We start from the raw sequence: 144179 nt of genomic DNA, 5'->3' as shown, positions 1-144179 counted from the left end.
AAAAATCAGAGTAACCAAAATCAACACCAGCAACAGGAGATACTAAATGAGAGAGGTTCTATTGTAGGGGTCATTTTGCCTGTTACACAGACTTATAAAGTCCTAGAATTTTAGATCTTGAAAAAAATTTAGATATTATTAAGTCCAATTGCTTCATTTTATATATGAGGACCAAAGTAGTCAAGTGACTCATCCAAGAAGTATGAATCCCCAAGTGTTCATTGTAGCTATAAGTCAGATACCTGCAAAAAGAATCCTATTCTTTGATTGATGATATAGGGGCAGAAGTATACGGAAGGGAAGGACACAGGCATTTTTTAAGCTTTCACTATGTTAAGAGCTTTACAAATGTCTTATTTGATCTCACAACAACCTCGTGAGGTAGGTGCTATTATTATACCCATTTTACAGTTCAGTAAACTGAGGAAGATAGAGAGGGTTTTTTTTTAAGTGACTTGCCCAGGGTCATACAGGTAGTAAGAGTCTGTGGCCACATTTGAACTCAGGTCCTCTTGACTTTATGCCCATTGCTCTATCCACAATGCCATCTAGCTACCTTTAATTCTTCTATGGGAATTACCAGGTAATTCTGAAAATGTAGTAGGCTAATCAGGAGTTACTTAGATGAATAGAAATCAAGGGTTCTTTTCTCAGTTTTGAATATTTATTGTGCTAACCTGCACCCTCTCCTCTACAGCAGACCCTTGGCTTTACTGATCCAGATAGGATATATATACTCGTAAAAGGAGAAAAAGCCGAAGGGAAGTGTATATCTGCATGTTACTTAAAAAAGCTGACTCCAGTTATTTTTCCCCAGGTAAATCAGATGAGGAAAGGAGGAGAGGCAGCTCAGAAGTTAACTGGAGCAGACAAGAACATCAAAAGGGCACAACCTCAAGAAAACTGTGCCACATAATCCACCAACCAGAGCCTTAAGGATTCAAATATCAAAGCATCTATGATTTGGAAGACACCACACCAGTAGCAATCAAAGATGAAAAATCCTCTAAACCAGTGTTGCCAAATCTAAATAGAACCAGGGCCCAGTAAACCAAGGATCCCTATAGGCTACATATTTACTTAGAAAATCACATATTAACATATTTGTATTCTACTATATTCTTATATATTTTGTTGAATATTTCCTAATTACATATTAGTCTGGTTCCAAGACACTCAGGAATGTTGCAGGCTTCCCACTGGGGTGCATTTGACACCTGTGCTCAAAATCATTCATTATTAGAGAAATGCAAATGAAAGCAACTTTGAAAATGTACCTCAGACATATGAGACTAGAAAAATTATAAAAGAGTAAAATTACTAATACTGCAGGAACTTTGGAAAAACAAAGAAATTAGTGCACAGTTGGTGAAGCTGTGAATTGGCCTAGCTATTTTGGACAGCAATTTGGAACTGTGCCCAGAAAGTTACCAAAATGTGCATACCCTTGAATGTAGCTACCAACAATTGTTCTATACCCCTCACAAAGACATCAAAGAAGAAAAGCATCTATAGCTACAAAAATATTTATATCAGCACTTTTTTGTGGTGAACAAAAATTGGAAACTAAGGTGGTATCTTCCTACTATGAAATGACTAAAATACATAGTATGTGAACACAATAAAATATTGTTGTACCCTAAGAAATGATGAAATGAACAATTTCAGAGGAAGCTGGGAAGATCTTTACGAACTGATGTAGAATGTACTGAGCAGAACTAGAAGAACAATTTATGCAATGATACCAACAGTATAAAGAAAAACAATTTTGAAAGACTTTAGAACTCTCATCAACATAGTGATAAACTACAAGCCTGGAAAAACAATGAAACCTGTCGCTCACCTCCTGACAGAGAGGTATTAAACTTAAAATGCAGAAAGTGGCATACTTTTTGACATGACTAATGTGGGATTTGTTTTGCTGCACTATGCAACTGTGTACTCATAGTTTTATTTTTCAAAGTATTTTTGGTTTATTTTTTAATGTTAGCAGGAGGGAGAGATTAAAAAAATAACTAATAGCTAAAAAATAAAAATAATTAAATTTGTAAAAATAATCAAGAGGGTATTAAGAGATCGATATACGCACTTCTAAATCTGGAAAGTGAATCATCTCTGAGTCCAGGAGATCAGTCTAAGAGAGAAAGGACATATAGGCATACCTCAGAGATATTGCAGGTTCCAGACCACCACAAAAAAGCAAATATTGCAATAAAGTGAATCAACATGTATTTTGTTTCCCAGTGCATATAAAAGTTATGTTTACACTATACTGTAGTCTATTAAGTGCTATGTCTAACAATAATGTACATATCTTAATTAAAAATACTTTCTTGCTAAAAAAAAAAAATGCTAACCATCATCTGAGCCTTTAGCCAATTGTAATCTTTTTTGCTGGTAGAGGGTCTTACCTCGGTGCTGATGGCTACTGGTGCATTGAGGTGGTGATTGCTGAAGGTTGTGGTGGCTGTGTCAATTTCTTAAAATAAGAAAACAATGAAATTTGCTGCATTGCTTGATTCTTCCTTTCACTTGAATATGACTGCAATGGGTAGAGTGACAAGCTTGGAGTTGGGAGAGACCTGGGCTTGACTTCAACTGTTGACATTTGTTAGTTATGTGGCTGTAAGTCTTAATCTTTCTGAGCCTGTTTTCACTTCTGTAGAAATGGGCTAAATATATCTATAAAATTTATCTCAAATGACATAATGTAGGTAAAGTGCTACAATAAACTTAGAGCTCAGTGTCAGCTTTTCCTCACCTGGCTGAATTATCATAAAAGATGTCAGTTGTATTGGTTGGACTTAGGAAGTCATCAAATCCATATCATATGTCTTGAGCTTTATTTTTATGCTTAGATTTGTATTCCTTAGGAGCAGATTTTCTTGCTCATACCTTCACTCACCTCCCTCCTGAAACAAAGCAAGCATGTACCACTCCCAACCTCCTTGCCTTTTTCATCAGCTTCTGCTTTGATTCTCTGCCTTAGAAACACCCTGCAAGGCCATCCCAGAAAAAAAATCACACAATCATTTTGGGGACAGATTTATTGATACCCGTGACAGATCTTGAAGAAGTCAGTAGCCCTTCTTTGGGATGATGGATGATGGGATATACATTGCTTCTCTTCCTTAGACAGTGAGCACTATCCTGATAATCTGTAACTGTAGAATTTATTGATCTGTATGCCCACGGAACTGCCCAATAGCAGCATCACAATGCCACCTTAGTGGCCAAGAGTAGTTACAGCAACTACCAATTAATTCTTTCTCAATACCAAGAGACAAGTCAAGCCCTATGGCTTTTCTCATTCCCATACCTCCAGTCTTAAATAAATTTTCCCCATTTGAATGCAGCTGCCCTCCATATTCTTACTTCAGTGAACATGTCATCTGCAGGTAGAGCTTCTCATAAATGTTAATAAGAAAATAAGCACCAAGGTAGTTCGCTATACATAATTTATCTCTACATTAATTGAATGAATAGCTCTCAATTATTTAACTATTAAAGTTTTATGTGCAGGGACAAATATGCATTTCTGATCAACAAATACACTCTTACCATTTAAGATGACATTTCATGGTAATGGATCAAGGAATCCAGGGAAAAATGGAGGGAGCAATGCCTTATAAATAATATTTAAAAGTTCTTTTCTCTTTTGATAAACAGAATAATTCACTTAGAAAATGAATGTGAACAAATACAAACAAATTCTTGTAATTGGGGTTTGACTTCGGGATTAGCTCTTATCTCCACTCTGTTCAACCCAAACCTACTCATGGACTGGCTCATGCTTGGCAATCCTTTTAATCTACTCTCATTAACTTCCTATTTTATTTCACTCACTGGCTCTTATAACTTTGACATCTTTCCTTCCATCCCCAACTGTGCCCCGACCCACCATCTGTATTACAGATAAGTTAGGTTCCAACTTTACCAGGAAGGTTGTGGCCATCCATATGATTTTCCTCATTTCTTCTCCTTCATTCATATTATCCTCCTTCTATCCATCTAATGCTTTCTCCTCTCTTCCACTGAAGAAAAGGCAACCTTACTCTTCAGTTATGATAGTAATAATAATCATCATTGTAATAATAGCAATTCAATAAACATTTGCGTAGTGCTTTAAGATTTACAAAGCCTTTTCTATGTTATCTTATTTGATCCCCACAAGTCAGTGAGATAGGTACTATTATTATCTCCATCTTATCTATGTTATAGATGTAAAAGCTGAGGCTGGAGAGGGTTTAAGTAATTTGATTAGGAAGACAGCACTAATAAATATCTGAGGCAGGATTTGAACTCATGTCTTTCTGAGTCCAAGTTCAGTGCTCTATACACCATATACCATTAGATTTAGAGAATAAGGGACCTTAGCAGCCATCTAGTCTACAAAAGAGAAAACTGAGGCTTCAAAAGATTAAGTTGAGAGGGAAGGGAATAAATATTTGTATACTGTCTCCTATGTGCCAGGCAACATGCTAAGTGCTTTACAAATATAATCTCATTTGATTCTCACAACAACCTTATGAGGTAAGTGTTGTTATTAACCTCATTTTATTGGTGAGGAAACTGAGAGGCTAATGGAGGTGAAATGACTTGCCCAGGGTCATACAGCTAGGAAATGTCTAGGAAATGTCTGAGGCTGAATTTGAAACCAGGTCTTTTTTTCTCCAAGCCCATCACTTTATTCACTATACCACATAGTTGCCCAAATTAATACAAGTAATAAGTAACAGAAGCAGAATCTGAGTCCATGTTCTCTGACTCCAAATCCAGTACTCTTTCTACTATTATACATATATAATATGCACATATGTATATGTATGTATATATGTACATACATATATATACATATAATATATATAAAATCGTATCACTTACCTGCTGATGAATAATGATAATCATAGCTGACATTTCTGTTTTTAACATATTTATTGAAATTTTCATTTTTATATTACCTAGATTTTCCCCTATAATTCTCCCTTTCTTCCCTCCCAGGAAACCATCCATTAAAAGAAAAAAATTAAAAAATTATTTTAAAGAAAAAAAAGAAAGAAAACAAATTCAGCAAAAGCAATCAAAACATGAAAATATATGACATTTTAAGTGATATTTCACACCTACAGATGGTCTATCTCCACAAAGTGATAGAGGAGGTATCTTCTCATATCTATTCTTTAAGAACAATTTTATTCTTTATGATTTTGCTGTAACATTTATATTTGTGCTGTGTTATAAAATAATATTCATTTTAATTGTGTGTTGGTTGTCATTTTTTCTATTTACATTGTTGTAGTAGTCATTATGTGTTGTTCGCTTGGCTCTGCAGCCTTCATTTTGTGTCAGTTCCACGCTTCTCTGAATTCATCATATTTGTCATTTCTTACAGTGTGGTACTATTCTATTAATTTAATACCACAACACCACCCTACTCCATTTATCTTTAATTCATTATAGACAATTAGGCTTTCATCCAAGTCTGAGTAATTTTGTCTGTGGCTTCATGTGAAGAAGAAGACACGACTAGATTGGTAGAAAGAGTGCAGACTTTGATGCAACCCTGCATACTCACACTGATGCAGAGCTTCTTGATGGAGAGACATGGAGAGAAGACACTCGAGGGATACGAACAAGGAAGACTTTACAGAGATGCATAGAAGGTCAGTCCCATTATGTCTCTGGACTTGCTTAAAATTCTAAATACTATTAGAATGGACCTCCTCTGGGTGAGAGTGGTATTACTCTCAGAGATCTCATTTCGTTCTTATTAAACACCTCATTGACCCTTGTGTGTTATCTGATATATTCTAACTGGTATAACTTCTTGGACCTCTGTTTGCTATTCTGCTGGAATAAATGTGTTGACTTGCTATTTACTATTTCTGATGATCTTTTGTGAATCAGTGGTTAGTAGGAATGAGCTAGGCTAAAGAGCATAAGCTAAGGTCTACCCTCTATCTCAAGAGTAGCCAGAGAAGCAATTTTCCTTGCTTCTTAGTATTCCAAATGAAAAGGTAAAGAAACAGAGGTCTAAAGAAATAAAGAGGACTAGCCTAAGTTCACAGGGCTGATAAAAAGAGGCGCTAGTAATAAGGGCTTAACTTCAATGTGTTTCTGGGGCCTATCTGCCTTTCCTCACCATCAAGCTAGTGTTCTAACGATAAAATCAATCACCAATAAACATTTATTAAGCACCTATTATGTTCCTGGCACTCCGCTAAGTGCTAGAGATACAAAAAGAGGCCAAAGACAGTCCCTACACTCAAGAAACTTACAATATGATGGGGAAGAAAACATGCAAGCAAATAAATACAAAATAAGAATAAATAAGAAATAATTAACAAGGGAAGCATGCTAGAATTAAGAGGAGTTGGAGAAGGCTTCCTGTAGAAGGTATGATTTTAGATAGGACTTTAAAAAATCCAGGGATGTCAGTACTCACAGCAGAGGAGGGAGAGCATTTCAGTAATGGGGAACAGCCAGAGAAAAAGTCAGAAGGAAAGAAATGTGGTGTCTTGTTCATAGAATTTCCAGGAGGCCAATGTCATTGTATTAAAGAGTATGTGGAGGGGAATAAAATGTAACAAGACTGGAAAGGTAGGAGGAGACTAGGTTAGGAAGGGCTTTGAATGCAAAAAAAGGCATTTTGCATTTGATTCGGAAGCAATAGGAAGCAACTGGAGTTTATGGAGTGGGAATGTAGGAGACGTTGAGGGCGTATGACTTGATCAGACCTGCATTTTAAGAAAAATCACTCAAGTGGCTGAATAAAGGATGGATTGGAGAGAGGAGAGACTTAAGTCAGGCAGACCCACCAGCAAGCTATTGCAATAATCCAGGTAAAAGGTAATTAGATCCTGTACTATAGAAGTGTCAATGTCAGAAGAGAGAAAAGGGTGTATAAAAGAGATGCTGCAAAGGTGAAATTGACAGGTCTTGACAACATATTGGATAGGATGATTGGAAAGTGAGAATAGTGAGTATATCAGCATGTCTCCTGGCTCTGATCCTCTCTATAAAGGCAAGTCAGGCTTTAGAGATATCTATCAATCCCACCTACAAGCTGTAGTTATACATCTAGACACCCCATGTAGACAAAATACCTTACATATAGATATGTTTATATTTTATCTCCCTAATAGACTATAAATTCCATGAAGACAGGGTCTGGATTTTATCTAGGTATGTCCTCTAGGGCCTAGTGACCTATATATGGTAAGTGTATACTAAATGTTTGTTGAATGAATGAATCTCTAAGTTCCCACTGAAAATTTCAAAATCAGTATAGCTTCTCTCTGAAATTTCAGTCTTGAATAACCAAGTGGCTTTTGGACATGTCAAATTGGAAACTCAACATGTTCAAAACAGAACATTTGATCTCAACCTCCAAATTTTTCTCTCTTCCCAACTTCTCAGTTACTGTCAAAGACACAAACCCTGTCAGTCATCTGGGCTTACAACTTAGCTCTAAGTAACTATTGACAGATTGAAAGATTACCTTTCTTCCCCCCTCACAAGCAGAGATAAAGCAAGGTATTAATCATCAGTGAATTAAATTTCATTTATATTGCAGTTTTTTATACTCTCCAATTTGCACACATTATCTCATTTGATACTCAGCAAACCCCTGTGTGATAGATAGGACAGATTAGGAATTATTAATACAATTTTGTTCCTGAGGAAATTGATATGCCATAGTGGCTTAAATAAACTCTGAAATGGAGGTAGAGGTACAAAAGATAAATCAAGTCAGTTCACAGCCTTGTAAACAGTACCAAACATGTCCATTACAATACAGCTGGAGTCCCTAACATTTTTGAAGTAAGGAATTACTCAGTTCCTCACCTGGAGCTTTACAACTGGCTTGGAGTAAGAGTGAAAGGGATAAGAGAGATAGGCAGGAGAGGTGAAAGGAAGTGTTGGTAAAGAAGTCCTGTTGGTAAGCCACAGGCAGGGATTTGTACTTCCAACTCCTATAATTTTAATGTTGTTTAGAATGCCTCAAGGCTGAAAGGAGTAGTACATGACCAGAGGCTTTCAGATTGACTGAAACTGACTAAGCCTAGGAACTTGTGCTCTGTCCCCATGGAGGGTAAGAAAAACAGCTCTGTAGGCTTTCTTGGGATAAAGTACAGTCTAAGTTGCTCCAAGCTCTCTCATTTTTCTGAAAAATAATATCCTATTTATGCATAAAGCTTTACTATTATCTCATTTATGATGCTAAGATCATAGATTTAGAGCTGGAAGGGATTTCAGAAGCCATCTGGTCTAACACCCTCATTTTATAGATAAGGAAACTGAGGCCAGGAAGATTAAGTGACTTGCTAGATCTATCAACAGAACATCAAAACTCTGAAGCAACAACAGAGACAGAATTCAAATCCAGGTCATTTTATAAATTATTATTGTTACTAATAACAATAGCTAGTATTTACATAGCACTCTAAGATTTGCAATGCACTTTACAAATATTATCTTATTTTATCCATGCAACATCTCTGGGAGGGAGGACTATTATGATCCTTATTTTACAGATGAGGAAACTGAGGCAGAGTTAAGTGACCTGTCCATGGTCACATAGCTAATAAGTGTCTGAGGCAAGATTTGAGTTTAGGTCTTCCTTATTCCAGGTTCACTGCTCTAACCTCTGTACCACCTAGTTGATCCTCACAAGACAGTGAGATAAGCAGAGCATGTGTTATTATTATTCCAATTGAAAAGGTAAAGAAACAGAGGTCTAAAGAAGTAAAGAGGACTGGCCCAAGTTCACAGGGCCAATGAAAAGAGGAGCTAGTAACACAATGTCAGACTACTGACTGTGATCTTGTGGGGTTTTTTCCCAGTATTGCACAATCCAAGGAGCAGCCTTGGGATGAAAATGTGTGTATTCTTTCAGGCATTTTAATTGCTACTGGGATGTCCATCACTTATGTCAAGAGAATACAGTTGTGAGTCTACTTTAGAAACTGACATTTAAGTAAAAGGCTGGTTTGAGTATTCTCTTGGTGAATCTGCTCAATGCAAGGTTAGATCACAACTCTGATAATGTTGGTCCAACCCTTAAAACTCAAGGAATATCTGTCACATGCTATTCATCAATACCTCTGCCCACCAAGGTCATCTCATTAAGCACTTGTTATCAATGCTGAGGATCCTATTCCCTCCAAAAATATGAATTCCCTCTTCAGGGGAGTGAAAAGATGGTGCAGGTAGAATTTTTAGAAATAAATAGTTTTCATTACCCTCTTATTTTTAAAGGGTCTGAAATCACTCATGAAACTTGAAGGCTGCAATGAACCAAGGTCAATGAGCTTTAGGTCCATAAAACAGTCTGAGATACTAAACTTTTGTGAAGTCCTTGATGAAATTCTAGGTGAATCATCAATCATAAGATGGTAGAGCTGACTTCCTCATTTTACAGATGAGGAAACTGAGGTCCAGAAACATCAGGATCCATATGATTCCAGGTCTTATGACTCCAAAATTCCATTTTTCTATCTACTACACCATAGCACCATCTTTAATTATCCAATAAAAAAGGACCCAGTCCTCTGGTGCTTGATGTCCCCCTATAGTAAGAAAGGGCATTGGGACAATTGAAAGACAATATGGCTTGAGGCCCGGACTAAGAGTCAAGAGACTTGGAGTCTAGTTGCAGTTTTCTTACTTTGCCATTAACCAACTGTATATCCTTGGGCAAGTCATTTAACATCTCTGGCTTCCTCACTAATACTCTCAGGGGGAGTAGACTTAACAATCCCTAAGGTATCTTCAAGCACTCACAGTCAATTATTCAATAAGTTTTATACCCACTAAGTCTCTAAATCTTTGAGGACAGAGTTGACGGGGCTCATAGGAAAAATAAGAATTTTCTTGAATGTCAGAGGCATTTTGTTAGGTGCCATAGAGGAAAGAGGTATTAAGGAAGAGAATAGAATGGCAAAGAGGGAAGGAATAAGAAGGATTAAAAGGTGGGGCTTTTGTCTATGTGGTACCTGGTGGTAAGAGAATAGAAACGACTACAATGAAATAGAATTAAAATGGAAAGACCTAGATTTTAGTCCCAACTCAGGCATTAAATAGTTCTGTGATCTTGAGCAAGTCACAACTTTCCTGGGTCTTGATTTCCTCATTTGTCAAAAAAAGAGTAATAATACTTGTTCTTTTGACCTCAGAAACAAAGAAATGTGAAAATACTTTGTAAAATTATATGATTATATGCTATGGATCCATGTACAGGTCACATTACTGTTATAGCTGTCTTTCCTCTGTGTGTCTGGTCCTTAGAGAGTTCCATAATTAGATATAGTTCAACAGCAGTAGGCATACTCATTGCTAAACAATAAGGAATGGGTAAGGCACAAGATGAAACCCATAGACTAGCACCCATGTCATATGAACAGAGTCTAAGCTTAGGAGTAGACCTCCCAAATAGTACTCTCTTTAATTTATATTATCCCTATCTAGGGTTCACTCTGAGAAAACTACCAAATAAACTTCATATGTAGTTCAGTCAACAAGCATGTATTAAGCACCTACTATTTGCCAAGCACTATACTAAGGATTCAAATATAAACAAAGATAGAGAGGAGCTACCATTCTAAAAATGGAAGACAAGACATAAATGGTGGGGGGAACAAAGGAGAAATGGGACATTAAGGGACACCAGCACAGGGGCATCTTGGTCTGTGGAGCTAAAAGCAAGCAGGGCAACAGATGCAAAATGAAGCAGTTCACTTGTTCTTTCTAGATAAAAATAAATTTATTTAATTTATGTACATTTACAGAGTACCTGTTTATAGTTCTACAACTATGCTACATGTTGAGATGATAGAAAACATATGTAAGACATTTCTCTATCTAGGAACTTTTAATTTAACTGAAAAGACAAAATACAAATGTGGAGCAGTTAGGTATGTGAATACAGAAAATTATAAGGGGTTTTTTTGGTTGTTTTAGCATTTAAGAAATATTTCCTAGCATATAAGCTCCTTGAGGGCAGGAACTGTACCTTTTTTTTACTTGTATCAAAAAAACTTAGCAATATACTTGGCCTATGACAGGAATTTAATAAGTGCTATAAATACTTGTTGAAAGGTGACAAGCAAACATACTTGTTGAATGAATGAATGAATGCTGACAAGAGAATAGTCTCTTAGTGCTGCTCTGACCTTTCACCTTTCTTTCTTTCTGATGGTTCTCTCTTAAACACTCAATGCTTTCTTCATCAATTCATTCATTCAAATAAAATAGTAATAATGAGTCAGATATATAGATATAGATACATGTATGGATATATATGTATATATATATATATAATATATATATATATATAGTGCATTGATGATAATTACACACAAGTCATTGAAGTTGGTCCTTAAAGACTTTAGTTGGCAGGACTTTGCTTTTCCTACCTCTTAAAATATGAATCTATACCACCTAGGAGAAAGGAGTAAACAGCTTCACCGCAAAGGTAGTTAGATCTGAAAAACAACTCATTGCATGTTCTAGCTTGGTTCCTAAAGCTGGAGAATATAACTGCATGTAAACTATATTTTAATTTGCATCATAAAATGTGCTAGCTCAATGGAAAAAACATGATAGAAATAGTGGCATTGAAAATGTTCCCCAAAAGGCAATATAGGGAACCTAAGAAAATAAGTTGTAACAGATGGGAACTTGGGATTTTCTCAATGCTTAGGAAAAAGTAAACCCTAATCTAAGATAAATGAAAACTTGGCATAGAACATAGGAAAATTACTACTGACTGTATTATCTGTCTCTTGAAGGCAAGCTAAATTATATCAGCCTATTGAATTACACTTCTCTTGGAAAACAGGATTTCCTCATTCATATATTTGGACTGCTAGTCCTAGCTTCAATGCAATATGCCTGGACAAAAGGCAATTTGCCATGACTTCTGTCTGCTTCCTCCTTCACTCTGCCTTCTCTACCTCTCTGTCTTTCTTTCTTTCTTCCTTCCCTTCTTTCCAGTGTACAACACAATGCCTTATACATAGTAGGAACTTAAAAAAAAAAGTTGGTCAAATTTAATTGAATCTACCTATTGCCCCCTCATCTAGCTCCTAAGAGACAGATATGGGGATGGACCATGTCCCATATATAACTAAAGAGTCTGAAACTCTGATTGGGAGATTTTATACATTCTGGATAAGGTCTACAAACTATATACAGTTTCCAAAAACCATTTTTTTTCCTCGATGTAGTTGAGGAAACTTAACTTACAGATAACTGGGAATGGACTAACTATAAAATTTTAAGGGGGGAGCAAAGAAAGATACAAAGAGTACAGAGAGAAAGAATAGGAAGAGAAATGGAAGGGACAGGGAGAGGGGAAAAAAGAGAAACAGTGACAGATGCAGAGAGACTGAGAGACAAATAGAGACAGAAATAGATGTACTCAAAAAGAAAGGGAAAAGATCATAGCAACAATAAGGGGTTCTTCTTTTGTTACCATTAATTCATTCAGCAATCAAGCATTTAAAACATTTCATTGCTCATTATGTGTCAGAGAGTGCTAGGCTTTTGGAATACAAAGACAAAAACTAGACTATGCCAGCCCTCAAGGATTTTATATTCCCAAGTGGAGAAAGAGGAGTAGAAAGGGAAGGGAAGAGAACATATTCTTCGATAAGTAATTCAACATAAATACAAAGTACCTGGGGAGGACACTACCACCTGGGAGACACTTGAGCTGAACTTTGAAAGACCTAGGGACTTAAAGGGAGAGTGCATTCTAGGTATAGGAAAAAGCTGTGAAAAGGAACAGAGGTAGGACATGGAATATAATGAACAGAGAACAGCAAATAGGCTGCATTTTCTAAACAGGAGAGTGAATGATGGTAAATACCATGAAATCAATTTGGAAAGACAGGTGGGAGTCAGATTATAAAGGGCCTCTTAAATACCGAAGAGAAGAGTTTCTATTTTCTATTTAGAGGCAATGAAGAGTCATGGCATCTTCTTAAAAAGTGGAGTAACATCATTTAAAAGGCATTAGGAATATCAATTTGACATGTTTGGTGAATTGAATGGATAAAGGAAAAGGTAGAATCAAGGATACCAATTAAGAAACTATTATAGTAGTCAATAAAGGCTAATATGGTGGTGCACACCTGTAATCCCTGCTATTAGGAGAGGCTAAGTCAAATCGCTTGAGTCTGGAATTTCAGGACAAGAGTAGGGCTAAAGACATTTGGGCACTTCCACTAAGTCTAGCACCAATATTGACCCTGACATAGCGATGTCATTTTGGTCCTCTTTGAACATGAAGGACAACAACCAATCAGAAGCAATATAGTGAGCCCCTGAGAGTGAGGACCACTAGACTACATTACCTAAAGTGGGAAGACCCCGCCTAGGTCAGAAACTGAGCAGGAAGTCAAAGTTCCCATGCTGATCTGCTGCAGGATTGGGCCTATGCATGGCTGGTGTGCTTCCAGTTTCAGTGAGATAGGGAGGATGCGTTAAAAAAAAAAGTAGTCAAGGGAAGAGGTGATGAAAGCCTTAACTACATTGATATCCTTTTGAATGGAGAAAATGAGAATGAGAATAATGTTGAAGAGGAAGAATCAGAAAACCTGAAAATTTACTAGATATTAGGTTAAGGGAGAGTGAAGCTTTAGGTGACTATAAAAATACTGATACTCTCAACAGACAAAGGGAAGTTAGGAAGAGGAGCAAGCTTAAAGAAAAGATATTGAATTCTGCTCAGGACATTTTGAGTTTGATATGCCTATGAGACAATCTGTTGGAGATGTCCCATAAGCATTTAGTGATGAGGAACTAGATGTCAATAGAGAAAATTGGGTTATATACAAAGATTTGGATAAGACAAGCAATGATCCCATGAAACTTGGTGAGATTACTAAGATAGAAGGTGGAGAGAGAGAAAACAAAACAAAACAACAACAAAAAAAAAAACAGGGAGGCAGAACCTTAGGAGGCAAGATATGGTTGTTGATTGAGCAAATAAAACTGAGAAGTAGCAGTCACACAGGTAAGAGAAGAATCAGAAGACTACTACATCTCAAAAATCTAGGGAAGAGAAATGTCCAGGAGGAGAGAGTGAACCGTAGTGTTGAAAGCTTCAGAGAAGTCAAAAAGATAAAGGCTGAGAAATGACTACTGAATTCAGCAATCAATGGCTCATTAGTAACTTCAGAGAGAGCAGTTTCAGCTGAGTAATTAGATCATAAGCCAGATTAGATGGGTTGTGAATTAACTAAGAGGAGAGAAAGAGATGGTAAAGAGTTTAATTTTTTAAAGAGTTTTACTGTGGAAGGGGATGGCAGCTTGAAGAAATGGGAGGATCATGCCTTTTTTTTTTTAACATAGGAGAGACATGAAGATATGTATAGATAGCCAACAGTAAGGGAGAGATTATTGTTTTTCATCCTTTGTCTTCGAAGGGTACCAATGACATTATGCAGTGATATCTTCACTTGTATGTGAATTAAATTTCATTAATGTCCAATAGTGCATCCATTTGAACCAATACTGGATGGCTGTCAGTCTTTTCCTTGGCAGAACATTTGATAATTTACCATCACTGGGGATGAGTTTCTTTAAAACGGGCTAGTTTCTTGGGTATTAGACATCATGGTTCTACCTAATACCACTTGCCTCTCCAGTTGTCCTGATCTATATCATCCCACTGGACCCAGATGGCTCTGGAGAGAGAATGAGGTTGGAGACTTTGCAGACCCCTCCCTCACCTCAATCCAATTCACTTTCAAGTCATGTCATCACCTTTCTGATGTCATGGTCCTCTTTGAGAACGACGGACAAACAACAACAACAAGTGAGGCAGAGTTGCACAAAGTCATCAGCTTCACTCTATCTTCCAGAGTCATCAAAGCCCAGTGGCAAGATAATTGTCAATGGCCTGGGGTGCAGTGGATAACTCTGGCGTCTTTAATGTCTGACAAAGTCTAAGCACTCCACAGCACCTTCAGCCAACTTCACGACCACTGGAACAAATTTGTTCTCATCCACCCATAACATTGAGGAAAGTCTTCTTGTGTTTAGAGTAGACAATCTGCTAATTCACCAATAGGTTTAAGACCTGTTAGTTACCCTCAATCTGGTTTAGTTTTATCAGGGTATGGTCACTGTGCATGCTATATCTTCTTGGAGTCACAGGGAGAGATTAAGAGTAAAAGAAAATAGCCAAGCTCCTGAAGGTCCTAGGAGCAAAGGGAATCAGAGCTCATATAGAAAAGTGCTCCCTGTGAAAAGGGCCACCTTGTCTCCAGAGACTAGAGGAAAGAGGAGAGAATGTGGGATGATGTCAAGTGATTTTGAAGAGCAGAATAAGTAAAAAAGATATCTCACCACGAATTGCCTCTATTCTTTCTCAGTAGAGTATGTGACAAAGTCCTGTGTTGTGTGGGGGGGGGGGAGGCAGAGAGATGATGTGGAAGGCTTAAAAGGCAGAAGAGAAGATGTAGATCAGATGTTGTGAGGAGTAAGAGAGGGAAAGGTATGTAGGGAAGAGTAAAAGGATGTTTGTGAATACACAAATGATCTAGATAACATAAATTTGTCATTGACCCAGTTGGTACACTTATTTTACTTTGCCATTGTTCAGCAGTATATGAGTAGCCATAAGGGCACATGGTAGGGTTAATGGAGGCATGGGCAAATTTATAAGACAAAAGTGTAAAGAATTTGGAAGATGATAATGGTGTATAGTTGAACTGGCTAACTACAGGTCAAAATTAGGAAGGGAGGAAAGTGAGGCCAGGGCAGTGGTAATGATGTTATAAGGGAGAGCACAAAGGGGCGGAGTAACTACATTATAGTGAGAAAATTTAAAGTTAAGACACAGTAAGAAATGGCAGCATGGAGTTGTGAATAAAAATTGGTCTTGGAATCAGGAAGACCTAGGTTTGAATCTCACCTCAGACATGTGCTATGTGACCCAGGTATCATCTAACCTTTGTGAACCTTAGTTTCCTCATCTGTAAAATTAAGAAGTTCAATTCAATAACCTGTAAGGTCCCCTTCAACTCTAATTCTATAATTCTTTGAGGTTATGGTCAGATAGAGGAAAATAAGTTATCTGTCATGGGAATTATATACTTACAGGTAATAATAAATTGAAGCTTAAAGTCATTCCTGAGTGTGGGTAAGATGGTTTGAAGGTGTAGGTTATAGAAGTTAGAGGACAATGAACTGGAATGCCAAGGTATGTAAAGTACCATCAATAAATATGTTTAATTAAATCCCCAAATATAAGCACAGAAATTGAGAACTATAAGGGATCTAAACAGTTATCTAGTCCAATTCATTCACCAGAGAAATCCTCACCATAAATACCCAACAATTTGTTTTTAGCTTCTTCTTGAAGACTTCCAAAGAGGAAGAATCTATTACTTCTAGAAGCAGTTCATTCCATTTTTGGACAGCTCTAATTGTTAGGAAGTTTTTTTTTTCCAACTCAAAACTAAATTTGCTTCTTTCCCACCTCTATGTATTATTCCAGGCTCTGCCCTTTTGGGGACAAACAGAACAAATTTAATCCTTCCTGGACATGATGACTCAAAATAAATTGAAGACAGCCACTCTGACCCACTTAAGAGCAGAGGTAAAATGCAAAGGAGGGAGAATTACTTGAAGGTGGGTAGATAATTGACATCAAGATCTGGATAGGAAAATATATCTGAAAGGAAAGGAAATAATATCCAAAAGGGCCTGAAGAAAAGAGAAATTCTCTGAAAGAATTATCTGAACCTATGCTTATGACTTCCAGTCCAATTAAAACATACGATTTCTCACTAAAACTCAAGCGTTTACATTAGCTCTTAAGAGGAAGGCAATGCCTATACATTTGAATCCTCACCAGAAAAAGGAGCCACTTCAAAATGAGAAGTTATCTGTTCCCCATTAAATGAACAAAAAGCCACTCCACATCAGTCCACTCCACACAACTGCTTTGTGTATGGGTGTTTAAATACGTATATAATACACATACATATACATATATATATATATGTATACATACAATACATATACATGAGTAATATATATGTGGATGTATGTATATATTTCCTTAGTTGTTATAGTTTGCTTTCTTTCATTGAATATGAGCGCTCAAGGGTAGGGATTGTCTTTGTATCCCCATGACCTAGGATGATGCCTGTCACATGATACTTAATAATTGCTGAATGAATGAGTGAGTCCCCTGGAACCACAACTCAGGACCAAGAAGGATCCACCAAAACCATGATAGAAAATTGCCACATGTACTTGATCCACTGGGAACTATTCATGCTCTAGTAGGAGCAAGGTGAAAGAGAGGTGAGTTACTATACTATGTCCTCCTACTCAAAAGCCTAAAAAGTGCCAGCAGTCAACTATGCTATTACCAAGGATAATACTACCAAGAGTCTGTGGAGGTCATGCAGTACTTGGACAACTCATTTCCTTTCTCTGGGCTACAATTTCTTCAACTGTTCTATTCATTTGATAACATGCAAAGGTGAAGAGGTAATGTGGAGTAGTGAACTTTAAGTGCAGGCTTCGGAGTAATAAGTTAGTTAATTAATTAATGAACAAGCATTTTAAAAGCACCCACCATGTTCCAAGAATATATATCTATATCTATATATATATATATATATCTATAGATATATATATCTATATATATATCTATAGATATATATATCTATCTATATATCTATAGATATACACACACACACACACATATATATATATATACACACACACACACATATATATGGAAAGTTCAGGTCCTGCTTCTGTATGAACTTGGTCCAGTTACCTAACTTCTAGATGTTCCCAGGAAACTCTAAGACCATAAACTGCAAAATAGTTGCTAATCCAAATTGTGAAAGAAAGTACCCTATGCCAACAAAACCACAGGTCTAGAGCAGCAATTTCCACAACCACAACAAGATGTAGTGTTTATTTTCATAACCTGGGCAAGAGCTGAAGAGTTGCAACAGGACTTAATCGCACAGGAATTAAATAAGAGTCAAAGGAACAAGAATGCAAAGCCTTAATAGACAGCTCATAGAACCTAAGACAGTATAATAGTTCAGTGTAATTCTAAGTGCTGGTCTATGATTGCGCATCATTGAAAAGAGGAGAGAGACGGTACTTATTTCATAATATTTCTTGAAACCAGTCCTGGCTATGAAATTTTAGCAGAAATCCCAATGCCAAAAAAAAAACAAAAAACATCATGGCAGTTCCTTCATTCAGGGATACCCTTATGAATAGGTTGAAAAGGCAACTTCCTTCATGATGTGATTTGAAGGCATCAGTGGCACAACTACTCATCACATCAGTTTCATTCTTTTTATTAAAAGATCGTCTCCCCCCATAGTACTTTAGTGTTTTATAAATCCAAAGATCTAAGTTTTTGGGACAAAAAGTCATTATTTAATGAAAATTGCTGGGAAAACTGGAAAACAGTGGGGCAAAAACTAGGTTTAGAACAACATCTTATACCATATACCAAGATAAGGTCAAAATGGATACATGATTTAGATCTAAAGGGTAATACCATAAGCAAATTAGGAAAGCATGGAATAGTTTACCTGTCAAATCTATAGATAAGGGAAGAATTTAGGACTGAACAAAATATAGAGAACATTATGAAATGTAAAATGAGTAATTTTGATTATATAAAATTTCAAAAGTTTTTGTAAAACAAAACCAATGCAACCAAGCTTAGAAGAAAAGCAGAAAACTGGGGGAAATTTTTACAGCAAGTATCTCTGATAAAGGCCTCATTTTTCAAATATATAAAGAACTGAGTCAAATTGATAAGAATACAAGTCATTCCCCAATTGATAAATGGTCAAAGGATATGAATAGGCAGTTTTCACATGAAGAAATTAAAGCTGTTTATGCCATTTGAAAAAATGCTCTAAATCACTATTGATAACATAAATGGAAATTAAAACAACTTTGAGGTACAACATCACACGTAGCATATTGGCTAATATGACAGAAGAGGAAAATGCCAAATGTTGGAGGGGACATGGGAAAACTGGGACACTAATGCACTATTGTTGGAGTTGTGAACTGATCTAATCATTCTGGAGAGCAATTTGGAACTAAGCCCAAAAGACTATCAAACTGTCCATACCCTTCAAAACAGCAATACCACTACTAGGTCTGTATCCCAAAGAGATTTTTTTAAAAGGGAAAGGGACTTATTTGTACAAAAATATTTATAGCAGCTCTTTTTGCAGTGGCTATGAACTGGAATTTGAGGGGATGCCTATCAGCTGGAGAATGACTGAACAAGTTGTGGCATATGATTGTAATGAAATATTATTGTGTCATAAGAAATGACAAGCAGAATGATATCAGAAAAAAACTGGAAAGACTTACGTGAATGACACAGAGTGAAGTGAGCAGAACCAGAACATTGTATACAGTAACATCAATATTGCATCATGAACAACTGTGAATCTCTTCACTATTCTCAGAAGTACAGTGATCCAAGACAACCCCAAAGGACTTATGATGAAAAATGCCTTCAGAGAAAGAGCTAATGGTGTCTGAATACAAACTGAAGCATACTGTTTTTCTCTTTTTTTGTTTTTTCAAATTATTTTCTACAAAATGACTAATATGGAAATGTTCTACATGATTACATATATATAACCTACATCAGATTGCTTGCCATCTCAGGGAGGATGGAGAAGGAGTAGGGAGATAGAATTTGGAACTCAAAACTTAACAACAAATGTTAAAAATTGTTTCTACATGTAATTGAGGAAAAATAAAATATTTAAAGAGATTTCCTCCCTTTATTAATGCAGTTATCCCTGGTATGACTAAGGAGTTCAGTTTCTACTCTGTGGATGAGTGGGTCAGAGCAGGTGAAGACAATGATGATAGCTAACATTTACACTGAGTTTTAAAGTTTGCAAAGTTGAGAGAAGCAAATGGCTTACCCACGGTCACACAGCTAATAAGTGTCTGAGGCAGGATTTAAATTTAAATTCAGGTCTTCCTGATTTCAAATCTGACACTCTATCCAGTATGCCACCTAGCTGCCTCAGTATGGGAGGAGATAGAGGACAGATGATGAGCTGTGCTTAATGTGACAAACAGTCCTAAAGAGTGGAAGTGGCTTTTCATTTGTAGTTAAGAAACCTGGGTTCAAGCCCCAACTCTACCGCTTACTAGCTGTGATCTTGGACAAGTCATTTAACTTTTCTGAAATTGTTGTCTTATTTGTAAAATCAGGCTATTTTACTAGATGGTCTCTAAATTCCTTTCCAGTTCTGACACGTTCTCATCTAACTCTGAAAAAGCTCTGAAAGGAAAGGCACAGTGTCCTGAAAGGAAAAGCATAGTATGCTGAAAGGGAAAGCAGGAGGTGCTGGAGGCCCAAATCATCCACTGTGCAATTTTGTCACAGCTTGTCTCTACCTGTCTGTGGTCATGGTCCACCCACATAGATTGGTATTATTTACCTCACTGGGTTCTATTCTGGTCAACTCAGTGGGAGCGGACAGGCTTCAATGGACTGAGTGACAACACAAAATCTATAAAAGTAGAAACATAAAAGCCTTTTTGAAGCTCAGCATGACCTGAGCTAAACAATTACTTAAGCATGTTTAGAGGCATCATAGTGTTTAGTCAATGCCCCATGGCAGAGATAGAGGGAACATCTTCAATGCCAGGCACATCTTTAGTCAATATGCAATAGAGAAGCAAATTTGACTGATATTATCAGCTAGGTTTAAGTTGGCCAGTACTTCCAAATCAGGAAGGCTATATGTCACTCACTCATTCCAACTGATTAATGACGCTGAGCCTTCAAAATGGCTTGCAAAGAAACCCATATTTCAAATACTATGATTTGTTTTGCTTTAGACAAATTAAAGATGCCTAAGTAAGGTTCACTCTGGAAATAAACAGGAAGGATCACCTGTGTGCTAAATCAATCAACACATATTTACTGGATATTTGTTATGTTCCTAGAACTTTAGAAGACACAATAGGTGTTCTCTGTCCTTGTGGAGCTTAAAATCTACTTGGGGAGATAAGTCTAATTGATATGAAACAATTAGAGAAGAGTTAATCACCCAATTGGTAGTCATTGAATGTAGTGCTGGTGAAGATCAGAGCAAGAAGGGATAGAATAAGCTAACTACTATTGCATTTTTGGAAGATTTTGGTGGGGAAAGAGGGAGGAGTAGCATTGGACCTGAATTGAAGGAAAAAAAAAAGAGAAGAGAGGAGAGAAGGGAGAAAGTGGGAGGTAGTGTAAGTGACTAGAGAAGGGAAGAAAGGAGGAGGAGGTAGGAGAGCATAAGGAAGGAGAGAAGAGGTAAGAGGAGGGAAAAAATAGAAATAGAGAGGGAATGAGTAAAGAAAAAATAGAAAGAATAGGAAAGGAAAGGCACAGACCCAGAAAAATACATGGAGATGAGGATGGTAGGAGAACACTGGAGATGTGAACCATGAGAAAAGCAAATGGAAGGTAGCACCATAGAAACTACTTTATCTGGCACTGCACGAAGAATATGAGGATAAGAGATTGAAGATTTTGCCCTAACTATATAGTCATTAATGAATTTACTGAGAAAACTGGGCCATCCTTGTCACTTTGGTCATCAGTCAAGAAGCATTCATTGTTAACTTTGTTCCAGGCACTGTGCTCAGTGCTGAGGATATAAAGAAAGGCAAAAGCATGATCCCTGCCCTCAAGGAACTCATATTTGAATGGAAGAGACAACATAAAAATATACATATACCATAAGCATGAATACACACACGTATTTGATAGCAAGTGATCTAGGAGGGAAAGCCCTAGGGGGAGATGACAGCAAAAAAGGGCCTACAGATGGTAGGATTTGAGTTGAGTCTTGAAGAAGCTAGAGAAGCCACAAAGTAAAGATGAGGAAGGGACACAGTTAAGTAGAGAGAACATTCAAGGCATTGGGGTAATCTAGTGTGAAGGAGATGGAGTGTTGTATGCAAGGAACAGAAAGAAGATCAGTGTTGCTGGATTGAAAGGTAAGTACATGGAGAGGAGTAAAGTATAAAAAGACTGAAAAGTTAGAAAGAGGCCAGGTTGAGATGGGTTTTAAAAATAAAACAGAAAATTTTATAATTGAGCTTGAAGTTAATAGGGATCCCCTGTAATCTGTTGAAGTAAGGGGATGACATGATCACACCTGTGATTTGAGATCACTTGGGCAGCTGCATGGAGGATAGAATGAGGTATAGAAAGACTTGAGGAAAGTCAAGTCAACAGGCATTTATTAATCACCTGGCATTTGCCCAGCACTGTGCTAAGTACAAAGATTCAAAGAAAGACCAAAACAAAACAAACAACAATAAAACTAGACCCTGCTGTCAAGGAGCTCACAGTCTAATGAGGGAGACAATATGTAAACAATCATGTACAAACAGGATATATACAGGATAAATTGTAGATAATCTCAGAGTGAAGGCATTGACATTAAGGAAGACTGTGAAAGGCTTCATATAGAAGGTGGAATTTCAGCTGAGACTAGAAGGAAGCCAGGAAAGCTAGGAGAGGGAGATGAGGAAAAAGGGAGCTCCAGACATTGGGATAGTCAAAAATACAGGGAGTCAGGAGACAAGAATGTCTTGTGCAAGAAACAACAAGGAGAGTAGTAGCATCACTGGATCACAGAGTACATGGTGTTTGGGGTATGGGATAAGGCGAAAGATGACTCATAAGGTAGGAAGCAATGAGGTGATGGAGGGATTTAAAAGCAGAGGGACCAAAAGAAGCAATTATCCAGGTGTGAGAAAATGAGGGCCTACATCAAGATGGTGGCCGTGTGAGTGGAGAGAAAGGAATATAAATGAGAGAGACTGTGAAGGTAGAAGTGGCAGATTGAGCAACATATTGAATATGTGAAAGTGCAGATGAGTCTGAGTTGGTGAGTCTGTGTAACTAGTTGGATAGTGATGCCCTTGAGAGTAATAGGGAAGTTTGGAAGTGAAGAGGGTTTGGGGAAAAAGATGATGAGTCTTAAAGATGTTGATTTCGAAGAAGCTGTGACACATCCAGTTTGAGATATTCTAGCGGTTAGTAGTAGAGCCTGGGAGGAAAGAGATTGAGGCTGAATACATCCAGATCTCATCTCATAGAGATGATAACTGAACCCATAGGAACTGAGGAGCTAAGTGAAATAACATAAAAAAATAATAGGGCCTAGGATATCATGGGGAGGTCACTCATGTTTAGTGGTAATGACCTGGATGAAGATTCAGCAAAGGAAAGTGACAAAGAGTGGTCAGACAAGTAAAGGGAAAATGAGGAGAGATTTGAGTCAGAAAAACCTAAAGAGATTGTATTCAGGGGTAGAAGGTTATCAACAATGTCAAATATTGATGAAGATCTTTAGATATGGCAAGATTATGGCAAGAGATCATTGAACAAACTCACCAAGGGGTCAAGATAGAGAAATGTGATAGCTCTTCAATTAACCAGAATGCTCAGGAAATGGACCTTGCTGTGATGTTAAATTTTCTGATTACCTACAGGTTACATTTTGTTTAAATTACCTCCTACTCCTTTCATTTATTTGAGTTCCCACTCATGAGAGATCTTCAAGCACAGACTAGATGACTACTTGTCAGATATGTTGGAGGGCAGTTTCTTATTCAGGCATGTGTTCTATTAGATGACTTCTGAGTTTCCTTCCAACTTTGAGATTCTGTCATTCATCTGTGGAATTTCAACAAATACATGTTGAAATCTATCATATTTAAGAAATGTGGGGGGGGAGAGACATCAAGATCATGGAATCATTAATTTACAGTTGGAAGGGACTTCAGAAGCCACCTAAAGATGATTAAGACATCTTCCATTAGGTCACCAGACCATGCTGTAGTCCCAGATGGTGTATCTACTTGCATGTACTTCTTTCTCTGATGTACTATAGTCCCAGACGAAGAGGTCGTCTTACCACACTCCAATGCCAGAGCCAATTTCTCTTTCCAGGTGAAAAAAAAAAAGACATGATAAAAAGCACTGAGAATGAATGAATGAATGAATGAAAGAAAAAAAACATTCATTAAGCACTTATTTAAGGGACAAAAATTCACTCGCTGCCCTATGGCTGGTTTTATCAACAACCCCAGTAAAGACAGATGGTCTCTTTTACTGTGTGTGAATCTCTGAAGCATGGATGACATTTGAATCCTCCAGATGTTTGCCTCATTGTTCAATCATCGCGGTTAGTGAGACATGAGCTAAATGGATGTGACCTACAAGATTTAGCTGTGTGGATGATGTTTCAGCCTCTGACTGAATATTTAGTGTGTGTAACCATAAAAAGAAACAGTGGTGATGGGCTCAGAAAAGCCGACACACGATGATGTTGTAATGAGAGATGGCCCCTCCTCCTCCTTGACGGTGTGTGTCCTTGACCTAATTAGAAACAAGACCGGACAGAAATCAGAACAGCAGTAGCCTCAATCCTAAAGCCTGCTAATAAGTTTGTGCGCCAACTGTTCTCTATATCCTCAATGCCATGGGCTTCTGGGGAGGGCCCTGAAGATCCTATGCTACATTTAAAACGCATCAGCTGGGGAAATTATTTTTAGCAAATTGATGACTCCAAAGAGGGTTGAAAATGTTTTGCAGACGGCTTGAGAGGTTACACGGATGGTTGGGAAGGTTACAAAGAGAGCTTAGAATGCCATCCGCAAGGCCCTTAAGCTAAGAAGGAAAGGAAAAGGGAAAATTACATGGAATAATAAGAGAAGTAAACAGGAAGAAAAGAGAAAATTATGCAGAAGGTCAGGGAAGATTATAGGCCAGTATGGGAGGTCACAGGAAAGAACATGGAAAGATACAAAGAAAGACAGGGAAGGTTGCAGAAATGAATGTGAAATGCTTTTGTTATTTATTTCACAAATTTTAACTCTTGCCCAGAGAATAAAAAGGGGAAATGTATCTGGAACTTCATCTTGCAGGAAATATTTCATCAAGGAGATTGAAGGGTCTTGCCTCATGAGGTTGTCAGTCAAAAGCAACTGGGATATGACCTCAGGTCTTCCACTGCAGGACTTAGATTTGACTTAATTTTTAAGAAGGAGAAATTTTAAAGAGGGAGCATGGTTTAGTGGATAGAGCACTGGATTTAGAGTAAGGAAAACCTGGGTCTGAATTCCACCTAAGACATCAACCAGCTGTATGATCCTGGGCAAGACATTTAGACTTCCTGAGCCATGGTTTCTTTACCTCTAAAATGAGAGTGTTGGACTTCATGACCTCTAAGGGAGGCACCTTCCAGCTCTAAGTCTGTTTCTGACTCTGTCCCTAGCTGAGACAGGATTCCCTTTCTCTGGCATACTGAAAATCTCTGCCAAAAAAGGGTTCTTTCTTACAATAATGTCTATGTTTGAGTAAGGATAGGCCCCAAGGAAGGCCCCATCATGCATTCCTATAGAGTTCTGGTACTAGAGATATGGGATTTTTCCCAGGAAAGTTTATATTGGCAGGTTGTGGAAGCAAGCCTCTGAAATGAAAGTTTTGGGGTTTGGGTTTGGGGTTTTTTCTTGGTTTTTTTTACTTATTTTCAAAATGGGACTGATAAAAACACCTATCCTCAGAGGGTTGTTGTGAAGATCAAAAGAAAAAAAATATATGTCAAGTATTTTGCGAACTTTAAATATAAGGTTATATGTATTATTCAGTCGTTTCAGTTGTGTCCAGCTCTTTATGACCCCATTCGGGGTTTTCTTGGCAGAGACTAGAAATTTTTGCCATTTCCTTCTACAGCTCATTTTACAGATGAAGAAACTGAGGCAAACAGGGTTGAATGACTTGTCCAGGGTCACAGAGCTACTAAGTATCTGAGGTCAGATTTAAATCCAGGAGGACAAGTCTTCCTGGTGTCAGGTCAGGTATTCTATCTACTGTGCCACCTAGCTGCCTCACAAGATTATATTTATATAATGCTATATAAATGTTAGCTACTAGGGAGCACAGTGGATAGAGCGCCTCACCTAGAGTTAAGAAGACACAATTGAAATACAGCCTTAGACACTTACTAGCTGTGTGACTTTGGGCAAGTCACTAAACCCATTTGCCTTAGTTTCCTCATCTACAAAATGGGTATAATAATAGGACCTACTTTTTAGGTTGTGAGGATCAAATGAGACAATGATAATAAGGCCCTTAGCAAAATACCTGGTACATAATAAGTACTGTTAAAATATTAGCTATCATTACTATTATTATCATTATTATTTAAAAAGGAATCAAGGGAGGGAAAAAGAGCAGAAACATTTTTTAAATTGTTGTGGTATTCTCCAAGGGATAAGTGATTGATCTGCTGAATCCTACATCCTTAAAGTAGGCTGATAGCTGTGTTGTGGAACTGGGAATGAACCATAGGGACAGGACCAGACTGGACTTACAACCTTCTATCCTCAGGGGGTTGGCAGGCAGATGGTTTGATTTGGGCCATGGTTATTATGAGTATTTGCTGTTCATATAGTTTCCTGATTTTGTACTTCATATCTACTTTAAGTCAATTGTCCTTTTCCACATTATAGCATGGTATCATTGTGGTTCATATAGCCAAAGCTTATGGGGGAGAGATTCAGATGTAATGAGGCTCAAGGCATTAATTCAAATAGATGTAAGCCACAAAAGAGAGAGAATACTGCACAATAGTTAGAGAACTGGCCTTGGAATCAGGAAGACCTGAATTCAAATCCAGCCTCAGATTCTAACTAGCTGTATGACCCTGGACAAGTCACTTAACCTGCCTGCCTCAGTTGAGTTATATTTGACACTGACTATGTGTCCCAGGACAAGTTACTTAACTTCTCAATGTCCCAGGCAATTCTCTAAACCTGTTAGTAGCAGAGGAAGATCTAATCTTGCTCTGATAGCAGGTATCTGCTCTTTGAAAGTTCCCAATACCATTGAAATCACAGATCCAGAATAAAATCCAATGTAAAATGAACCCCAACCCAATTTCTAGGCACCTGGATGTACAAAGGGCCTTTGCATCCATTTTGAAGAAAATGTCTAGGTAATCTGGATACAAAAAAGTTCCATAAAACAAGTCAGGCCAATGGCCTTCAAGCAAAGTGTGTCTTCACTTCAGCTGTTTCCTGGCTTGAAATTTACTCTCTTGCTACCCACCTAGTCCTGCTGTATTACTCCCCATCCTTTATGAACCCTACTCAGATCTTTTGTACTCCACAAAGCTTTTTGTTGGTCCTTCCAATAAGATGATCAATCAGTCAGTCAATAAGCATTTATTAAGCACTTGATAAGCACTAGGAATCCAGTGTGTTCCCTAAAGGAGCTCACATTCAAATGAGGATAATAACATGCCAAAAATTGTACATACCAATTTGTACAGTGTAAATGAAAGACAAACTCAGAGGGAAGACATTAGTAGTGAGGGAGTGGAGAAGTAGAGTTGGGAAAGGTTTCCTGTACAAGATGGGATTTGGGACTTGAAGGAAACTAGGGAAGTCAGAAGACAGAGGAGAGAAGGGAGAGCATTCCAAGAATGGAAGATATCCAATGAAAAGTCATAGAGTCAAGAGATGGAGCATCGGTAATGTAGGAGAAACAGCAAGAAGGCAGATGCTGCTGGATCCTAGAATTGAGGGGTGGTAAAGTGTGAGAAGCCTGGATGGATAAAAAAGGATGACACTGTGAAGGCTTTAAAAGTTAAACAGAGCATTGTATATTTGATCTGGGAGGTAACAAATTTATTGAATAAGAAAGTGACATGATCATACTGCATTTTAGGGAAACCATATTGGTAGTTGGAGAACGGAATAGAGTGGAGAAAGACTTGAGTCAGGTAAACTAATCAAAAGGCAAAGAGTCAGGAGATGGCATGTCCCATGTGAAGAACAGTAATAACATCAGTGTAGCTGCATCATTTAGTATGTAGAGGGATATGAAGTGTAAGGTAGGAAAGGGGCAGGTTGTGAAGGACTTTGAAAGCTGAATAAAGGAATTCATATTTGATCCAGGAGGCAGTAAATGAGCTTTTGCTTCTTGTACCTCATATAGCACTTTGTACCTCTCTTACATACTTATCACATATCGTTTCTAATTTTAGAAATCTTTGTATATAAATAGAAGTATCTGGGTCTGTATCTGTGCCAATATCTGTCATATCCTGCTACTAGTCAGCTCTATGAGGTTGGTGGCAGTATATATATATATATATATAATATATATATGTAAGATATTTAGCAGCATAAGATATTTATGCAAATCTTGTACCTCCCCCAATGTTTAGCATAGTGTTTTATATATAGTATGTGTGAAAATAACAAAGAGTTACTTTTTTTTAATGTGACTTTTTTTTTAAATTTGGGGGCAGAGTCTTGAAGTATTCCTCACTGTATACACACCTACTTAGATGGAGGGCAGTGTGATTTACTCAAGAGCTCACTGGATGTGTAATTCAAAGTCTTGAATTTTTTTTTTATTACTGACACTACTAACTAGCTATGTGATTACTGATGAATCTCTTGACATCTCTGAGCCTGAGTTTTCTTCTTTGTAAAACAAGGTGGTCAAATTAAATAACATCTAAGGTTCTTTTCACACTAATATTCTATAGGTTCTATGGATTCTTCCTCCAAATAGGACAGTGCTTTGCAAGAGAAGAGCGACTGATGTCATGGAACACTGGAGAGAAGAAAGGAAAATTATAGAAATCATAGGAAGAGGGGAAGAAAATAGGAAGGAGAACTGCTAAGGAACACAATATGTAAAGGTATAGTGCTTCAGAGAAAATAAGGGTGCTGAACTTGGTGTCGAGAGACTTGTATCAAATCCTAACACTTACAACACATGAGAATTTGGATAAATCACTTTATCTCTCTCTAGCTCAGTCGTATGTTTTTCATCTGTAAAATAGGGTTTTGGACTAGATAATAGCTAGCATTTATATTGCACTTTAAGATGTGCAAAATGCATAAAATGCTTTCATTTAATCCTCACAACCACACTATAAAGTAGGTACTATTATTATCCCTATTTTGCAGGTAAGAAAACTATGACTGAAACAGGTTAAGGGACTTGTGCAGTCATACAGTAAGTGACTGAGGCACAATTAAAACTTAAGTGTTCCTGACTCCCCAGTACAGTGTGCTATCCATTTATATCTAGCTACATATATATAGCTGTCTCACCTAACTGACCTGTGAAGTTCCTTCCAGTTTCCATAAAAAGGGATCCAGGCCTTCTAGTCACCCAAAGACTGAAGAGCCTTGGTTAAAGAATGAGAAGGCATGGAGTTTTTAAATATGGTTATTCAATTTATTTTAAAATTGTGGCCTTTGAGATGAGACAGATCCATAAAGAAAGAGATGTAAGAGAAAGGGGAAAGTAATGAAAAAAAAAAATTCTCTTCTTCGGGGTAGGGAGTATCTTGGGGTCAGAAGTCAAAGAAATTCTAGTTGAAAGAAGCGTCCAACCATTTCAAGTGATTGCTTATCTAACTGTAGCAGATTGATTGTAGTTCATGGATTCTGGCTTACTATTGCCAAATAGAGCATTTGGGGACTGACAATGTAAAGCCTGTCTCTTTGATTTTTTCAGTGTCCATAAAATTTCCCTGGCTGAATGCACTTTTTCAAGGCAAGGGCTACTAGACAATGTCTGTTTGCAAGGGCTGCCTGAGGCTATAAAACTTCTTAGCTTTCTTGGAATGAAGTATGCTTGGTTAGCTTTGTATACCTCTAAGAACCCTCCTACCATTAGGATCTGATGTCATATGCATAAGGCTTTTTTTCCTGTTCTACCTCTTCATCATTATAAGCTCTCTAAGCCTCAGTTTCCTCAAATGTAAAAGAGAGGGCTAGACTAGATAATTCCTAAGGTACCTGCAGCTCAAAAACTGTCACTTACTCAATATTATACAATTGGTTAGAGGCAGAGCTGAATCTGGAAGCTATGTAGCTTGACTCCCAGGAAGGTAGAGGTCTTTCCTCCCTCAACACAACACACTGTATAGGGTTAGGACCTGGATTAGTTAATTTCATTAATGTAGAGAACTTTCAGTTCTAGTGCTAGTAAGCAGCTTTGTAGTGACATATAGTCTTACAGAATTGCCTAGAACAGGGGTTCTTAACCATTTTTGTGTTATGGACCCTCTGGGGAAACCTATGAACCTGTTTTCAAAATAATGTCTTTAAATGCACACAATGAAGTACTCAAGAATAGAAAGGAAATTGATTATATTGAAATACAGCTATCAAAATATTAAAAGGAAAAGTTCATGGACACCAGGTTAAGCATGCTTGCCCTAGATCACTGAGAGGCTATGTAACTTGCCCAGAGTCACTTACTATGTGACAGAGGTGAAACTTAAACCCAGGTCTTTCTGGATTTCAAGCCAGCTTTCTATCCACTCACCATTGCTGAGGAAGAAAGGCTGAGCCTTTTCACTGCTTTGAAGAAGTGTAGGGTACCACAGTGAGGGAGTTGGGGGGAAAGGGCAGAATGGAGTGGGACCTGGCAGACAGAGAGAAAGATAAGGAGGATATCTGGGGAAAAGATTGCAGAGAGACACAGGAAAGGAAATGTGAACAGTGGCCCAACACAAATATCACCTAGTTTCCAATTTTGTCCAGGGCCTATCCTCCAAAAGAACTTCATTTGCCCTGAGGAATTTTCTTGTTGACTTTAGTGAGAAAGTCCTGACCCCTGAGGAAAGGTTAGGGGGCCTTGAAATGAATTCCTGAATAAGAGAGTGGGAATAATTTCCTCCTGAGAGCTGGAAGAAAAAAGTATAAATATGAGATGGTGTTGAGGAAGCTTGCTCAGAGCAGAGACACAGAATTTACAACTTTCAGCTCTTCCCAGCTACAGGATTCTAGAATTGTCTTAACTTTCCTGCCCAGATTATTGGAAAATCAAAGTGGATATGTCCTAACTATGCTAGGGGTGGAGTATCTCTAGCTTACTTAGCCTTCCCTTAGCCTTCTTTTTCTCTTGTTTTCTCCTCTGCTCCTTTTTTCTTTCTCTCTTTTTCTTTTACTCTCTCTGTTCTAAGTTTTTTTCCCTTTGTCCTGTTTCTTTTACATTCCCCTGGAACCTTTTTATTCTTACATCTTTGTCTCTTTACCCTTTATCTTTTCTTATATGTCTCCCTTTGTCTCTGTCTTTCTCTGTCTCTTTGTCTCTGTCTCTCTCTCTCTCTGAATGTCTCCCATATCTTTGTCTCTCTCATTACCTTCATTTTCCATCTTTTTCATTATTGATGCTTCTATGGATCTGTGAGCTCATGGATGTGGGTACTCCTTTCAATGATGTGGATGGTGAGCCATCCACATCATATCTTGTGTGATTATTGTTCATGTTCATCCCTGTATCATCCAATAAGGTCAACCATTTTGGGAGCTTTCCTCTTGGGTGGGAATTGTTAATCTGGGGTCCAATGACCCTCAAGAAGTATGTGGATGGATTTCAAGGGGGGCACACAAATTTAGATGGAAAAAATATTGCACCATTATTTTGCCCAACCTCTAACTGAAATTCATCATTTCCTTTAATTATGAATGTAGTCAACAAACCACCATAGTATTAGCAGTGTCTGTGATTTTGTCACCAATTGAAATCATAGATATTTTTATATCACATTACAATTATAACTTTTGGCTCAAAACACACTTGCCTAAAACCCTCCACATTGGTGAAGACCACATAAGGGGCAGGTCTGGCAAGAGCTTGGGAGAAGAGAGGTCCTGGTCTTCTGGCTTCCAGCTCTGAAAAAGAAGACACAGAGTTCTACATTCTCTTCAGGGGAGAAGTCCCTGATGATAGAGAAAAACTCTGGGAAGAAGTAGACATGTAGAGGAGCCAGCACCTTAATTATATTTTTATCTCCATCTTACTGTACTAGAAACGTTGGGGAATGTCGCTTCAGGTAAAATCTGAGACTTTTTCTCTTGGCTGAGCTGAAATATCTTGCTTCTAGTGGAAGAGCCCATTTACACTGTGTATTGCTGGTAGAAGCTAATCTGTATATCTTCTCTAATTTCTGTTGATATTGGTTTGTATATATGTTGTTATTATTCAGTCATTTTAGTCATGTGCAGCTCTTCATGACCCCATTTTTATGGGGTTTTCTTGGCAGAGATACTGGAGAGGTTTGCCTTTTCTTTCTCCAGTTCATTTTATAGATGAGGAACTGAGGCAAGTTAAGTGACTTGCCCAGGGTCATCACACAGCTAAATAATTGTGTGAGGCCAGATTTGAACTCAGAGAAAGGTCTTCCTGATTCCAAGCCTAGGGCTCTGTCCACTGCACATCCTGTTTTCCCTACATTGGTTTGTATAAATAGATTTATTTTCTATTCTCTATATGAGCTCTTTGTATAACTGACATTTGGCAGGAAGAGAGTCTTGGAAACATAGGTCACTCCTTCCCCATTAAAAGAAAATGATCAGGAGTTTGGCTTGAACCTAAAAATTATCTCCCCTAAACTAACATTATTTAGATGGGCAGCTAGATATAATTCTAGCACAGTACCTCCTCTGACTGAGGAGAGAACAGTGGCCATGTTCTATTGCCAATCTCTTTGTTTCCTCTTCTTCTCATTTCCTGTGGAGAAGAATGGGCTGAGGAGTCTGGAGATACCTATTTATGCTTCACAGTGAACCACATCTAGACAGACACATGAGGATACATATGACCTCAAGGGACCACACACACACACACACACACACACACACACTATACAGTTACTGCAGATATCTTGAAATATTGTCTACCCTCAATAATAGTTCAAAATTACTGTAGTTATTAGATCCACAGTTAGACTGTACACAATCTCAGCCTTCCTGTCTACAAACTACTCTTTAATATATTTGGTTGTTTTTGTAATGTTATGTATGTTGCTTGGTGCATTTAACATTATTCTGAAAAGAGATCAATAGGTTTCATCAATCTGTCAGAAGTGTCCATGACACAAAAACAGTAAAGAACTTCCACTCTAGTAGGGAGCTTTCTCTTCTTTAACTGAATATAAAATAAAATCAAAGTATCCTCTCTGTTACTTTTTTTATTCATTTTAAAAAAGTTTTCATGTTCCTCAATATTAATTTTTAATCTATCATTAAAGGAGGGAAAACAAATGCTTAATTGAAAAATAAAAACCGTGTTTCAATGTTGTGTACTTACTTTTGTCAAAGTGAGCACGAGAAACAAATGTTGTTTTTCACTTGTTCATCTCCCTGTGTCTAGGGTATCTTGCCCAAATCTCAGTGAATGACAGTATCAATAAAAAGGAAGAAGGATTCCTGATTCTCTACCTGTGATTGACTCTCTACTGAGTTGGTCTGTGATAACTCAACTTCAGTTCTGTATTCTGCCTCATAAACTTTTTGGACACTACCTTGAACCCTTGAACCATCAGGTTAAAAAATACGCCTCTCTCTTCTTGTACTATTTCCTGACTTGACAGTGACCAACCCAGCCTCTCTGAACATGGTCTTGTCTGGCCCTTAATGCTAAACTTTGGAAAATAGGCTGGATTTGGGAAAAGTGGATTTAGGAACTGGATCTGCCAATCACTACTTGTGTGAGCTTGGGCAAGTCATTTCATTTCTTCATGCTTCAGCTTCCTCAAATGTAAAATTTAGGAGTTGGACTAAGTGAGTGACCTCCAAGGTCCCTTCCAAATCAATATCCATGATCAAATGGTCTGTACTCAGTATCTTCAGACTGCACAACCTATAGTCAGAATCAGTGACCATCTGACCCAATTGCTATAGCAGCTGGATCATTCTAAAGAAGAATTATTCTAATAGAATAATCAAATCTAAACTGCTGTAACAACAGTAACTTATCAATGACTCTTCATAGAAAAAGACTATCCCACCATATCCCATCAAGGATACTCTACAAAACTGTGTTGTTGTCTGTCTCAAAACTATAGATGGATGAATTCCATGCCCACTTTTTCCATGACCATCATGTTCTGAAGGAAGCTGACATGAAGCAATGAATGGTTCTTTCCCAAAGTCAACAACTGTAGGTGCCTACTATGTGTCAGGATGCAAGGAAAGAAAAAACAGCCTCTACCCCCTAAGGAGCCTACATTCTAATAGGAAAGACAATATATAAATAAGTAGGTATATACATATTCAGAGTAGATGCAAGATAATCTCAAAGGGGAAATATTAGTAGCTGGGGTTCCAGGAAAAGCCAATGAATTTTATGACTCTTCTACTCTAAGACACTCTTCCAGTGTTTAGGCATGGTTTAAAATCAGAGTTGTCCTTCAGTATTAATTGCTAATGTTGTTAGTGAGGGTGATCTAGTCTACTTAAGACTCACATTTGACCTTTCAATCAATTGTCTGAAAGAGTTAATAGCCATGCTCTCCTAAGAATATTTGATGAAAGTCCAAACAGGGTTAGTCATTGGACAATATTTGAAGAATCCACTTATTATATATTGCCTTTTATTGTATTTATCTGGATATATCCAATTATCCATCCATCTGCAGCTTTCTGGAGAGCAAAGGGAGCAACCCTGCCTTATTTATCTTTGTATTTCCTCTATATGCCGCAGTATGTATGCCACAGTAGCTAAAACAGGGTCTTACACTTGGCAAGTTTTGAATTTTTGTTGAATATTTGTTGAATTAATTCTTCAACTAATGAGACCAAGGTAGCAACAATGCCCCCATTCTATCTCACTTTCATCCTCCAATTTCAATAATCAGAAAATAGATTATTTTTCTGTCATTGGAATCTAAGTGAATACAGAGCTACTTGGTGACCAGGAAAAATTAATTTCAAGGGAAATATGTCTCCAATTGAGTTTTCAGTAAGGAGGCATTCACAAGTCCTTTTATTTCAATCAACAAATAATGGAAAATTCCCTGAACTAAGTTTGAGTCAGGCTACCAGGTTCCTAGTTCAAATTTTTCCATTATCTAACTGTATTATCTTGGACAAGTCATTTAACTTCTTTGGATATCTGTATATGATTTAATTACTATGATTCTGTGACTAGATAACTTCCAAGGTCCCTTCATCATTAATTGTTGGTTCTAAGTATCAAATGGGAATTTCTATGATTTTAATCCTGTGTTAGAGGCTATTGAGAGACTATTCAAAAGACAAAGAAGAGGTAGAATTATCTAGTCCTGGGGTTGGGGGGAGGAGTGATGAAAGGGAAACCATGGATGTGAAGCTGGAGAAACAGGATGGAGAACTCCAAATGATCTGGTGTGCTTTTGTTTGGATAAGAGAAAACAACATCACAACATTGACTTTTTCTCTCTCAGAAGCACTGTTCTCACTCGATTAAGGTACCTCTTTGATCAACTAATCCATTATTATATTTTGTATCTTTTTACATCTATATGACACTTCAAAGAGAACAAAGTATTTTACATACATTATCTAATTTCAGCCTCATAACACATTTCTGAGGTAGGCACCACATTATTATTATCTTCATTTTACAAATGAACAAAATGAAGCTGAGAAAGGTTAAGTGACTTACTTTAAAATGCAGGATTTGAACCCAGGTCTTCTTGACTTTAAGTCTAGCATTCTATCCACTGTGCCACATTGAAATGCATCTTAATTGGGTTCTTTTGTATCCTACCTAAGGTAGAATGGTATAGTATAAAGTGCACTGGATTAACAGTCTTCAGTTCTGGGTTGAAACCCTAACTCTAAGAACTAGCTATGTTATCTTGGGCAAGTCACTTAATCTCTAATAGCCTCAAATATCTCATCCTGATGGAATCAAATTAAATTATCTTTAAGGTCTCTTTCAATTCTAATTCTATAATCCTTTCCCTGAAATATATGAGTATTTCAACCTGACAATCAACATTTTCAGAAGGTCATATTTCTCAAGAGTAAGAACCAGAATTGGAGCAAAAACTAAAGGAACTTAAATAGGCACCAAGTCACTCCTTTTGGACCTTGCTCAAGTCATGGAACCTTTGATCTTTTTCTGTGGTGAAATATCACCTGGCAAATCAGTAAACTCTATGCCATGGCGAGGAGGAGGCAGGCAAGAAGGGTTATATGCATTGTAAATGATAGTGTCCTTTTCCTTGAGTGGCTTATAATGTAGTTGGTATGAAAAGACTAGTACACAGGAAACAACCGGAAAATATGTTATTGTGTGATCACATCACTCTTTAACTATCTATACCTGGTACCCTGCACATATTCCAAATCAAAGTTGTTGACACTTCCTTGTCATTTCTAACCTAGGTTGCCTATACTCTGGCCATCCTCCTCAATCCCTTTCCATGAGAACTGGGATCTTGGATTTTGATAGGTGAGCTTTCAATTTATCTTGCCCAGAATGAAGCTACACATCATTTCTAGGTTATTATCAAAATTCTTCCTCAACTCTCCCCCATAGGAACCTGGACTCTGTCCTTGGATGTTGAGAGGTGAACTTTTGTCTCATCTTGCATGAAATCCTTTATGACATTTCCAAGCTATTTCCCTACATGGGTGTTCCCCTCCTTTTCTAACTCTTTTATGTCTTGTCTTCCCACATTAGAATGTAGACCCTTTGAGAGCAAGAACTTCCATGCTTTCTTATGTGCCTATTCCCAGTATTAGCATACTGCCTGGCATATTAGGAAGCACTTAATAAATGCTTTTTAATTTATTCGTTCCTTCGTTGTGACTACAACAAAAGGAGGACTAAGGGCAGTTAATCAGGAAGGGCTTCTTAAAAATGACAAGTCCCTGATATGCCTTCAAGGAGACAAAGACTAGCGTTGTACAGAGGGAGTAGAGGAAAGTGTTCCGGGCAAAGGAAACGGCAAGAGCAAGATATGGGCAAAAAAAGAGCAAAACATGTACAAGGAAATTTTGAACTCTGGTTTCTTTATTTCTGCAAGGGTCTTCTGGTGTGTCGGTTAGGGGGATGGTCTTAATACAGTCAGAGGGTTACTTCTACTTTTTCTTTTCTTTTTTTTTTATTTACAAGTAATTGGGCTTAAAGATTTTCAGCCTGCTTTGACATCTTTCAGGTGCTTCAGTCAGACATCAAGGAACCAAATGCCAGGAACAGCTTGAATAATCTTATGAACTAGACAGCCAGAAAAGGTCATTCTTTACTGAACCCATCACAACGGGCTAGCGGAAAGAGCACTGGAATGAGAGCCAAGAGACCTTCTCCTATCCTTGATTGCCACTAATTTACCAGGTGACCTTGGGTTTTACATACAGCATTAAGATTTGGATTATATGGTGTCTACAGGCCCTCTCCACTCTGGAGGTCTATGATGCTATAATGGTAGGTAACATTTATATAGCACATAGTATTGCCAGGTACTTTCTAAGCACTTTATAGTCACTATCCCATTTGAATCTCACTACAACCATGGAAGAGAGATGCTATTATTATTTCCATTTACAAATTTGGAAACTGAGGCTTAGAGGGGTTAAATGACTTGCCTAGGATCACACAGCTAGTATCTGAGACTGGATGTGCATTCAGGTTTCTATGACTCTACTCAAGTGCACCATGTACCACTCAGCTGCTGTGATTTCATTCACCCTTTCCAGACCATATTATATTGCAATGCCCCTATATCGTGAAAAGGAATCAAACTTAGATCAACAAGGAGAATTGATTTCACAAACCTGGTCTGTATGCTAGAAGCAGACTCAGGCAAGGGAAGGCCTGTCAAGCTGATTTGCCTCAGTTCTGTAAGTGGTAGGGACTTGGAAATCTTGATCTTGCCAACCCTGGAAAGGCCTTAATGAACCTCAGTGAGTAAATCAGATTGACAAGATCCTTCAGATTCATCTGATTTGGTCTTGGTTATCCAGGCATGCCCATAATTTCATTTTGTAAACCTTAAAACTTCATATAAATGTGAACCATGATGATAATACTGGGGATTTTTGCATGAACATTTCACATCATGGATAAAGGAAAGCATGGAACTTAAACTCAGGGAAAAAATGGGTTCTAGGGCTGGTTCTAAACTATATCATATTGGGTCTTCCTTTCTGCGGCTCAGTTTCTTTTTTCTATAACATGAGGTAGTTCCCTTCCAGTTCGAACATTCACAAGAATGTGCTAAATGCAACACTCACTTCAATTGTCACTCCAGTTCAGCATTCTATCTCTGATGGCCTTAAGGATTAATGTTTATGAATGTGTCGTCATTTTCCTTAACATTAATTCAAAAAAGGTTGGTGGCATTCTTTATCATTCCTATCTTATCTTAGTAACTTTTTAGAGAGCCAGCCTCTATGAATTTATCCAAATTCTTTTTGAACATTTTCATATTTCTAGCCTTTTGTCTTTCTTGGAGTGCTAGGAGCACTGAGGCTAGAGTGACAGACCTGGAGTCAGGAAGACCTGAGTGCAAATTCAGCCTCAAACACTTACTAGTTGTGTGTTCCTGACCAAGTCATTTAACCTCTCTTAGACTCAGCTTCCTCAAGTGTAAAATGAGAATAATAAGAGTACCTACTTACATTATTGTAAGGATCAAATGAGTTGTTTATAAAGTGCTTTACAAAGCTTGAAGTGGTATATAAGTGCTCGCTATTATATCTGTTGAATGCTAAATCTCATATCTACAAAGTAAAGAAATATTTCTTATTTCTCCTACAAGTTTCTTCTCTATGTCCTCAAGTTTTTTTTTTGTAAAATCTCATGAGCAAATCTATGTTCACCCTCTCTATCTAGATCTATGATTTTACAGACTTGCATCACTCCTCTCTCAATTTTTTATCTCCAGACTAAGGTTCTCATCATTTTTACTTCACAAGTCATGAATCTCCCAACGGGAGTAATCATGTCAACTTTCCTTTTGTGGACCTCCTTAAGCCACTCTAGCATTCTTGAGGTATATATAGCCGCTGTGTACCTCAGTGTGTCAATCCTAGGTTACCTGAGTGTGCCTGACTGAAGCTTGTAAAATCCTGTCAAGCTGAGTATCCTTCCAACTCAGGGACATTTCAAGGTTAAATCCTTTAGGATGGAACAAGTCTGATTAGAATAATAAAATCTTCAGCTGCTAGAGCAAGAAGAGCTCTGCTACTCCAAGCCATAATTTGACACATGAGGAAACATATTCAAACTTTCATCAGTACTTTTAAATTCCAAGATGTGCTATAGGAATCAAGACTTTTTAGCATGGGGAAGAAAAGACTGGGGACAGGGAGTAGCACAAGCACTATTTTCAATCACTTGAAGAACTGTCACAATGAAGAGAAATTAGGCTTGTTCTGTTTAAAGCAGAGGCCAGAGCTAAGAATAAATAGGTAGGAGCTGCAGAAAGGCAAGTACAGACAAAATAAGGAAAAACCTCCTAATGATTAGAGTTCTCCAAATGTAGAATAGCCCACCCCCAGGAGGTGGCCAGTTTCCCCTTTCACTTGAAGTCTCAGAGCCAAGACTGAATGAACATTTCTTGTGTTTGTTTTTTGTTGTAGGAAGAACTCTTTGGGGATGGGTCATACTAAATGGCCATTGAGGTCCCTTCCACATGTGAAATTCTGTGATTCTGTCTGATGAGTGGCAGGAATACTGATTCTCACCCAGCCCAGTGTACTTTTCACTACATCCTACTGCCTCAGCTTATGTGTATTTGTGTGTCTATCTGGTTAGTTTTGCTGGTGAATAGTCTCTGTTTATAATGCTAAGAGTTCATTCTCCTTATGGATTGGTTCTTTTTGCTCTGTTCCAAGTCTACAGTTTACATCCATGCCCCTTACTAAATCTGGTAATTGCATGTTCATCCTTGGTCCCAAGAAATATGAGGTGAGAGAACATGCAAATCTATCCTTACAATGGAAGCAAAATGTGGAGCACATGCACCCTGATGATGGGTCAGTAACATTTGCTATTTGCATAAAGCCTAACACATATTTTTTTTTTCTGTAGATGTATGATGAAGGTCATAATCCAGAGTATACTTCCCCAGGTGTGTGTCCTATTGACACTGATGCCCTTACCTCTAACAAAAGAGAAAGTGGATTTTTTCCCCTTGGTCTCTCAAAATGATTCAGTGCTGAGAGTTCCCTCTCCAACCCCCTCAGCAGCTAATAGTTTCTATTTTTAATCACTGTTGTGCATGGAAAGAGAAATAGCTTTGAAATAATTTGCTTTCCAGAAAAGACAGTAAACATCCTCTGGCTTCTATATGTAGATGCGACAGAATATTTGGTTCTCAGAATCAGGAACTGGGAGCAAAAACAACCACCCCTTTCCCACCATCCTAAGCAAATCACCCAACAGCAACAATAACAACAAAAAGCTCTAATTATTTTCCCCATCCTTTGTTTCCTCTAAATTGCTCAGTAGGCATTCCAAAGGAGGAGGCACACTTAAACAGAATCATCTCTAGGTTATGGAGCAAATCTTGCATGTGGGCAAACATTCAACAGAGAAGAGCAAGTGAATCATAGACTCTCCTACCCGTTGTTAGAAATGGTCCCCACCTGCTCTAGGCTGACTGAAATAATCACTTGTCATGCTGTCACGCGGGCATGTAATTGCAATGTTGATGCTTCTCTCCCCCTCCCCCTTTCCCCAATGAAATATTCACCCACGTTGGCTCTATTTTAATTATATAATGCTTGCTAGAAGAAGGAAAACAACCAAGCCTGAGTTGAACTTTTGGCAAAATGGAAGCCGATCGAAAGCCATCTACATAATCTAGATGATCTCAATTGATTTTTGATTACTCATTATAAAGCAGGTATCAGCTTTGATCAAAAACTATTCATACATACAGGGTTAACCTGAGGTCCAAGTGGGATAGGCCAGTAAGTGAACTCGAAGAGTCAGTCAAGAGTCTAGATCAGGTGGAGATTTGGAAATGAAAAGGACCTTAGAGATCACCTGTAAGGACCCACTTCATCACTGTAGTAATGAAAAAATTGAATCCCAGAAGGGAAATGGGGCTTTGTCAAAGAGCATACAGATAATAGGACACAGACAGAATTTGAGCCCTGGCATCTTGCTTCAGGAGTAACTAGGTGGCACGGTATATAGAGTACCCAGCCTGGAGTCAGAAAGATTTGAGTTCCAATCTGGTCTCAGACGCTTACTAGTTGTGTGACCCTGGGCAAGTCACTTAACCCTCTTTGCCTCAGTTTCTCCAACTGTAAAATAAGCTGGAGAAGTAAATGGCAAACCACTCTAAGATCTTTGCCAAGAAAACCCCAATTGGGTCACAAAGAGTTGGACAAAACTGAACAATGACCTCTTGTTCCAAATCTCACATTCTTTCCAACATAACAAACTGCATAAGCAAGACCTGTTAGGAACAACTCATAGACTCTGGCTGGTTGAGTTCTATAGGTTGGAGCCTTAACAGCTTAGGCGAGCAGAGGAAAGCTGAGTCTGAAAAGTTTCTGAATAGGTGGAGCCAGTCTTTATGTAAAACAACCAAAGATCATGAGGCTTAAAGGCTGAAGGTGAAAGCAGCATCAAGAGCACAAGTGGGTCAAAATTAGGATCCACCAAATCCACAGGGGTTAGTGAGATCTGAGGTGTAGAGTCATAGGAGAGACAATTTTGTTAAAGTGGTCTCTCAATCTGATGCCCTTAATGTTCAGTGTGCACCTGTGTTTTGGTACCTAGACAGGTGTGGATATCTCAGTCTTTAAAATTTACCTCAGAAAACTCCCACTGCCAACGCCCTCCCTGATCTCCATGGCAATAACCACCTTTTCTAAGCTGTGGCAGACAGGAGCATCTAATGACTTCCTCAAGCCAGATGTCATGTGAGGGAATGCCAGGAACAGGAATGGGATTTAGACAAAATTATAGCTCATCTGATTCAGAAGGCAGCAGGAAGAGGACCGGGAAGAAGTGACCGCCTCGACAACACATGGGAGACAAGGAAAAGTGGGACACTAGCAAGGAAGGAGGTAGATAAAGAGGAGACAGTGAAGCTTATGCAGGAACCTCCACCAATGGCCGGCAGAAAATCTGTTGTCAGGAGTGAATGTGAAGAGCCAGAGCTGAATTCAGACTGCAAATTCAAGATCTGCACATGGATATGGCACACGCAAGTCCTCAAGGTAGAGAAGGACAGGTGAGTCACCAAACTACTTCAAACTGAGTGATTCTATCTCCTTTTGAAGTGAGAAACCACCTAGCTACAAATTTTAAAAGTATTTAGGAGGCTTCTTACCCAGAAGACATTAAGTGGCAGATAACACCAAAACCTTGTTTTAGCTGTTTGGTTTATTTTCGTCCCCAGCCAGACTCTTTCCAGGAAGCAGACAGTATAGCTAGTTACATGAACTCATGTGAAGAAAATAAAGGAATTTCATTCTAATTAAAAATAAAGGGCTTCAATAACCAGTTATTTGGAAAATAAATGGCTAAGGACCAGCTATCCTAGTGAATTTGTAACTTTCAATGTTAAGTACAAGATCAAATCAAGTCACCTAGGTGCCCTGCACCGTATAGTTATAACAAAAAATAGGGTGCGAGTACCACAATAAGGAAGTAAGGACAGCTGATTAGGGAGTCAAAAGTACAAATTCAGTCAATGCTGGTGAGCACCCAGAGGAGTGCCGTAGCCTCTCTCATTATTAGGCAGCCTGCAGACAGCATATGAAAATAAGCAGAAGAAGAATATCTGGCCCGGTTTTTATTGGTGCCTCCCTTTCTCTCCCTCCAGGCCCTGTATTTTTGTTTTAGAGCAGTATGCTATAGAAGGAAAGACAGAAACTGAGCCAGCGTGGCCTCTTCATGATGGAGAAGTGCAGCTCTGGGGAAGAGAGAGGTTATGTCATTCCTTTTGTCATTCCTGGGGTCTCTCGATGTGTGTGTGAGTGAGTGTGTGTACGTCTGTCTATCTGTCCATGCTCCCTTACTTCACGAGTCCCTGGGGTAGAATTGTGTGCTAGACTAATGTTTAAAACTCAGACAGAATCAGGGCCACTAAAATGTTTATAAAAATACCTATGGGTCACATATTGACTTAATTATAAAATGTAATGTTATCTGTGTCTTACTATATTTTTATTTATTTTTAAAAAGATTTCCCAATTACATTTTAATCTGGTTTGGGATACTCTGGGGAGTGTTCCCTGAAAAGAGTTTTAGGTTTGACACCTCTATCCTAGACAAAAAATGTTGCCAGATGACTAAGTCTTAGACACAGAAACACTGATAGTTTAGGTCATGAAGAATTACAAAAGTCACAAGGTTAATAATAATCCACATCCTCACCAGCACTTTATAGACCCTTCTCTATTCCCTCAGATGTGCCTGAGGGAAAGCTTGTGGGAGTCTAACAGGTCCCCGCTAATGTTTCAATCCTATGTGGATTGAAGGTATAGGTCAGAATAAGGTAAAGGTCAGACTGTGTGTGAATTGTTTTGTTTTGTTGGGGGAGGTATGTGTAGATGCAATCAAAGTCATTCTGACTCATGTTGGTTTTGTTTTCTCACCTTTTGGTTATTCATCCAGTAGAACACTAATGAGGTCAGTCTATAGGCAACTGGAAGAAGGAAAGGAATCCAGGATGGTGGATGAGACCCAGTCTGGCAAGTCAGTTCCTAAATAACTGCAAACTGAATATAATTAGTGATGTGGGAATATATCACTGCCAACAGTCAAGCACGGGGCTCCGTATGCTGATGGTGCTTAATAAATGTTTGTGAAATTGAAATGAGGCAGGAGAAATAAAGCATCTCATCATGACCCAAGAAGAAATCATTAAATCATCACATTCATAACTCATCAACATTCTCTTGAGAGTCAGCTAATTGTCCATTACAGAAATGATGATTAGCTTTAAAAGGGTTGACTAGCTAAGAAGGAAGAATGCTTGAAGTCTTTTTGATTTGCTTCACTGATGTCTGCAACTGGAAGGTTTTAGCAACCAGATCCACAAAGTTTTCCATCTTCATCTACTCTTTCATCATGTTTTCCCAAAAGTATAAGTGTTAATGAAGTAGACTTCCTAAATGTGGTTTGTCAACAAATTTCATCTCATTTTCAGTGTGCATCAATAATAACTCCTTGAAGTCAAGGACTGTCACACTTTGTCTTTGTATCTCCCAAACTTAGCACAGTGCTTAACAGATAGTAAGGGCTTAACAAAAACAGGTTCATTGGTTGATCAAGCAACAATTCTTTTCTTAATGCTGTTTTCAGTACTGTGGGAAAGAAAGAAGAAAGATACATAATTCTTGTCCCTGCCCTCCAGGAATTTACAATCAAGTTGAGAAGACCAAAAAGGGAACATAAGAGAACAATTAAGCACCAAACAGAGTGGAACTGTTTGTAAGTATAATAGAAGTTTGGAGATGGAAGAAATCAGTGCTGACTAGAGGCAATGTGAGAGAACACTGGACTTTGAACCGTGGGCACAGTGCTTAAAGCCTGGCATACACTATTACTATGAGAGATTTAAATTCTGTGGAACTCAATTTCCTCATGTTTAAAGAAGCAATAATGATGCTTATACTACTGTAATCTGAGCTTACCTCACCACTAGTTGTTCCCATGGAAATTCGGCAGGCTAGGTATCTGTGAGGCAAAGAGACACTACCAATAATTCTCAGGTTTCTGTGGTTCTGCCAGTGACCTTGATGGACTTCCATAAAGAAGTCAATATGGGTGACTGAGGACAGATCTACATCCATTTGAGTCCAAGATTTGACTAAGCAGAGAACTGAGCAATGGCTGGTGGCTAGAACCTGAGAGTTGAATATGTAGGAAACAGAATGGGGGGAAAGTGAAGACCAGACAAAACTGCAAGCTGAATAGAACGAGGTGATGATCAGGGGTGTGCAAGGAGAATGGAGGCCCTGGGATCTGCAAGAAACACCACGCTAGACAACCACACTTTTCTTCCTGTACATCACCATCCCAAAACTAGAGGAAGCCGTTTCAAACCTTCATTTCCTGCCTTCCCCCGTTCTGATCCACAGGTGAAGGGCAGAGAGGTGCGGAGAGAAGTAAATTTATCCTTCTTGCCTTGGAGCAAATTATTCTCTAATGGCTTACTTTCAGTGTCCAGTGCTATTTATATTGCTGTTATAAAAACTTGATGGTCATCAATCTGAGCTGGATGGAGCCTAAGGGAAACACCAAGATGCTTAAAGGGACAGGAGATATTTTCCCCTTAGTTTAGCACAAGCTAGAGGAGGAGCTAGAGCTAAAGAGAGAGACAAGCTATGCAATTTATACATACATATAGATAGATACATACATTCCCATATATGGATATATTATTTAAATAATAGCTAGCATTTATATATTGCTGTAAGGTTTGCAAAGCAATTAATATATGTTATCTCACTTGATCCTCACAACAATCCTGTGAAGTAGGTGATACCGTTGCTACCGTCTTATAGATGAGGAAACTGAGACTAAGACAGATTAAGCGACTTGCTCAGTGTTACAAAAGTGACAGAAACAAGCTCTGAACTCTCGAGTCTTCCTGACTTCAAGCCCGGTACTCTGTCCACAGTACTATCTAGTTTCCTAGAGTGCTCAATTTGAAACCTATTTTTTTATGAAATAGATATGGGCAGGTGGTAAGGGAAGGGAAAAATGAGAAAATCCCATACGTATAAGGAAGAGAAAACAGATGCTTTTAGACTGAGAGCACCTTAGGGAATGCAGCTCTGCTGCACAGAGCTGACTACCAGAAAATCTTGCCAGGGAGATGAGTAGCACAATTTTCACACTCGTGAGTTTTAAAGAGGCTGCAGCTGGCAAACTGTCATTGCCAGCCTCACACACACACATGCCTCATGCTGGCTGGACCACCTATATTACAAGACTGTTGTGAGGGATGACTTTGAAAACTTTGGAAACACCTAAATACATATGAATCATAATTATCAGTATTAGTTAGAAAAAAGTTTGTGGAGAAGTGGGATGTAAAAACAACCTTGAAAACTGGTGAGGATTTGGATGGATGGAGGGAAGGTTGGAAGGTATGTCATTTGGGATGAAAGAGCATGAACAAAGAGAACAGTGCCCAGAGGTGGGAATGAGTATGGTCAATTAATGAGATGAAAAAGATCAGCCTGACTGGAGCATAGCATTCATATTTGGGTTATAAATAATTGGATAGGTGTAGGTAGGAGATCAGATTACAGATGGCCTTGAAAGCCAGGCAAAGATATGTGGACTTGATTCTTCAGGCAACAGGAAGTTATTGTGGATTCTTGAGCAGAAAGTGACAAAATAAGCATGTTGTCTTCACAAGGTTTGCCTGCTGGAAGGCATAGGATGTGCTGACTCAGGGAAGCAAGAGACCTAAATTTTAAAGACCCTTCGAAAATCTTTGTTGTTGTTTGAGCTTGTGTTCTTGGGTTGTTGGGCCCAACTATTCTCCACTCTATGACAAAAAGATTTCTTTGGAAGAAGTAAAGAATACATGAATTATTCTCAGATTATGACAGATGGTACAGCTCTTCATTCCTAACTATGATATACCCATCACAAGTGAATTTATTTACTAGGTACAGAGGACCTGCCTATGAATGGCAAAGATGCACCTCATGAACACTTACACAAACATACACGTGTATATATTTGTATATATATGTATACCTATATTTAGATCTATATTTGTATATGTGTATATAAATATGTATATATAAACATCACTTTCTACCAACCTGACTAAACAGGCATAGTTTACGTACTGAAAGTATTTGGACTCCTTCCTCTTCCTTGTGAAAGAAGAAAGGATTCTATAGCTAAGTTCCCTAAAGACTCTAGAACAAACTACAAATTTTTTAGACTGGCATTCAAGGTCCTTAGTAATCTGATCCCACCCTAACTTTCCAGCTTTTTTTTTCACACTACTCTCCTTCTTGCCTTCTATACTTTGGCCAAGTTGAAATATTCTCTATTCTCCAATCTTATTCCCGCAACTATATATTTGTGTACATCATTCCCCCATACATGGAACATGTTCTTTTCCTTCTCTGCTTTTTGAAACCATTCTCTTCAAGGTCTACCCCAGATGCCACCTCCAACATGAAACCTTTCCTTATGATCCCCCAGCTAAAAGCTATGCCTTGATCTAAACTTAAATTTTCCAGACTTTGTCTGGGCCACCTCTTCTACCCCCATCTCAATCTGCCTTATGTCATACTTATTTACATAAAAGTCATACCCTCTCAAGTAGAATGGGAAGTCTCCTAGGCAGGGACTGTGTTGATTATTATCTTTATATCACCAGTGCCTAGAATAAGGCCTTGCACATATGCAAATATCCAAAGGATTTTTCTGTGAACTGTCGTGGTGGGGAATTCTTTCCACTAAGGCACATCATGATTTATCTATGACTTAATAATTAAGTCCTATGGAGATATTTAAGATATACAATGATTACATGACTTATTCAGGGTGATACAGCTAATAATTGTTAATGGCTAGGTCAAGAGTCTTACCACCAAGCCATGGGTTGTAGGTGTGAATAAGTTCAGTAGAGTAATCATATTGTTGCCCAGCTCTGGCCCTGTCCCTCAGCCTTGACTGCTTGTCAAACAGATTAGACCTGGTGGGACTAGCATAATTGCTGTTGGTCTAATCTCTCTGTGAGAGGGTAGAGCCAGAACGGGAACACTGGTACATGAAGCCAATTCATTGGAGGGTTGAGAGGAAACAGAGACTCTGCAGCTACTGCTGGGGAGGGAGGCACACGGTGTCATTACCACTGATGTTGCCACTGGTCTTGAACATTCTGTGGTAAGGGTCCCCAGGCTTAGTGGTGCAACACCGGTATCTTGTCCCAATGGGAGTGGGAGGGAGCAGACACACTGGTCGGTAATGGGGAAAGATGAGACCCCAGGAGAAGGTTATAATGGTAACAGGACTCAGTGGCTGGAAGCCCTTGGGTCTGATGAAAGAACAGGTGGCTATACAAGGTGGTATAAGGCTGGTAGAAGACCACAAAGCATGTGGGACTAATAAGGATATAAAATGCATACTCCATCCTCCAAATACTGGCACCTTGGTACTCAAACACAGTCATTTTGTACCAATAATGTCTCTGGGAAGGGGTAAGGAGTGGAACTGTTCAGTGGTACAGGACATGGGAGAGAAGAACAGAGAAAGATAGGAGGAATTTCTGACCCACAAGGTGAATGACACATGAGATAATTATTGCACTGAGTGGGGAGGCTAGATAAGAACCTGAGATGTTCTTTATGTTCAATTCAATTCCAGAAGAATGTATTGAGTGTCTATTGAATTGCCTAATCAATTTCAGAAGAATTTATTGAGTGTCTCAGCATTCTATTGGCCACTGGGGGAGGCAAGGAGAAAAGGAGGGTATGTGAAAGGGTCACGATGTAATAGCAAAGAAACCTTTTAATGGCAAATCTACAGTTCCCCTCCTCCACCACCACCCAATATGGCAGAATAAATCATATTCTACAAAACACGATCATGTTGTGGTAGGGAGCAAAATGGACTTCTTCTTAAAAGGCCTGGTATTGATTTCTGGAACTGACATTGAATAACTGTGCAACCTTGGTCAAGTCATTTAAAACCTTTCTGGAAAATGGTGATAATAACACTTGTAAGAAAACATTTTTGTAAAACAAAAGTACTATTTGAATGGGAGCTTTTATGATTTTTAATTCTTTAGTTATCATGAAATGTTTTATGTGTTAACACACTGCTTCCTGTGACCCTGATGAGTCTGGCAGAAGGTACCAAAGCTTCTTTATTTTTGTCTTCATGCTGAACCAAGGTTCATCTTAGATAAAATAGGTCATGAAATTTATCTTTGTTCCTCCTAGTTTCCTTGTCCTAACCACTTTCACTTTCCCATGATGCTCCTCCTATTCAGATGCTCTGTGCCTCCCTTTGTTTTTCCTTTTTAGTGAAAACTTAGTCTTAGGAAAGGATCTGATATCATTCATTACCCTCTGATGTAAATATGTTAATGCCTCTCCATAAGGAACTTGAACTGATCTTTTCTCTATATCTAGATGCAAATTCTCTCAATCTCATTGGTCTTTTGAATTCCATTCATTAAAACTCAACTAAAATCCCATCTTCTCCAAGGAATATTCCTGATCTCCCAAGCTATAATGATCTTTTTTTTCCTGCCTTTTGTCTCAACTAGCTTTTCTCTTGTACTTGTCATAGGATCTCTGAGTTGGAAGAGACCTCAGAGGATCATCTAGTCAAACCCATATACAAAAGACAATCCATTCTACAATATACCCGACAAGTAATCAACCATCTTTTGCTCAAAGACTTCCATTGAGTGGTAACCCACTACCTCTGAGGGAACTATTCCACTTTGGAATGGCTCTAATTGTTAGGACACTCCCCCCACACACACCTTTTACCAAGTCTAAATTTATCTCTTTTCATCTTCCACCCATTTCTCCAAGTTCTCTCTTCTGGGGCCAAGCAGAACAAGTCCAATCCTTCCTCCTCCATGTGACAGCCTATCAAATACTTGAAAACAGTTATTTCCCCAGGCTGTTGCTTTTCCAGTGTAATGGATCCCAAGTACATCAACAGAACCTCATATGGCTTCTACAAAAGAATCTACACCAGTCTGATTACCCAAAACACTTACTACTTGTGTGACCTTGGACAAGTCAATTAAACTCCCTGAGACTCAGTTTCCTCATCTGTAAAATAAAGAGTTTGGACTACATGGCTCTGGGATCCCTTCTAGTTCTAGGTATACGATCCTATACAAAATCTCTTCTTGACAGTGATTAGTTTATCAATGTATTATTTTGTTCCTTGTATATGTGTCCCATCCCCTTCCCAGACTGGAAACTCCATGAGATCATAAACTGTTTCTTATTTAAACTTATTTTAGTGTCTAGTACCATGCTCTTCACATAATAAGCACACAATACTCAGTTAATTAAATTCATTTTTAAAAGAATAGTGGAATAAAAGGCTTTATATGCCCTGTTAGAAGAATTCCAGGGATCAATGGGGAAATTTTAGGAGCCAAAGACCCACTTCCAAGCCATATATAGGGTAGATGTTAAGTCATTTTTCAGTTATGTCCAATCCATTTGGGGTTTTCTTGGCAAAGATACTAGAGTGGCTTGCCATTTTCCTCTCCAGTTCATTTTACAGATGAGGAAACTGAGGCAAACAGGGTTAAGTGACTTGCTCAGGGTCACACAGCTAGTAAGTGTCTGAGGTTGGATTTGAACTCAGGAAGATGTCTTCCTGACTCCAGACCTGGTACTGTATCCACTGCATACCTGATTACTCTGTTTTTCTGGCTCTGTTTCTCAACCCTCTCTAATCTCCATCAGTCAGTCAATTAACATTCGTTAGTGCCTACTATGTGCCATACACTGTGTTAAGTGCTGTCACTACAAAGTAAGGCAAGAGACAGTCCCTACTCTCAAGGAGATCACAGTTTCAAAAAAAAAAGACACCTTAGATGACAAAAATGCTAAATAGTAGATATTAGAAGTTTCACCCAAGGTGAGAGGCAATGGAAATGACAACCCTACCACCTGAAAACATGAAGTCCCTGGAGAGATTTATTCAAGACAGGGTGAAGTTGGTCACAGAGGCTCCCATTCTCCTCTGAGGGAAAAAAGAAAAGCAATGGGTAGAAGTTGCAAAGGGGTTGATTTCAGCTTTATGGGGGTAGGGGTGGGGAATGGGGCAGAATGAATCTTCCTAATGAGTAGAGCTTCCATAAATGGAATGGTCTGCCTCTGAAGACAGTGGGTTCCCTTTTGCTACAGGTCTTCAGACAGATGCTGAATGACCACTTGCCATATATATCAAAGTAGGATTTGTCTTTCCAGGTATGAACTAGAAGGCAATAGAAGTCCTTTTTAACTTAAAACTATGAGTCTGACTCTCTCTCTGAAAGTTCTAAAGGAAAAAAATCTAATAGTTTCTCATCAAAAGAGAAAAATGTTTTTTCATATGAAACCTCCCCAAAGTAGCAATATAGCAAATGTCAACCCTATGGCCCCAGGCAGGGAAATCTCCACAAACTAGGGACTTCTTATGAAGCCTTTATTAGAAATAGGGCTGGAAGAGACAATGCCCATTCCTGAATATAACAGTTTTTTTTTTTACATTTATCTATAGGCCTACAAATGTTGAAAGTCTTTCTTAGAATTCTAAAATCATAGAATCTTAGAGTTGAAAGGGACCTTCGTGATACTCTCATCCATCGAAACCCTTCATTTTACAGGTGAAAAGATGGAGGCTGAAGAGGTGAAAATGACTTGGCCAAGGTGTTGATGTCAAGGCATTGGTCACTGTGAGTCAAGTCAAAGTAGCCTGCAAATGGCCTGGGATACAAGTCATTGCCCATCCCTTCAGACTATAAGAGCAGAATCAGGACCTCACCCTGACGTTAGCATTTACTGCTGAAGTAGGTGTGAATGTGGCTAGCCTTCAGGTAGTTAAGCAGACTTTCAGTGAACAAATTTGAGGGTGTTGGAAGCTTAGAAAGAAAGATTAAATAGATGGATGGATGGATGGATGGACGGACAAAGCACTTATTAAGCATTTACTATGTGCCAGACCTTATTCTAAGTGCAAGTCAATCCCATCCCCTCAAGAAGCTTCCATTCTAATAAAGGAAGTCTGCACATGAAGTAGAGCTGAAAGAGGGATGCTTAACGTGAGATGCAAGGAAATGTATTACCAACCTATTTATAGGCGATAGAAGACAAAAGCTCACATCTCAGAGCCTTGAGTCCCAGTAGTGGATTCCAAGACTCTATTGTGGAGAGAAAAGAGGATGATGGCTGGAATGGAGCAAGTATAATTTGAAAGTGGCCAGGAAGCCTACTTATCGTGAATTTGTGTGTGTAGGGGTGTACGTGTGTGTATGTATATATGTACATGCATGTGTGTGTATGTGTGTGTGTGTGCATGTGTGTGTATGTGCACGCTTGCTTGGGCGCACTTGTGTATCTTTGAGGAGAAGTGCTCACCAGGACATGCGGCGAATTACTGAACATAAGTAAAAGCATCAACCAGTGACAATGGTAAATTTGCATTCATATCTGTGTGATTATACCCAACTGAAGACCTGTGGGTGAGTTCAAGGGAAAATTATCCTTCCAGATACTGAACAGTGAGGAGACCAATACATATAAATAGGCTTAGAGCAGACCCTTGTGCATTGAATTTGACTATGAAAACACAGGAGTGGGAGCAGATTAGGATAGTGCCTGAGGTCAAGTACTGCCTGGATAGGTCCTGGAGGAATTGAGATACCCATAAGCATAGCACTGAGGGCTCAGATGATAAATCCTAGAAAAATATAGTATCTGAATTGTCAGGTTCAATCCCTAACAAAGTAAAAAAGAAAGCTCAAGCGAAGGCCAATGAAAAAGTATTCAGGTCTTTCACAAGGTGACACAAAGTCACATGGTAGACTAGTAATCTTTTGGCCCCTGGTACTTTCTAGCTCATCTTTTTCATGGATGTAAGACATCCCAACATATGAAATACTTTTAAAATTCTGAGTAAATGATAATATCCTTTCTATCCAGAGATAGGACTGCCTGGAGGAGAAGCTAGGTTGGGGTAAGAGAAACAGGTCTAGGAAGGCATCTTCTCAAACCCAAATGGGAAAATGGGGATTGTCTGTATAATGGGATGGCCTTCCAGCATGCTCTTCAATATTCATTTAAGTACTTTTCCAATTTGGGAAAATGAAGAAAGGGTTTTTTTGTGTTTTTTTCTTGTTTTGTTTTTTTAGCATGCTTCACACATAATTAGCAAATGTGACATTTTCCTCTGTAAGTACAAAAAGTTATTCCTTGATATAAGACTACTCTTTATTGTTTGGGGACTGCTTTTTCTGTCCCTGGTGTCACACTCTAGGATGGGAAGCCTGACTGTAAATCGAAGGTCTAAGTGAGGAAACGAGTCCTGAAACATAAGGTTAGGTAGGCTTCACTGCAGAGACAGAGGATAGCTTTGTCTTCTTCCTCCACATCCAACCAATATATGTAAACACAGACACTCTTCTTGTCACCGTCCAGTTCGCAATGACAAAGGGCCAGAGTTTCTACCAGGGCAAATAATCATTCTTATCCGATACCGATCCATGATGACTATAAAACCCATTCCACAGCCCAGCTCCTCTAAGAAGCATCCCTAGATTAGCCACGACTGAAATCTAATCATAGGCTCACAGCTCTGGAGCCATGAGGGATTTCAGAGGCCATTTAATCCAACTCTTCATTTCATAGACGAGGAAAACGAAGTCCAGAGATATCAGGTGACTTACAGCCATATAGATAGGACCATTAACCCTCCCCTTCTTTGGGGGATGGGGAGCACCGAGTGAAGAGTTTTCATCTTTATCTACCTCTTCACACCTTTTCATGGAGTCTCGTGCATGTCTTTTAACAAATTCTCCACAAAGGACCCACCCAACAGACTGAAGATCTTTCTCTTGTTCTTTTAATAAGAGGATATCCCTTATTCATTAATATCTCAAGAGCATCAATATATCATTCTGACTGTTGGTATTTGATTACTCACCCTTTTACATGAATGACCTTTTTTTTCTAGTTTCCCATGTTACAGAATCAGATTTGGGGTTGAAAAGGAACTTTAAAGGTCATCTAGACCGCTGATGTCAAACATAAATAGAAGTGGCATGTTGATGGAAAAATACAAATTAACTTTATCTATGTTGTATTATATTTTTATTTATTTTATTAAATATTTCCAATTTATATTTTTTTTCTGGCTCAGGCCTCACTCAGGAGTTTTGAGGAGAGAGAGTTTACAGCCAAGAATTTGACCCTTCTGAGCTAAGTTAACCCTCTCATTTTACAGTTGAAGAAACTGAGGCCCAAAGAAGTTAAATGACTTGGCAAAAGTCACACAAATATTAAGTGGCAGAGGTAGGATTCAAATTCAGGTCCTCTGACTCTGGATCTCGTGCCCTATTCTCTGCACAGTGCTGCTGCAAAGTATCGTAATACTTTTCTACATACAGTATAATATGCATATAAAGGTATATTTATCTCTATCTAGTTATCTATCTATCTACCCCTTCCCCCAGGGAGATAATACATTTTCCTAAGAAGTTTTACCAGTGTTATGAAAGATATCCTTTGTAAAGTCCAAAAAGAAAAACAAAAGCTAAGCAACAGTGAGGATCTCAAAGTGTTCCTATCTACAAATTGTATAATACTAAATTCAGGGAGCATAAAACAAATCTTCCTCAGTGAAATCAATGGTGTAATAGACATTGGTATAACTATCCATACTGGAAAAACAAAGTGAATATAAGATGCATATTGTCCAGCTTACAACATAGCACTAAATAGCCAAATAAGACTAGTCCTTCAATATAAAAATATTGGCAGGTACAGCAGATGGACAGTGAAGCAGGCTCAAAATTTAGTACTAAGAAAGCCATCAGACTTGACAGCATTTGGGGAATTACATGGTGCTTTTGATCATTCTAGGCTACTTGCTGCTATAAAATCTCATCTCTTTAACACCAATGTTGTCCTAGCAATTCCATGACTGCGAATGGTGGTGCAGCAGATCTAGGAGGAATCAAACTTTCAAATAAATAACAAAAAAAGACAGTGGAAAGACGTATGGAAGATATAAGAAGGCTGTGGAATATTAATACTGATCATTTTCATGTTTTCAGTTCATGTGGGGACCTCCATCTTAAACATCAAAAGCTTAATTTTTTTTTAATTTTAAGAGCTATTGAAAATCTTTCGAAAATGTATTGCTTTCAAATTGTCTTAGTAAACACAGAATGCTGAACAGTAATTTAACAGTTTTTGAATACTCAGCAACATTATTATCAACATCAGCAGGGTTCTACCTTAATAGTGTGATACACTCAAAAGCTATTGAAGTCAGCTGGATTCACTGAATGCCTCTTCCCCAGCCTACACTCAAGAACTACTCCACTTCTGGTGGGACGTTAGTGTAGCACAATAGTGTCCTTTCAGAACTGTTTGCCCCTATATTATAAAGAATCATAATTTCTTTTGTCTTCTTCTGTAGATGACTGCCTTCCTCCTATCAATTCTTGCCAGCATACTGCAACCCCACCTATAATCACTTCTAATTTTCCCTGATATCACTTTTATCCATTGTTTCCTCCTTTTGCTTCTCTATGCTTTTCTTTTCTTCTCTTTTTGTCTCCTCTCCCTTCCCCTCTCTTCACATTTCTCAGCTTTGGAACTAAGAGGATTTTGTTCTCACAATTCCTGTCAGCCAGTGAGAGCATTCCTTTCCTTCTGGTCTTCAGAATGACTAATCATATTAATCACATACATCCTTCCATTCTCCCACCAGTTTTGTCAGTGTTCGCTATCCAAAGCCTTTTTCCTTCCCCCAGCCCCTGTTTGGTGCTACATTAAAGTCCTACTCCAATGACTCATGCTGTAATGGAAAGATTACCTTGAACTCTCAAAGGCTCCATCAGTAAAATGCAAACTCTAGCAGTGACTGCCAAGTGAGAAAGTCTTTGAATATATTCCCAATGATAGACTGTGCCTGTAATCCAAGGACTCAGCTTAGTGAGGTCAGAGACTCTCTTTATTTGGAGGTTAGACTTATGGGGTTGATTTTTTTTAAAAAATATTACAACTTGGAGGGGGTGGAGCCAAGATGGTGAAGTAAAAGCAGAAACTCACCTAAACTCTCCCAAACTCTCCTCCCAACAACTTTAAAATGATGCCTCAAATTGAATTCTGGAAGGGCAGAACCAGCAAAAGGTCAAGGTGAAACAGTTTTCCATCCCAAAACAACTTAGGAGGTTGGCAGAAAAGGTCTGTCTTATCAGGGTGGCAGTGAGGCCTGGAAAACAATGTAGCAATGACTAATAATAATGATAATAATAATAAGAACACATTCAGATTTACAAAATGCTTTACAAATGTAACCTCATTTAATCTACACAACAACCCTGGGAGGCAAATAATATTATTATCTCCATTTTACAGATGATGAATTAAGGCAGACAGAAGTTAAATGATTTGCCTGGGGTCACACATCTAGTATCTGTGGTGGTATTTGAACTCAAGTTTTCCTGACTTCAGGTCTAACCTCTATATCAATGGAAGAAAAGGTAAGGGGAGGGGAGAAGAGGGAAACGGGCATTTAAATAGTGCTTCCTGGGTGCCAAGTGATAGGCTAAGCACTTTACAAATACTATCTCACTTGATTCTCATAACCCTAGGAAGTAGGTGCTGTTATTAAGATCTTCATTTTATGGTTGAGGAAACTGAGGCTAATAGAAGTCAAGTGACTTGTCCAGCATCACACAGCTAGTAAGTAATTAAGGCTAAATTTGAACTCAGGTCTTCCTGACTCTAGGCTCAGGAATCTATTCCACTGAGCCTCCTAACAAATAGATATAACCCACCACCTAAAGAGTGGGGATTTACTCTTTGGGGATCCTCAATAATCTTTAAGCATAAAGGGGTTCTGAGACTAAAACATTTGAGAACTAGAACTCTACAATAACAATTCACACCTTATAGTGTTTTCATCACAACTACCCTATGAGGGAGATTGGCCAAGGATTGTTATTTTTATTTTATTTTACAGAGGTAGAAAATGAGCTTCAGAGAGACTAAATGACTTACCTGGGGACACACAACTCTAGTCAATGGCAAAATCATACAAAGAAGAAGGAAGCATGAGGCTACTCTCTTCACAGAGAGGACCTACAACTCTCTCCTCCCCCTCAAATGCAGGTGACATTGGGCAAAGTCCTGATCATACTGCATTGTTTAATAACATACCAAAAAAAATTTTTTTTGATTAGCAACAAAAGGTAGGTTTAATAATAAGGAGAAATCACTATGGGGTGGGGTGATCAGAGTAGACCATGAAAAAAGTGATCCTTAGAGAATGCATAGGAAATCACCCACTCCCAAAGCTTCAATTATCACCCCATCTGGCCTAAACGACACCCCAGTTTATAGCTCTAACTTAGACCTTAGTTAGTCCCAAGTACTATCTTCCAATCTCCTATGGATATGGAGACAGGGTCTAAATGTCAAGAGCATCATAGAAATATGGCCCTGAATGTCTGCCCTCACACTGAAACTGTTAGTGAAGCCTGAACATAAAACTGTCACAGCAAAGAATCATGGGCCCGATGATTAATCACACAGGCCTGGGCACAGTTTACTGTGGCCAGCAGATGCCTCCCCTTCCTCCTCCTCCTCTCATCCTGGGCCTGAGGGGAATGTACACACACTACATATGGTTACGCTAAAATTATGGTTTTTATGAGAAATATGGTTTCCAAAGACAAGCTCTTAGTGAGAAATTGCTCTTTTTTTATGGTTTTGCACAGGAATAGGAAATTCCCTTCCTGCTGTGATTTGAAGCAATATTTTTATCTCCTTTAAACATATACACAAACATGTGCATTCTCTTTCTCTCTCATTCTGTCTTTCAGTCTCTCTCATCACCCTCCCCTTTTTTATCTTCCTCTGCCCCCCCTTTTTAACCTCCTCTGCCCCCTTTTTCTCTCTTTGTCTCTCTCTTTCCCTGTCTTTCACACTCTCTCTCCCTCTCTCCCTACCTCATAATGAATTCATTCCAAATCCAACTTGAGTTCAGCAAGAATTACAATATGAGTGAGTCAGAATGATTTCTCTCTATGATTACTGTAAGAGACTAAGTTAGAAGGGAATTTAAAGATCATTAAGTTCAAATCCCTTGTTTTACAGGTAAGGAAAATCAAGTCAGACTTAAAATGCTTATGTGGCCTGAGGCCATAGAAGTGGATGTGGCAGAGCCAGAATTTGAACAGACATCCGCAGACCATACATCTAGCACATTTTATACTGTGCCATGCTGGATTTTAAAAGTGCCAGCAGATGTGGGGTCAGAAATCAAGTACCCCAAATCCCAGCTTTATCTTCCTTCGACTATGTAATGCTGGGTTTTCAGGACATGCCTGCTCTCTGAAATATTACATTCTACTTTCCCCCCAAATTTGTGGTTTGCTATTTCACCTTTACTCTTCCCTTGTCAGATAGAGTCTTGTTGATTTTTATAGGTCTGCTTTCACCTCTATCCCTTCCTTTCCATTCTATCATCACTGACACTCCCACCACCTCCTATCAGGATGAGTTTGATAGTGTCCTAATTGGTGTTCTTGCCTCCTACCTCGTCAGCTGAATAATAATAATAAAACAAATAGGAAGTACATTAGTGATTTCATTGGGATAGGGCAGTCCTGGGTGAAAAACACTATCTTCCAATGTAGGTTACCATCTCCTCTGAAACTCATGATCTTAGAAAGCTGACTATGGATCAGAGCCAGAGGGGGACTTAAATCCAAGTTTTTCTGATTCTGAGATTAACACTCTATCCATCATAAGACAATGCTTTTATAATACTAATAATAACCTCAAAATATTCTTGCAAATTCAACAAATACTGGAATTGGAGTATCATCACAAATAGCTAGTGGTCCAGTGGATGCACCAGGCCTGGAGTCAGGAAGATCTGAGTTCAAATCTGGCCTCAGACATCTATCAGCTGTGTAACCCTGGGCAAGTCACTTAAGCCTATTTGTCTCAGTTTCCTCAACTGTAAAATGAGCTGGAGAAAGAAATGGGAAACCATTCCACTATCTTTGCCAAGAAAACCCCAAATGGGGTCACAAAGAGTCAGACGTGACTGAAAGAACAAACAAAACTATTATTTACAATAACCCTGAAATAATGATTTGCAAAAATTTAAGTATAATGTTTTTTATCAAGGTTCTCATACTGAATCTCAGTATTCAACCTCTATTCCACTTGGAATAGAGAGACCTCGTGGAAGAAATCAAAACAACATGGGATTAGGATGAAGTACCTATCATCCCCATCGTCTTGTCTGCCACTGGTACAGTTCCAAAGATGCTTCTGGGTCCAGTGAACCTATGGAAGATGTGCATCCCAATTCTTTTACTCAATTACAAAAAAAGCAATCATTTTAATTGAACATGCAAGGATCAGCCCAGCACTACATATAAAAAAATAATAATAACTGGTCAAAGGACTGTTTCTTTTTAAATTCCAACAGGATACCAAGAATTTGAATAATATTAATAATATATGAAATTTATATAATGCTTTAAAATGTGTATAACTCTTAAACACATCTCATTTGATCTTTGCAACATGCTTGTGAGCTAAGTACTATAGGTATTTTTATCTCTATTTTAAAGATAAAGAACCTAAAGTTCAGAAAGGTTAATTAAATTTGACCATTGTCACACAATGCAAGAAGTGAGATTGAAACCCAGGTTTCCAGGCTCCATATCTAGCATTCATTCTAATGTCCCATTCTGCCTCTCTAATCCTTTTCTTAATAGTCACTCAGTCAGTCAATCTGTCAGTAAGCATTTGTTAAGCACCTACTTAGCACAACACCAGTACTAGGCTAAATTCTGGGGATTAAAAAAAAAGAGGTAACAATCCTTGCCCTTAAGGACCTCATAATGTAAGGGGGAGACAACAGGCAAACAAATATGTATAGACAAGCTATATAAAGGACAAATAGGGAATAATTAACAGAGGGAAGGCACTAGAAGTAAGAGAGATTGGGAACAGCTTTTTGAAGAAGGTGTCATTTTAGTTAGCACTTAGGAAGTCAGGGAGATAAGTAGACCCAGATGAGTAGGGAAAGCATTCCAAGTGTGGGGGATAGCTAGTGAAAAAACCTGAGTCAAGAAATGGAGTGTCTGTTTATGGAAGAGCAAGTAGGCCAGTGTCACTGGATCCAAGGGTACATAACAGAGATTAAGGTGTAAGAAAACTGGGAATGTTGAGGGTGGAACACTTCATTTTGAATGACTATGAACACCAAACAGAATTTGAATAGGATCCTGGAGGTAATAAAGAGCCACTTGAATTTATTGGGGGGGGGGGGACACTTTTGCTTTAGGAAACTCACTTTGTCAGTGAATGGAGGATGGATTGGAGTAGAGAGAAATTTGAGGCAAGCAGATCTACCAGCATGCTATTGCAATATTCTAGGCATGAGGTGACAAGGACCTGAATCAGAGTGATGGCAGTGTCAGAAGAGAGAAGAGGAATCTATCTGAGAGATGCTGCAAAGGTGCTATTGATAGATCTTGTCAACAAACTGGGTATGGAGGGTGGGGTGAGAGATAGTGAAGAATAGAAGATGACGCCTAGGCAGTGAGCCTAGGGGCCTGGGAATGTGGTGCTACCCGTGACAGCAATAGAAACCTTTGGAAGGAAGAAGGATTTTGGGGGGAAGCTAATAAGGTCAGTTTCAGACATTTTGAATTTAAGATCTACACTGGACCTACAGTTTAAAATGTCTGAAAAGCAGTTGGAGATGTGAGATTGGAAGTCAGCAAAGAGATTAGGGCAGGATAGGTAGATTGGAGAATCATCCACACGGATACAATAATTAAATTCTTGGCAGCTGATAAGGTTGCCAAATGACATAGTATAGAGAGAGAAGGACCCAGGTCAGTGCCCTATGTGAGAACTACAGATAGCAGGTTAGACCTAGATGAACATCCAGCAAAGGAAATTGATACGTTAAGCATCCTAAAACCTCACTTTGAACACATAACACCTGGACTCAGAAATCTTCAATAGTTCCCCCTTGCCCATGCGATAAAAGGATAATCTCCTTATCCTGGCATTCTAAGCCCTCCCAGATATAGTTCATACCCCTGAGTCTTCATACTAAAAATAGTCTACTGATTGTTCTTTGAATGAAACACATTCATTTTTGTGCCTCTGGTAGAAAATGGAAAGAATCAGTTCCTTAACCCCATGGTTCCATAGTGGGTGGGGCTGTGTGCAACAGGTGCCAGCTGAATATACTTATCACCTCTACTGTTTTCCCAAGAAGGCCCAAGGAATGCTACCCCAAGCTGGGAATCTGGAATTTAGTCATCAAAATACCTCAAGAAATATCAAGGAGACACAGAGGATGCTTACTGACCATAACATCTGAGAGTTAAGATAGTCCAATCAAATAAAGGTTCCCGAATTGGTTTTATACAAAATACTCCTTGGTTTTTTAATGACATTTCTCATATACCTCATTCAATACGAAAGGAAATAAATTCTAGAGTTTATATCTACCTATTGAAACATCCTAGAAACCCCAAATTAAAACACTCTAAGAACCCCAAACTGATTTCCAATTAATAAAGTTACAAAATGTTGGTGTACCCCTTTGAAGAACTTTTCATACCCTCTGAGGGGTATGTGTACCCCAAGTGAGAATCTCTGGAGATGATATAACAGCCAGTCAAAATTCTAACCCTAACTTACCCATTGATTTAAAAAAAAAAACTTCTTTTTTTTTTGAGAAGTAGCATTGGATAATATATAGCAAGTCAGCTTTAGCCTCAGGAAGATCTGGGTTCCAGTTCTTTGACACATACTGACTATATGATTCTGGGAAAGTCATTTAACTTCTCAGTGCCCCTATAAACATTGGTAGAGGAAGGTTCATCACCAGGAGTTCCCTACACTAATGAAACTGGACCACCCCATCCTTCAACGGTTTTTTTTTTGTTTGTTTTTACATCGCCTTTGTTTTTTAATATAATCCTACTCCCTGCCCTTATAACAACTACTAAAAAAGAAGAGGGGAGGAAAGCAGATCAGCAAAACTTGCCAACACATCAACTGAATATGACTGTACATAGAAAGTTCCACCACCAGAGTTGCCCATCTTTACAAAAAAGGGAAGAAAGTTCATTCTTTTCAGTTCTTCTCCTGAGCTAAGGTTGGTCATTATAATTATAACATTTAGTTTCATTGTTATTGCTCTTTCCATTTATGCTATTGTAGTTGTTACATACACATATTTAAACATATACATATAAATATACACATATGCAGTATATATATACATGTTATATCTATATAAAACATATATACATGATGTATATAATATGATTGTATATACATGTGTGCATATATGTATATATACATATATATTTCCTGGTTCTGTTTACTTTACTCTGCATCAGTATATCTAAATCTTCCCATGCTTCTTTGAATTTTTCACACTCATTGTTCAATCTTTCTTAATAATAATAGCTAGCATTTTCATAGCACTTGCTATGCTAAGTGCTTTACAATTGTTATCTTACTTGATCCTCATAATAACCCTGGGAGGTTTATTATCCCTATTTTACAGATGAGGCAAACAGAGGTTAAATGACTTGCCTAGGATCGCACAGCTAGCAAGCTTCTGTGCTGGGACTTTAACTCAGGTCTTCCAGAGTTCAGGCCCGTGCTTTATGTACTATGCCACCTCCACTACATCCAATGTACCGCAATTTAATTAGACATTCCCTAAACCAATAAACATCTGCTTGTTTCTAATTCTTTGTTACCACAAAAATTTGGCCATTAATGTATGTGGCTCTTTATCTTCACTAACAATCTACTCTTGATGGTATGTGGGATGTTGACCGATCAAATGAAAGTATTTATTAAAAACTTGTGATGTGTCCAGACCAGTGCTGGCTACTGTGGGGAATGTCAAAGAGTCATTTTCCTCAAGGAGTTTACTACCTTGTTGGGAAAACAACACACACACACACACATACATATACACACATATGCATATATATGTGTGTGTATGTGTGTGTATGTGTGTGTATGTATGTAGATATGTAAATACATATATATGTATGTATGAAATGATTAGACCACAAGTTCTAAATTTAGGGTGATTCATTGTAAAAGCAATAGGAGGCCAGAGAAGGGAAAGATTGATCATTGTGGGTTGGAATAGTTGGGGAAAGTTTCATGGAGGAGATAGATATGTGGTAGGCCTTGAAAGATGGGGAGAATTTAGATACATAGACCTGAGAGGAAAGGATATCTCAAGTGAGTGAGGTAGCAAGAATGAAGGCCCAGAAATGGAAATAAACATAAAGTATATAAAGATCAGAAAAGGGTTTAATGTGGATGAAGTAAGGTTGCATGAGGATCAGAGCAGTAGATATGATTGGATAGATAGATTGGGACCAGATAATGGAGGGACTTGATTGCCAATCTGACAATTTGGAAATTTAGCCTATAGAAAAGATGAAACCATTATAGGTTCTTGAGCAAGGAAGTGGCATGATGAAAGCCTTGTTTTAGAATGTTTAATCTGACAGTACTGTACAAGATGGATAGTATCATATGGGCTTTCATTTTCTTTTCCTTTACTTCAATTACTTGGCCTGACCTCTTTTCACACTTCATTTCTCCCTACCCACAGACAAGAAATGTCAGGTCTCATTTTATTTCACAGCTACTTGCTTATTTAGGACTTATTATTGTTCTCATTTCTCCACTAAAGTCCTATACTGATCCTGCAATGTGGATGACCTTCCCTTCTCAAGAAATATGCCATAAAAATACAAACTCTGACAGGTCCCAAACCATGGGAGAGAGGAGAACAGGAGAAAACAGGGGAAGGGAGAGGAGAGAAAAGGAGAGGAGAGGAGAGGGGAGGGGAGAGGAGGAGAAGGGGGAATATGACAGGAAAGAGGAGGAGAGGGGACAGAGGGAATCAAAGCTGAGCAAGAGAGCTTTGAAGGTTGCATGTTGAATTTCTTGTGTGCTTGGGGAGAAAAACAAACTGTATATGATACAGACTCAAAGATTTATGTACAAATCATTTCTTTTGTTCTGCAATGTATAAATGTTCATTTTGTTTGGTATTTGGCAAGATCAGTAAAAAATAAGTATGGAAGGATATAATGGAATCCCCTCCAAAAAATGAAGCAGTATGGTAAAGCTGAAAAGGACTCAATCTAAATTCCAACTCTGCCTCTGAAGTCTAGCTCACACACTAGCTAAGTGACCCTGGGAAAGTCACTTATCATTCCATCAGTCAACAAGCATTTACTAAGTGCCTACTATGTGCCAGGCACTGTGCTAAGCACTGATCATGCAAAGAAAGACAGTCCCTGCTCCCAAGGACTCACAGCCTACTGGGGGAAACGACATGGAAAGTATGTAAATCACGATACATATAAGATAAATTGGAGGGTAATCTCAGAAGAAGGGCACCAGCATTAAAGGAGATTAGGAAAGGCTGCTTGTAGAAAATGGGACTTTAACTGAGACTTGAAGGCACAGATGAGGAGGAACAGCATTCCAGACATGGAGGGACAGCCTGTGAAAACACAAGGGGTTGAGAGATAAGAGCATCTTGTTCAAGAAACAGCAAATAGGCCAGTGCCACTGGATTGCAAATTATGTGGAGTGGGGCAGGGACAGGGTGTAAGGCATAAAGAAATCACAAAGACAGGAGAGGACTGAGTTATAACAGCCTTCAAAAGCCAAACATTTTCTATTTAATCCTGAAGGTTATTGAGAGTCTCTAAAATTTATTGAGTAAAGAAGGTGATATAGTTAAAAACTGTTCTTAAGGAAGATCTATCTGACAGCTGAGTGAAAGATGGACTGAAGTGGGGAGAAAATTGAGTCTAGGAGACTAACCAGAAGGTTAAATAACCTTAAATTAGCTATTAAATAATAGACCAGGTGTAAGGTAATGAGTTCCTACACGAGGTATGGGGGAGGGAAGGGGGGAAGGAGGGGCAGTGTAAGTAGAAGAGAAGGGGCTTCTATGAAATACGTTAGGAAGGTAGAAACAACAGGGCTTGACAATGGATGGGATGTGAGACTGAGAGAAAGTAAGGAGATGAGTTTGACGCTTCAGGCCCAGTTAATGTCAGGATGGTGGTACCCTATGATGGACTCCTCTGGGCCCGTTTCCTCATTTATAACACGAGGGATTTGAGCTAAATGATTGCCAAGGTCACTTTTAGTGCTAACATTCTATTAATCCATGCATTTGTGAGTGGTGGGTATTTCTCATAATCCCATTTTAAACCACATTGTCAGAGGCGTCTGGTATTAAAAACTCCTTCCATCTAGCTTACAAGGTCACGCTCCTTGGGTCCTGCTGCTTGCTCCCATCAAGCAGGAGAGGAACATTTTCCATCAACTGACCGATCAGTCTGACTGGTGCTCTTGGCTGCAGTAGAGACACAAGAGGAAAGGAAGTAATCTCCCTCCACACCAGGGCAGCTTAGTGCATCTGGAATTGAAAGAAATGTCACCTCTTCAAAAAATGTATACTCGAGGAGAAAAATGCCTTGTCATTGTACCTTGCCTGAATCACTGTATGAAGGGTTCTCTGGGGTCATGCTGCTTTATTACATTCCTAACCAACCAAGACAAATCACTATTGTCCTCTTCCTGGCAGCAAAACCATTCTCTCCCGTTTGTATCATTTCTTGCTTAATGCTACCCTGTCCTTTCTTATATAGCTCTTCTCTGTTAATGACTTTGAACTCTAGGTGACCCAAGAGGGAAAGCATTTCATCCACTGCTCAAAGAAAAATGTATGCCTAGTGGTAGCCTCTCCTTGAAGAGGAAGGATACAGTTCCTTCTACCCACCTGAGTAATTTCATTCAACTTGTTCTAATTCAACTCAACATGTTTGTTGGGTTTATTTTTTTCTGTAACACTTACTTGGTTCCAGAATTGGGCTTGGCCATCCTATAAGGAGAAGATGCAAAAGTCCATATAGAATTGCAGTTTTAGAACTGGAAGGGCCCTTAGAGATCATCTACTCTGGTCCAATCCTTTCATTTAACAGGTGAGGATACTGAGGCCCACAAAAAAAAAAGCACAGTGGTGGAGAATACTAGCTTCTTTCAAAGCTCAGGCAGCACTTTCTACATGATACCTTTCCTGACCCACTCAATTATTATTGTTGGTCTACTCATTACTATTAGGTAATTGTTATTACTAGTGTTGGCTCCCTCGTTTTTTAGCTTAATGGTTTTATTTTTTATTTTTTAAATTTATGGAATAAAATAAGCATTTCCATAACATACTACAATAAAAAAGATGATTGTACATGAAACTGCAAATCTACTATGCACAACTTGCTATTCTTTTCAAATATACAACAAAATTATCAAGTAATTTTCTCTTTTTTTCTTCCTTCTCCCCCACCCTAGATATGGCTACCATTGGATACAAATATGTGTGTGTGTGTGTGTGTGTGTGTACATATATATATATAATTATTTTATATATACTTCTATTTATCAGTTCTTTCTCTGGATACATGTTCCATCTTTCTTCGTATGCCTTCTATAGTTAATTGTTAATTAATATAGTTAATTAATCTCCCTCTTGAAATTACTTCATTTTATTTTGTAAATACTTCACATTTCCTCATCTGTGTACATGCTGTCTCTTCCTACCAAATGAATTGGACATGACTAATCAGCTAAGCAACAACAGAAACCTGTGAACTACTTCTCAGAATAGTGTTTTTACATTCACAAAATAAAATACAAATATTACAAAGAAAATCATGGATTTGTGGGAATGGTGAATTTCTTCCTGTTCAAGTTCATGCACCCTCTGCAATCTATCTACATACCTATTGTATATGAGTGTCTGGATTCTTGGATTCCAGGTTAAGAACCCCTGTTCTAGTGAACATTCAATGGTGTGGTAGTTTTGACACAGAGACAGTAAATAACAGAGCTTTCTGGGGAGCAGCCTAGGATGAGATGATGCTGACAAACAGGGCCATGGGCAGAGTCAGTGGCAACTCACCATCTTCACAGGCTGCAGGGGGACAAAACGACTGAGCTGGTCCCAAAGTCAATGCTACTCTAATTACTTTGTCCTGCATGCTCATTAGCAACCCACAGAAACCCTGACAACATCCTGGGGGTTGCATTAAAATTCCCCCTACAGAGGTGCTCATCATTAAACACTGAACTGCAAATACTGAGGGGAAAAAATAATCCCTTAAAGATCATAATTAGGCATATACTGTGCACTCACACACACACACATATACACATGCATACACACCATCACAGAATCACTATATGAATACGTGGCAAACTGATTAATACTAATCAAGCTTGAACAATTTATGCCCCAGGATTAAGTGTGGCCTGCATGAATCCCAAAGCATCCAGACATAGGATGGGGAAGATGCAACAACTCTGAGTCCAAGAAACGGGAAGCTGAGGAATGGAATGATGCTTTTGGCTAAAATGGGAGTTTTCTGAACTTCTAAATAAAGGCATCCGTGTTGAAAGTTTTTGTTGGGAGTTGGGGGAGAATTTCTCAACTTTTCTGAAAATGGGTTAGAAGAGTCCACCAGACTAATAGCCCAGTCCAGATAATAATCTTTTTCATGTCAAATCCAATGAAAATAAATTTATTTCACAGAGAAGCAACAATGTATAGAAGATAGAGAGTCAATTTTGAAACCAGGAAGACCTGGATTTAAGCATTGCTTCTGATACATACCACCTATGGGACCCTGGGAAAGTTGCTTATCTTCCAAATACACTAGTCAACTCCTAAAACTCTAAGTTGCAGAGAAGGTAGCAACCTGCAGACTCTTGGCAAGTATAGGATTACAGAATTTAAGAGCTTCAAGGGACCTCTTAGCCATTTATCCCAATCTGTACTACGATATATCCAATAAGTAGTTATCCAATTTCTCCTTGAACATCTCCAAGTAGGTGAACTCATCACTTCTCCAGGAAATCCATTCCATTTCTGGACAGCTCTAACTGCCAGGAAATTCTTTCCTGATATCATTTATAAATTGGTCCCATTACAGCTTCTACTCATTTCTCCTGCTCTCTGTGGACGAACAGAATAAGTCTAATTCTACCTCCACATGGCAGCCCTTCAAATATTTGAAGACAGTTATTAGATGTTCTTCCCACAATCCCCGTACCCCACAAGTCCTTTCTACTTAAGGCTAAACATGTCCATCTCCTTCAAATTATCCTCATATGTCATGGACTCAAGGCCCTTCACTATCCTGGTTGCCCTCCTCTGGACACTTTCTAGCTTATCAATGTCCTTCTTAAACTGCAATGCCCAGAATTAAACACAATACTCCAGATTCAATTCAACAAATATTTATTAAATACCTTCCATGAGAAGGGAATGAGTTAGGTCTTGGAATGCAAGAGTAAAATTAAATACAATCTAATAAGCATTTATTACATGCCTACTATGTGCAAGGCACTGTGCTGGGCTAAGAATACAAGAAAAAGACATTGATCTCAAAGGGTTTACAACCTAAATACATATACAAATAGAGAAATTATGATAAAAAATTAGAAAATGAGTAAATCCAGAGAAGAGGTCACAATGGCCATAAAGATTTAAAACCCAGCAGGGAGATTGCTTCCAGCTCTAGGCACCAATAAAGGTAGAATGTAGGAGGTGACACAGTGAGAAAGGCCTTGAACTAGGAAGTTAAGCTGAGAAATAAGGGCTTATTTAAAGCCTAGAGGAAATCTTACAAAAGTTACCAGGAAGTAGAAGAATTAAGAATAAATGTATAAGAACAATTCAATAAATATTCATAAATATCTACTATGTACAAGGCCCTTGATGTATAGGTAATTCATTCAGGCATGCATAGTACTTTACATACATTGCATCATTTGATCCACAATAAAACCATAAGGTAAGCACTCTAAGTATTGTTTTCTCCATTTTACATATGAGGAAACCAAGGCTCAGAGGACTTGCCTAGAGAAACACAAGCAGTGTTGGTGGTGAAATTCAGACCCAAGTCTCCCCTGAATCAAAGAATAGCACTCTTTCCATTAAATTGCCTCTCAAAGGTAAATGGTCCAGTTTTGATGAATTCTTAGTTTCCCTGTGGGAGAGGTAGGTTAGAGCCCTACTGTGGGAGGCCCCCAAATCTATACAAAATAAAAATAATCAAGCCTCAAGCAAGGACCCTTTTCTTGATCAACAGCTAATGTGACCTAATTTCACAGAGTGGTCCCAGTATCATATACCGTGTTTACAAAACATCACTGCTTTTCTCTTTCTTTATCATTCACATTAATTCTATCCTTCCCTTAAGGCCCAGCTTTATGCCCACCTCCTGTATGAAGCCTTCCCTGACGAATCCCACACACACTGATGTCTTCCTTTAGTCCCTGGAGTCAGTAACACAAAATCCATATTGTGTCTATGCACTACTTTTCACAGCTCTCTTCCACCACTGGTATATACTATCTGAGAGACCCTGGTGAGTCACTTAAACTTTCAGTGCTCTGGACAATTCTTTAAGACTGTAAGTTTCAGAAATAGTGCCAATGTTCTTTGGTGGAGGAACTTTCACCAGGGAGTTCCCTGCACCAGAGAAATCACAGGTTCAGTTACATATCCCTAAAGTTCTCTTACTGTCACCAGCTGGACCATAAGCTCCCTAAATGTGTTTGGTACAGGGGTAGGAGAAAGGGGATAAATGATCATTATATAATTATTTTAAGTGATCATTTTCAAAACTGGCCTACTTATCACTGCTTCCTTCTGTCCTCTTTGTGGTTTGTCCTTTGTTTCTCAAAGAGGATCATGACATCTGGGAGATGATGTTATGATACGCAAATGAATTGGATTTGAGTGAAGGAGAGCTGTGCAAAGTTACCAGCCTCACTTTCTCCTCCAGAGCCATCTGGGTCCAGTGGCCAGATATTGATCAGGACAACTGGAGATGGCCCATTGTATATGTATTTCAATGACCTTTTTTGTGAGGTGGGGGGGTGATAAAATATTTTATATTCACCCCTGCATCAAGGATAATCTATTAAACAAATATATGTACACAATATCATGATAAATGCTAAAAGGATGCAGAAGTATAAGAGTGGGTCCTTGTTCTCAAGGAAATTACAGCCCAGGTAACTACATAGAATGTATAAGTTCTACACACAGACAGAATGACATTGTACAAAGCAGGAAATGACAACAATAATAACAACAACTAGCATTTATACAGCACTTTGATATTTGTAAAGTGCTTTATTCATGACTTTATCTGATCCCCATGATAACCCTCTGAGGTATGTGCTGCTATTATCTGTTTTATAAATGAGGAAATGGAGGATGAAGAAATTAAAGCCATCTATAGTTATATGAAACAAATGCTCTAAATCACTATTGATTAGAGAAATGCAAATCAAAACAACTCTGAGGTACCACATCACACCGATCAGATTGGCCAACATGACAAAACAGGAAAATGAGAAATGTTGGAGAAGAGGTGGGAAAATTGGAACACCAATGCATTGTTGGTGGAGGTGTGAAATGATCCAACCATTTTGGAGAGCAATTTGGAACTATGCCCAAAGAGCTATAAAAGTGTGCATACCCTTTGACCCAGCAATAGCACTTCTAGGGCTATATCCCAAAGAGATCATACAAATGGGAAAAGGACCCATATGTACAAAAATATTCATAACAGTGCTTTTTGTGGTGGCAAAGAATTGGAAACTGAGAGAATGCCCATCAATTGGGGAATGGCTGAGCAAATTGTGGTATATGAATATAATGGAATACTGTTGTGCTATAAGAAATGATGAACAGGTTGACTTCAGAAAAACCTGGAAAACTTGTATAGTCTGATGGTAAGTGACGTGAGCAGAACCAAGAGAACATTATACACAATAACAACCATGTTGTGTGATGACTAATATTGACAAACTTAACCCTTCCCGGCAATACAAAGATTGCCTCATGATGGAAAATGCTATTCACATCCAAAGAAAGAACTATGGAAGTTGAATTGCTATTTTTTTCTCTTCTCTTGAGTTTTGTTTCCTCTTTCTGATGGCTCCTCCTATTGATTTTAGTTTTTACTTACAACATCACTAATGTGAAAACATGTTTAATAGGAATGTAAATGTATAGCCTATTAACAGATTGTGCGCTATCTTGGAGAGGATGGTGGGGAGGAAGGGGGAGAAAAATTTTAAACTCAAAAGTATATGGAAGTGATTATTGATAAATCAAAATAAATTAATTAAAAAAAACCCTTTGGCCAAAAAGAAAAAAAAAAGAAGAAGAAATGTCTGAGCTAGGATTTGAGCTAAATGAATAACACAAAGAATTATGGTAGGCATTCAGATGAAGGTAGTCAAGAAAGATTCTATGGAAGAAATGGTTTTACTGAGTAGAAGGATTTCCTAGTCAGATCCTCATTGTTGCTTTTGGTGGGTATCCACTATGCCTGTTTCCTATCCCTGTTTATAACTTCCCCTACTAGGTGGCAATTCTTCCTTCATTAAATCCACTCCTGTTTTGCCTGAGGGAAACATTTTCCTAGTCTTTCTAGACATGAAATTTTTCAGGCCTAAATACCAAATGTGTGTATATACACACATATGTATACATGTGCACACATAAGCACATGTACACATCTATACAGACATATACACACATATGAAATAATTTGGGAAAGGAAAGAAATAAACACTCATACATTGCCAGTTACGTGTCAAGCACTGTGCTAAGTGTTTTATAAACATCATCTCATTTTATTCTCACAGCATTCCCACAAGCTAGGTGCCATCATTATACCCATTTTACAATTGAGGAAACTAAGGCAGACAGAGGTTAAGTGATTTGCCCAGGGTTACACAGCTACTAAGTGTTTGGGGCTAGGTTGGAACTCAGGTATATCTGACTCAAGGCCCAGATCTCTATCTGGGAACTATTTAGCTCTCTCAACAAACTTTTATTAGGAGCTTGTTACTGTTGAGTTGTTTCTCAGTTGTGTACAACTCTTCATGACTCCATTTAAGGTTTTCTTGGCAGATACTGGAGTGGGCTGCCATTCCTTCTGTAACTCATTTCACAGCTGAGAAACTAAGGCAAACAGAGTTAGGTGGCTTGCCCAGAGCCACACAGCTAGTAAGTTCCTAAGGCCATATTTGAACTCAGGAAGATGAGTTTTCCTGACTGCAGGCCTGGCACTCTATTCACTGTACCACTTAGCTGTCCAATGTTAAGAACTTACTATGTGCCAGCCACTGTGCTATATGCCCATAAGAAGTGATGATAACAGACACATCTGTGGGGTATTGTTCCATATTTTGGGTAACTCATAATACTAATGGAGATTAGAAAACATAAAATGAGGATTGTCTTTTAGGGACAATCGCCTGTCATTGGATATGTTCAAGCCAAGTCTGGACAATCATTTGCCCAGGATAACATGGAATGATTCTGCACTCAAGTGAAGATCAAATAAGATAACCTTCAAGATCCTCTGTAACTCCTAAGATTCTGTGATTTCAATTCCTCTCCTCAAATGTGATCTTTGCTCCCTCTTCCTTCTTCAAAGGAATAGACACTTAAAAAGGCTAGGCGGTCTGCACATATCTATGCTCTGTCTTCTGGTGGCCATCCTCATTTTATGAAAGTAACCCCCAGCAACAACAAAGGAAGACTCATTTCTACCAAAGGGAGAAGCATATAGGGTTGAAACCCATCTATGTCTAGGAATATAGCAGAGATCTGTAAGAGAAGGCTTCATGTTGAGGGGAGGGGGGAAGAAAGCAAGGAGGGAAAATGAACCAAAGAGTCTGATGAAGGCGATGGAGTTAGAAGTAAGAGAATCAATAAGAAAAGTACAACAAAGGAGCTATGAAGAAACAGAGGGCGAGAGGAAGAGAGAAGAAAATCCAGGAGGAACAAGACAAAGGCATTTGTAGAAAGGATTACTAATTAGGAAACAGAACATTTTAATTAAAGCCAGGCAAGTAGAAAACCAGGATAAAGAAATAAAAAATAAAATATGAGAGGTGAAGAATGAGAACCTTGGAGAATATAATTGGAAAATAATCGAGTGAGAGATGGGTATGAGGGGGATGAATGGATTCAGAAAAGGGAAAACAGCCTTTGTGAGATGAAAAGAAAAAAGAGAAGAAAGAAAGGAAAGGAAAGTCATGCTGAATAAAGCAACATACAAAAAGAAATAATTATTGACATGAATGGAGTTGAGTTTTGAACAGTAAAGAGAATTGTTTTCATTGCTCGGTAGGAGCCATCTGTCAAAGTGCTATCTGCAGTGGAAGCTGAGAAAAAGCAATGTTTGATAATTGAGGAGCATCCACTGGTTAATCATCCATGGCCTTGGAGCCATTCTCACAACTTCTACATGCATCAGGCTGCCTTCTCCATCTTTCTCCTGCCAGAATGGCTGAATTTTTAAACCCCACCCCCATTCTTCCCTCCCATTCCCTATTCCTGTAGGCTCCCTCATAAAAAACAAAAATCAGAACCCAGCCTGAGAGAGGTTTTCAAATAGATATCTAAAAATAGGATTGCCCAAATAGAATGATGGAAGAAGCATCTGAATATCTGTCAGACAGATGGGGTCAGTACAATTTTCTGAGCATTCTTAGATGGTGGAGAATGGAAGAAGTTACATTCTGCTCAAACACAATGCATGCTATAGCCCCATTCCTTTTGCTCTGTTTTCCTGCTCCATTTTAGCACTGAGCAAGTGACCTCACCTTCTTTCCTGAAAGGGCTCACCCACAGTGACCTTCCACATCCTTCTTCCAACTTTCCCCCCATCTCTTCATTGTTCACAATTTTCTCCAGCCGCAAGAGCAAATAGTGACCTCGAAGTTGTACCCTTAATCTCATTCCCTTTCTTCTCCATGAACTTGAGCCATTAATCCTTCCCATTTCTCATTCATCTTTGATTTTTCCCTCTTTTGGCTCCTTCCTTTCAGGCTGCAAATATAATCAGGCTTCCTTTCTCTTAAAAATAATCTTCCCTTACTCTACTGTCAAGTCCTCTCTATTCTTTCACTTATCAAGCTCTCCTGAAGAATAGGACACTAATACTTCTACTTTCTCATTCACCCAGTCTTCTGCCCATTACAGTTTGATTTGGTCCTCATTGCTCTATTGAAACAAGCCCCTTTGTGACCACCAATGACCTCCTTATTGACAAATCCAATGGCTTTTTTTTTCCTCTCCCATCCTTCTTGACTTTCTCTAGAACATGTATTTCCGCGGTAAAATATAAGCTTCTTGTGTACAGGGACTAGCTAACTTTTGCATTTTGACTCTCTTGCACATAGCAATGTCTGACACATAATGTGCCCTTAACAAATGTTTGTTCATTGATTTCATTTGACACATTGATACCCCTTCTTCCTTCAGTTCAATAGCACTGTTCTCTCCTGCCTCTCCTCCTACCTCTTTGATCTCTTTTCTATTTCTTGTTTTACCTTCTCATTTGTCTATCACGTCCCAAATATGGAAATTCCCCCAAGATTCTGGCCTAGTCCTCCCCTATATTCACTTTAACAATATCTCCACCTATGATCTATTGCTTTAATTATCACCTCTTTGTGAATGCCTCCCAACTCTCCACCACAACTTTTCCTAGGAACTCCATTCCTACTCCTATTCCATTCAATTCCAACTACTTGTAAGATATCTCCTCAAAGTTCTTCCTGTGTCATCAGGTCTGAATTTGACCTCATCAACTTCCCCCTAAACCTGCCCATCTCTTCTAATGGCACAACTATTATCTCAGTCATTCAGACTCCTTACCTCATAGTGATCTTGATCTTGTCTTCTCACCTCTCCCATATCCAATAATTACCAAGTATTTTCACGTCTAATTCCATGATATCACACAATATAAGCCTTCTTTCCCAATCCCATTTCCCAGTCCAGAGTCTATACACCTGCCTCCACAAACTTCCAGATGAGCATATTTCCCCATATAGATAGATATTGATATAGATATATAGGTATATCTGTGTAGATATAGATGTATAGATATATCTATGTGTGTGTGTATGTATGTGTGTGTATATATGTATATATTCAGAATCCCTCAGGATTCATAACACCTAACACAGTGCCCAATACACGAGATACTTAATGATTGCTGACTTGAATCAAACTGCTCTGCGTTGAAAAGTATCCTATTTTACTATCAAGTGTAGCAAAGCATTAACTACAACATAATATGCATGCTCAGAGAGTAATGTGGAACTGACTTCTTTAATTCAATAGCCAACAAATGAGCTGACTAGGTTCTCATTTAGTGAATCCCTTGGTTTGCATTAATGTTAGTGATAATAAAACCTCATGGACATATGGCACTTCTGATTTTCCAAAGCACTTTGGTTTTTGGGGGGGATTTTTTTTATTAATTTTTTTTAATTTAACAATAATCACTTCCATATGCTTTTGAATTTAAAAAGTTTCTCCCCCTTCCTCCCTACCACCATCCCCAAGACGGTGCACAATCTGATATAGGCTATACATTTACATTCATATTAAACATATTTTCCCATTAATGACGTTATAAGTAGAAATTAAAATCAATAGGAGGAACCATCAGAAAGAGAAAACAAAACTCAACAAAAGAGAAAAAAAATGACAATTCAATTTCCATAGTTCTTTCTTTGGTGGATAGCATTTTCCATCACAAGGCCTCTGGAGATATCTTAGATCTTTGTATTGCCAGGAAGGGTTAAGTTTATCAATATTAGTCATCACACAATGTGGCTGTTATTGTGTTCAATGTTCTCTTGGTGCTGCTCACTTCACTCATCATCAGACCATACAAGTCTTTCCAGGTTTTTCTGAAGTCAGCCTGTTCATCATTTCTTATAGCACAATAGTATTCCATCACATTCATATACCTCAACTTACTCAGCCATTCCCCAATTGATGGGCATCCCCTCAGTTTCCAATTCTTTGCCACCACAAAAAGAGCTACTATGAATATTTTTGTACATGTAGGTCCTTTTCCCATCTGTGTGATCTCTTTGGGATATAGCCCTAGAAGTGCTATTGCTGGGTCAAAGGGTATGCACATTTTTATAGCCCTTTGAGCATAGTCCCAAATTGCTCTCCAAAATGGTTGGATCATTTCACAACTCCACCAACAATGCATTAGTGTTCCAATTTTCCCACATCTTCTCCAACATTTATCATTTTCCTGTTTTGTCATGTTGGCCATTCTGATGGGTGTGATGTGGTACCTCAGAGTTGTTTTGATTTGCATTTCTCTAATCAATAGTGATTTAGAGCATTTTTTCATATGACTATAGATGGCTTTAATTTCTTCATCTGAGAACTGTCTGTTCATATCCTTTGACCATTTATCAATTGGGGAATGGCTTGTGTTCTTATAAATTTGACTTAATTCTCTATATATTTTAGAAATGAGGCCCTTATTAGAGAGACTGGTTATAAAAATTCTTTCCCAATTTTCTACCTTCCTTCTAATCTTAGTTGCATTGGCTTTGTTTATGCAAAAACTTTTCAATTTAATGTAATCAAAATTATCTGTTTTGCTTTGTGTAATGTTCTCTATCTCCTGTTTGGTCATGAATTCTTCTGTTCTCCATAGATCTGACAGGTAAACTATTCCTTGCTCTCTCAGTTTGCTTATAGTATCAGCTTTATATCCAAATCATGTACCTATTTTGACTTTATTTTGGTATATGGTGTGAGATTTTGGTCTATGCCTAGTTTCTGCCATACTCTTTTCTAGTTTTCCCAGTAGTTTTTTTCAAAGAGTGGGTTCTTATTCCAGAAGCTGGGGTCCTTGGGTTTATCAAATAAGAGATTACTATAGTCATTGACTACTGTGTCTTGTGTACTTACCCTATTCCACTGATCCACCACTCTATTTCTTATCCAGTACCAAGCAGTTTTGATAATTGCTGCTTTATAATACAATTTAAGATCTGGAATGGCTAGGCCACCTTCCCGTGCATTTCTTTTCATTAGTTCTCTTGATATTCTGGACCTTTTGTTCTTCCAAATGAATCTTGTTATTATTTTTTCTAACTCTATAAAATAATTTTTTGGTAATTTGATTGGTATGGCACTGAATAAGTAAATTAGCTTAGGTAGAATTGTCATTTTTATTATATCAGCTCGGCCTACCCATGAACAACTGATGTTTTTCCAACTATTTAGATCTGATTTTATTTGTGTGAAAAGTGTTTTGTAATTGTGTTCATAGAGTTCCTGGGTTTGTTTCAGGAGGTAGACTCCTAAATATTTTATAATGTCTACAGTAAGTTTAAATGGAATTTCTCTATCTCTTGCTGTTGGGCTTTGTTGGTAATATATAGAAATGCCAATGATTTATGTGGGTTTATTTTATAGCCTGCAACTTTGCTGAAGTTGTTTACTATTTCAAGTAGTTTTTTACTTGATTCTCTGGGATTCTCTAAGTATAACATCATGTCATCTGCAAGGAGTGATAGCTTTGTTTCTTCTTTGCATATTCTAATGCCTTCAATGTCTTTTTCTTCTCTTATTGCTAAAGCTAACGTTTCCAGTACGATGTTGAATAACAGTGGTGATAATGGACATCCTTGTTTCACCCCCGATCTTATTGGAAATGCTCTAGCTTGTCCCCATTACGTATTATGCTTGCTGAAGGTTTTAGATAGATGCTATTTATTATTTTAAGGAAGATTCCATTTATACCTATGCTCTCTAGTGTTTTTAATAGGAATGGGTATTGTATTTTGTCAAAAGCTTTTTCTGCATCTATTGAGATGATCATGTGGTTTCTGTTAGTTTTGGTGTTGATATGATGGATTATTCTGATAGTTTTCCTTATATTGAATCAGCTCTGCATTCCTGGTATAAATCCTACCTGGTCATAGTGTATTACTCATGTGATAAGTTGCTGTAATCTATTTGCTAATATTTTGTTTGAAATTTTTGCATTTATATTCATTAGAGAAATTAGTCTATAATTTTCTTTCTCTGTTTTCACTCTTCCTGGTTTAGGTATCAGCACCACATTTGTATTATAAAAAGAATTTGGTAAGATTCTTTCTTTACCTATTTTACCAAATAGTTTATATAGTATTGGAATTAATTGTTCTTTAAATGTTTGATAGAATTTGCATGTAAATCCATCTGGCCCTGGAGATTTTTTCCTAGGGAGTTCATCAATGACTTGTTCAATTTCTTTTTCTGAGATGGGGTTATTTAAGTATTTTACTTCCTCTTCTGTTAATCTGGACAATTTATATTTTTGTAAATATATATCCATTTCACTAAGATTGTCAAATTTGTTGGCATATAGTTGGGCAAAATAATTCCTAATTGTTGTCTTAATTTCCTCTTCCTTGGTGGTTGTTTCACCTTTTTCATTCTTGATACTACTAATTTGGTTTTCTTCTTTCTTTTTATTAATTAGATTAACCAAAGGTTTATCCACTTTATTGGTTTTTTCATAAAACCAGCTGTTAGTTTTATTTATTAGTTCAATAGTTTTCTTAATTTCAATTTTATTAATTTTTCCTTTGGTTTTCAATATTTCTAATTTGGTGTTTAATTGAGGATTTTTAATTTGGGTTTTTTTCCTAGTTCTTTTAGTTGTATGCCCAATTCATTGATCTCCTCTTTTTCTATTTTATTTATTTAAGCATTTAGAGATATAAAACTTCCCCTAAGAACTGCTTTTGCTGCATCCCATAAGTTTCGGTATGTTGTCTCATCATAGTCATTCTCTTGAATGAAATTATTGATTGCTTCTATGATTTGTTCTTTGACCCAATCATTTTTTAGGATTAGATTATTTAGTTTCCAATGATTTTTTAGTCTGTCTCTCCATGGCCCTTTATTACATACAATTTTTATTTCATCATGATCTGAAAAGGATGCATTTACTATTTCTGCCTTTCTGCATTGGACTGTGAGGTTTTTATGCCCTAGTACGTGGTCAATTTTTGTGTATGTTCCATGTACCACTGAGAAAAAAGTATATTCCTTTCTATCCCCATTCAGTTTTCTCCACAGGTCTATTATACCTAACTTTTCTAATGTTCTATTCACCTCCTTAGCTTCTTTCCTGTTTATTTTGTGGTTAGATTTATCTAGTTCAGAGAGGAGGAGGTTGAAGTCCCCCACTAGTATAGTTTTGCTGTCTATTTCTCCCTGTAACTCCTTGAACTTCTCCTTTAAGAATCTGGATGCCATACCATTTGGTGCATATGTGTTTAGTAATGATATTACTTCATTGTCTATGGTGCCTTTTAGCAGGATGTAGTTTCCTTCCTTATCTCTTTTGATAAGATCTATTTTTGCTTTTGCTTTGTCTGAGATCAGGATTGCAACCCCTGCTTTTTTTACTTCAGCTGAAGCATAATATATTTTGCTCCAGCCTTTTACCTTTACCCTGTATGTGTCACTCTTTTTCAAATGTGTTTCCTGTAAACAACATATTGTAGGGTTATGGTTTTTAATCCAATCTGCTATATGCTTCCATTTTATGGGAGAGTTCATCCCATTCACATTTACAGTTATGATTACTATCTGTGTCTTTTTCTCCATCCTTCCCCCCCACCCCATTTATGCTTTTCTTTCTCCTTTCCCTCCCTCACTAGTGTTTTGATTTTGACCAGCGCCTCCTTGGGTCCCACCTCCCTTCTATTATCCCTTTCCCTTTTCTTCCCCTTTTCCCTTACTACTTCTTTCCTTCCTTCTATCCCCCCTCCCTTTTCTTTCCCCTTTCCCCTCCTACTATCTATAGTGCAAGTTAGATGTCTATACCTAACTGATTATGTTATTCCCTTCTTGAGCCAAATCTGATGAGAGTAAAGTTCAAACAATGCTCATCCCCCGCCCTTCTTTACCTCTGCTCTAATAGGTTTTTGTGCCTTTTCCTGTAATGTAATTTACCTTTGTCTGCCTCCTCCTTTCTCAGTACATTTTCTTAGCTCAGACTAATCCACTTACTTGGATCTGGTTAACCCACTTGATTAATTTTTTTTTATCATTACATCAAAGTCAACTTATTTCCACCCCCTTTATGTATACTCCTTTAACATGGTATAACAACAATACAATTCTCAAGAGTTGCAAGTGTCATCTTCCCTTGTAGGGATGTAAACATTTTGCCCTTATTAACAACATATTGTATCTTTCTGTCCCATTTACCTTTTTATGTCTCTCTTGAATCTTGTACTTGAAGATCAAATTTTTTATTGAGCTCTGGTCTTTTTATCAGGAACGTTTGGAAGCCCCCTACTTTGTTGAATATCCATCTCCTTCCCTGAAAAATCATGCTCATTTTCACTGGGTAGTTAATCCTTGGCTACATTCCAAGCTCCTTTGCCTTACGAAATATCATATTCCATGCCCTACGGCCTTTTAATGTAGAGGCTGCAAGGTACTGTGTAATCCTGACTGTGGTTCCATGATATTTAAACTGTTTCTTTCTGGCTGCTTGCAGTAATTTCTCTTTAATCTGGTAATTTTGGAATTCAGCTATTATATTCCTTGGCATTTTCAGTTGGGGATCTCTTTCAGGCAAGGAGCGATGGATTCTTTCTATAGTTATTTTACCTTCAGGTTCTAGGACTTCAGGGCAGTTTTCCCTTATGATTTCCTGAAGGATATTGTCCAGGCTCTTTTTTTCATCATGACTTTCAGGTAGGCCTATAATTTTTAAATTGTCTCTCCTGGATCGATTTTCCAGGTCAGCTGTTTTACCCATGAGGTATTTTACGTTTTCATCTATTTTTTCATTTTTTTGTTTCTGTTTGACTGATTTTTGTTCTCTCATAGAGTCATTAGCTTCCATTTGTTCAATTCTAATTTTTAACATTGTTTTTTTCTGTTAGATTTTGTACTTTCTTCTCCAATTGGTCAATTGTATTTTTAAGGGATTTATTTTCTTCATTGTACTTTTTTTCCAATTGGCCAATTGTGTGTTTTAGGGACTTGTTTTCCAATTGGACAATTGTACTTTTAAAGGACTCCTCTACCTCTCTCATTTGACTTTTAAAATCCTTCTTGAGTTCTTCTAAGAAGGCTTTTTGGGCTTCAAACCAGTTCATGTTTCCTTTTGATGTTGCAGATGTGGGTTTGATGACAGTGCTGTCTTCTTCAGAATTTCTATCTTGATCTTCACTCTTCTCATAATAGGAATCTACAGTACGTTTCTTTTTACTCGTGGTGTTTCTTTATTCCCTGGCCTTTACAGAGATTAAGCTCTCCTGCTCGGGAGCAGAGGGCACTGACCCAAGCTTCTTGTGTTGGGAGCCTAGTTCTTGGTCACTAGCTTTGGGAGCTGGGACCTCTTATGTTGGCAATTGGAGGCTGTAGGGTTCTGGAAGCTTATCTGATGTTGGGCTGGAAACAGCAAGGCTGGGACTTTCAGGATAATCTAGGTTGCCTGCTTTTCCTTTCCTTTAGCTTTGTTTAGCTTCTGTTAGATAAGTGCTGCCAGGTGTTTATCTGCCTGGGGCCCCTTGCAGTGCTGCCTCCCTTATTTCTGTTGAGGCACTGGGAGACTTCTTGGCTGTAGAATGCCAAGTCACCTGGTGTTTTTCTGAGCTGGTTTCCACCAGCTACCCCACCCTCACTGAGGCACTCGGAGGTACAGCTGTTGGCGTTTGCCTGCTCGACCACCTGGGCTTTGGGATCTCCTCCTGGTTGGCAGTTGGAGGCTATAGGGTTCTGACAGTTTACCTGGTGTTGGGCTAGAATCAACAAGGCTGGTATTTTTTGGCACCTCTAGGTTGCTTTCTTCAGCTTCTTTCAGACAAACGCTGCCGGGTGCTTATCTGCCTGGGGCCCTTTGTAGTGCTGCTTCCCTTATTTTTGCTGAGGCACTTGGGGACCCGTTTGCTGTAGAATGCCGAGGCACCAAAATCTCCTCCTTGTGTGCTAAAGTGGGTCTTTCCACTAGTTGGCTGGGCAACTCCTGTTTCGTACTGCTCCCCTTCTCCAGGGTAAGTGGGGCCTTTCCCGTTAATCCCTCTAGCTGTCTAGTCTACTGCACTGCTGCACCCTGTCTTTCTTCTGGTTCAGCTCTTCCAGGGTTTTTTCTGGGGTGATATTTTCCGGGTTTTCAGAGGTTGATAGGGGAGGGTGAGAGCGACTACCTTTTTACTCTGCCATCTTGGCTCCTGGAAAGTCCAAAGCACTTTGATATCTATTATCTAATTTGAGCTCCCCCTATAAGATAGGCTGAGGTGTTGTGATCTCCATTTTACAAATGAGGAGAGACACAGGGCAGTTAAATAGTTTACCTAAAGACACCCAGATAAACAGTGGCAGCAATAGAACTCTGATTTAATTCTTAGTCCAATGCTCTTTCTATAAGAACTCATCTCTAATGGGTTGTATAGCTAAAATAATCAATTTGGGCATGAGAAAATCAGTCAAAACAGTAATTTTTACATCAACTAGGTAAATTTTAAAAACTTACATTGTGTTCACCATTAAAAAAAAACTTATTACACCAGATTGATGTCCTTATTCTCTCTTAAAATAGACTAAAAATTCCTCAAGGACAACTATATCTTTTATTATTCCCTTAAAATACCTAGTAGAGTACTAGGTATATAGTACACACATGACAAAAGGTAGTTGAATGAATGAGCAAATGAATGTGAGTATACAACTTTATAGGGCAATATGGAAAATCTCACATATAATCATTCAGTTTTGTTCCAGGAAAATATGACTATGACATGAAAATAAAACGCCTCTTTTTTTCCTATGTTTAGTTTCAAACTGACAGAAAACTATTTGCTCTCTAAGACCTGAAAACACAATGGAATGCAAAAGAATTTGGATGCTATTTAGTTATTCCACTATGTAGCCTGGAATTAGGGCATACTATCCAAACTGACTACAGGTTCATATAGTTTTGGGTAAGGAATACTTCTCTGATGCCATGGTCCCTTATGGCCATTTTGGTTCTTAAGAGACGCTTTATAAAAGGAAACAGACAGGTAACTAAATGCTTAAAGCATTTTATTTTTGTACACTTTAATTAAAAAAAAGGGAAAAAACCTTGAAATAAAATAATTTTAGGCAATAATGTGGGGCTGGGTCAATAGGGTTAGGTAACAACCAACAAAATTCACCAATATGTCCTCCACACCACAGCAGCTCTGATACCTTCATACAAAGATCAGAGAAGGTGAGTTTTACATAGAAGGAATAGTTTCGCACCCAGGTATATGCCTGAATAGGATTCCATTCAGATGACAAAGACAGGAAGGTACTAGAGATAGGCTAGTAAAGTCTTGATTGTGAAGGTATAGGACCTAGAAGTTTCTCACATGGGTCATGGAAGTCCCCAGGGAAGGACAGGAGAAGGAAATGACAGCCCAGAACCACTTAGCCTGTCATAAGAGAGGCTTGCAATAGTCTTTTATCGACGATCTAAGTTGCTAACTACTCAGTACTTGAAATGATATCATTTCCTAATCACTTAGCAAGCATAAATATGCATTGTCTTTATACCAATCTGAATAATTTTTTTGAAAAATCTTAAGTCACAGGGAGAGAAGAAAAACATAGAGGCGATGATTAGAAGCAGCATTAGATAGAGCATTGGAATTGGCATATGGGAGACCTGGCTTCAAATACTATCTCTGACATTTAACTGTGTGGCCATGGCATGATACCTCTCTGCTCCTAACTTTTCCATCTTGAAAATGGGTATAATAATGGGTTACAGCCCACTGGAACCAGCTTTAAGGCCTTGTGAAAAGCCATTGTTAAATTTTTAATGCAAGCATTTACACCTTTTGCATTTGCTACAAATCAGGGCTTGATTTATTATTGTGTTGCTTTCTAAACTTAATGAAGTGTTATTAATGCAGATTAAACTTAAATGTGTGTAAATTATCTTTTTTTTTCCCCAGAGAGCCTGGTTGTTTAACATTTACCAGCACACCTCCATATTAGTCTATTGCTTAAGCTCAGCAATAGAGGAGTAGAAGGCTCAGGAAACAGAGTCATCACCAGACTATATGCCTGGTCACAGTAGGCTAATAATACCAATAACTGGCCCTTATAATGCACTTTAAGTTTTGCAAAGTACTTTATATCCATTGTCTAATTTGTGTCTCGCAACACTCCTAGGCATAATAATAGCTCCAGTATCTGCATTAGTGTATTGTTTTGAGAATCAAATGATATATAAATAACTTATGTAAATCTCTTTGCAAATTTATAACATTATATAAATATAGAATGTAAGCTCCACAAGACCAAGGATTGTTTGGTTTTATCTTTGTGCTCCCAGTATGTAGCATTGTACCTGACACATACTAGGCATCTAATAAACGTCTGTTAAATTGACCTGAACTGAATTGAAATTTCAGCTATTATTATTTCCCTCAGTTTTGGGCTTTAGACGCTGTAGCACATCATCAAAGATAATAATCTTCACCCTTTCAGAGTGGATTTGACTTTTAGAGACAGTCAAGATGAGTAAGATGGATGACATAGGTGGCTAAGACCATGACTGATGTGTGACCATGGAAAGCAAAGGTGTTAGATTAGATTAGATCATGGAATCTAAACCTAGGGTCCATGAATTTGATTAAATTGTAATATGTTAATAATAGTATGTATCTATGCATATTTTAAAGCATTTCAATATAACTCATTTCCTTGGCAATCCTCATTTATTTCATTCATTTAAAAATAATGATCCGTAGGCTTCACCACCAAAGGGGTCCAGGACAGACACAAAAATTGTTAAGAACCCCTGCTCTGGATAATATTATCCTCTTAACTATCTTTTAATAGCGCATTAACTAAGATTCTAGTCACCTAGTCATCTCCCAAGGCAATATTTCTCCCTCCTCAAATAATTAGGTAGTTATCTGTTTATATGTTGTCCTCCCCTTCCCCCATGAAATATAAGCTTCTTGAGGGCAAGAATTGTTTTTTTTTTTTTATTTTGCCTTTGTATCCCAAGCACCTAGCATAGGGCCTAGAATACAGTAGGTGGAGAACCTGTGGCCTCAAGGCCACATGTGACCTTCTAGGTCCTTGGGTATGGCCTTTTGACTGAGTCCAAGTTTTACCTAACAAATCCTTTTATTAAGGGGATTTATTCTGTGAAGTTTGGATTCAGTCAAAGGGCTGCACTTGAGGATCTAGAGGGCCACATGTAGCCTCAAGGCCACAGGTTCCCCACCCCTGTGGTAGGCACTTAACATACTGAATTAGATCTAGAGAATTGCTACTCTGTCATATTAAGTAGGACTAGTTAGAGATGCTAGAAAATTCAGTTGATGTGACTCAGGAAAGAAACACTAATTTGCAAATTAGTTTCATACTCTACTTCCTGCTTATAAATACATACCCTAAATAAATAAGTAAAAGCAAAAAAAAAAAAAAAAGTCAATAAACATCCTTATAAAACAGTTCCTTTGCTTCAGGAGATGGCTGGTTCAGTATTTAAATACTGGCAGTTCTCTTGTCAATTAGAGGATAAATTAGCTATACATGGGTGGGGGGGAACAATAAAGACACCATACCCACTGGCTATTTCTTCCTACTTCAGATAAGAGTGATTCCAGTAATAATAATAGAAATATTTAATTTGGAGGGAATCCCTTAGGAATTATAATTTATGGCTTATTTTGACAATAAACACAGTAAGTAGGTATTTCCATGGTAACTATTGCTAAAGAGCCCAGGGAAGGTGATGAGTATTTATTAGAACTAATTCACAGTCTCCAACTTGATCTCAACTCCAGGCTATACAGAATTGTGAATGATCATACCTTCCTGTGAAAAGCCTAAAATTCAAATGGTAACTATCTTCTTTCCCCCTTCTGTCTAACCCTGCCCAATGCCTGATTTTGGAGGCTGTCTTGTGACAGTGAAATGATTTCAATACTTCAAGGATCCAAGGTTTTTTCCACAGGGTACTCTCTCGGTAATTGCCACCACCATGCATTTATGAGGCCAAAAATATACATAAAATAAATCCATCACTTAGCAGCCTTCTTTCTAGTAATAAGCCTCTTCAAACTAACTAGGTTGGTCTTCAGATGCCAAGCATACAACCCATCACCTTCCTTCACATTTGAATCCTTTCCATCTTAGTAGGACTTACAAGCAGTTACACTCTGCTGACATGGCTTTCAAGGACCCAAGGTCACCATTATAACACGATGAGCCATCTGGATAGGACTGTAGTGGAGCTTCCCATGCACAATCCTCTATAAAGCAAAAATGAAAAATGATCCTAAGATGAGATCACAAGAGGTATCAGTTAAGGGAATCTGTAGTAAATTATAATGCAATCAACCCACCAAAGTACCTGAAATTTCTATTGCTGTTATTTATTTCAAGACATTGACTCTAAAAGATCCTCATCAAAATGTGAAAATCCTATCAGGAAAGGCTATTACATTAATTTGTATCACAGGACAGGGTAATTGATCAGATTAGCTAGGAATGAAACAGAGGACAAATACATATTGATTTGGGCAGTGAGCTAGGAATGGTCAACAGCATGGGCGATCAGGACGGTTCCTAAAGAGACGAGAAAGCAGAATAATCAAATGCTAGAGCTGGGAGGGACCTTAAAGATCAACCAGTCCGACTCATTTATTTAATAAGTGAGGAAACTGAGACCCCAAAGAAATGACTTGCCCAAAGTCATGCAGATTGCTAAGGACAGAGCCAGAACTTGAGTCAATGTTTTTTACTTCAAATTCCAGGCTCTTTCCACTATGCCACCCTGCCTTCTGACTCCAAGTCTAGCACTTTCAATAACTCCATGTAAAGCCATCTCTCTCTTCTCTCACCTCACACATACCCCTTTGTATTTCTTGTATTGTTCTATTTTACATGAATTAGTAGCATAGGAGCCCCTCGCCTACTCCTTAAGGGCAAGGACCATGCCTTTTCCATCTCTTTATCTTTCTCAAACCTAGCAATATTTGTATATGTAAACTTCTTGAGGAAAGAACAAATCCTCTTTTTCACATACCATGATTTCTAACTCCAGGAGTCTGGCTGACCCCCATGGAGATAAATTGATTTAGTTGACTCTACTTTACTTTGGGAGCGGGGAGAATACCATTTAAAGTCATTGCCTCTTTACTCAACAAACAGATGATTCACTGCAGAATAGCTATACAGCTGTCATTTTGGATGCAGTGATTTTGCTTTGGAATATTGAAATAAAGAAGTTTAATGAATTCTTCTGTTTGTTCCAGGATACAAAGATCCCTATAAATACAAAACCACAAGGTCAGATTTTATTGCTTTTGATCAAAAGCCATTGCAAAACTTGCAGAGAAGATGACAGGTAGCACATAGGTTGGCTGTAAAAGAGAGATCTGTACATTTTAAAGTTCTCTCCAAATGTAAACCATTAGTAAGTAAGGCAGTCAATAAGCATTTATTAAGGGGTACTCTGTCAGGCACTGTGCTAACAACAATGGGGCAGATAACATGCCAATAAATAGGTACATATACAAAATATAAAGAGTACTTTTGAAAAGGCAAGGCACTAATATCTGGAAGGGAAAGTCCTCTTGTGGAAGGCTGGCTTTGATATAAGTTTTAAAGGGAAGCTAAGGAAACTAAGGCGTGAAGGTAAAGGAGCAAATTATTCCCAAATTGAGGGCAGCTAGTGCATGGAGATGAGCTACAGAATAAGTGAGGAAACTGTCTTATTTGAGAAACTGCAATAAGCCAATATGGCTAAATCATAGAGTGCGTGGAGGGGACTGGAAATATTGGAAGGGTCCATGTTATGTTAAACAGAGGATTTTATATTTGATCGTAGAGCTAATAGAGAGACACTGGAGCTCACTGAGTCAGATTGGGGCTGGTGGGAAGGGATAGGGAAGTGCACATGGTCAGATCTAAGTTTCAGACATAACCTTGGCAGCTAAGGTAAGTCTGGACTGGAGTGGGGAGAAGCTGCCTAGCTTCCATACTAGCTGCTTAGTATGGAAAAGTCAAGCGACTACCTAGTGTCCAGAGAGAAGTCAAAGAAAAGACTTAAATGCAAGATTAGAAGGATAACTTTAAAAACATCATGTCACAACTGTTTCAAGGAGAGTTATATGAAATTGAATTTGTCAGTGTAGCTGCTCAGAAAAATTCTAGGTTTGGGTGGCCCAGTCTCTTAATGTTATAGACCATTTCTGCTTTCTTTTTCTGTCTCCTCCTTCTCTAGAACATCAAATATCTGGAATTTTATTAATGGAACCTTTCAACTCCCATGCAAACTTGACAATTGTAATGTCATGGATGGAAAAATAACATAATAATAATTAATGTGTATGTAACACTTCACAGCTTGCGTGTTATCTCCTTTGATCTCCACAATTCTGAGAAGGTGCTCTTATTATTATTACAAGTAAGGAAACTGAGGCTGAAAGTTTAAGTGACTGCCAGGGTCACAAAGCTACTAAGTGTATGAAGTGGTATATGACCTCAGGTCTTCCTTACTCCTAGAATACCAAGGTGGCACAGAGAATAGAGTACCAGCCTCTGAGTCAGGAAAACTCATCTTCTTAAGTTCAACTCTGGCCTCAGACACTTACTAGCTATGTGACACTGGACAAGTCAGTTAACCCTGTTTACCTCAGTTTCCTCACTTGTAAAATGAGCTGGAGAAGGAAATGGCAAATCTCTCCAGTATCTTTGCCAAGAAAACCCCAAATGGGGTCACAAAAAATTAGACATGGCTAAAATGACTGAACAATTTCCTGACGCTAGACCCAACACTTTCTCTACTGTGCACTGAGCTGCCTCCCAATGGCTGGTGAATGCTCTTCCTCCTCTTGCCAGGCCTGAAAGTAACTGCACCTAAAGCTGAGACCCTGTGTATCTGCTGCCTCCAGTCATCTGGTTATACCTGTCTTCCAAGTGATAGTGATCCAAGTCCATCCTTGCCCCTTTTCTCCATACCCTCTCCCTTTCATGCTTCTGCAGGCCTCTCAAGTTAAGTTTATTCCTTTGTGTGAGGTAGAATGAGCCTATAATGAAGGTTAATTGTTTTTTCCATTATTGATTTAGTTTGCTCCTTCTATACAAATCTCTAGGCTCCTAAAAAAAAAAAAGCAGTGGACTGGGAGATTAATTCCATTAGTGTTCTCTTCTGTAAAATGAGGGCCTTAGAGCCTAGATGGGTTCTGCAGCCCATTTGCAGTTTAAAAATTCTATGGTTACACCAGAAGTTGCTTCATACCATGCAGTATGGACAAAGATTGCAGACACAATAGACATGGTCAGCCCTGCATGGCCCTTTGATTTCACAATTAGACTAGAGGCATCCAAGGGCAAAATCCCATTGAATAAGTAATGTTACAGAAAAGAAGAGGCCAGCATATACAATGTTTTGTCACCTTGTTTTTAATTCTTTATATCAAATTCCATAACTTGCTGAAGAATTTGTAAGTTCTCTCAGCAATAAACAATATACTGGAGTCAGGAGTCACAGATGATAGCCTACTGATTTAAATTGAACCCACTAAAGAGTCCCAAAGGACTTGGGTTGCAAAAATTCTTTTCAGCAGCACCTGGGTGCTAGCTTTCATTTGTAGACTCACAACAGAAATTCTCTTTTACAAGGTATCAGGGATAGGTTAAGCCATATTAGTGGACCAATCGTGATTGTTCTGACATTATATTTCATACAGTGAATTTGTTGGGTGAGCTAGGTATTCTCAGGGAAAAGGAAAATCCTTACTTAGGCCAAGAACTTCTCAGAGTTAGAATAACTTGTATTCCCTACAGTGCTATGGACATGAAAACCACTCATTAAAGATGTATCAATTGATCTGAGGGGCAAAAGTGAGCCTGGGTTGATAAGTCCATGCAGGTAATCCAATGCTCCACCACCCATACACCCCTTGGGACTAATCAGGCTTGATTTACCAAAATGTAATAGCCCTCAGTGGACAGAAAAATGAGAACAATGGTGCTAACAGTATAAAACATTAACCTTAATTGTTCAGAGAATGTCCTGTAACAACAGATTGATATCATGGTATGGTGAACAGAGAACTCAGAGTGGAGTTGTGTCTTCTTTCCATCTCCCGTTATAATCATCCCATTCATTCAAAAAATTATCTCATCCTTTCCTTGATCTTTCTCAGACCCCCTACATAGTTTTCAAAGTTCTTCTTGTTTTCTTTAGCATTTATTGTCCACCTCAACTTAGTGCTGTCCTACTCATGCTATTCTCACAAAGCCATACCATTCCTTTATGCTTATCCTCAACCATTTTAATCCTTAATCTTTGCATCCATATTCTAGAAGTCTTTTTAATATCTAAACTGGTCAGTTAATTCGCTGTGTTTACTCCTTGACCTATTTAAGTCAGTTACTTTTTCCTATTCTCAATTGAATAATTTGTGGCTTTTGTCATAAGAATTTCATTTTTGAAAATTTGCAATTCCCTCATATGTTCATATACCCTGTAGAATTTTAGGCCCTATGATCTTACCTATATTTCCTCCGCTTTCTTCAAAATTCATTACCCTAGAATGTAGCATATATGGCACATTTTCCCCAGCTTTCTTCTCCTCTATTACAAACTCTAAGATGGTTTGGCCACTTTCTTTCTAATTTTACATCATTTCTATTTCAGCACTCAGTTCCTCTTTATTGGTCATAATTATTCAGAATAGCTCTTATACTCATTGCTTTCCATATGTTTTGAAGAGTAAAATTTAAAAATCATAAAATTTAGAGCTCAAAAAGACCTTTGAGGCAATCTAGTTTAGCTACCTCATTTTAAGCCTGATTAGTGGCATCTCTTTTGGCAAGTTTCAGGAGGCATTCTGTAATGTCCCAGACACGTACCTCAGAAAGACAACAAATCTTTGTTTCCCACACTTGCTCTACCCATCTAAATCCAGGGTGTTCCATATCCCCAAATTGTTCCATGACTGCTTAGGATCCCTTATTTCACCTATGCAGATATGAATTATCCCAAGATTTTTTGTAACAAAGTTATCCATTTTAAGCTGTATTTGTCTCTGTGGTTCTGTGTTCTACTTGTCAAGGGATCTAACAATGCTTTGTCAATTGCTTGATTATTTCATGTACATAATGTCACGAATAAGGATCCTGCCCCATTGCCTTAATTATGTGAATGAAACTCCAGAGGGTGATGAAATCTGAAGGGAAGCTGAAAGAACTGACAGTCAACCATCTTTCTTCTTCATAAGAGAAAGATGCACTAAAATCAGCACAACATGGGATACGTGCAAATAATGGCAAAGATGGAGGCCACTAAAAGATAGATCTCCTTTCTCCTTACCTTCAAGCAGGATTTTCCAATCTCAATTTCTTGGTACACAGGGATTTATAATGCCTCAGTGAAAAGAATGTCAATAGCCAGGGTATCTCTAGTTTCTGAACTAATGACTATGTGTCTTTGTGCATGAAATTTAACCCGTGTGGGCCTCATTTCCAAGCATAATAGTAACTATTCTTATATTTCACAGATTTGTTTTGTGACACAAATGAGACGACTGATGTCAACTTTAAAAAAATAAAAAGCTTAAAGTAGAATAAATGTGAAGCAATATTACTGCAGGTGTCTAGTGCTTCCCTAAAGAAGCAAGGGATAGGGCTGCCCTATGAATGAAAATCATTGAGTATGGGGGTAGGTACAAATGCAGAAAGAAAATAAAAGCAGCAATAAAACAATGATGTCACCAGCATGATAGTGGTTGGCACAAGAAAATAGAAAGTAGTTAGTCTTTCCTAACCACTCTTGTCCCTTCTAACCTCTTCCTCCTCTGAACTCAATTAGAATTTGGTAGATTGAACTATAACAAACACATCTAATTCTATTCACTACTTCCCTCACACCAAATTCCAAGCTGGCTCCTGTGGAGGTGGGAAGTTCTAACTCCAATAAAATACATGTCCTACATGACTTTTCTGATCTCATGAGTAGTCATTTTCCTGACTGGTACACAGATGATGACCAAATGGTGGAACATGTCCTGTCTAGCTATAGGAACACAAAAGAAATGTTGTCTACTTCTCCTTTTATGATAGCCAATTATAAAACAATTGGACTTTGAGGTGGAAATGGCCTTGAGACCATTTAGTTAAACCCCTTAATTTTATAGATGAGGAAACTGAGGTTCAAATTCATGAATTGACTTAAGTACTTATTGTATATCTATGTATTCATATAGCCAGAACTAGGAATTAAAGAATCTGCAGCAAATTGAGTAGGAAGTAGGGAGAGATACTAATATATGACCACAACCTCTCATGACTGAAATAGAGTGGAGACAAAATTCTTGGATGTTGAAGAGTCTCCTGAGGAAATGATGCCACAGTGGACATCTAGTTAAAGAGATAGATGGGGCCATTCGATTCAGGCAGAACAATTCCTGATTTAGGTGGCCAAGGAAGATCACTCAGATATGCACAGATTAGTGAGTTCCAGGACATATATTTAATACTTATCCTGAGGTAGGTTGATATTCTCATGAATCAAGGGAGCAGAGTTTTGGGAGTTGGTGCAGTAAGTAATCACACAGCCATTCATCCAGGCTCTGATATATCAATGCCATGGTCCTCCAGGCATATAATGAGCTCAGCCCTTCAGCTACAGTTATCATTGGGCAACATCGCATGATTCCATTATGTAGGCAACCCATCCATCTTCGAGTGGCTGAGTTTCTTAAAACAGAGATCAACACGGTTAAGAAATCCAATAGGATGCTTTGGGTAAGAGACCCTTGAATGTTAAACTGGGTAGATCTGTCCACTAGGGCTATTTTGTACATAATAATAATAGCTAGCATTTACATAGCACTTCAAAGTTTACATAGCACTTCAAAGTTTGCATAGCATTTTATGTATAGTATCTCATTTGATCCTTGCAAAAACCTGTAAGATGGGAACTATTATTATTCTCATTTTTAGAGATAGGGAAACTGTGAAAAAAGTTAAGTGACTTATACAAAGTATATCAGGGAAGATTCAAACTGAGGTCAGATCTTCCTGACTCTTCCTGATAGTGCAGCAGTCTAACCACTACACCACCTAGCTGGCATGATGGATCTGTATGCTGATATACTAAAGCTGGGTAGCTGCCATTAGCTGGCACAACCTATTAGTTTGTGACTCCACATCTTACAAAAAAGCAGCTGTTGTTTTTACCCAGAAACCTTGGAGACTAAAGAAGACACAGTATTTGCTTGCCCAATCAGGTTCTACAATAAGGACTGGACAATTGGGAAGTCCAGATGTTAAAAGGATTGCAATGGAGAAGATAAGAACTATATAGTCAACTTATCAGGAAAGAGAATGACATGGAGGATATAATGGAATGGACTTTAAAGGATAGCATTTTGCTGAGAGGTGGTAGCAAAGAAAAGGTCTCAAAAAAGGAATGGGGAGTAAGGATGCCAATTCTTCTTGGCCTTGGGGACAGGGGTATATAAGCAAAAGAACAGCCAGCTTTGGAAAGCCTGCCAAGTGAAGGGGTAGTTTCAGGAGGGATTTAGAGTTCATTGAGCACCTGAAGATGAAAGGAGTGGTTTTTGATCTATGATAAAAACAAGTTTGATAAAAATAGAGGAAGGTTACAGTGAACAAAATAGAAATGAAGGGAACGGAAGGAAAAGGACTAGAAAAGGAAAGGTATGAGCTGGACAGATATGACCATATGAATAGCAGTAGCAAGGGAAAGGGATTTTTACCAAAGTAAATTGTAGCTCACAAGCATTAGAGGAGTAATAGGCAGTAATTTAATAACCAAAGTATATAAGTGATTTTTTTTCAGAAAAGCTAAATTTGTGCCACGGTTTAATTAGAATGGTTTGCAAGTAAGTACCTTTGTGGATCCTAACTCTAACATGCAGACCCTTCACAGAATCGCAGAATTCCAGAATTGGAAGGGACTTCAATGGTCATCTAGCCCAACGCATATATGAAAATGAATTCCATCTACAAAGTAGCAGCCAGTGGTCATCTAGCCTTTGCTTGAATACTTCCAATGGTAGTGAGTCACTCACTACCTCCTGAGGTTTACTTATGGATTACTCTAGTGCAAGGGTTCTTAACCTGGGGTCTGTGAATTTGACATTTTAGTATTTTGATAATCGTATTTCAATGTAATCGTTTTCCTATGAAATCCTCCATTGTCCTATCCCCATTATGTTATCCTATCCCCATTTTATAGATAGGGAAACAGCATGAAAGGTTAAGTGACTTGTCAGAGCTAGTAAGTATATGAAGCAAAATTCAAACTCATGTCTTCCTAACTCTTAAGGGTGGTAGTCTGTGCACTACACCACTGAGCTGACATGATGGCATTGGCATGCTGGTATACTAAGGCTAGGTGGTTAACCAGCACAAAATATTAGTTTGTGGCTTTGCATCTTATAAAAAAAAAGTAGCTGTTGTTTTTACCCAGAGACGTTTGAGGGTAAAGAAGAGATGAAATCCTATGTTTTTATTTTATACATTTAAAAACATTCTTCTATGAAGCAGTTGACTGCCAAACTGACACAGAAGAGGCTAAAAGACTCTACTCTAAAAGTTAGGAAAATAAGTTAGAAAATCTTTCCTTTCATCAAGCCTGTGATAGAACCACTATGGACCAGAGTTCCTTGTCCCCCTACTCCTACAACATGAGTTAGGCTAGTTTTCCCTAAAAGGCAAGAAAATTGGTTTTGGAACCTGATTGGCCCCTATGCCTTTCCTCGATGCAGCATCCTAATAGCCTCTGGACATATTAATGTGGCTTCTTCAGAATTTGTGGATTTCCTAAGAACATGCAAGTCATTACACTCTGTCCTGCCTACTAGCCATGTTTCTAAAAGAAGGCAAGAAATGTTATTCTATCTTCACTGATATCTTTTTCCTGCTATAATTAAGTAAACCTCCTTTTATTAACTGATCAAAGACTTCAGAGTATCTCATTTCTTCCCAATATCAGTGCTGAATTGACAGGTGCTTTCCTCAGGCCTAAATTTGCTTCTTTGCATTTCCCAACCATTGTTCTTAATTCTGGCATCTGGGACCAAAGAGGCATCTTCCATATAATGGCCTTTCAAATATTTAAAAACATCCATCACATCCAAAGCTGAAACTTCTTTTCCCAGCAAAACAGTCCCAAGTTCCTTCAACCAATCTGCATATAGTCTGTATCTGAGGTCTGTTATCTCAGTTGATTGCCGTAGGGAAGGAATTTAGGATCCAATATGTGTTTGACATGAAACACATCTACTACTGTCATAACCATCCACGTACTTTTATTCAAGACTTTCTCTGTGCAGGACCCTCTCCTTCATGCTAGAAAGATCTAAGGATAGGAGTGAGACACAATTCTTTTCTTCAAAAAGTTACTTTTGAGTAGGATGGGAAAGGAAGGAGTGGGTGCTTCTGGCCAGCGTATACTGATTTTACCACTACTTCCCCTCACTGATCCCAGAGAGTGTATATAACACATGTACTTAGGTCAGACTTAAAATCACAGGATCATAGATTTCAAGCTGAAAGGGACTTTTAAAGGTCATCTAGCTTAACACTCTCATTTAAAGATGAAGAAACTGAGGCCTAGAGAGGTGATATGACTCTCAAAGGTCACGTAGCTATTAGTAGCAGGTTCAGTATTCAAACCCATGTTCTCTGACTCCAAATCTGCTTAGCACCCCCATGGGAAGACAACCTAGGAAAGGAGCATAATGGAATTCTACAAAAGATGACAGCTTTAAACTTGGAGAAGTGCTGCTCCACCAAGGTCAGGTCTTATGTTCCCAGGATATGGCACCCTGGGGCAAAAACCCAGTCACCTGTTCTAATTCTGTCTCTGTGTCTTCAATATTCTCCAAGAAATGGTGGGAGATATATAAGAAGTATGAAGTGTGGTTCCTGTATTCAAGAAATTCATAATCTTTCTGGGAAGGCTAATGCACGTGAAATAATTAGATAACAATATGTTGGCCTGGAGGAGTTCAGAGAAGGATGTGATCGATGGCAGCTGGAAGATCCAGGAAAGTCTTCCTCAATAAGACTGGATTTTAGCTGGACCTTCAAAAACAGGTAGAAATTGGGATAAGAATTCTCAAGGAAGCCTGCAAGAAAGAAAAAAAAAATCACAACATTCCCCAAGGCATTTAAAGCCCCCAAGTGGGCTTTATGTTGGATTAGGCAAAGGGAAAGGAGGAAAACATACACAAACGCACTTACCAGAGCAAAGAAGCATTTTCTTCCTATATTTCCCTTTAGGAGAAATAATGACTGGGCATTTAGCCCTGTACACATTATGTTTCTGATGTAACCTCTTCTATATTGCCCCATTCCAGCCAAGTGTCAACAGTTCAGGAACTCCAATTTTGAATGGATCTTGTCCCATATGACCAGAATCCCTCCCTTCTTTCTATTCCCTAGAATCCTAAAACAATTAATACAAAGAACAGTTATTTGTTCATCATGAATAGAATATTGTAAAGTGACATAACAACCAAATATCATCTTTGACTCTTCTGAAACACAGAAGATCAGAAGATCCACCAAGAATCAAACATATTCATATACGCCACATCATTTGACCCAAGATAGTCCTTCCCTTCCCCCATGCAATCCATATGAGCTGCAGCAAAACAGAGTACGAGGATAAATATATGTATGCGTCACATAGGTATAATATTTGTAAGGTGCCCCTGATATATTTGGGGGTCTCTAGAATGAATGCCTGCCTTTTTTATTACATCATCTTAATTCTTCTGGCTGGAGAAAAGGAACTACAATTTTAATAACTAGCATTGATATTCTTCTGAATAGCTCTACCCATAGCTAAATCTGTAGTCAAAAACAAGCAAGGCAATGTCTAATGTCTAAACAAAGAGAGACAAGCATCAGAGTCAGATTACCAAGCAAGTGGGAAAAAGCATAGATAGGAGGATAAAGCAGAAATAATATGAAAAGCTCAAGGCTAAAGTGCCACACTAAGGTGAGGAGGATGGACCTTGGGGAAAGGAAAGTTATAAGAATAAGATGAGATTCCTAGGACTCAAATTAAGATTTGCCTCAGCTGCAGAAACAACTAATTATCCCGGTCCTACTTACCTCATAGGGTCACTAGAACAAAAAACATTAGAAAAAGGAATTATAATTGGTGGGTGTGATTGCTGAGTCCCTGTCAACAGGATTGGAGCCAGACCTATTATTTCTGGCATAAGAGTTTCCAGGTAAGAAAACTTTCTGTATCAATTAAGGTCAGCACCTTCTCTGCAATTTGTAGCTTTAGAGAGGATCCTAGGGCACCGAGATTCACCCAGGATCATACTACCAGCTTATATTAAAGGCAGTACTTAGATCCAAGTTCTTCTTGGTCTTGGCACCAGCCCTCTATCTGTATACTATGTTGCCTCATTACTGCCAATGATCTTTAAAAAATCATGAAGAATGAGCAAAATGCCTCAGTAATGGAGATAGATAAATATCCTGATTTTCAAAAAAAGAGGATAACTAGGGTGGTGAGGATACTGAAGAATGTGCCATACAAGGATCCACTGAAAGCATGGGAAGTTTCTATCCTGGAAGAAAGGAGACATGGGAGTGACACAATAGCTTTCTTCTAGTTTTTGAAAATGTGTGGAAAAGTAATTAGATTTGTTCTTCTTTATCCCTGAGTCCAGAATTAAGAACAAGTATTAGAAATTGTAAAGAAGCAGATTTAAGCTCAATATAAGGTAAAATCTTCTTTACCATTAGATCTATGTATGCAAAAGTAGAGTGACTTTTATGCTGAAATCATCATATGTATGTGTGTGCATATGCATGTATGTGATGTAGGCTCTCTCGTATCCCAAAACTTTCCTGGCTTATTACACATTATTCTCCTTAATATATTTTATTCCAGTCAAGTTTACCCACTTGCTCTCCTGTATACATTACAGTTCATCTTAAAAATATGTGCCTTTGTACAAACTTTCCCCCATATCTGCAATGCAACCTTCCTCAACTCAGAGATTACTTGTCTTTCTTTAAAACTTAGTTCAAGGGGTACCTTATAAGCAAGCCTTAAACCTGCCTATTGCAATTGCCTCCCCATACCCCAAATATTATATTATATCTACTTTGCAAATATTTTGTATTTACTGTTCTGTATAGATACTGCTAATTGTCTATAAAATGTAAACCTGTTGAGGGCAGGAATGGTTTCATTTTTCTTTGAATACCCAATACCTAGCATAGTGCCTAGCACATGGCATAGTACCTGATAATTGTGTGTTGAATGAATGAATTAATGAATGAATAAACCTGGAGCACGAACATCTTGTCTATCTGCCTGCTTTCGTACTGAACTCTGACACTTCAGAAAGTTTGGCTGTAGATTAAATTTCTCATACTTTTTAAACCATTCCAGAATATATGAGCCTTCATGCATGAGGTGGGCTATGCTTTGCTCCCTTTGTAGACACTAGTGTGATCAATAAGAAAGAATTTAGATGAAGCCATGGGCTCTACCAACGTGGATTAAGAACCAGGTTGGAGAAATAGTACATAACCCCATAGAATTACTACTTAGTTGTGTACAATAATGGTCACCAGCCTGACACAGTGGCTCTGTTCCAAAGCCAGGAAGACCAGGGTACAAGTCCCATTTCTGATATACCTGTGTATTTCCTAAGAACATGCAAGTAATTACACTCTGTCCTGCCTACCAGCCATGTTTCCAAAAGAAGGCAAGAAATGTTATTCTATCTTTACTGATATCTTTTTCATGCTATAATTAAGTAAACCTCCTTTTATTAACTGATCAAAGATTTTAGAGTATCTAGGCAAGTCACTCAACCCTCCAATGATCTAGGAACATTTCTGAAAGTATAATTTTCAGGGAAGGTGCCTACCTGCACTGGTAGAGGAAATTTATCCATCCAAGTGTTCCATATATCAATGAATCACAGGTCTATTGCCTGTTCCTAGTCCTAACTATACAGATGATTACACTAGCTGTTTGTAGTCATCAATCAACAACTGCAGTTAATTCACTCCCTCAAATCAAACTATGTAAATATCTAGGAAATTGGATCAAACATCTAATTTAAAGGATTTTTTTCTTTTGGTATGGAATACACTGTCATAGAAACTGAGGTGGTCTTGAAGATAATTATTATGTCTTTTTAGACTTGACGACAAATACGTTCTGAAAGGAATCAGTCATATCTCTTTAAGAATTCTTGGTCTCATATTTATTAATTATATTTCTGAATGGTTGTACTTTGTAACTTTACATCTTTTTATAACTTCACATAGAGTTAATATATTTTTCTCACTTTACACACAGTTTTCAAGAGATGACAGTTCTAAGTCAGGGAAAACTCACAAGTACAGCTTGCCAATCATAAGGCCTACATGGAGATTGGGGAGGGAAAAGATAGGAAGAGAAAGGAGTAGGAGAACCCAAAGACAAACCATTCCAGTCCATATTCATTAGCCATAAATTAGCTTCCTGAAAAACTTCCCACACTCATAAAATACAGTGAATCATGGAATGGCTAGTCTTCTGCCTAGACAGAGAAGGCCATTGCTTAATAACTATTATCTGACTTCTGAGTGTTCTCTAACCAAAGGCGGACTTTCACTTTATGACAGAAAAAAAAGAAAGGTTTAACATGAACTCAAATTTGTCCTAAGGAATGACATGTGAGATTTTTTCCAGGGTTCAATTTTCAAAGTTGAGAAGAGAAAGAAAGAGCATCTAGGAAGTGAACATCGAAAGATAGGCAAGAGGGTGACAGATACAAGGGCCAACAACAGGGTAGAGAGGGGAAGATATTACTCAGAAAGGGTAAGGAGTCTGAAACCATCTAAACATTTTGCTTAGGGTCACACTTGTCTGAGATCACAATAAGCCGGTCCTTCCTTCTCAAAGAGGACCATGACATCAGGGAGATGATGACAGGACTTGCAGTTTACTTTGATTTAAGTGAGGGAGGACTGTGCAAGGTCACCTGCCTCACTTTCTCCTCCAGAGCCATCTGGTTCCAGTGGCCAGATAGTCATCAGGATGACTTGAGAAGGCTCAGGATGCAATGGGAGACCCTGGCCCTTTTAAACTGAGGTTTTTTTCAGGTTCTCACTTTGAGTGAGGTAACGTCCATTCAGTGAATAGGCCTCTTTAAGAAGTGAGTCAAGGGATGGCCCCTTTAATAAAAAAAAAATCAAAATGAGAAGGTAAGACACTCAGGGTTGCTGGCCAAAGAAGAAACAGTTACTATTTACATTCACTCTGAGCCAGGAGCGCCCAAAAACTAACCATTAAGTGCTGCTTGGGCAAGGACCTATTGTTGTCCAATATATGAGCTTCAGAATAAATTGGGTTTAAGGCTTGGTCTTTGAGAGAGAACTCTAACCAGTAAACCCAAAGTGAACTAGGCAGCTTTTGGCCATCAAAATTGACCTTCCTTTGGGCAGAACACCTTAGGTACTCAGGGGAGGTGAGGCCAGGCCAGGGGAGGCCAGGCTGGGCCAGGCTGGGCCAGGCTGAGGCGAGGCTGAGTTACCCAACTGGAACTGGCCAGCTGGGTCCCCATTCAGTAATCAGTGATGACACAATAATAAACTGAGGGTAAGGGAAGTTAAGTGACCTGCATGTACTCACACAGATAATAAATGTTAGAACCGTATTCTAAGCCTGATTATAAGACAGAACATAAGCTCAAAGGAGAAAAACCAAAACACATCACTTATGAGAAAATATGAACAAGAAGAAACTTTAGACTTTGGGGACGAGGCCTCGTGGAGGTAAGGGAATCTGAGCTAGGCCTTGTAGGAAGAGACAGATTACAGGTGGAAATGTGGATTAAATGTTTACCAGACATAAGGCTTAGCCTAGCATATGCCCTGATATAGTAGAGTGGAGGGCGGGATCAAGAAATAGCTATTAGCCCATTTATGATGAAGCATAAGGTATATACATCAGTTAATCAACAAGCATTTTTTACGTGCCTTCTAGTAGGTGGCAGACACTGTGATACAATGACAAAAGTAAAACAGGACCTAACCTCAAGATGGTTACATCCTTATTGGAGAAGGAAGGAAGGAAGGAAGGAAGGAAGGAAGGAAGGAAGGAAGGAAAGAAGGAAGGAAGGAAGGAAGGAAGGAAGGAAGGAAGGAAGGAAGGAAAGAAAGGAGAGAAGGAATTAAGGCAGGGAGAGAGGGAGGAAGAAGGGAAGGAAAGAAGCATTTATTAAGCACCTGCTATATGCGAGGCACTGTGTTAAGAGCTTTATATCTGTTATCTCAATTGATCCCCACAAGGACACTAGGAGGCAGATGCTATCATTATTTCCATTTTACAGTTGAGGAAAATGAGACTGAGAGATTAAATGACTTGCCCAAAGTCTCACAGTGTCTAAGGCTGAATTTGAACTCAGGTCTTCCTAACTCTGGGCCCAGCACTCTATCTACTGAACCACCTAGCTGCACTTTATGCCAAATATATAACAACAGATATGATTAAAGACTGAATGACATGTCTGACTCTTCATGACCCCATTTGGGGTTTTTTTGGTAAAGATACTGGAGTGCTTTGCCATTTCCTTCTCCAGTTCATTTTACAGATGAGGAAACCGAGGCAAACTGGGTTAAGTAACTTGCTCAGGGTCACACAGCTAGTAAGTGTCTGAGGCCATATTTGAACTTAGGTCTTCCTGACTCCAGGCTGACTGCTGTATCCCCTGTGCCGCCTAGCTGCTCTTCCTGATTCATGTGCTTAATAAATATTTTTTTAAATGTATTTTTCCCAATTGCATGTAAAAACAATCTTTAACTTTTTTTTTAATTATGAGTTCCAAATTTTCTCCCTTCCTCCCTCCCTCTTTCCCTCCCCTGCCCCCTCCCTGAGACAGTAAGCAATTTGATATAGGTTTTACATGTGCAATCAAGCAAAACATATTTCCATTGATAAGTATTTACTAAGTGACTAATTGTATCTGGAAATATTTGGCAAGGATGGGTTGGACTGGCTAACTTCTAAGATCTCTTCCAACTCTGAGATTCTACATGTTTGAGGGTTAGAGGTTAGTTCTCCAAGGTCCCTTCTATCTCTAATATTCATCGATTCTCTAAGTGGCAGAGAACTTCAGTCTTCATGGGAATGTTTATTCCATAATGAGCTTCAAAAATAAGATCAATAATTTTGCTTTTGAAACATCACCCAAACACTTCTGGGATATTCTTTTATAACCAAAATGACTATACCCAGCATCATCAGCTTTTCCAGTTTTCTAGTAAGTAATGATGGGCAGCCACAATCTCTCAGATTCCTTACAGTCTTAAAACACCTTATATTTTTCAAAGCACCTTAACATGTATTTTCTCATTTTATTCTCACAATTCCATAAGAAAAACAGGGCAGATAGGAGTCAATTTAATTAAATTCAATTCTACAAACATCTGAATATCTACAACACGCAAGCACCGTCCTGGATATTAAGCATTGGGAAGAAGCACTATATAGTGGCTAGAATATGAGATTTAGAATTAGCAGCCCTAGGTTCAAGTCCAGCTTCTACCACTTAGGAATCACGGGATCAGAGAAAGGTCACTTAATCTGTAATACCCTCTTTCTCATCTGTAAAATGATGATAAAAATACTTGTATCTCACAGAGTTTTTGTGAGAAAAATTCAACTTTTGCAAACCTTAAAGTGGTTAACTAGTTCTGTGATTCTGGGTAAGACACCACTTTCCTGAGCATAAGTAATAATAATATTATTAACAATTACAAATCATATTTCTTTAGCATGATAATGTTTGCTGCTTTCCACTATCATAAAGAAGTCTGGACTTGAAGGAACAGCTGTGGAAGAAAGAGGAACTATGTCTTCTTCCAGTTTGTTGGATTTGGACTTGGGCAAAATGTTCCAGGGCTCCTAGCCTTGTGCTCTCCTATGTTGTGGCTGTTGTTCAGTCATTTTAGGCATGTCCAACTCTTTGTGACCCCATTTTAGGGTTTTCTTGGCAAAGATACTGGAATGGTTTGCCATTTCTTTCTCCAGCTTATTTTACAGATGAGAAAACTGAGGCAAACAGGGTGAAGTGACTTGCCCAGAGTCAGACAGCTAGTAAGTGTCTGAGGCACTTGAACTCAGGAAGATGAAACTTCCTGACTCCACGGCCAGCATTGTATCCACTGCACCATCTAGCTGCCTGTGCTTTCCTACATAAAAGCATTCTGTCCATTCCCAATTCCAATCGAACTGAATAAAGACATAGCTAGTCCCTCTTCCTTCCATGACTCTCCTATATGAGTTAGTTTCTCCATCATATTAGGCAATCTATAATACCATTGATCCTTCAGTCACAAAACTTTTGTAATTTCTGCCTGTTATTACACATAGCCTTTCCATTACCAAACCACAAACAACTCTGACATTTTCCCATGACTGGCATCCAGTAAGTGCTTAATAAATGCATGTTGTTGATTAGAGTTAGTCATACTGGGAGACCTTCATATTGCACTAGACATTGACACTCAATGTGACAATTAAGGCCTTACAGGAAGACACAAATACCTCTTTTTCTTCCTGCAGCAACATCAGAAGCTCATAACTGAGTCTGACACATGAGTCAGTTTTTATAACTGAGTCTTATTACCAGGGCCTCACTATCATTTCCATAGCTCAGTCAAGAATGGAAATAAGAAGGAAAAAGAGGAGCATTCCTTTCAAGTATCTTTTGATGGCATCCTTCCACTCGTCTTCAGTCTCCATCTTCAGTCATTCCAGTGAAACATGCCTGGGGCAAGATGACTAATCCTATGGGGAAACTACTCTATTAAAGATGTTATATTTCTTTAAGTTAAACTTTAAATGGCTCAAAAGATGTTTGGGTCCTTTCATTAGCAAGTTCAGGGAGAACGAGAACAGAGGTATCATATTGAAATAGGCAATCCTGGAGTGAGGGAAAAATTGAAAAATGTGGAAGGTCCATTGAGCAAAGTGGAGGGTTAAAAGACAGCTGGTTAAAATCAGTGCTCCAGAACACACAAAAATAGGAAATAATATAAATAACTTGGTCAGATTGGAGGAACATATTGCCTTGAGAAGAGCCAACCTCTGCCATGATTTGAGAGTTGCTTTTAGGTATTTGAGAATGGTACAGAAAAGAGCAGAGAGCTCAGAAGCCCATATTGAAACTATTTACCCTGAAGAGAGTAATGGTAGCTGCCAACCTCATTAGCAGAAAGGGGAGATCTGTCACCCACATCTGAGAAAACTGAATAGCTAATTAAAACCTTGCCAGCACGGCTGGGAAAGCAAACCTAAAGGGGATGCTTCAGCCTGGCAGTCTGCAGTGAACCAGAGTATCGGAATGAGTTCTGTGGTCCCAAATAAGGAAAACTGTTTAGGATTGTAGCTTAAAGTAGGTTGCCTCTAGAAATTGAACAGGCAAAGGAAATGAATAAGTCAACAATACATGTTGAAGCTTGGACATCTTCTAAGTATCTGTGTTCTTGTTCATTTTAATCCTGCTTTTAAAAGTGCCTCAACATACTTGTATGGAATTGTCACACCCATGTCCTTCCAATAAAACATTTTGCAATCCATCCACACCTGCATATTCTGATCCAAAAAAAAAAGCACATATAATCTTTTCAGCTGTGATTCAATGTCTGCTCCTTGTTATAATTTTCTACTTAAGGTCATTTATGTATTAAAAGGGCAACTCTCTGTACTTCAAGTGTACAGACCTTTCAAGAAAAAAAAAAGAGTTAAATTTCAGTAGGAGAAATTTAGTTTAAAGGTAGGCACTAGATTTTGTCTAAAGAAATCTAAAAGATGCATAATAGCATGGAAGCATTGAATGAGAGAGATTAGTTTTTATTTGTTCTTTGTAGAACGGTTCTTTGTAGAACCATTAAATTTTCTAACTAGGGGCAAAGGGTCAGACTTCCTGACCTAAGCTGAGGATTCTCCTACTGGCTTTATATGTTTTATTTTTCTTGAAAAGAATAGTAATATAACCAAGGTGAAAGATCAGTTGAAGAAACTGGTTGTGTTTAGCCTTGGATAAGAAATTTAATGAGGGTCCCTGATAGCTGTGGCCAAGTATTTTAAAGGCTTTCATATGGAAGAAGAGCTTAGATTTCTCTAGCTTGGTTCCAGAGGGCTGAACCTGTAGCATAGGTAACAGATGCAGAGAATTTGATCTCAAGAGGTAACTGGATGGCTAGCCATCCAACAAGGTTGTAGAGAAGTATAAGCTGGACTTACGGCAGCAGATGGTGTAGTGGATAGAGTGTGAGGCCTAGAATCAGGAAAATCTGAGGTCAAATTTGGTCTCAGACTCTTACTCAGTTGTGTGGCCCTGGGCAAGTCACTTAACCCTTTTTGTCTCAGTTTTCTCATCTGCAAAATAAGCTAGAGAAGAAAATGGCAAACCATTCCAGTATTTCTGCCAAACCCTCCTCCCATACACACACACACACACACACACACACACGCACGCACACACACACACACACACACAAAAGGGAGTATCATGAAGAATTGAATATGACTGAAAAATGACTTAAATAAGTTGGGCTACATGACCATTAAGATCCCTTCCAATTTCTATTATTCTGAAGATTTTTGACCAACTATCAATAATACTAACAAATCAATAGCACCATCCGGTAGTATGATCTCTAAAAGGAACAGCTCTATGGTAACAGTAACAGTTATGCCCTGACAATTTAACCCCTAGAGTCAAATATAGCCCTGTCATTCCCAATTCTTTGTGGATTATGTTTTAACCTATTTTGTTGCAGGCAAGAAATATGTGTTATGTGCATGTGTGTACGCCCTGGGATGAGGGAGCAAATGTGTTTTGGAGACTATTTTGGCAATGGCATAGCTATTGAAGAACTAAAAAGAGAGAAAATTTGTGAGACATTGTCAACAGTGATAGGAACAGGACCTGCAATTTCATTGGTACAAATGAGAAAACTCCCTCTACCACTGTAGATTGGCACCTTCTTTGCAACTTACAATTTTAGAGAACTACCTAAAGTATGAGAGAGAATTGATTGACCCAGATTTCTTCAGACAATATGTGTCAGGGACACGACTTGAATCCATTTCTTCCTATATAGGAAGGCCAGCACTCTATCTACTATCCCATCCTGAATCTAGAGGCCTGAGAAATTTAGTGACAGGATGGGACACAGGCTGGTTAATACAAAGGAAGAGGAGAGAGAGAAGATCTAGGTGGGGCATTGAGGAGGTGGGGAACAAAATGGAACATAGAGAAAAAGAATAGAGTAGTATTGAATACAAATTTGGACTACTTAATTTTGCGAAAGACTGACCATGCCTATATGAATTCTCCACCTTATATATGGTGGCTATATCTTCAGCATCCCAAGGGGTAGAGCGTGGCCCTGTATATGATGTCAGTTGCACAGGTTGGGAATTTGATGAAAGGTTTCCCATGGAATGTGCACATCATACTCACACATGCTGACTTAGAGGGAGATAGAGAGATAAAGACTGAGAAAGAGAAGGCCCTTCAAGGACAGAAGCTTCTTGTTCCCCTAGTAACAGGAGCCAATCTCCGTGATCAGTGATGGTTGCCACAGGTGTAAGTGAATTCCTTGCTCAGTCATTTTTTGAGCAAGAGGCAGGTAGTATCCCTGAGATCCGGCATCGGTCATATTTCTCCATACAGCAGAAACCATGAAAGTCACTGAAAGCAGCCATAACACTCTCAAAATTCAATGTAGACAATGGCCTGTGAGTTAACCATCTCTCTCTAGCTCCAATTTGATTTGGAGTCAGGCCACTTATGAGAAGGTACTGAATCGGATCATCCCATGACTAGACCCCAGTTAAGGAAAGGTAATGGAAACAACTTGAAAGATGTATCTCCTGCCCTAAATGACCTGGTCAGGCTGATTGAAGCCCACTACCCTGGTAGAGTGTGAACAGTCAGGCTATCATTCACATGTACACAGAGGTCACTTTTTCTTGTTTTCTCTTTGTCTGTAACCCCCGGTCCCCTCTGAAAATCACTCTTTGATTATAGTTGCTTGAGGCTCTGAAGAACTTAGCAATAGTCTATAGTTAGTGTCTTGTGCGTCCCTAGGCTAGAACTCACAAGTTTTGTTCCCTTTTTTTCTTCTATTTATAAATGAGTTGTAGAATTAAAAAAAAAAAAGAATTAAATAAAGACCACAAAGTATTCTTTGGCTAGAGCAAAAAGAAGGAGGAAAAAAGGCCCAGTTATCTAATACAGCCTAAGTTATGTGCAAATAATGGTTCTGCACTTATTAGTGGAAAGAATGCTGGATTCAGAGTCAGAGAACAAGTGTTCAAATCCTGACTCCAAACTTTATTACTGGTGGGACTGTGAGAAAATGAATTAACCTCTCTGAGCCCCAGATTCCTCATCTATAAAATGACTGTTTTGAATTCAATGATGTCTAAGGTGTTTTCTAGCTCTAAATCTATGAATTGATGATGTTCAGCTAATCCAATTAAATCCCTTGGTCAATAATGATACTGACCTACTGACTGGCATTTTATTAAGATGTATAAAGGGGAAAAGAGAGTAGTTAAGTTGGTAAGAGTATGAGCTGAAAGATTTTATTGGTGGACACACACATAGCCCTAGACTGATATCAGAACTAAATCTAGACTAACACAGGGGACAGCCAGCAGGTTAGTGACAACCAGATGACTGAGGATCTAGCTTTTTTAAAAGTTAGCTAGACAAATACTCACAATGTTCCCTGGTGGTTACATATTTTTTTTTTTTGAATGGAGCTTAGAGACGTTAAGAGACTTGGTGAGACTCTTAAGTCTTTGTAAGTGGTAACGCCAAGACTACAACTCATGGCTCTTGACTTCGGAAGAGTCCAGCGTTGTTTATACAATTCCAAGAAGACTAATAAAAGGAATGAGTAGAACAAGTTAAAGGTAAAAAAGAAAAAAGAATTCTCTGGTTGCCTTTTTATGCGGAGATACGTATGTAGACTACCCTAGTGCATAAGAGAAAAAAAAATTGGGGCAGCTAGGTGGTGCAGTGGATAAAGCACCAGCCCTGGAGTCAGGAGGACATGAGTTCAAATCCAGTCTCAGACCAGAGACTTGACACTTACTAGCTGTGTGACCCTGGCCAAGTCACTTAACCCCAATTGCCTTGCCAAAAAAAAAAGAAAAGAAAAGAAAAAAGAAAAAAAAAGAAAGAAAAGAAAAAAGGAAAAAAATGCCAAATTCCAACAAGTTTAGTATCCTCCCACCTTTGAAAATTGCTACTATTTATTGAGAACTTAACCACATCCTGGCATGATAGTTACATTTCCATGTGTATATGCCAAATCTCCAAATAGAATTTAAGCTTCTGGAGGACAAGGGTCAGGTCATATATGATTTTATATCTCCCGACATGGCCAAGAACAAAGCCCCATACCTAGCTATTGCACAAATGTAATTGAGGTGGAATAGTTAGTTCCACAAGGATGAGAAACCTGCGGCCTCAAGGCCACATGTGGCCCTGTAGGTCCTCACAAGTGCAGCCCTTTGACTGAATCCAAACTTCACAGAACAAATTCCCTTAATAAAATGATTTGTTCTGTAAAACTTGGACTCAGTCAAAAGGCCACACCCAAGGATCTAGAAGGCCACATGTGGCCTCAAGGCTGTAGGTTCCGCACCCTTGGATGGAAATCAGACCCTGAGACACGCATAGATATTCCCTTGCCTGATTTCAGACCAAGCAAACATAATGAAACTTGGTGGGGAATCAATCAGTTTACAACTGAGGGGATTGTACTGAATTATTATGAACAATCTTATTGGCTATAAAGTCAGAAGAACTGATGACTTTGGGGTTGCTAAACTAGAACTCAGTGAATACGCAAAAGGTGCAAACAGACCCAATGATGCTCTCTTTTCAAGTATAAAGAGCTGGTCTGGAAACCATTGGAAGAGGAACAATTGGCAATGGCAACTGTAAGCACACTGGCCTCCTCTTTTCCTTTTTGTGTCAGCTCTCTCCCAATCTTAAGTGAATGAGTGCCCAGCATGGAATTATCTAGGCAATGACTTTGTCAATGTGGAAGATCCAGAGGTACCCTCAGTGGTTGGAACTGAATGACTCCAACCACTAATGGCAGCAATGGCAATGCCCTCCTATCCTAAGGCAGTAGCAGTAGCTGGAGGAGTCAAGAAGTGATCAGGAAACATTCGTGAGACACATACCCAAGCAGCAATCTTGTACATAATGCAAGGTCTGGAGAACATACATGACGACATATGGCTCTTTGTCCAGTGGCACCTGATTAGAAGGAGGAGAGAATATTAGCAGCAAACAGTGACTGGGTCCAGTGGAGAAGCAGCATAACCTACCAGGAGAGTCAGCATAACTGAACATTAGAGCAACTCATCCATGACTAAAGTCATATCCTAAAGGAAACTTTATGAGGGTTCTACCAGGTGAAAAAAATGACTTTTAGTGGAAGGAATTGAGAATAGAGGTTTGTTGAATCCAGCTTGAACTGGTTCAGAAAACCAATTGTTAAATTTTCAGTATAAGCATTTATATCTTAGAAATTGCTAAATACTGCAAACCAAAGCTTACTTTATTATTCTGTTAATTGTCTAAACTTGAGAAAGTTATGAACATGTTAATAATGCAGATAAAGCTTAAAATGTGCCATGCAATTTTTTGGAGAGCCAGAACAAACCTGGAGATACTCCTTCGCCAAATATGTTGCCATATGTGTTTCACTGACATTGTGCTTTAATTAGTTCCCACTTTCTCCATAGACTCTGCGCATGGAGAATGTGTCACAGGCTTTGGAGAAAACAGTTTCCCACTTGTTCTTGCTAGGCCTTCTTAATAAATCCCTTTTTAAAAATGGAAATTATTATAACTAATTATGTTATAACTACTATATTAATATATTATTAATATAAACTAATTATTATATTAATTATTTATTAATAATTAATTAATACTAATATATTATAACTAATAATGTGTAGCACACTTTGGGGGGCTCAGGAGCAACAATGGGACAGCTCTTAAATCACTATTGACTAGAGAAATGCAAATTAAAACAACTCTGAGGCACCATCTCACACCTATGAGATCACTCATATGATAAATGGTGGAAGAAGTGTGGGAAAACGGGGACACTAATGCACTGTTAGTGGAGTTGTGAACTCATCTAGCCAATTTGAAGAGCAATTTGGAACCATGACTAGAAATACCATTATTAGGTCTGTAACCCAAAAAGATTTTAAAAAGGGGGCAGGGAGAACCTATTTGTACAAAAATATTTAGAGCAGTTCTTTTTGTGGTGGCTAAGAATTGAACTTTGCGGGAGGCCATCAATTGGGGAATGGCTAAAAAAGTAGTATATGATTATTGTACTATAAGAAAGGACAAGCGAAATGATTTCAGAAAAATCTGGAAAAAACTTAAATGAACTGATGCAAAGCGAAGCGAACAGAACCAGGACAATGTTGTACATAGTAATCGCAACATTGTACAATGAAAAACTAACTGCGAATGACTTAGCTGTTCTCAGCAATACAATGATCGAAGACAATCCCAAAGGACTCATGATGAAAAATGCTATCTGCCTCCAAAGAAAGAACTTATGTCATCTGAATACAGAATGAAGCATACTATTTTTCTTTCTCCCTTCTTTCGTTCCTTCCTTCTCTCTCTCTCTGTCTCTCTCTTTCATTCATTCATTCTTTTTCTTTCTTTCTTTCTTGTTTTTGTTCAAGTTTTCTTGCACAAAATGACTAATATGGAAATGTTTTACATAATTGCATTGGTATAGTCTATATCAGATTGCTTACCATCTCAGGAAGAGAGGAGAAAAAGGAGAGAGGGATGGAATTTGGAACTCAAAATGTGAAAAAAAAACATAAATAGTAGAATTGTTTTTACATGTAATTAGGGAAAAACAAAATGTTGTTTTAAAAACAAAAACAAAAAAACACAGTGGGGCAGACAGGTGGCATAGTGGATAGAGCACTGGGCTTGGAGTCAGGAAGACTCATCTTCTTCAGTTCAAATCTGGCTTCAGAATGTCATAAACTTTTCTTAAGTTTAGCTCCCATGTGATACAAGGGGAAAAGCATGGAGTCAGACAAATCTGGTTCTTATCGCAGGTCAACCAGTTACTTAATGATTATATGACCTTGGGCAATCTATTTTACCTCTGTGGGCCACACTTTCCTCATCTGTAAAACAAGAGGGTTAGATTAAATGATTTCTAATGTCTCTCATCCAGCTAACATTCTAAGCTACTATAGTTTGGAGTTTAATGAAACACACACACACACACACACACACACACACACATACCCACACACACACACACACACATACACATACACACACACACACACACACACACACACACTCCCAAAGTGCTAGGCTTGGCAATATCTTTGCAACTTACTTACATTTGGTTCTCACAGACAAGGCCATGCCAGACATTGTAGAATTCCATAACCCAAATTCTGATGGCTTCAAGGGAAAAGGAAAGTAAATTTTGTTACTAACAGGATTTGATTAGGATGTCAGCAAGGAAACTAGGTTGGAGGCATATTATGGAAGACTAATAGGTACTGTTTAAATGCTAATAGCTGAATGGTCAGAAATGATGGGAAGGGGATAAATAGACTCCCAAGAAATAGTTAGCTATCATGAACTTTGCTTAAGATGAAATTTTTAAAAAAAATATTTGTCTAAGCATGATGAAATAGTTCTTTAAATAAATACCCTTCATATTGAGCTTGAAACTTTAGATGGAAGGACAAATGGTCATCCAATGGCATTTATAGATGCATTAGGGCAATGACTTCCCCATCAGATTATTTTTGTGTGAGTTAAGTAACTGAAGAGCTGAGAATCAAATTCCTAAAATAATCTTTTTCTTTCTGTTTCTCCTCCTCCTCTTTTATCTTTGACTCCCATCCTTATACTGGGAAGTACAGTGGTTCTAAACCTACCTTTGCATATGTGTATCTATATGTGTGTATGCACACACATACATACACACACACATATACATGAATATATGTGTATACACGCACATTTTTGTTGTTTAGTAGTTTTTCAGTAGTGTTCAACTCTTCCTGACACCATTTGGGGTTTTCTTGGCAAAGATACTGGAGTGATTTGCCATTTCCTTCTCCAGTTCATTTTGCAAATGAGGAAACTGAGGCAAATGGGGTTAAGTGACTTGTCCAGGGTCAGTAAGTGTCTGAGACCAAATTTGAACTTTGGTTTTCTTGACTCCAGAACTGGCACTCTATCCGTTGTACCACCTAGTTGTATATATGTATGTGTGTATATTTATATATGTATGTATGCGTATGTGTTTATATGGTAGATGCAATATCCTAACCTCTCCCTCCATGCAAGTTAGGGTAGTTTTTCTTCAAAAGGTATTAAGATATTCCTTGACACTTGGTTGCTTCAGGGTACTAAGGTCTCAGAATATTAACAAAATAGCTGTGAGGGATTGAAGGTACTCTGAGATGCTAAGCTAGTGAATTAATGGGAAATTTACTCAACTGAATCTACTAAAGAGATTCTCAATGTCTTTCCTTTTTGAGTATCCTTTCCATGTTGTTGTTCAGTCATTTCAGTCATGTCCGACTCTGTGATCCCATTTGGAGTTTTCTTGGCAAAGATACAGGAGTTTTTTGGGGGGAGGGGTGTTGTGTTGATTTTTTTTTTTTTTGGTATTTCCTTCACCAGTTCACTTACAGATGAGAGAACTGAGACAAAGAGGCTTAAGTGACTTGCCCAGAGTCACACAGCTGGTATCTGAGGCCAGATTTGAACTGGCCTCAGATGAGTTTTCTTGACTCTGGTACTCTACCCACAGCACCACTGTGTACATGTCCTTTTGTTAATTGTTGAATGACCTATGAGCAAATCATTTTGTTTCAGTATTGAACCTCTACTGCCAAGGGACCGACCCTCTCACTCCCAGGCCAGAATATCACGTGACCTGGGAAAAACATTTATTCTTTCTGAAGCCTCAGTTCCTCATGTTTAAATACAGATAATAATACCTGCTATTCTTCACAAAGTTGCCAAGATGAAATGATACAACACATAAGGAGGAAAAAACTTAATAAAGTTCCATTTGGATGTCAGTCATCATTAATGTAACATGCTGAACACTTAGCTTAACTCTATATTGTATTCATATTGAATTTACATCACACAAAGTGATCTGTAAATAATGTGATTGCACTCAAGTTGATATTTATATTCTCAAACAACCAGTTGTACAATGGGAAGGTCAAGAAACCTCAGTTCAAATCTTGATGTTTCCATTTACTACCTGTATGACATTTAGAAAGTTATTTAATCTTTTAGATCCTGGTCTCCTCATCTTTAGAATGCGAGGGCTGGGTTAGATGATCTCCAAGGTGTCTTTTCAGGTCTAAGTTTTATGATTTCAGGACTGCTTTATGAAATTTACATCCCAGTGGCCAAAAGCCCCACCCTAGAAGTACAGTGAACCTTGGAAAGCCATCCAACTATGGCAACAACATATTACCAAGAGGTAAGCTGCTCATAAAATGGAAAAAATCACTAGAGAACACACATGAGAAATTCCAGCTTAGACAACCTTAATTACTATGATGACTTTGAAAGTGCCCTATGGCATCGACTAGATAGCTGTGTGGCCGTGAACAAGTTACTTAAATTCTCTGAAACTCAGTTTCCCCAATCACAAAATAAAAATACCTCAAAAATATTTTAAAAAGAGGCAGCTAGGTGGCACAGTGGGTAGAGCTCTGGCCTTGGAATCAAGAGGACTTGAGTTCAAATCCAGCCTCAGACACTTGAGACTTAACTAATTGTGTGACTCTGGGCAAGTCACTTAACCCTGATTGCCTTGCCAAAAATAAATAAATAAATAAAAATACCTCAAGGGTGTTTTGAGGAAAGCTCTTTGTACAAAACTTGAAACATTATATAAATGTGAGTTATTGTTATTATTGACATTTAGCATCTCATATCTTTTTATGTATATCTTATTCCATACTTCAACAGCCTATTCTGAGGTATGTGAAGAGGAGGGGAAGTGATGGGGTGCTTAGGCTTGGGTTTGGGCCCCAGCCCTAAGGTCATGCCTCTGGAAGCCTCCCCATCTCAGCAGGCCCCTGCCCTGTGAGAAAATTTTCTCTTGTTGCAGAGCACATGCAGGTCTGACTCTATAATTCCCTTACTGAAGCAGATGCAGGAATGCTGACCCAAGGACTATGCCTTGGCAACTAAACAAAAACTATCTTTTCTCCCCCAGTATCTGGTATCAACAAAGTTATCTCTGCAGATTTCCCTGCATTTTCCCATCTACAGATTATAGGCACCTGCTCCCAAAGACACCTGGATCCCGATATATCCCTTGAAGCCCCTAGATTACCTAATTAGCATCCTTGGCATTCCTTTCTCGTGTCCCTTTTCCATATAAACCCCAGCACCATCCTCACTATCTCACAGATACTCTTGGAACTTTGCCCACTTTTGTTAAAGCGTTACAATAAACTTTGCCACTTGACTAAGGGTGTGAATTCGTTCCAGGTGATACCGCCTTGGGATTCTCAGGATCCCGGCACCCCAAAACCTCTTCAGAAGGAAAGGAGAAAGGAACAAATATTTATTTATGACCAGTACTACATGCTTTATAAATATTATCTCATTTGATCCTCACAACAACCTTGTGAAGCAGGTGCTATTATCATTTCCATTTCACAACTGACAAAACTGAGGCAGACAGATGTTAAATGACTTATTCAAGTCAAACAGTTAACTGGGTGTCACAAAAAGGCTGGATTTTAACTTAGGTCTTCCTGATCAACCCACTGTGCCACCTAGTTATAGTTTGTAACCTCCTGAAGCATCATATAAATATGAATTGATATTATGGTTACCATTATTTTCATTGTTGCATACACATTTATTGATGACAGGAATTATGTCTTATTTTTCTTTTATCTTGTACAATGTTAAGCACGTATTAGGTTTAAAAAATGAAAAAACACAAACCTCTATTCCTAAACGGCTCAGCTCCAAAGAGAAAGACTCGGGACTGAAAGGTTTACAGCTGTATTTTGTGTGAGGTAGTTTCTCAGCAGCCTCAGAACTACACTGCACGTAGATGATAAAAGGAGGAAAGCAAGTTGCATGAAGCAAAGGGGCCATTTTATCTCTGAGGGAGCCAAGTTACAAAGAAACAACTGTTGACACCAGGAGGTAACTCCATGGGCCTCCAGGGAATTCCTGTTGGTGTGCCAGGTGAACAGTAGAGGTACAGAAAAATTTGACCCTACCTCCCTCTGATTTTGATATTTGAAAGTCAAGGCAGCCCATGGAGCTTAGCTAGGAAAAATGAAACCCTTCATCCTGTGTCACTGCTTCTAGGAATGCAGACCCACCATGTGAAAAGTTGCAATAAATTATATCCTTTGTTAGAAATTGGTGGGTGGGAGATGGAGGTGGAGGTTGGCATGAAAGTGAGAGAGGAAACAAATAGAATTGAAGATATGGTTCACTGTTATGTGAAGTCTGGATTCAGTCAAAGGGCTGCACTTGAGGACCTAGAGGGCCACATGTGGCTTCAAGGCTTTAGGTTCCCAACTCTGCATTCCACCATTCTGCCATGCTATCGAGAATGTGCTTTGTGATAATGAGTCACAGAGCCAAAAGTGAAATCCTGTTCTCTTGAGCCCAAATCCACCTTTTTGCTCTAGTCCATCAATTGGTTTCTGCTTTAGTGATTCTGTTGGAGAGAATACAGTGTCAAAACAATGGATATCATGAAGGAAAGGGTCTTGGATACACATACAGAAGAGAGAAGGCCCACATGCAGGAAGAGATTAGAGGATATGGTGAAGTGCTTTTCCCAAATGGTCAGAAATCACAGGTCTATTCACAAAAAGTAAATTAAACATTTTGACTAATTGGCCAGTCACTAGCCAGATGTATGACTCAACCTGGCGGGTCAATTCAGTTACCTCAAACCACAGGTTAGATCTAAGTCAATTATACATAAATAGTATATTATACAAGCAAGTTGTTTGTCCAGAACCAACCTTTTTGCACTGGCAGAATAGACATGCGTGGGGCTTTTAAGTGGGACAACCAAAAGACCTTGCCACCCATACCCCCAAAGTTTTCTTCTATTGCCCTGCCACATTGCCCTCAGTTCCTACATTAGTCTCATCCTTCATAGGACTTTGTAAGAATTATGCATTTTTTAAGAGAACTAAGGCATACATTTTCTGGGAAGAGGTAACACATTACCTGAATGCTTAGAGAAATAACAGGGTATAGTTCGATGAGCACTGAATATTTAGCAGACCTGACTTCTAGTCTCAACTATAAAACTAACAACCTTACAAAAGACATTCAATTTCCTTGAGTCTTAGGATGCCCAAAGCATATTATAAATCATGATACTCATTTGTTGGTCGGACCAAAAAATATAGAATGTCAAAATGTTTTAAGAACAGAGGTACCTAGATTGTACAGTGGCTAGAGCACTGGACTGAAAATCAAGAATTCAATTCAATAAATGTTTATTAAGCACCTACTATGTGTTAGTCCCTGTGCTAAGCACTAGAGATACAAGTAAGAAAAAGAAAGATAGTCTCTGCTCTCAAGGAACTTACAACATACAATACACTGAAAAAAGGTAGCTGAAAAATGGAGAAGGAGGGAGGACCATTAATGGATACCTGATATGAAGGCATGAGATTGTTTCCCCTTGGGACTCGATATCCCGTGCAGTGGAAACCAAGCAGAGCCAATGATAGAAAATGGAGAGTTACATGGAAAGTTCTGAGCCTTCTATAAAAGAAAGCTTTAGGAGGTTGCAACAACCTTCAGTCCCCCAGTCAGAAGGTAGAGGTAATTGAGGGAACTGTGAGGGTGTAGCAGACGAGCAAAAACCCAGTCAATCTGATGAGGTTTCAAGTGATCAGTTTATCCCAGAGAAGGCCTGATGTTGCATGAAATGGAAAACAAGCAGGGCTGCTGATGGAAAATGGAGTGTAGGAAGACCCAAATTTGAATTCTGCCCTGATGGTTACTAGATGTGTGATACTTAGCAAGGCATTTCTCTAGACCTCAGTTTCTTTATCTATAAGATAGAGATAGTAATAATACATATCTCACAGGGTTTTCATGAAGCAAAAAATGAAAGGATATATGTAAAGCACTTTAAAATTTAAAGTGCTATATAAACATTAGCTATTATTAAGAAACAAAGGATAATTTGGAGAAGGGAAGCTCCCTCACCACGGAGTGCTTGTTTAAGGTGTTTTTAAGATATTTGTTAGATAATGCGTTATTCAGATATGTGTTTTCAACATTTCATTCATGTGAAGAGCTATCAGAGTAGCATCGCCTTCTATTCATGTGGATGACAACTCTATAATTTAGTGTCTTAAAGATTTTCCTGGGGGTACTGAAAGGTTAAGTAATTTGCTCATGGACATACATATAACATGTGTCAGAGCTGAAAGCTGAACCCAGGTTTTCCTGACTCTAAGGCAGGCCCTGCTATGCATTAATACCATATTGCCTCTCAGCTAGCATATTGACACATTAATTTATCTTACTCACTTTAGTAGTGGTCTTTCTCCCCTCTTTTTGTCTTATAGAGATCACTCAGGAGAAAGGTGCTGGCCAGAGGAAATACGTATGGAAGAACTGTTAGGAAAATGACTGCTAGGCAGGGGTGATAACTTACAGAGATGATTGACAGCTTTGAGTGATTTAAATAATCCCAGCTCACTGCTGAAAAGAGCTTATTGGGGAATAACTGGGTCCTTCATCAACTCCTAAACAAGTGAAAAACATATCCTTAGGTGGCCTCTGTCAAGTTATCAGTGGAAAATGGACATCAAAATTTGTGGACCTTGGTTCATGATAGGGATTCTCATGAGACTAGAGCCAGAAGAAGCTTTAATTCAGAACATATTGTTCTATATCCAGTGACTGACTAGAGATTTGGTGAAAGGAAGTAATCCTCAGGAAAAGGAAGCCCCCTCTCTGATAGGATACATCACAGAAGTCTTATGCCTCCTGCCCAACAAGAACTCATGAGATTTTTCCCTTGTTGATGAAGACCTTGCCAAGAATAGAGAAAATTTTGCCTTAACACTGAAGGATTTTTTGGTCTTGTCTGCCTGGCCGAACAATAACTGTGTGACTGAGCAAGAGAAAGAATGATGCCTCTGGGGCCCTTTTCTGGGAACACCTGGGGAACAATGCCTGGGGACACTTGCTTGGAGTTACTCACACCTTGAACTATGTATTTGCAAATGAGGAGTCAGTCTCAATATAACAGAGGATTTGGGTGCTGGACCCAATTTCAACCGGTTCTCAAGAACCATTTACATTTTCAGTGTCAGTATTTACACCTTGGAAACCACAAACCAGAAAACATACAAATCTCAGCTTGATTTATTGTTTTGTTGATTATCTAGACTTAAGAATATGATGGAAAAAATGATAATAATGCAAATTAAACTTTAAAGTGTGTTATGTGTACATTTTTTGAAGAGCTGGGTGTTAAACATTTGCCAGCACATAGTTTACCAGTTAAATATTTACATGGTGGGTGAGGCGGGAGGAGTGGTTAACCCATATACATAGGATCACAGATTTAGAGCAGGAAGGGAATATTGAGGTCATTTAGTTTTCTGAGCTGCCTTATGACACCATCAATGAAATCTGACCAAATTAGTGAAGGGTTGTGTCATGGAGAAAGGATCTAATGATCTAAAGGATCTAAAAATCTAATAGTTTTTTCTCTGTCTTTGGACCCAAAGAGCAATGGGTAAAAGCTGGAGAAAGTAAATTTAGGATTAACATCAGGAAAACCTTCCTAACAATTAATATAAGCTGTTCAAAAATGGAATGGGCAACCTTGAAAGGTAGTGAGCTCCTACTCTTTCTAGCTATATGACTACTAGAAAGTCATATTAACATTTGAGTCTTACCCTGTTCATCTATAAAACTGAAATACACTGACTGCCATATAAGTCTGTTATAAGGAAAGTCCTTAAACCTTAAAGCATTACATATATATATACACATTACATATATATAACATATATACACCTATATACACATATATATACATATATAAAACTAGTTATTACATTTAACTTTGCTTTTAATTATTTATCATAATTTTTACCAAATCCATTGATATGGCCTCATAGCATTTGGGACCTGATGTAGGTAATTGTGACTTTGAGGCATATAGTTTCTGTACTGATAATTAATTCCTGGTGGCTAATATCTCCCAGATGAAGAACATGCTCCCAAATCAACACTTTCTAATTATTTGATTGGATTTTAATAATGGAGGCAAAAGTCATTTCTAGTTGTGGCAACACAGTCAGAAATGTAATGCGGCTCTCTCTTGCAGTAAAGGGACCAGGCAGGTCCCATATACTTCTATCTCTGTGTTCAGGACTGGAGAGAATCTGACCTTCAGAGGTCCCCTGGGACCTGGGTTTCCCAGCCTTATCAGTCTGACAAAAATGTGAACTTGTTAAGACATGATGGAGGCATCCTAATTTACCAGCACCACTTCTAGTCCAATATATAGTCCATAAACATTCTATATCCCCAATGACTTATGTGTATACATGAGATATCCTCTCTTGACTTCCCATCCTGGTCGTCATCATTCCCATATAAAAAACTAACCAGCCTGAGTAAGGACTGGGAGCTATCATAACAAACCTATGCACTTCAGCGATGTATTTAATGCAAACTTTGAAGGGCCCTCTGCTCAATCTCTCCATCAAAGGCCTGAAAAGGGTCTGATTTAGTTTTACTGCATAAATGACTTTTGGAGACAGGTCTTGTAAACTAGACTAAATTGTGAATGGTATAGTGGATGGAACATTTGAGTTGGATTTAGAAAACCCAGGTTCAGATCAAAGCTCTAACATTACCTAGCCCTCTAGTTGGCTTTATTCACATTACTTTGTCTATCAAGTGGAGTTAATAATAGACTACCTACATCACAGCCTAGGTTATGAGGAAATTCAATTCAATAAGCATTTATTAAATACCTGCTATACACAAGGCACTATTCTAGGCACTGAGTATACAAAGAAAAAACAAAACAGTCCCTCAAAGAGGTAACATTCTGCTGAGAATATAAAAGATCTTCATAGAAGTACATGTAAAATAGAGAGTAAATACAAAGCATATACAAAAATATTTTGCAGTTAAAATACCATGTAAATGAAGAATATAATTAAGGGTAGACTAGTTGTTCTAAAATTTCCCATTTCTACCCACTGTCATCTAAATGCTAGATGGTGCAATAGAGATAGCACTGGCCCTAGAATCAGGAAGAAAAGTTCAAATCTTGCCTCAGACACTGATTAACCATGATCCTGGGCTAGACACAGCCTCCCTTGGCTTCAGTTTCCTCATCTGCAAAATGGGGGTAAGAATAGCACTTACCTCCCAGGTTATTTTGATGATAAAATTAAATAGCATTTGTAAAATGCTTTGGAAACCTTAAAGTGCTGGGGAAATGCTACTTATTATTATTGTTGTTGTTGTTGCTATTGTTATGGTAGTAGTGGTGGTTGTTATCAACTACAACAACAACATAGAAAAGGATTCTGAAGGTGAAGGAAGTGTCACTATTTTAATATTTTGGTAGGAGACTTTCCTTTTAAGGAATTGAGAAGGATGTGGCCAACATATACCTTTAAAGAAATGACATGTAGGGGCAGCTAGGTGGCACAGTGGATAGAGTACCAGCCCTAAAGTCAGGAGGACCTGAGTGCAAATGCAGCCTCAGACCAAATACTTGATACTTACTAGCTGTGTGACCCTGGGCAAGTCACTTCACCCCAATTGCCCAAAAATAAATAAATAAATGAATGAATGAATGAATGAATAAATAAATAAATAAATAAAATAAAAGAATTGACATGGAGCTGTCCTTCAGTCATCCTAACCTTTGTTTGTTTTGGTTTCCTTGGCTTCCTTGACTTTGTACTAATATACTCAACTAGGCTTTTGCTCTAGAATCCTATATTTTATGTTTCCAACCCAATCTGCTTTCATTTCTTTTCCTTTTCTTTCTCTCCTATGGTCATGTCTCTCATTATCATGACCCTTTTCTACTAAGGCCTCCTTTCTCCTCTAAATCCTAAGGTCAGATTCTACTCTTGAGGGCAGGCTACCCCTCTCCCAGCATTGTTTTACCTAAGGTTAGGCTGTCCTCTTCAGTACATCTCCTGCCCCCTCACTCCCCCCCACACACACACACCCAACTCTGCTGACTCAACTAAATATATTGCAGATACAATAATTTCTAGTTATGGCTCTGGTCCCAGCTCTAGCGTTGACCAGCTTCTGGGACTTTGGGTAAGTCACTTAAGCATCTTTGTGTACTTCAGTTTCTTCATCTGTAAAAGAGGGGAAATGACCTGAGGGTTGTTGTAGAGGTCAAAAGAGAGCGTAGAAGGGAAAACACTGAGTCAGAACACTGTATATCAGGCATGTACTTTTTGACTTTTTAGAGAGGAAAGGGATCATTCCCCAGACTGCCACTCTAGTCCCTCTTGTCAAGAGTACGTCTAATTCCAGCTCAAAAAAAGAAAAAATTATTTTTAGCCCCACTTCCTAAGTGATTTTGGTGCTGTTATTTTTACCCCAGCTGTCGGATCAAGCTTCAGATTTCATCGATTGAGTAACATTTCATAAAAGGTCCTTATACATGGTGGATATGTGCTTCCCTCTTTGTCATTGGTTTATATTACCCTAATGAATTCAGATGAGACATCTTGGCTTACATTGGCAGAGAAATATAAATATCTATCAGTTGACCTCTCCCCTCTGGGATAAATTCTAATTCCAAGAGAACAATATTAGACATGAGCCCTAGAGAGTGATCAGGATAATATTACATTGCATTGGGCAGACACAGAAACACATAATTCTTTAGTGAGAGGTCACAATCAGGCCACAGATTAATCAGTGGCTAAGTGAGTCAAGGGGCATTATAGGTTTAGAGAATGCTGCCTGGAGCACACAACCACAGCAAACAATTTTCTAGGGCTGAGCTTTGTGAAAAATGTGGTATAAGTGAAGGGTCTCTAGAACCCAACTACTTGACTTTTCTGTACCAGTCATAGGAAATTACCCCACTCTCTAAGTGTTTAGTACCCTTTTGCCACACCCAGGCTGCCAGAGACCCTACACTTTGGGATTTCACCCAGACTTGCCTTTCCACAGTGTCTATTCTCTATACCTATTTCTTTTTCTTTTACTCTTTTATCAAAATGTTCATGTCCTGTGTGCATTGCTCTATGGTCATACTAAGACTAAAGGTAATAGATAAATCAATTCATAGTAATATGTGAATAACTGGTGAAGATTCAATATACTACCAATGGCATCTACATTTTTACTAGGAGAGTTCTGAAGGCACAATGATTCTCTAATGAGAGGGTTCTTAATCTGGTATCCATGGCTCTCCAAGGTATCCATGTAGAAATTTCATGGGTTCTGTAAACTTGGCTAAGAAAAATTACAGCTTTGTTTTAATATGTTTTCTTTGGATATCTACTTATTTTATTTTATGCATTTAAAAACATTACTCTAAGAAGGGATCAATAGATATCACTAGACTACCAAAGGGGTTCATGATCCCCCAAAGTTAAAAATATCCTGCACTAAGGCAATTTCAGTCACTGAAGGCAGGCTAGTAGGATAAACTAAGGAATGGAGGTTATTCCATTTGGATGGTATACTGCCACCTCAAACTGAATCCATCTAAAGTCTAAATTATCATCTTTTTCATCCCAGATTCAATAACCTACTACTTCCATGACTTTCTGATATTGAATAATGTCACTATTAAAATTCCCGTCAGTCTCTGAAGCTTGAAAACTTAGAATCTTCTTTTATTCATCTCTCTCTTTTGCCCCCAACATCTAATCAATTAGTCAGCAAATTCTACTGATTCTTTAAAATCCTGAATCTTTTGTCTTTCATTCATTTTCCACTGCTTCCACCCTGGTCCATACCTGTATAGAGCATAGCAATTTGGATTGCTAGTGGAAAACAGAGCAAAGGCCACCACCTAGACTGAAGTCACTTGGCCTATTTTAAGTCTTATTCCCAAGTTGATTTGCATGACAACCAGGGATATTAGGGAAGAAGGAAAAGGAAAGGAAATAAGCTTTTATATAGCTACTACTATGTGCCAAGCACTGTGATGTTATGAATGAAAAGTTCAAGAGACATAGTTTCTGGATAATTAATAATTTTATTAATTACAGCTAGCAGATAATCAATAAAATGGTAATTTGGCTTTCTCTCACATACCAAAGATGAAGCTTAGGGGTTGCTGAATGACTAAAAAGCCTTGGGAAAGGTATGGTATACCTGAGGGTAGAAATCAACTCTGATTGGTTAACAATCAATGAGGGGGTAGATATGTTAATGAGGAAGTAGGCTAAAAGTCTTCAGCTCTTCCAAAAAAGAATGTGATCTAATCAGGAGAAGCAGCCACCTCCACTCAAATTCAGACCTCACTGGTTGGTTTTCCCCTTCATAAGCTATGAAAGGCTCCAAGGACAGACAGGGGCTTATTTCCTAAGGGCAAGATATCACTTAAACTGGATTCTGTTTGTAAGGTCTCCTAGCTGGGTAATGTCCCACCCAAGATCAAAAAGCATGTACCCTAAGGATCTGGGCAATCTCCTCTATCAGCAATGTCCTTCAGATGTTGGCTGAATAACCTACAAGGGGCTAATTTCTGAATGAGGAAATAGAAAAGAGAAAATCTTTATCTCAATTAATAACTACTTATTAAAATAAGAGAAATAATCATTTCTCTCAGTCCTAAGTGCATTATTTTATCAATTGATCCTCACAATAACCCTATGAGGTAGATACTGCTATTATTGCCATTTTATAGTTGAGAAAAATGAGGCAAATAGAAGTTAAGTGACTTGCCAAAGGTCGTACAACTATTAAGTGTCTGGGGCCAAATTTGAACTCAGATCTTCCTGACTCTAGACTCAGCACTCCATCCATTTTACTACATATCTGCTTATTAGTGAGGTTGAAAGGTGCCTCCTCATCTGACTTTGTAGTTTTGCTAAATGGGTTATTTGAAGGGGTCCATAGCTAGTGACCCAGGGATATGCTAGGGATTAAAAGGAATTTGGGACCATGACACAGACAAGAGTTAAGAGGGTGGGGTGGAGACTCTGAGTAACATAAAGAGGACAGGATTTCAAGACAGACTTTAAAATGACTAAGAACCTTTCTAGCTAGCTGGTTGAGCAGAATTGGCAAGAGCTTTCCTCATGAAAGTACAAAAAAATAACTCCTCGGGCTAGTAACCTCAAGAACTAGCAGACCCCTCCTACTCATAGAAAAACTTTGTTTCACAACTGAAGATCAATTGGGGATAGCAGAAAGGCTACATGAAAGCTATAACCCAGCAGACAGCCAGAGAGGTTAGGAAGAGGGTCTGTAGCAACAGATAATCAGCAGTAGAAGCAGAAGGCAGAGTGGAGATACCCAGCAGACACCCGCTGAGGGAAGACACCTAACACATAAGAATGCAGCAGGCAGATTAGAACAGCAAGGAACCCTAGCTTAGCAGAGAAAGTAGCTCATTTTATTACACCACCAGGAGAAATCAGCATTTCAGAAGCATCTTAAGTTTGGCTTTCCCAGCCACATATGTGACCTAAACATATGCATGCTCTATGATGATACCCCATCACATACGTGGCCTGGCTATATGTTCCCCTATGTGTTCCTTCTTCCATGAATGGTGTGATAATATAATGCATCTCTCGGTTTAAGGGGAAATTTTTCCTATCACTTATTTTGATAAGCTGATTGAGTAAATGTGTTTTGCTTTGATCTAAGGTGTTAAATTGGTTGACCTCACAAAAGTAAGCATATTAGTAGGGGCTGATGAAGTATGGTTTTCTGACCCACAATGTGTTCCAAATCTAAATTGAATATCTGGAATTCTACCAATGAGAAGGGTCCTAAGTCTTCTACATGGCTCTTACTGATATTACTTACAGTAAGATGTTATCTTACTGCAATAACCTGCTAACTGGTATCCCAGTCTCCATTCTCTAACATCTCCTTCTAACTCATCCTCATATCACTACCTTATTATTGACATTAAGTGCTACTTTGCTGTAAAATGAAGAGGTTCCAGTGGAGAGGAACTGTGGCCTCGAGGCCACATATGGCCCTCTAGGTCCTCAAGTGCAGCCCTTTAACTGAATCCAAACTTCACCGAACAAATCCCCTTAATAAAAGGATTTGTTCTGTAAAACTTGGACTCAGTCAAAAGGTTTCACCCAAGGAGTGTGTGTGTGTGCGTGTGTGTGTGTGTGTGTGTGCATGTGTATATATACATATGTATACATATACATATATATGTATGTGTACACACACACACAGACACACACACACTTAACTTCTGTTTCCTCAATGCAAAATGGGATAATAATAGTATCTAACTTCCAGGGATATTGTGAGGACAAAATGAGATCACATTTGCAAAGTGCTCTGCAAACCTTAAAGTACTATATACATGCTAGCTATTATATTACACATATTTATATCCCTTGGACATAGTGGGCAATCATAAAATACTTATTGAGTGAACAACAACAAAAGATATTATATAATTAGTTATGTAGTGAGGATATGTGGTCCAATATATCCCGAAGTAATAATGTTTCGTGGTTGAGCTAGGCTTAGACAGATGTTCCATATCCATGAAATATTGATTCATTAGGCCAAAATAATCTAAGTTCTTCAGTTCAAAATGGGACATATTTAGAGGACTCTATGACCAACCCTGAAGTGAGTTCAGGTGAGCCATCTTTACACTTTTCAAAATACATATCTTCTTGAGACAGGATGCTCTCTTCTTTTTTTTTTTTTGGCATTACTACTGCCAACCTCCTTTCCTTTGACTATGCCCCAGTTAAAAATCAAAAGAAAGGGAAAGAAGGGGGAAAAATCTGTAAAAATAAACAGAATCATGCCAAACAAATCCACATAGAGGTCATGTCAATAAATGTATATCTCTTTCTGCACTTTCTGTGCATCATCTCTCTGCCAGGTGGGGGTGGGGTGGGGGTGGTGGTAAACATACTTCACCATAGGTCCTCTAGAAATAAAATTGATCATTGCATAGGTTAGAGTTATTTAAAATTTGTGTTCTGCTCACATTCTGCATCAATTCATACTACCCAGGATTCTCTGAAATTGTTTCTTTTGTCATTTGTTACAGCACCATAATATTCTATTATATTGATATGCCCTAATTTGTTCAGTCATTACCCAATTGTCTAAGAAGCAATCTGAGTCATTTACTTAGATTCTAGTTCTTTTTTTCTTCCTCCTTTTCATCCCTCCTTCAGAATCAGGTTTGTTTTGCCTGTGACTATTCCTTTCCTTATATTATCATCCCTTCTAAATCATTCTCCCTGCATGACATCCCTGCTTATTTGTCTGTTGAATTAGATGTATTCTTACAAGATACAGTGCATGTGTGTGTATTCATCCCTCCTTTGTCCATTTCAGATAAGAATGATCATCTGATGCCTACTCCTCCCACCCCTTCTTCTATGTTTATATATTCTTCTCACATATATCCCAATTTTGAGAAATTACAAGTTTCAGACCCCTTCTTCTTCCTTTCTACACAAATGTAATCCTATTTTTACTCTTCTTTTCCTTTCCCTTCTTAAAACCTTCAGAACAAAATAAATTTCTCCCAAGCACTTCTGTTTTTCTTATTTAACTCTTTTGGTCCTCTTTGAAAACACTAAAGTTCCGAAAGTATACTTTTTTCTTTTTCCTCTATGAGAATGTTGGCACTACATCATCCTATGTATTCTTGTAGTTGTCAAAAAAAATTTTTTTTTTTACCTTTCTAGGTTTCTCTGGACTTTTGTATTTTCATTTCAAAGTTCAGTTTTGGTCTTTTCATCAGAAATGTTTGAAAGTCCTCTCTTCCATTAAACATTCATTTTTTTGCTCTTAAGGTAACGCCTAGCTTCGTAGGAAATATTATTCTTGGTTGTAAGCCTGTATCTTTTGCTTTTTGGAAAACTGTACTCCAAGATGTCCTCCAATTCTTAGTAAAGGTTACCAGGTCCCATGTGCTCCTAACTGCAATTCCTTGTTATTTTGAACTGTTTACTCTTTGCAGTATTATTTCTTGGACTTGAAGTACTGGATTTTAGCTTTGCTATTCCTGGGAATTTTCCTTTGGGGGTTCATTTCAAGTAGTTAGCAGGGAATTCTTTCTACTTGCCCTCTAGTTCCAAGAGAGGTGGGCAGTTTTAATTTATCATTTCTTGAAATATAGTGCCTATTTTTTAAATCATGTTTTCCTCAGAGCCTAGTGATTCTTTGATTACCTTTTTTCTATGTCAGTTCATTTTGATATCAGTTATCTTACATTTTCTTCCTTTATCAGTCTTTTGATTTTGTTCCTATATTCTTAAAGTATTGGAGAGTCATTGCTAGTCTAGACTAGTTTTCAGGGAGTTCATTTCTTGAGCAAGGTTTACCACCTTCTCTTCTAAGCTACTTATTTTCCTTCCAATTTTTTTCCATTTATTTCATTTTTTATCTCTTGCTTTATTTCTTCTAGGCATTCATGTAGTATTTGTGGAAAATCCATTTTTTCTTTGATTCTCTGCAGTTGTTAAGGAGTCAGATTTATAATTTATTTTCATGCTTTTTGTTTTTTCCAACCATAGTTCTTGGATTAAAGCTTTATGCCATGGCAAGCCTCTACCATCTAGTGCACTTTTGGGCAGGGTGGTCAGTCCTGCTTGGTCTTACTCTGGATACTCTCAATTACTGGGCTAACCTCTGTTTTCTAGATGGAGCCCCACCTGGATCTTTGAGATTCAGAGGAATGGATATTCAGGCCCCTCTCTGTTATCTCAGTACAGAGGACTTAGGGCCTTCAGTTCTCCTGATTCTGGGCTTGAATACTGCAGCACCATTGTACTGGTTGCTTCTCCACTGGTCTCTACCCATTGCCACTCATGGGGACTTCTGAAGTCTCCACTGTGAGACTTTTGAGCCACTCTGGGGCTTTCCCAGGGAAATCCTCTACTTGCTGCCTTTAGACACAGAGTCTTGTGGATTATATGTGTTACATTTCTGGTGATACCAGCTCTCTTTGCTGGAGAGGCATGCTTTCCTAATGACTATGGGCTTCTGGCAGACTTCTTGTGCAGATCTGCATTGTGAATGACATATACAGGAAAACAACACATGCTAGAGGGGATTTAGAAAAAATAGGATAAGAGAAATGATTACTTCTTTCATATTAAAAACCAATTATTAAATTAGGACTAAGGTTTTCCCTTTCTATTTCCTTATTCAGAAATAAACCCCTGTAGGTTATTCAACCAGTCTCTGAAGGGCATTGCTAATAGATGAGATTGTCCAAATCCTTGGGGTACATGCTTTTCAATCTTGGGTGAGACTCCACCCAATTAGGGGACCTTACAAACAGAATCCAGTTTAAGTGAGATCTTGCCCTTAGGAAATAGGCCTCTGTCTGTCTTTGGAAACTTCCATTACAATTTAGGGTGACACAGCTTGTGAAAAGGAAAACCAACCAGTGAGGTCTGAGTAGAGATGGATTCTTCTATCCAGATTGCTGGAGGTGACTGAGTCACATTCTCTTTAGGAGGAGCTGAAAAATGTTTGCCTACCTCCTCATTAATATGTCTACCCCCTCATTGATTGTTAACCAATCAGAGTTGATTTCTATTTTTAGGAACATGCCCTTTTCCAAAGACTTTTTAAACATTCAATCTTCTCCAGGAGAGACATTTGATTTATGAGAGAAAAGCAAGGACCATTTTATTGGCAAGCCCTAATTGTTGTTGTTTTTCCTTCGTTCTCAAAGAAGAATATGACATCAGGGAGGTGATGCCATGACATGAAAATGAATTGGTTATAAGTGAAGGAGGGCTGCGCAAAGTCACCAGCCTCCCTTTTTTCTCCAGAGCCATCTGGGTCCAGAGGCAAGGTATAGATCAGGACAACTGGAGATGGCCCTGGATGCAGTGGGACACCTTAGCCTTTTTAAGCTCAAGTCTTTAACAGGTCTCAGTTTGATTGAGGCAACACTCATTCAGTGATTAAGGCTAGGTAAGAAACCCATAAAATTATTAATTACCCAGAAACTAGGTCTCTCAAACTTTTCACAAGTCCCAAGGGATGACAATACATCAGTTAGGAACTGGTCCAATCATTCTAGAGAACAATTTAGAACAATGGAGGGTTTTGGGAAGATGGCTCAGTAGGTCAGAAAATTCCAAGCTCTCCAGATTTCCTCCAAAAATAAGACAAAATAACACCTCAGGGCAAACATAGAATAGTAAAAATAACCAAGAGTTGTGGCAGAACAGTGGTCCTCCTGGGACAACCAGAGAAGATTTAAGGTTTGGTCTTTGTGAAATGTAAGCACCTCCAAGCTAGTTGCACTGAAATAGCAAGCAGCAAGCCCTGGGGCTAGCTGGGTTGAGGAGTAGCCTTGGCCCCAGCCACAGAAATTTTCACCTATCTGAGCAGGGGAGATTGAAGGAACCTCTGCTAATAATGGACTCCAGGCCCAGCTGTGCTGCTGAAATGTGGCCCTGGACAAGAAGGAACCAGCATACACCTGGTGAGCGATGAAGCATTAGAGTAAGGATTCTGCTGGCTGTGGGCACTTACAGGAGGGTGGTTTTCTCAGTTTTGGTTCCAGGCCAGAGGGTAGAACTGAAGGAGGATCTGAGGCTAGAGGCATCATCCCCCATACCCCAGGACTAGAGGTGATTACAATAAATAAACTGCTATTTAAAAAAAATGAGCAGGCAAAGGAGAAAGAGCCCAATCATAAAAAGTTACTATGGGACTAGAAAAGACTGAGATTCATTTTCAGAAGAGGAAATTGAAGCAAAAAAAGCCTCTCCTACCCCAAAGAGTAATCTCAAATGATCATCTGCTCAAAAATAATTCATAGAACTTTTAAAAAGATTTTAAAAATCAAATGAGAGAGAATGAGGAAAAAATTTAAAAAAATAAAAACAATCAAGAAAAACAAGAAGATTATGAAAAGGAAGTCAACCAACTAGAAAAGGAGATCCAGAATCTTAAGGAACAACTCCTTGAAAATTACAATTGGGAAAGGGAAGCCAATGAAGTTATGAGACCAAGAAACAACAAAACAAAATATAAAGAATGAAAAAAAAAGAAAAGAAAGCGAAACATCCTATAAGAAAAAATCTGGAGAACAGATCAAAGAGAAAACATAAGAATAATTGGACTACCTGAAAGTTATAATCAAAAAAAGGAATCTTGATACAATAACGTAAGAAATAATTAAAGAAAATTGTCCTTAAGTGTTAGAACAAGAGGGGAAAGTAGAAATAGGAAAAATCCACCAATCACCACTTGAAGGAGATCCTATAAGGAAAACCTACAGGAATATCATAGCTAGATTCTGAAAACCCCCAGTTCAAGGAGAAAAAGTTATGAGCAACAAAAAAAAATTCAAATATGGGGGTAACTACAATTAGAATCACACAAGACCTAGCAACAGCAACATTAGAAGACTGCAGATCTTGGAATACTGTATATCAAAAAGCAAAAGAACTGGGGTTGCAGTCAAAAATATCATATCCAGCCAAATTAAGCATAATCCTGAATGGAAAAAATGGCCATTACATGAATTGCTAGAGTTTCACAATTTTATTACAAAAAGACCTGAAATCAATAAAAAATCATCATCCAAGAGAAATATAAGGTAAATATCAAAGGTAATTATAAGGGACTCAATAAGGACAGACTGTTTACTTTTTATATAAGGAAATATAAATTGTTTTTTCTAAGATTGTTATTAGTAATTGGGTAGTTCAAAAGAAAGATTAGGGTAGAGCTGAGTATGATGTGATACCAAAAAGTAAACCATCTAGGAAAAGGTAAAAAGAGTAATTATCTTATACAAATGAGGTACAAGAGGAAGAATTGACACAGAGGGTGGAGGAGGGCTGGTAGTTCTGGAACCCTACTCTCATCAGGAATGGGTTAAAGAGGGAACAATACATATATATATCCAGAAGGGCATAAAAGTCTTCTAAATTCAGAAAGAAATAAAAGGCCAAGGGGATAGGGAAGGGGAGAGGATAAGGGAAGGATCTTTGGTGAAAGGGTAAAGGGTTGTGAGGGAGAGAATAAGTGAGGGATCCTGGGTGGGGAGGGTAGGTTAAGTAATGGAAGGGCAAAGTAGCAGGTATAAGTAAAGCAGATAAGTCAGGAAGGATAGGAAACAAGAGATACATACAAATGTAAAATAAAGATTGGTAGTAGAGTTTACCAAGTAAAAAAAAAGCAGGGGCAATAATCATGATCTCAAAGTTAAAGCTAAAATAGATTTAATCAAAAGAGAAAAACAGGGAAAGTACACTATATGTCAGCCATATTAATCAATATTGTTTTAGACTATTTAAAATAACTAGACACTATAAGGTTAGAATATTGCTGTGGTATAAGAAATGATGAGTTGGTGGATTTAGAAAAATATGGAAAGATTTGGACTTATGAGGGAAGTTGTTATCCCACCTTCAGAGACACAGAGGACAAATAAGCATAGTATGGTATTACATAGATGCATATGAATGTATATGTATACAAATGTATATGATTATAGAGATCTATGTATATGTATGTGTATGTAAGTATACATATGGATGTCTACATGTATGTGTGTATATACATATATATGTTTGTGTGTGTGTGAGTGTGTATATATGTATGTATATATGTATAAATATATCTGCCCTTAATTGTAGCCTTCTTGGGGGGGCGCAGAAGGGAGGAAAAGAGAACGAAGTAAAAAGTGCACAGCAGAGGATAAAAAAAACCTATAGGGAAGCAAAAAAAAGATGGACACCTCTGAACACAACGTATAGTATTTATTATATAGGCTTTCTGGAAATGGAAATTTATTGTTTTATGTTTTGAATCCTCTCATGTTCTGCTGTGCACATGACAATCCTCTTCTTTTTCTTTTCTTATTTTGTATTTAAGATTAAAATATTTTTTCTTTTTATTTTCTTATTTTGTATTTAAGTTTTAATATTTAAGTTTAAAATAAATTAATTTTTAAAATTTAGAACTATACTAAAAGGGCTATAAAACTTTAATTTACATACACTTTGATTTAGCAATACCACTACTAAGTCTGTAGCCCAAAGAAATTAAAGAAAAAGAAAGGATCTATTTGTATATAAATATTTATTGTGGCTTTTTTTGTGGTGACAAAGAATTAGAAATTGGGGGATGCCCATCACTTGGAGAATAACCGAACAAATTGTGGTATATGATTGTGATTGGATATTATTGTGCTATAAGAAAGTATAAGGGTGATGGTTCTGAAAAACCTAGGAAGACCTATATGAATTGATGTAAAGTGAGGTGAGCAGAACCAGAATGTCACTGTACACAGTAATAGCAATAATGCAATGATGATTTGCTCTGAAGACTTAGCTACTCTGATCAATACAGTGATCCAAGACAATTCTGAAGGACTCTTGATGAAAAATGCAATCCACCTCCAGAGAGAGAACTGATGAACTGAAGTATAATTTTTTATACTTCAGTAAACTGAAGTATAATTTTTTCACTTTTCATTTTTCTTGCTTTTTTGGCAACATGGATACCATGGAAATATGCTTTGCATGTTTTCACAAGTATAATGATATCATATTGCTTACCTTCTGGTGGAGGAGGGGCTTCAGGAAGGGAATTTAGAACTCAAAATTTTTAGAAGAATGTTAAAAATAAATAATATTTTTAAAGTGAACAAAACTTCAAAGACCATAGTCTGTCACTGGATTTCTAGATCATTATTTGGCCTGGTGTAAATTTCACAGTTTTGCTTGTGAAGGTATGTGGGAAAGGGGTGGATTATTTCCTTTTCAGACAGCCATTTTAGCTGGAAAACTCTATAGTAGTATTTTTAAATTGTTTCTTGACTTCTATTTCCACCTTTCCATAGTGATATGAAAATTTGTAGGGAAGCCCAGCTCTCTCACATTTTTCCAACAGTTGCCTAAACAGGTACCAGGTCAAATAATAATAAAAAATTACAAAAGGAAACCAGTCATTTCCTTCTTCTATCTTTGGACTGGACAGAGAAACAGCCAGAAGGTATGAGCACCACAAGTGGCATCCTACCAGGAAAGTCAGCATAAAGTCAGAAAATAGGCTGAAATCTCACACAATTCCAAGGCTGAAGAGACCCTAATGAAAGATAGAAGCTGATTGATGTACCCTAACCAGGTACAACTGCCCATAGAGTGCTAAATCAACGAATCCTATCAGTCCCCTGAGCATAGGTATATTAGTGGAGGTCGAAGCCAATGGCATAATACCAGGAAATTGATGTTAGGTCCAAACAGGACCTAAACACTACATCTAAGATTGCAGAACAGGGCATAACTTGACCCTAGAATAAAAACCCAAATCAGGAAATGAGTTGGATATATGTATAAACAGAATAAGATAGCATATACCAGAAATATTATGGCTCAAGAGAGGCTAAAATGGTAAACCCAGAAAGAGAAAACAAGTGCTTAACAACTACAAGGAGAATCTTAGAGAAAAAAAAATAGGTTTGTACACAAGGCCTAGAAAAGTCCCTGAAAAAATAAAACAAGAGATAAAAAAGGAAATATATTTAATAATAGCTATAGAAGAAAGAATTAGAAAGAGAATAAATAACTTTCAGCAGGAGGCAAAAAGTCTTTATTTTTTTGGCTAGGCAATGGGGTTAAGTGACTTGCCCAGGGTCACACAGCTAGTAAGTGTTATGTGTCTGAGGCCAGCTTTGAACTCAGGTCCTCCTGAATCCAGGGCCGGTGCTCTATCCACTGCACCACCTAGCTGCCCCAGGAGGAAGAAAATCTTATTTAAATAATAGGCTTTCTGAAAATTAGAATAAGCCAAACAGAACTTGACTACATAATAAAACAAGAGAAATTTTAATAAAACCAAAAGACTAAAAAATAGAAGAAAAAAGTTATCTCCTATCAAAAACAACTCACCTGGAAAACAGGTCAAGGAGAGATAACGTAAGAATTTATTACACACCTTAACAATCATAACCATAAAAAAGCACCTGGATTTTATGTTTCAAAAAAATCATGGGATAACAGATAATGGAATAGAAAGAAGTAGCACAGCCTAGATCCCTCTGCAAATAGTCCAACAATTTTCTAAGAAGAACACTGAAATGAGTAGTGATGGGGAAATTGAAAGAAAAACCATAGTGGGTCATAGTACTTGACATGTAGTCAAGTTCCCAGAAAAGAAAAAATGGAACAGGAATTGGCCAGGATTACAAACTCAGCACTGAGTTTGGCCAGCAGTGCATGGATACCCTAAACTGATCTAAACTCAGCCCTATACCAACATGGAGGGGGTCTTCTAAAGAAGCCTAGTTTGTTGACTCAGCTTTGGGTAACTAAAAACAGGAGTAATGAACAATCATGATCTCAGACAATGCAACAATAAAAATAGTTAAAAGAGATAAGCAGGGAAATTCTATTATATTTAAAGGCACAACAAACAATAAAATAACATCAAAACTTGATATATATGCACCAAAAGTTAGAACTCCTAAGTACTGAAAGGAAAAGTTTACTGAATTACAAAGAAAATAGAAAGGAAACATATAAGTCAGGAATCAGTAAACTCCCCCCACCCCAATCTAAACAAATCTAACAAAAAGATAAGCAAGAAAGAAGTTAAGAACCTGAAGAGAACTTTAGACAAAAGAGATATCATAAATCTCTGGCAATTACTGAGTAGAAGTAGAAAGGAATATACATATTTCACAACTATGTTTGTACCTTACAAAAATTGATCATATGTTAAGGCATTAAAAACCTTTAAAAAAAAGCAAGAATGTTAAACACCTCCTTTAATGCATTAAAATTCCAATGAATGAAGGGTCTTTGGAAAAATAATTCAAGTATAAATGGAAATTAACTTAATCCTAAAGAATTTGTGAATCAAAAAAGCAAAAAATATATAATTTCATCAAAAAGTAATAACAAAACAATGTACCAAAATTTTAGAGATGCAGCCAAAACAATCTTTAGAAGTTTTATATCAATAAATAATTTCATTACCAAATGAGTAAAAGAATAGATCAATTCATCAGGCATATAAGATGACATGGTCATACCCAATCAGTAGACAAAGTTCTTATAGAATACCAGTTACAAACATCCAGGAAGCATGTAAATTTCTGCAATTGGGGTCCTGGACTAAAACCCTAGCCATGAGAGAAAGAGGACCCCAGAGAAGAAACCTAATGATTAAAAAAGAGAATGAAGGATACCAGCCAAAATGAAAAATTTCCTGAGAAAACTGGTATGCCCATTTTTTTTTTAAGAAAGAGTTCTTAACTTCTGGTATGTGAATTTTAGAAATTTATTTTTATAATTATATTTCAATAAATTAGTTTCCTTATAATCATGTTTTCTATTTTATGCATTTAAAAATATTATTCTGAGAAAAGTCACCAAGGCTTCACCAAACTGTCAGAGATCTTTGTTACAAAAATTAGTAAGAACCCCCGTCCTAGTTTCGGTCTGGTTTACTGTTGTTTTGATTCATCAAGAAATTATCACATTTTCTACATGATTTTATTCCTTTTTACCATCATATACAATAAAACTCTCAATGTTTTTATTGTAAAAGTCCATTAATTAAAGCTCGAGCAAAATACAACACAGTTGAAGAAGGATATGACATTAGACTAGATATTCATCTAAAACAGAAGACTACAAAACATTCAATTCTAACATTCACTTCCCCCCTCAAAAAAAAAAAAAGGTTAAGAATTCCTACTTTAAGGCCAGAATACATGGCTTTCCCAATGAAGAAACTAAAACCTGTTGGAAGAATGAAAGTGATTTAGTGATCCCCAAAGAGACTGAGTCTCATTTTTAAAAAGCATGTGTTTCTTTTTCTAACAAGCAGAGGGTTCCAAGAATAAGGCAGAGTCAACTGAGTAGGTCTGAGGCTCCAAGGATTAAGTCCTTCAGTTTGTTTTAGATTGTTTCAGAGCAAATTATCCACACAGAGCTATTCAGAGTACTGTATTGCTTCCATCTTTATGTGATCTGACCCAATGAACCAGCTTTCTCTGGCTCTGGAACTAATCGTAATTCTTCTGCCTATCTTACTCTCCTGATGTTGACAACTATCGATACCAGCCACTTGCAATAATCTAAATCATGCCTTATGTCCCCTATACTTAAAATACATTCCTATCTCTCCTGCTATCTGTTGAAGTCCTTTCCTTCTTTCAAAGCCCAACTCAATTCCTCCTCCTTCAAGAATTCTTTCCTGGCCATTCCAAAATAAAAGGGGTTTCTTTTCAAATTTCTCGAAGTAATTTGCATAGACCTCTCCTTTGCTCTTCTTTTGTACGTCCTTGTCACAGTCATAGCTATCTTTGTATCCCTAGAACCCACCCTCATACTTTGTAGTAGGTAATTAGTAAGTGTTTGTTGTATTTAACTGAATTGAAATGTCTCCTATGCCTGTTGTCTGGCCCAACACAAAGCTTAATTTGAAGTAGTCATTATGTCTGCTGCCTGATCTAGCCATGTTCTAAAGCAATGATACCAAACTCAAATAGAAATGGTAGCCATTAAGCCATACATAAGGCTCCCTATGGGCCACATATTGACTAAATTTGGAAGTGAAATATTATCTATTTTATTGTATTTTATTTATTTTGCTAAATATTTCCCAATTACACGTAAATCAGATTCAGACAGCACTCAGGAGTGTTGTGGGCTACATTCAGCTCATGGGCTGCATTTTTAACACATCATCTCTAAATCAGTAGTTCTCAAATGTTTTGGTCTCTGGATCCCTTCATACTTTCACAAATTATTGAGGACGCCCCCCTAGAAAGCTTTTATTTATGGGCGTTATATCTACCAATACTTACTATATCAAAAATTAAAATGTCTTAGAATTATTATGAAATGTTTTTACTTTGCATATCCCCTATGAAGTTTCTAGAGATGCTCAAGGATCTTTGAATCACACTTAGAGAACCACGCCCTACCATGGGTTCCCAAAGTGGGTGATGCTGCCCCCTAGGGGGTGCTAAATTGATCCAGGGAGATGGTAGTAATTTGAAATGACTCAAATTTAAAAAAAAAAAAAAACTGTTAAAGGGTTAAAGAAAGTAGATTTCCAGGGGGCCACTGAGTAATTTTTTTTTAAAGGGTGGTAGGCCAAATAAGTTTGGGAACTTCTGGACTGTCAACCAACCGAGTGTCCTAGCCTGGTAATCAGCAGCTGGAACATGTTAGGGAACAGAGCTATTTTTTTGGAATAGAAGCCAACAAAAACAGAATGGTCATTTGAAATTCTTATCCAGTCTTAATTGTCACTCATAATTTGCATGAAGGTCACCCTTCTAAATTATCCCACATTATTAGTGTGAATATATGCATTTTCTGAAGGTGTTATTTGGGCTACCTTTTAGTTCAAGTCACCTTCTTTGTCCATAAAGTTTTCCCCAAGTATCACTAGTGATCCCTCCTTCCTTTGAAACAGCATGGTGTTGGAGGGAGAGAGCTGGAAATCAGGAAAACCTGTGTTGGAATGTGCCTTGAATACATGCTAGCTATATGATCCTGGAAAGTCACTTAACCTCTCTGGGCTTCAATTTCCTCATCTGTAAAATAAGGGGGAGGTTGGACTCAATGATCTTTAAGTTCTTTTCCAGATCTAAATCTATGACCCTATATGATCCTTATCCCAAAAGTTCAAAATACTTCATTCTTTGCCCCTCACTTGACAGTTAGCCCATGCCTCCTTGTATTGCTAGCTTCCTTTTTATATGTATGTCCTGTCATCCCAACTGTAAGCCTTTTGAAGGTGAGTTCTATATGTTATATTTCTATGTAACTCTAGTATCTACGTGTACAGTGGGTATTCAGAAACTGCTTGATAATGATAGTAGTTAATGATGGTATAATTTGGTATTGGGTATTCCATCCTATCAACTCCCCCTACATACAGAATTTAAAAGTCCTTTTTTTCTTCCTCCCATTCTAGTCTGACTAGATTCAAGGCTTTAGCACATTTCACATCAATACATCAACAAGAAAATAACTAGACACACCAAAGCACAGCTCTGAAAATGTAATTATGTAATCTTCTGGCAAACAAATAAACCCCTGGCTAATGCAAAGCTTGTTTCGTCAATGTTTTTGCTCCTTTCTGCCCAGAGCAGGCTCACAGATAAATATTGAGTGTGCCAGGAAGTTACTTAATTATTCATGGACTAAACTTTTAAAGTCATAACTGGGAAAGACAATCTCCTTGAATTTACCCACTTGCCGAAAGCCATGTGTTATTCATTGGAGCGGAGGAGGTTTTTCGTATCTCTCTTATTTACCTATCAGTAGTTAAGTCTCCAGGTGGAAGAGCTGGTAATACATTTTTAAGCAGCTTAATTTCATCCCCATAGATGTCTTCATTAAACCAAAATGCAAATGACTCTATCCCATCACTATTTGGTGTGAGATTTTGGTATGCCTGTGTATATAAAGCTGGGCAGGCTATTTCATGCAGCCTGGGCAAGTTTGAAAATTCTGCCTGGGCTGATTATTGTCCACTGGAGGCTTGGAAACATCTCTGTAACACATGCAACTTCATTTATTCAAAACCAAATACTTATGTGTCACAGAGAATATGACTTTCTGATATTAAAAGTAGGCACACATAAAAAGCAATAATTTGAAGCGTCCCTCATTGCACCCCCAGGCAACTATGTATGTAGCAACCAGATCTGAAAAGGACCTTAGAGCTCACAAAATCTAACCCCTCATTTTACAGTGAGGAAGCTAAAAGGAAAGATCAACAAGATATTCTTTCTCTTAGAAAGGGAAGAGAACAGGGAATAAGCAGCAAAGCCAGACTTTAAACCCAGGACCTCTGACTCCAAATCCAGTATTTTTCCCCTGTACCATGACTGCCTCTCATCCCCACCTTAGTCTTATTTCTGTGAACATATGAATGTATTGGTCAATTTACAAGTATTTATTGAGAGTCTACTAGGTAGCTAGGATTCTGGACACATGGATATGTCATTTAAATTTCTAAATACATTTCCATGAATGGGTATATATGTGCACAACATAGGAAGACTCATAGATGTGGCTGGGTTGCACAATGGGTAGAAAGTTGGACCTGGAGTCAAGAAGACCTGAGCTCAAATAGTTCCTCACACATTTACTCTCTGTCTGCCTCAATTTCCTCATCTATAAAGCACCTACCTGCAAGAGTTGTTGGGAAGATCAAATGAGGTAATATTTTTAAAGCATTTTATAAACCTTAAAGTACTATATAAATGTTAGGCCTTCTTCTTCTTGTTGTGTTATTGTTATTATTATTATTATTAGAACACAACAATCCCAAAAGCATTTATCAGATGTCTCCTAAATGCATGGCATTGTGCTGAACATGGGGATATAGAGCCAAAATTAAAGCCAACTCTCACCGTCAGTGAGTTTACATTCTACTGCTAGAATATAGTTGCTAAATGAATCATACGAATAATCATTTCAGGAGGAAGGAGGGGACACTATGAATTAACAGGATCTGTCCATCAGTGAACCAGCAGTTATTAGGTGCCTGCTATGTGGCAGGCCCTGTGATATGTGTTGGGAAAGGTTACTCAGAGGAGATATAGCACACAAGGTGAACTTTGATGGAAGCTAGGGATTTTAAGAGACGAAGATGAGGAGGAAGGGCATTCTAGGCATGAGAGAAAGGTTGCAGAAAGGCATTGAGGTGAGAGATGAAATGCCACATTCGGGATAGTAAACAGGGCAACTTGGTTGGAATATAAAGTTCATGAATGGAAGAAATATGAAAAAAGGCTATCACAATAGACTGAACCAAGCTTTCAGAAAAATGTAAAGGCCCTAGCTAAGGAGTATTCATTTAATTCCAGAATCAATAGAGAATCACTGATGGTTCTCAAGCAGACAAGTAAAATGGCCAGACTTATGCTTTAAGAAAATGTTATTGGCAATTGTGGGAAGGAGGGATTAGAGCGGAAGGATACTGGAAGCTGAGAGTCTAATTAGGAGACTTTTGAAAACAGTGAAAGCTAATGATGGCCTAAAGAAGGGTCATTGTTATGTGTGTGATTGGGGAGAAAGGGATGGATGAGAAATGTTCTAAAAGTAGAATATATAAGAATGGACAACTGATTCAGATATCTGAAGTGAGAGAGAGGGAAGAATTGAGAATGATAGAAAAATTAAAATTCCAGGATAAATGTTGTTTTGCATAGTCACTTTTCAGTGATATCAGCTTACTCAAACCTTCCAAAGGGTATCTAGTTAGCTCATTGAGTTTAGAGCAAACACTTTCTGAAGACAAAGTCATGAAATTTATATACCTGGGTTGCAGAGTTTCCCGCTACTCCAAATGAAGACCAGTACTGGCTGGCCTTAACTGTGTGCTGCTAATGAAGTAAGAAAGAAAAGATAGTGAGGATAACTCAGTATATTGTAGTTCTGTTACAAAGCCCACAATGTACAGATGGTGGGTCTGCACACATGACATCTTTATAGAGGAAGAACTTAATATTAGTTGGCCTATGGGAGAAGCATCTAGAAATCAGATAAATGTTCCCCGCCTAAAGAAGGAAGAAAGATTATTAATTTGGGTATGCATATAACTTCTCCCCTTCAATTACCTTGGATCCTGTATCACTGGGGCAAATAGATGGTGTTTTAAACCAATTACAAAGCACAGTTCCTGCTAAATGGGAGATGTGTATTGATTGAATGGTTAAATGGTTAAATGGTTAAACTCCTGTATCCTTGAGCCTTCACTTTGGGGTGGTGCTTTTTTTAAGCTCTTGAAGGTCTATAATAACAGATTTCATAAGAGAGGAAAGTTGTGCTTCCAATTGATCATGATTTTGCCTTTCATGGAAATTACATGTAAAACATGGCTCCCTGAAGCACTCAGAAACCTTATTTCTGTTGGACTTTCTACATAAACTATCACAGACTACATGATATATTCTGTGAAGTAAGGTCAAAGAATTTCAGAGCTAGAAAGAACCCTTGAGAGATCATCTAGTCCATCACCATCACTTTAAGGAAGGGAAAGTACAGACACAGAAAAAATAAACTCAAGGTCACACAGAATCGTGGCATATCCATAATTAGAACCCAGTTCTCCTGACTTCTAGTCCTATGTCCCTTACATTGCGCCATATTATTTTAGTAGTAATTCACTGCTTTACAAAAATTCTATCTTCTTCAATTTGTCTGCATCTTTTTCTACCTTTCTACTTTCCATTTTATCCTATGTTCACCTTGAATTTTATCATGTTCAGGTCTTTTCTCAGAATTCTTTGCTCTGATTCCAACTATAATAATCTCTAGTTACAAAATCTGTTACTCCTGCCATCACAAGACCTTCCAACCTTTTGATGCCAAGTTTCCAGAGGCAGACAACACTGCCTCTCAGTGGCCAACATCGAGTACTACAAATGAACAAGTCTATTCACCACCATCCTCTCTATACCAAGTTAGAGATGGAAAACGAATTCAATCACCATCTTCTTTGCCCACAAGGGACTTGGAAAGAGGAAGGTAAGGCCATCCCCAAGCAAAATATAAAGTCCCCAATTTGACTTTGGGATCTTCAGCTCTCCTGGGGCCTTCTCCTTCTTTTGTGACAGCTTCAAAACCCCAAACCCTTCAGGCTCTCAATGAATTTCTGTTCCACCTCATCTTTCACCTCCCTTGCCTTAAAAAAAAAAAGTGTTCACCTAAAAGACATGAGAACAGTAATTAATTCCTCATTTTTCACTGAATTCCCTATATTATCCTGTATCAGGGAGTATTTTTTATCAGTATCAAAACCCTAAACTGAATTTAATTGGAAGAAAAACTACGTGTTAGGGAAGTGGGGATGGGAAGACTCAGGACATAAGAATCTTCACCAACTCTTTATAGTTTACCATGTAGTCAGTCTCCTATTCTACATATTCATAAGGCCAGACCTAAAGCGTAGTATGGGAAGAAGGAGGCCTATAAAAACTGCATTCCATTTCATCAACAATCATCAATCAGGGAGGTGTAGAAGCCTCACTCCCTCCTGGTAGCCATTATGTAATAGGCATCTATGAGCCTCTTTTCCCAGTTGCCTTGCTCTCTGAAGGCTGTCCACTGACCCCTATTAATGTATGAATTGATAAGGCTCAGGGTTATGCCCCTAACCAAATATATGTGTGTTTTATAGAGGACTTTCAAATACTGAAAAGCTTTTAGCCCCTCCAGGTAAAAGCATTTCTAGTGACAGGATTTCAGGCATCTGAACAAGGGGATTGGGTGTTAGGTTGAGAGGCAAAGCTCTTCCTAGTGCCCCTCAAATCATGCCTCAAGATACCAATTTAATCTACTTGTATGATCAGCTCATGACCAAGATAAATCTCTTTTGAAATTTCTTTTAGGGTTATGTTGGGAACCACATGAGAAAATCATAATCATCATCTTATAGTCATGCCTTGGTGTTTTACTCAGAAATGTATAACCTACCTTGATCACCTACATTATTCACAAGACTTGGCTCCAAATGACTTTCAGTTATTTCCAAAAGTCAAAACCTCTCCCAAGAGACGAAGATCTCTCATCAGTGAGGATATTCAAAAGAAAGTGGCAGACGATGAACAAACATGAAACTCCAGAAGAACTCTTTTGTCATTTGTGACAAGAAGTCATTTGTGAACGGACTGTCAGAATATTGTTTTTGAGACCAATTATCTGTTTTCAACCCTGTTCCCTTTTGGAAATTTAGAACCACTTTTCAGAGTTGGAATCAATGTGAGAGATAAAAGGATAACAAGATTTTAGAAAGAAAAGCAACCTCAGAGATCACCCAGGACAAAACATTTTATTGATGAGAAAGGAAGATGAGATGAGAAGTAAAGTGGCTTGTCCAAAGTCTCTGTGGGAAGCCAACAGAGTCAGGACCAAAATCTATGCCTTCTGACTTAGCCATCGTATGACATTCCCCAACAAGTGGTTGTCCAATCTTTGCTTGAACACTCCACAGTGACAAAAAATTCAGTACCTGCTGAGAAAATCCACTCCATTTTTTTGGATGGCTTTAGTTGTTAGGATTTTCTTCCTTATATTGAGCTGTCACAGGTTTCCCTCTAGTTTCAATCTGTCAGTCACAATTTCCCCCTCTGGAACACAGAACATGCTTACTAACTCTTTCCCAAAATATCCCCTTTAAATATTTAAAGACAACTATCATAATCCCTTTATATCTTCCCTTATTCAGCTTAGATGTCTCTAGTTCCATTGCTCAAACCTTATATCATAGGATTCAACTTCTTTCAAGATCTTGCTGTCCCTATTCTGGACCAGGTCATGGAAGGAAGCAAGGGGTCTGGAGCTACTTATATAGCTTGTAAATATTTTAAAATCTACTTGATAGATATGGTAGTCCTTTTCCCCTTTATGAAGCATTTTCCCTAGAGAAAACTTGAGTCATCTAAAAAGTTAGAAACATTGCAAAAGCAGGAGAAGAATGAGGCGAATTAAAACCTGCCTCCTCCTCCTCATTAAGCAGCTAATTCATTTCTCGGCTCCCCAAGGACTGAGATATTGCAATCAGTGCAAAATCATCAGGAAAAGAAAAAAATAGGCTTCAAAATATTACAAACCAAAGACATTTTCTGGGCAGAATGAGAAGTAGGAACTATCTGAGGGCAACTATAACTTGTAGTCTGGCATCATTTATGTGATGACAATTGCTCAATTATTCATTTTTTAAAAGTGTAATTAGCCTGCCTTCGATAGTCCTGGTCCCATATCCCTTTCACACAAGAGTTTTTTAATGGAAGAAATTTACTGAAATTCTAATCAATAAAACCCTAATCACGTTGCTCTGCTATCTTGTGAATACAGTTTAAGATTCTAGAAACATCACTCTTACAGGGCTGAGAGAATTTCATGATATTCAGCCTCAAGGAACCTTGTTTTGGTAAGGTTTATTTTTTCCTTGGGGAAGAAGGATTGGATTGACTTTCTGGTGAGATGAAGAGGACACTAGAATCAGCCATAAAAGTCAGACTTTGAAGGGATTACCTATCCTAATCATTTCATTTTACAAGGGAAGCAATTTGTCCAAAGCCATACAGGTAGGAAGCAGCAAGTCAGAAAGCCAGAGTTTGAACTCAGGTCCTTCTGACTCTAAATGCAAAACCTGTCCATACCACCATGCTAATGGGATAGGGCCAAGAAATATTTCATTTCTTTGGGGAGGTCAGTCATTGGGATTCCTACAAAACAAATCCTGGGACAAGCATCACTCAGAGCAAAATCACACTCAGTTGAAATTGTGAAATGAATCAAGTTTATACTTATTATTGTCAGGTCTTTAAGAAGTAAAAT

This window comes from Vombatus ursinus, unplaced genomic scaffold, assembly GCF_900497805.2.
Source record: "Vombatus ursinus unplaced genomic scaffold, bare-nosed wombat genome assembly UNPS02014852.1, whole genome shotgun sequence".
Taxonomy (NCBI): Eukaryota; Metazoa; Chordata; class Mammalia; order Diprotodontia; family Vombatidae; genus Vombatus; species Vombatus ursinus.
The sequence above is the reverse complement of the archived record's forward strand: the minus strand, read 5'-3'. Positions refer to the sequence as shown.